A 144,179-nucleotide genomic window follows, 5' to 3' on the forward strand; every position below is an offset into this window, starting at 1 on the left:
ACACACACACACACACACACACACACACACACACACACACACACACACACACACACACACACACACACACACACACACACACACACACACACACACACACAGGACACAAACGTGTATTGCACAAAAATTGACTGTTTGGATGACTCGCCCATCTCCACTCTCCAGAACAAAATCCCTTTCTATGTTAATATCATGCATAAAGAAGAGGGGGGGGGGGGGCTCAGAAAACCCCCCAGCCCAGGGTCAGAACATGCAACTTATGAATGGGAATGCGTTACTCCAGCACGTGGGCAGTGAGATCGTATATATGTGCTCCATTTCAACAACATAGTCACAAATCCGCAGTGACCACCCCTCCTCCTTCCTCCTCCTCCTCCTCCTCCTCCTCTTGAGGAAAGCGGTGAAAGAAGGGGGTGGGGGAGGATTAATCTCGAGTCATAAACAGCGAAATGGCCTTAAATGGCCCTCTGCAGCTGGAAGGAGAGACAGAGCCGGCTCAGCTGTGACCTGGCGATGATGCTCAGAGATGAGAGCTGGTGGGCTTGTTGAGGGCAGGGGTGCCCTCTCTGTCCACTTTGCTTGGTTTCCCTCTGGGGGATGTGCTGCACGTGCCGCACGCCAACAGCACTCATCTCCCTCCGACCGTTTCTGCTCAGCCTCGGGGCTGGATGACAACCACAGTCTGCATGCCGTCTGTTGAGGGAAGCCTTGATCGTCCCACACGTTTGATCACTGAGCTCCCTGCGACGGCGTTGACAATAATGTCTATACACGCTACTTGTTATGGTCGATGTGTCTGTTGATTTAGGTTCTAATGAGCCGGGGGCCGGCAGTGCAACGCCATCATGACCACGGCAGTTGCCTTCCTGTCAGTCAAAGATAAGGTGGGGGAGAAGACGACAGCCTCCACGCGGCCTCCCTTGCAAGTAACAAGAAATGGTGCAAGAGCAACTTGTGAAACAAATGTCGCCACCCAATCATCATCATCAAAGATAAGGTGTACGTGTACGTGTACGTGTGCGTGTGCGTGTGCGTGTGTGTGTATGGTTGGGGAAGGGGGGAGGATGGGGGTCCCCAGAAAGGGACCTCACACGTGCACTGTAAGCGCAGGGCTGAGTGGGCATCTTAATGAAGAATCAGTAGAAACTGGCAATAAAGCCTCCACAAATGACATAGGCAGACGCATTCATTAGACCACCCCTGAATAATGCTTCAAAGCGTACAGAGAAAAACATTTGACTTTCTCTGTGCAGAAGAAGGAATGAATGCAATACGTGGCATTCTTTGTTTGCTCGAGCCATTCGATCATTCGTTGCACCTATCTTTGGGTGGCGAGACACTGACTACATCTAAGCCAGTGGAATCAGTGCAGGGTCACCACTGGAGCACTTTCAATAAAGTGAAAGACAAAACAAAGCACTGAACAATACCTGCTAAGGGAGAGGCGAAAGAGCTGTTGCCCTGGTAACCACAGAAAACTCACAGTCACTGCCAAACGATGACAGACTCGGACCGCACATACTGTATGAGCTCAAAGGATCCAAGAAAGAGAAAGCGGAAACGTCCTAAGATCAAGTGAGTGCATTGTGGTCATAGTTTTGTCAGGAAAGAAAATAGAACAGAAGGACAAAAGTTATGAATGCTGTGCTGCTTCAGAATGGAAAGAAAAGTCCATAATTTGTATTGTTCCACATGCCTCATATGGACCAATACAAAATATGGACTTCAATTTCTGAGTGCGACCCTCCATGGTTTGATTTGAAGAATAGACAGGAATAACACGGCAGGTTGTCCAAGGTTGCTCTGAAAGGTTCTACACAGAACTGGTCTTCATCTGTATGGACAGACTAAGTGGACTACCATTCTATGTGAACCTGACAATGCGTTGATACTCCTTTTCTCATGTGTTACCACCTTCCACCTTATGTCTAACCTCATGTACATACTGTACCTGCTGGTTTATGCTGTGTACTGTATATAATGTAGATATCTTAGATTTTTGCCTCTCTTGGAATGTTTCTTTTTACTATTTTATTCCTTGCTCTCCCTGCCCCCCCTTTTCTTTTCTCTTTCTGAAAACTACGAAAACTATGGAATGAATTTTACCCACTTCTTTATACCTGTAAACCTGTGATGTAACAAAGTTGATTCTGATTGGATTATTAATCGGTCAATAATCTGTCATCATATCGGTATCAGCAAAATCATCCTTAAAAATGCAACATCAGTATTGAAAAAGTGGAGCTTGCGCAAATAACAAATTTCAACCACTCACGTGTGATGTGACAATAAAACTGATTCCAATTCTGATTCTGACCCGATATCAAAATAGTATATCGGTTTTAGGCAATATTGTTTGAATGTGAAGCTGAAAAAGCCTTTTGTGACGATGACAACGATTTAGTGACTTTCAAAGGGGTCAACAAGTTGAATGTTAAAATTAAATGTAAGTATTAACCCATTAATACCTGGAACTTTCATTTTTAGATTTGAGCTAAAAAGCATTATTTTACACTTTAGGCTATTCAAAAATAGCTGATCTACAAGCTCATAGGCTTGTATATCTGCTATTTTTGAAAAATCATGAAAATGTGTGCAAATCTTTGAACATAATATAATAAGCGAACATTTTTAACTCAAATCTTTGCTTCTGGGGGTCCCTGGAACAAAATATTTTGATGGGGGTCCGCGGCCAAATACATATAATTTTGGGGGTCCTTGACATGAAAAAGATTGAGTACCACTGATATAGAAACATACGTTTTTCAGAAAACTGTTGAGATTTAGGAGACATGTAGAATCGGCTTCAGGTCTCAATGGGTTAAATGTTTAAGTTGTTAGAACTAATATATGCTTCAGTAGACCTAATAAATCAGGTAATAAGAATGCACAGTTTTTTAGACGTCTGTGGCTGCAGTGCCCAGTTCACAGTTACTGTATAGCAGCATCGTATCTTATCAGTGTTTGTCGATTTGATCATGCCAAAATGTCAGTATTGTGCATCCCTACAATCAAAGTTAAAATTGCAAGTTGAACATCAGTCCCAAATGTTGTGAGGTTGTAGCTTATAGATCGACTCTTTTTAGATGTGTTGTTTTGTACTGTACTGTAGCATTTTGAGATTTGTTTCAAATGTAAAGTGCAATATAAATAAAATGTATTCTCATTACTATTATTTTCGGTACTCGTCATATGAAGACGTATATATATAAGGCTTCATTGGTTAACAGGAACCCCCTACCACACACACGCCACCACCAGCGCCCGAACATCATTATCTCCATCAGACCTCCACTGATTAACATCATACAGATGACCAGCAGACTAAGAAATGCCTCTGGTGTTGGAGTGCTGACTTTGCTCTCCTCTGATTGAACAGTCTCTGCGTGGTCTATGGCAGGGGGGTGTGGGTGTGTGGGTGTGTGGGTGTGGGGGGGGGGGGGCAGACGGCGAGATGAACTGTAGCCACTAGGCAGCCTGCTCCTCTTTAACAAGGCCAGAGAGCGGCAAGACAAAACGTTGGGACAGTCCCTTCTGTAGAGACAGGAGCGAGAATAACGAGGCCTTTCAGTGAGACAGGAACGCACATTAATTAGACCGCCAGTCTGCACACTTGTTCTCCAGCTTAATGACCTCCAGGTTCATAAGGCAGGTGCTTATTTATTGTTCTGTGTGTGTGTGTGTGTGTGTGTGTGTGTGTGTGTGTGTGTGTGTGTGTGTGTGTGTGTGTGTGTGTGTGTGTGTGTGTGTGTGTGTGTGTGTGTGTGTGTGTGTGTGTGTGTGTGTGTGTGTGTGTGTGTGTGTGTGTGAAAATAGTTGTGTCTCAGTCCATGACAGTATATGGCTAGCTTAATAAAGTGTTTAAAGAAGGTCTTAATTTAGTGTATTGTTCCTTCAAGCAATTATTTATTCATTACACAATGTCTCTATTATGAGTGGGTAGTACAGGCAGGCATATATCTTTACCCAGCACATTAGCAATGCGTCTGTGTGTTTGTAAGGTGTAGGGATTTGCCTCAGAGCATAGCTATGTCCTTCAACATTAGAGTTTTAAGCATGCATGCATATGCAAGATATTCTTGAGTGTATGTGTTTGCATGTGTGCATTTGCATGTGGCTTGAGGCGGGCGGCTCCTTGTTCATTAGTCTAATGTTCTGGCCTATGACTAAGCCCTTCCTGCTTCCTGGGCTGTCACTGTGAGGAGCAGGAGGGTACAGGGCAGGCCATGCAAGAGAAACCAACAAAATAAAAATTACCTCATGCAACACTGATGCTATTCAAAAAGAACACGGTCTGGCGAGAGGAGAGGAGAGGAGAGGAGAGAGGGAGATAAGAGATGGTGAGGGTGAACGCTAACAAGAGGAGGGAATGTAATCATCGCCTCAAGGCCTGACCGCCTGTTACTGAATTCAACGAATGATAGGACTAAAGGTTATTAAAAGGTTATTCTCACTGTGTAATAGAATCACAAACACCCATTTATTGTTATTGGCACCTCTTTTTGTAGAATACAGTGGGCAGACAATTCCCCTTTGTATTTATTTATTTTAGTCAAGACACAGGAGGTAAGCACTGGAAATATCTGATCCTAGGCCAGCTAGTAGTGTATGCGGCTTGCAGAGGCAGAGGTCGTTATCACTGCTCCGTCTCCCTCAGATGACTTGCGTTTTTACATTTTGTGAGGTGAAGTAAGGGACAACATTATTTTTGGGACGGTGGTGATGTCTTCTCCAAATAAAGAGATTTGTGGTAGAAAGGTGTTTGACCGTCTACTCTAGCTTGTGAAAGTCAATGGTGGGGTAGAGGTGTATACAATGGAGGGGGATCACCCATATGATGAGAATCACTGCGGAATGAATCAGGTCACTGACTGACACAGTTTTGGTCCAAACTGCTCCATTTTTACGAGATCTCCAGGGGGAGAAAAGAGGAGGGAGGGAAGAAAGAGAAGAATGGGTAAGGGGGACAAAATAAAAAGGGGTAGATAACTTAGAAGTGGAGGGGGAGGTCAAATGAACAAAGATCGGGAAATGAGTGTCTGAGGCTTAAGAACATACTGTAGACAGGCGTACAGAACACTGATACTTACTAAGTTGAAGTCCTTCTGCTCTGCAACCCTGTCCTGCAAAACTTCACGAAGACTCATGTCTTGGTGGTCACTTAGGATCGCTGCAATACTGACAACACACACAGAGGACAGTTTGTCGGTCAAACAAAATGGCATTTTTTTCACTTGCTTCATGTTGCTTTATGAAGGCTTACCACTTCTCAGACACCTTCCATGATAATTTGTCTTAACACTGGGAGGCAAATCACTGAATAGTTTACGGTACATTTTATTTGAGGGGAGGGGAGACATCTAGTGTATAGACCTACAACTGCAGTGTGAATGCAGAAGCCTCTGTTCTCGACATCCAGCCAAAGATGGACCCAAAGACCAAGGCAAGTACAGCACATTTCAACTAGGCAATTCAAAGTGTGAAACATTAAGATCATTAATATAAAGTGCAAAGTAAATTTGAATACAATTAAAAGTGGTTATTAGAGTAAGAGAACAGAATTTAAGAATAATCTAAAATAAAACAGCTAAGATACTTGACTAAAGCTATAGTCCAGTGTAAATTTATCAAAAAACTGAAATAAAAGGAAGCAGCAAACAGAAAACTCTTCAGCTTTGATTTAAAACAACAGAGTTTTCTGGGAGTTTGTTCAGATATGTGTGTGCATAAAAACTAAATACTTCTTCTCCAAGTTTAGCTTTGAATCTGTGGACAGAAGGTAGGTCTGGGATAATATAGCAGGAGATCAGACACGTATTTTGGTCTTAAACCATTCAGAGCTTTATAAAGCAACAGTAGTTTTGAAATCAATTATTTGACAGAGAAGGTAAGGACTTAATCTTAATCATCTTGGTAAGGACTTAAGCAGCAGCATTCTGAATCAACTGCAGTCTTTTCATCGATTTTTAGGGAGACCTATTAAAGACACAATTACAGTTTCAAATCCTGCTGAGACCTTTCAAGTAACAGTTAACTATTGCAAATCTTTGATTCACAACTGATTTAAACAGAATATGTGGATCAACATTTTGGTGTTCTAAATATATTTTGGTTTCACAATATACATTTCTATAAGAGAGGACAATTACTCTGTCAAAGATCAAGGATTATTATAGTACTTGAATCCTGCTGCCCTCTATTGGAAAAACAGAGAAGCAATGGCAATGCTGGGAGAGGAAAATACCAACACAAGGATGTTGGGCATAAAGGTTTAATTACTTACAGTAAAGCACATTAAAGAAAAGTATGCTTGAATGTATTCCGAGCATCAATTTGTTTGTTATATTGGGAGGCTTTCTAATTATGACAAATTTATAAGATCATCAAAGATCCACAATTCCAGAAGCTATCCTATAATATTATTCCCCAAGTATTTGGGTATGCATGATACATTATTTACTTTATAAACTTAATGTATAGAGATTATTTCAAAGACAACAAATATTTTTTTTCCTATTTGCAATAACTGTTCAGCTTAAGTCAGCCAAGGAGGTAGCAATACACAATTTATTTACTCATATCCACAAGTTAACAGGTTTCATATCCTCCAATTAAATAAACCTGCTACGTCATAGTGGCAAGAGACAGGCAACATATTGTTGTGTATAGACCAGGGGTTCCCAAAGTTGGGGTCGCGACGGGACACTGATAGTGGGGTCGCGAAATTATATTGGGTCATTAAAAAAAAAAAATTGAATTCAACAGAATGGATGAAATATAATCTAAAAATGATTACAAAGTACATTTTAATACATTACAAATGCGCATCGAACGTGCAAGTTTATGTGCATAAATTACCTCCAGGGTTAGGTGGGGTCGCGAGTCAATGGCCACATTATTTTGGGGTCGCGGGCTGAAACATTTGGGAACCCATGGTATAGACCACCTACAATAGCCACGATCACAGCCACCAATTGCCAGCTTGATTGACAGCCTACAGGTCCCTTGCTACTATATTCATTTAAGAGACTGTCATAACAGAGATAGTTTGACAGCTGCCTTAGTGGAAATAGTTACCTGCCCTAAATACTGATATGAGGGGAGGAACAGTACAGTGGGGGTGGGGTAATCAGAGCAGGGGAGGGCATGGGGGGGCAAGACATTCACAAAGACAGCCTTGGTGCAAGGAGGCAACCTGTTGGGGCTTCTGTTAGCAGCTGCCTCCAAACAAACACGTGTGTGTGTGTGTGTGTGTGTGTGTGTGTGTGTGTGTGTGTGTGTGTGTGTGTGTGTGTGTGTGTGTGTGTGTGTGTGTGTGTGTGTTTTCATGAGTATGTGTCTGTCTGTGTATGCGAGAGCCTAAGCATTTGAAGGTTGTGCAGCAGTCAGTAAAACTTACAGTGACTGACACCTGCTAGTGCCAACACATCCAAGTGTTGTTACAACTGTCAAAACAAACACACACACACACACACACACACACACACACACACACACACACACACACACACACACCACAGTTGGTCAGAGGGCACAGTTTAAGTGCTAGCGTGCCCAGTATATTTAAACTTCACTTTCCAAATAGTAGAGTAGAATGGGAAGCAAAGCCTTCCGTCTCCTCTCCTATGGGGCCAATTCCCACTTTTGGTCCAGGGGGCAGACGCCCTCTCTAAGTTTAAGAGTAGGCTTAAAACTTTCCTTTTTGATCAATCTTATAGTTGGGGTTGGCTAAGGCTTGCCTGGGGCTGGGCCTAGCCTAGTTATGTTGCTATAGATGTAGACTTCACATGGCTCACTCAGCTCGTCTCTCCTCCTCTTATACTCTCCATCTGAATGCATCCATGTCCCATCAATGTGTTATTAACTAACTTCCTCTAAGTTTCTGTGCTTTCTCATCTCGCAGACTTCAATGGATTATGATTGCTGAATATGTTTTTGTTCACAATTGTTGTAAATGTGCTACTATTATCAATTAAGTTGATGTCAGTGCCTTCATCAAAACTGTGTGCTGCGATATAGCTGTTAAAATGCAGTATTCAATTTCCAGAGGTTCCCAACACTTAATTTAAGTAAAAACACATAGGGTACACATTCAGTGAACTTTAAGTTGACAAGTATCCACATTCATTACCATGACAGATTGTACTAGACTAGAGAGTTTAATGACTACAAGGTCACTTTCTACATTATTTGCAAAATGTCTGACCTGAAATCATATGTAATCGTTTCCTCTGGGGCATATTATCGTGTATGGAGACAAATTAAATAAATACATTGTATTCAGTCTTGAGATTTCCCTCTCAATTTGACATGAGCATTCTGAATTGAGCTCAGATGAAAAGAAATGCAGTACAAAGTTAAATACATTAAAAACACAATGAGTGGCTCTTATTCCAAAGCTGTTCCCTGTCCTCCCATTCAGTTGCCTCTTGATTAAATCTAAATTATCCAATTTGATTTGCATGTAGCTGATAGTCAAAGACAGTGTACTGTTCTCACAGTCTGCCAATCAGGAGGACACAGACAGTAAACTCAACAGAATACAATGAGATTATGTGCTGTTATGTAGCTACCCCAACATGACGCACTGTGCCAGCACAGAACACACTCAACACAGCACAGAACAGCTGTGTTCGGCAGAGGCTCAGCAGGTCGAGCGACTGCTTTGGAATCAGAAGGTTCCCGGTTCGATGCCTGGCTGGCTCCCCAGGGTTAGCATCTAGGTGCCCTTGAGCAAGGTAGTTAATCCCTAACTGCTCCCGATGAGCAGGTTGGTGCCTGCCGTGCACAGTTTCCTACAATGTTGGTGTGGGAATGAATGGGTGAATGAAATGCACATTTTCTGCGCTAGACTCTTTCTATAGCACTCTGGATAAAGGCGCCTTAAATACACCATTTATCATTTAGAATAGGGGTCTTCCAACGTTTTTCAGACCAAGGACCCCCTAGCTGAGAGAGAGATGAAGCAGGGACCCCCCCCTCCACTACATTGTATAAAATGTTGCAGATTAAACTTTTTCATAGATTTCACATTTAACCACTTAAATACTTAGTAAAGTTGACCTGTACTTAGTCTGCTCTTTTTTCCCTCTACACAACCCTCTTTGCCAAAAATTGCCTCGCAGCTTGTAGATCTGCTATTTTTGGCAAAAGTTCTCCCCAGAATAGGGATGCTAGGGTTCAAGGTTAATTTACAAACATTATCCTATCACACAAAGATTTGACGGCCCCCCTGTAGTAACTCTAAGGCCCCCCTAGGGGTTCCGGACCCCCTGTTGAAGACCCCTGATTTAAAACACAAGCCTTGGAGAGTAGAATGGTGGTCAATGTTACCCAGAATGCTTTGAGCGAGAGGGTTTACAGTGCTAAAATTACAAGTTGGCATAAGATAAATTTAGATGTTGTAACTCTAAGTCTTCTGACACTATCCTCTGTAAATACATAGAGGTTCTAATTCCCCACAACCCTGCTGACTTATACTGTTAACCACCACTTAAACCGGGGTCCCCCAGGAGTTTACTTGGCACCCTTTTCCCTCACCATCATGTGTAATGTTTCTTGTAACAATACATAACATAATAAGCATAATTTAATGTTGTTCATAAAGGAGAATTTAGTGATCCCTTAATAGGAAATCACTTCTCTGCTTTGACCCAACAGATTAAGTAAGTTACTATTGTTTAGAAATACTGCAATAAAAAAAATCCTAAATATTGTTAGGAAACACTGCAATAAAACATTATGTCCTAGAAGGAAAATGATCGTTTATCAATACTGGAATAAAATGTTGGGTTCCAAAATGACTATCAAACTATATTATCTGTATTATTATTACATTATTAATAATAATAATAATATAGACCTAGGTCTACTTAATTTACGACACTGTAGGCCTACTGTAGGCTATAGCTTTGTTCGTCATCATCATCACAGCTTCCATTGCAGAAAAGGCTACTTGACTAAAAACATCACCCGAGGGGGAGAAAAGAAAAAGAGAATATATATACGGGCTGGTTCGACAGGCTGAGGCAATTCGAACCCCTAATTAGATCACAGAATAACGCCCGTCGGTTGCCTACAAACACCATTGTGTACAAGTCGTAGGGTCATTATAGGTGACATAAACAGTTAATAATACAACAGCATTATGTTGACCATGCAATGCAACGGGTCGGTCATTGTTGAGGACATCCCTCTGTCGGTGAAAGAAGGGAGTGGCCTAACGGGGCGAGAAGTGCGTGCAGGGGTGCTGTTTTCAGCACCAACGCCCGGGGCACAACTGGTTAAAGACATTACAGTCCTACACTTCATTTCACAGAGTGTATGACAACGGTCGAGTCGGACTGGGTCGATATCCTAACCCATGGTCAATCATCAAAATAAACGACTAAAGATCCTATCACTGATCCTATAAAGGATTCGTTAAACAATGGGCTCATTTAGGACTTGCTTCCAAAAATATATATTATTTTTGTTTAAATCAGTGGTTCTCAAATATTTTCAAGAAAATGTTTTGTGCCAGGGGGAGCATTTGTGTTGTTAGAATGTTTAAAAATATATATTCCACATTTTATTTCATGAGTTTTTTGAAAATAGCAGATCTACAAGCTCACAACAGGTTGCGTGGCGAGGCGTTGTGAGGTTGTAGCTCGTCTATTTTCAAATAGCCGATACGTGATAGCGCCATTACGCGCGTTCATGTACTGAGCGCACTAGTAGATTCACTCTTTCACACACTCACTCTTTCATATATCACACGCTCCCGTTCCCTCCCTCTCTCTCTCTCACTCTCTCTCTCTCTCTCTCTCTCTCTCACTCGCTCCCTCTCACTCACTCTCTCACCAGACACCAACTCACCCACCCTGGCTAAGGCAAACACACACACGCACACACACTCAACTCACTGGGGACGACAAACAGCAAGGGGGGCCAGCGAGAAATATTTTCTTAAAAATATTTAAGTATAGGCTAATTTTTATATACAGACCAAATTGTAATAACGACAGAATACATCTACCTTCAAGAAAATAGCCTACGCCAAAGCAAGGATATAGGCTACTAAAGGCTTACAATGGTCAACACAGAGCCACATAAATAGCCTACTACCCCATGGTTGACTGACGCTGAATTATATTTTGGGACAAAATATGGAGTTGATGGATTTTACTGTGTAGGCTACTTTGAAATTAGAACAATAAGTGAAATATTCATGTCACACCAACACGAAAAAGGGGAATAAGTACCTAAATAAGTGATATGACTTTCATAAGGGATCCAAGATGGCGTTGCAGTCGATTATCAATTTAAATGTATATAAAACATCGGGAGAAATAATTGCAAAGTTTGTTATGGTAAAGAGCAGTTAGTGCAGACTGTCATATTTCGCCTCACGACAACAGAAGATGAAGCACACATGCATATGAAACATGTTATTGACTGCAGTCTCTTGCACCAGCTCCTGAACAAAAGAATGCCATCAATGCACCCTATATTGAAGAACTGTTTACTTTGGTCAAGAATACAGTCGCACTTGCTTTTGGGATAACATCTTGTCAACTAACAATCAATTGCACTCTTCTCTAAAACATGTTATGAAAATGTAGCCTATAAAACTATGATCAAAAATCCTGATCTTTGAAGGTGTTGGCAACTTTCCTGACAATGGAGCTCAGCTGCGACTGCCATAGTCGGTTAGTTATATGCATTTCTGTCCAAAAACACCAAATAGAGCAAAGCAATCAATCGCATAACAACGCATATAAATCTAGATTATCAATACAAGCTTCATCAATAACTCGTATATTGTGATATTTAATTTATATGAGGTTTAACAGTAAATAATCTCAACCACGTCACTCAAAGTCAATGGCCGGGCTGTGTTAGTTGGCTAAGTGTATCGCTGTATTAAAAGCAAAAACGAAATTTTGCATTCGTCAAACCACATGCATTTGTTTAAGCATAGATTCAATTTTAATATGCATTTGTCATTTTTACGGTCGGCTTTGTCCGTTTGGGTCAATTTAACGCGAATTCTACAAAATTGTTCGCAGCACGCAATACTACAAGCGGGTTTTCCTGGAATAAAAGTTCTTCGGTCGGAGACTTGAGTGAGAAAAACTAGGTCCCCGTGAAGCCTAATGTGTCTATTATCAGCTCATAATGTTTTGTGCATCTATACTACTCCGGAGTTTTGATATTTGCCATGAATTGGAGGATGAAGAAACACAAACAGGAGCGAGGGAGTTCCATGGAGTCTGCTAGATCAGCTGCTGGCCGTTGCTGTTCTCAATCACGTCCGCACATAGGCTTCATAGCCTCGCCGAGGCGCTGTGGAATAAGATACATTTATATGGAATGAAAATATCCACATCTATTTGACTTAAAGACAGACACCCACGACACAAGCCTGTATTTCTGGACTTTTCCCTCTTTTTTTCACCGTTTGTGTGACACTATTCAGTCGGGAATATCTGAGCGAGATCAGTTGTTTTTGTGTTGTTTATTAGAACTCAACAAAAGTCATCATGACAGAGACGGCGGCAGCACCACCGGCCAAAGCCAAAAGGGCAGCCAAAGCCAGGAAACCCGCGTCTCATCCCAAATACTCTGAGATGATCAAGGCGGCCATCCAGAACGACAAGACCCGAGGCGGCGCGTCCCGACAGAGCATCCAGAAGTACATCAAGAGCACGTACAAGGTGGGGGACCACTCCGACGTGCAGATCAAACTGGCCCTGAAGAGGATGGTGGAGGCGGAGGTCCTGCGACACACCAAGGGCCACGGGGCGTCGGGATCCTTCAAACTGGCCAAGTCCGAGGACATCAAAAAGGCACCCAAAGCCAAGCCCGTGAAGGCGAAGAAGACGGTGGCGAAAGCGGCCAAGCCCAAGAAGGTGGCCAAGCCCAAGAAGGTGATCAAGTCGCCAGCGAAAGCCAAAAAAGTAGTTAAAAGTCCGGCGAAGAAAGTGAAAAAGTCACCGAAGAAGGCAGCGGCGAAGCCAAAGAAAGTAGCAGCGAAGAAAGCCAAGCCAGCGAAGCCCAAGACAAAGGCTGCCCCTAAAGCGAAGCCCAAGGCAAAGCCAGCCAAAAAGGCAGCAAAGAAGAAGTAAAGGACACTTATTATCAGACGGACTTGATTGCATAAAGTCACTGTAAATACTGAGGAAATGTTTTCGTATATGTATTATTTTTGTATCGTGTCATGCGAACTTATCCTAATGTTTTTACCAACTGTTTCCACTCCATTGCACTATAGCCTTGCTGTAGGATTAAGTTAACGGTAATTGTGAGCATTTTTATTTGACTGCATTACTACTACTACTGTTACTGTTATTTCTCCCCGTTATCCTAGGGAAGATATGTGATATGACTCTGGAACTTATTGAAAAAGTAACTGAAAGAATTAACAGTTCTTGTAAGTTGTTAGTGCACGAGTTCATAAACATGCAATGTTTTAATAGTAAGCATCGTCGAGCCTTACATTGTATATAACCTAACTGTAGGCAGTTGTCAGCAACGTCTTCGAGGTTCTGTGGTTGTCAGTAAGTTCAAAAAGCATTTTGTAAAATATGTCCCTTTGATTCATATAAAAACATCCCATACTGTGTCGAAAGATTTTTAAGACTGTTTATACTGCGATACAATAAACCTTTGTCTTCTAAAAAGTTATGTTTTGGCAACTTATTACGCGCAATTTACGCGCGCATACGGTGATGGTAACGGTTTATGAGCTTCAAATCAGTTGAATTAAGTGGCAGGGAGAGTTATGGCTCAACACGGTAGCACCAATCAGATGGCAAATAAAAAGGTATCGAGGCTATATACCTCCATTTTTTTAAACACTTGAGTTGACTGAAAGAAACCTGTTACAGCGCAGTGCTGTGTGCCAGCGCGTCTTTGCAGACAATCCCCATTATGGAGGCGCCAGTGAGATGGATGGAAGGATGGATGGATATGCACTTATTTACTCAACTTAATCTGACTTAATTGTGTTCAATCATTGTTCAAACAGCACGATAAGCTGGTGGCATTTCTGTTGAGATAAAGTCAGATCACGGGAAATAGTGTAATTATTATTAGTACAAAATGCTGAGAAATGTTTTACAACATTGTTTGGATTTGGGAGGGTCTCCTCATTTTATTCCCACTTGTATATAACGCAGGTTAAAGGTGCAGGTCTCTAGAGCTATTAGGCTATTAATAGGCTACACTCATTAGATGCCAGTGGTGGTAGCTGGCATGCATTAAAACATTATAATAATTGAATTGAAAAACAGTCGTGATTCTAGTGATGTAAAAGTTGTCAATTTATTGTTTGTTTGTTTGGGGGGGGGTAACTCAAACAGTAATGATGTAGCTAAACGTCTATTTATTTTATTTTATTTACTCAACTGAAATATGTATTTTCCATTAGGTAACCTATTACTTCGTTTCAGACATGAATGCAAATTGGCACCCTTGAAAGTGTTCACTGCTGAGGGAACAAAGGTCTATTGGACTGTGTGGGAGTGATAGAGCAATGTTCTCTATCTGTAGAGGACAACACAAATACTCTTCTACCTGGTCAAAGAGGCAACCTATCTATCACAATGGATTCGAGTGATTTTTTTCCCCAGCATTGGCTTTGGCAAAATTGAAAAGTAAAAAAAAAAAGAACGGTTTTAAGCCTAAATATTCCTTTAAGCCCAACAACTCGTGAGTATACATATTCTGATTCTGACTACACTTGAAACACGCTTTGATATGCATTTTCAACTGATTTTCAAACCGAGTAAAACAAATAATGGCAATTTATCCTCCTTTCTCTTACCCGAAGACAACACCTCCATCTTGTGGCAGTTCTGTAGATGAGTCGCTCCCTCTTCTCACTTTGTTGAGACTGGGCAGGCACTGGATACCGTTTGAAGCAGGGGTCGTCGTCGATCTGATCAAAGGAAAATATATGCAAAATATCTGTGCAGCCACTTAAGCGTAATTTATACATTGTCATACTGCCCTGTGTGTAATAAATGAGATATAAGACATGGTTGTACTCCTGAGTGTAAATTAGTTGTCATCATCTCTCAACCATTAAAGTTACATTCTCTATAAACTAAATTTAAGTCAGTATTATGTTTCTGAAGTCTGAATGTTGGATAATTCAGGTACTGCATTGCATTAAGCAACTCAATTGGTCAACTTAGGTCACAATTCAAGATGCTTTGATCCTGTGCTGCTTAATCTATAGGAAAGCACACCAAAAACAAAATCATTAATGCACATAATGATGTAGAGCTGTTGAGTTGGTTCACACAAGTTTGTGCAATGTCTTGGGTGTAACACATTTACACTCCAATCACACAGGCATGAGACCTGATTTGTTACAAACACACTCTCTGAGTGGTATGACCTTATATGCTTTCTGATTCAATCAAAACCTAGTTTAAATGAAAAACCTCAAACACTAACAAGAGAATCCAGGTTATCCAGGTTAGATGAGAAACAACACAAGACAGAGATAAATGTACTTCCTAGTTCCTACCCTAAAGCATACAAAAACTGTAAAAAATAAATAAATAAAATAAAAATGTAATCATCAGTGACACATGTATCTCCCACTCTACCACACGCACCATCTTTTGGCAAAAGGTCAGCTTTTTTTATTCAATAAGCTTCTAGTCCATTTCATTTTCAGTCAGTAAAAGCCATAGTTCTTAAGTCACAGAAAGATTTCCTGTGGTAATAGCAGGGCCTCGCTAAAATAAAAAAGGGAAAAATAAACGATTGTCCCTTGTTGGAAAGTATAAGGGCAGATTAGGTCCAAAATATCAGTTTCTGCACACATAGTAGGGACAATTAGTACACCCCAGCAGTGCAATCTATTTTGGATTTCATCGGAATTCCTATTTTGAATTGCGGACTCTTGCACCTCTATACAAAATACAAAAAACTGCCATTTTCTCTCCTCCATGCACAAAGTAAAATCTTTACCTGTGACAAGCCACTGCAGATCAGGTTCAATTATTAACACATATAAACTTTTAACATGACTTAATTCATGCAAATGTGTTATTCATAGACGTAATAGCTGGGCCTAACATGGAAATACTGTAGAAGGCCAGGACTATTAATTGCAGCTAGATTCTTCCACAATACTATAGGTAGAGGCTTGCTTGGTCAAATGTAAGACCTTTCTTTCACTGCAGAGCTCCAGCAAGCTGCTCGGTGGTCGTGAGACGTGGCCAATCAGGATGACTGCTGTTGAGTCATACTACAGTACTTCCAATAGGCTTGGGGTGAACCCTGGTAGTGACCAGTCTGCAATACCAAATGCCGACTGACTCACTTCCCAAAATGATTTGGGAATATGTACAATTCCTCATGCTGCCCTTTGGTTGTTAATGACTCTATGGGTCGATATGTTCTTCCATTCGCAATTTGGCTTCTTTGTTTTGCAGATGAATAAAGGGGGAGTGGAATGAATGTGACACAGTGTCTTCATTTCTACCCCTTTGATAAAGCACCTACTTGGATAACGTACAGCAATAGTAGCTCATGGCATTCAAATGCATCGAGCATAGAAAGGCCAACTCCTGCTTAGCCTGGATAGACGGCATACTACTGTATGGTAGAGCAAGCAGGGGAAGGGAGAGAAGGGGACATACAGCAAAATGCCCCAAACTGCCAGCAGATGATTACAGTCAAGTGAATCAATTCTATAGGAAAGAGTAAAGAAACCGGGAGCTGAGAAGGACAGAGGTAAAGAAAGGAATGGATGCTGGAGGGAGGGGTGTACTGTATGATGGTCCAGTAACGAGAAGATGAACTGTCAAAGTTTCCTTCAAAAAAGAAGGACAGAGACGATTGGGCACAGACTGGGGGTCATTGTGGTTTACAATAAAAATGGCATGAAGTCTGCCCGGTAGTCTGTGGTTGGTCTTGAATGCTGGAGAGGGATTTATGGAACAGGAATATCCTGATGGAAGTCATTCATCTCTGCCTTGCGAAGATTCTATAGATGGCGAATCCCAGAACTGTGACTACAGCCGTCCCCAGCGTTACTCTCAGCCAGAACGATGTGTTGCTCATGTCTGAACCATTCAGGTGTCTGGGAAAAGAGACAAAAAGATCATTAATAGACAGTCGCATGAGGCATGATTTGTTTCATTTCGGACACTGTTAAAAGTGTCTGAAATAACCGGACACTGTCATGGTGGATGTGTTGAAATGGTAACCATTTGTGACATGCGATACTCTGATGCTCTGCATGTTGTCAATGGTACGCCTGACTAGGTCATGATTCCCCCTGGTCTACACTCATTTTTGAGAAACCACTTAAGCTGGGAATGTTTTTGGGCAATAAAACCTGAACCTGACCCAGAGAAAATTTCAAATGCATCCATTACCTGAGATTGTGTATGTGTATGTGTGTGTGTGATTTTAGAAAGCTATCAACGTACGGGAACATGGCAGCCCAGGCCAGCTTTGTGTATATGGTCTTGTTGGTGGGGTCTATGGACAGACTGGAGAAGGGAAGTGGTGGAGGCAGGCGGTGTTTATAACAGAACTCTGCAGGTGTCATCCCGTGGAACTGCTTGACCTCAGCGAGGTCTGCCTTGGATGCAACCAGCACGCAGGGGATGCTGCTCTCCATATAGTGTTGCTAAGGAAGAAATACAACAAACTAAGTAATTATTGCAAAGTACTCTTTGGTAGTGAGTTTTTTAATCGAAAACAAAAACATGGTAGTCTTCACTGTCAACTCCAGGAGTATTGTACTCTAGTTTATTTAGAAAATGTTTGAATGACATCTTGAATATTTCCATATTAAGACATGTGAAGCATATTGGTCTGTCTGTTTCTTGTGAAGAAGATTTATTTAACCATTTTAAACCTGGCATCCCTATTTTGGTAAAGTCATTCTAGTTGTGAAATTGTGAAAATAGACGATCTACAAGCTCACAACGTGTCGTATCACAATACATTGTAAGCTTGTAGATCGGGTATTGTCACTATTTGTTGCATAACAAACTATGTACAGTAGGGCTCGTAAGTGGTTGACCAAATGTAATTAAAGACGGCACATGACTTGTGTTGCTGCTGACCTTGTAGATACTGGCACAGTAGTCAAAGGAGTGCGGATCACTGGTGTCATACATGAGACAGGCCACGTCACAGGACGCATCCGATGCCTTCAGGAACTCCGTTTCCACATCTACCTCATAGAGCTGCAGGGAGGACAAGGTTTGTAGGGGACTTAGGTTGAGGCTTAAGTTTGACATATAATCCGTCTGACGATATGGTCGCTTGCCTTGTTGACAATAACTGATTTTCAAGCTAACATGTCGCCATCATACCACAATTAGGCTCGAGTTCAAAATAAGTTCAGAGTTTAAAAGCCAAAAGGTTCAATATTGCAGCCAGACTGGGCTCTAGTACTCACGATAAGATACTTCTCTTGGTTGCTGACTTGGACAGTGTTTATGGTGTAGGGGGAAAAGGCACCGTTAAAACTTCCCACTCTCTGGAGAGAACAAAACATTTGAGGTATTTAGTGCTTGCTCTTCTCCAGAGCGATTTACTTTATTTAGTGCAATAGTGGAATCACATTCGATTTCTAGATCCCAAACATCAGCAAGCAGGCAATGGTGTAGAGTACAAGGCTCAGAGAGGAAGAAGAGACAGATGAGCCAATCAAGCCACAGTATTATCGGTGTCAGTGACAGAAATGTAATGGTTATTTGTAATATGTGAAATGATATTTGGAGACAAATCAGTGTCTGTTATTTGTGAAAGAATGTGTGTAGTGGAGACAGTGGAATGCTTGGCTGGTTTGGTCACAGACAGACAGATGGTGTCTTACCGCAGCGTTACGCCCCACAAAGGCCTGGAGGAAGGCTGTTTTGCCCGTCCCCCGTGGTCCGATCACCTTACACAGAAACACTGACCGCTGAGTCTGGCGTTTCTCCAGGTCCACCTCTTTCTCCCGTGTCACTGTGGAAACACACACCAAGACACAAACACGCAGGCAAACAAAACAACATGCAAAGAGTGCACAAGCACAGAGTAATAAAGATCAAACACACACGCAAAACAAAGAATAAAAACCAACAGTTTGCACTGTAATGCCAGTTTAAAGCTCTGTGACTGACCGTGACTTCTCATTCAAGTCTGTGGCCAGTGGCTGGTTCATTTGACCCATGTTGAAGGGTATGGTAGTACCATTGTCTTTTCTGTCCCCCCCCCCTCTCTCTCTCACTCTCTCTATATATATCTATGCCCGGAGCTACGACCAGGTTTCGTGCTCGCAACCACAAACAAATACGTGACAGTATTTCAGCACTCATAATTATAGTGTCTTTATTTTTAACAGTCTGGTCAATTTCCAAATGAAACCAATAAATAAAATATACATAAAATACAACAACATAATCATTCATATCATTCAGAAGCTCATTCAGAAGCTCTTCTTTCTAGTGTTTTGAAACGAGAAGTCTGTGAAGATCAACTTCTTGTAGATGTGCGCTTACAGTTTTAAACTGCTCTAATACAGAGCTTCAAAATGCGCACAAGAATGCCATCCCCAAACGTGTCATTATGTTACGGAGCGCTGAAGCCTCATTACGCGTTGACAGACAGTAGTAATGTAGTATGATGTTGTGATAATTAATGCATACAGCCATTAGCTGCTGACACATGAGCAGAGTGACCAGCAGGTAAGAGTCTTGAGTGTCATATACCAAGGCGCCAGGAATGAATAAAAAAACATAGTTGATTGAGCCCATGCATTAATCCGGCAATGATGTGTGGGGTAAAGGTAGGGGGGTGGGATTGGGTGCTTTTACTTAGCTGCTAAAGAGTGTCTTGTTTTTATACATTTGCAGATCTTGTACTGTACTGTCTTGATGACACTGCTAATTTTGTTGTACGTAGCTCTGCTCAATATGATGATGACCGCAATGGAAACAAGTCCCAAGGGATTTTTTGTGTCTTAATGTCTGTAATGACTGTACCACGTGCCGTTTACATTTCTGACTAATAAAGTATTCAATCAATCAATCAATGATTGACAACAAACAGGTATATATATAACAGCCTCATTTCACAACACTAACAATTTCCGAATGAAGTGTACACTTCATTAATGTGTCATTTGCTACTTTGAGAAAACAGTTGTACAGTATGCAAATCTATAGGCCCTGCTGGACCAGATTACACTTGCAATCCTCGTACTAGTCCAGAAGGTTACACACCATATGCACACACACACACACCTGTGACTGCTGCAGTCTGAGACTCCTGATCAGTGAGGATAGGGTATCCTAGGTATCCTAGGTGTTCCAGGCAGCGGTGGATGTCAAGGTATGCAGTAAGCCTGCACATGGAAGCACAAACGTTCATGAGAGCTTTAAGCAGTGCAGGTCGAATTAAAATACCCATGTAAAACCGTGCACAAACACCTGCGGCGCGATGCAAGGCAAGTATGCAAACTTACGTCCACTGACAAAGGTAGCCGTCATAAGATATGTAGCCCTCTTCTGTGGTTGGGACCGCTGTGTGGACCTCAGCACCCCACGGCATGTAGGGAAATACGCAGAACAGATTCCTAAGCTCTGTGGGAGACAGTGCAGAGTCCTTATCCTGAAAGGGACACCAGGTTAGTTAGTTCCTTGAAACAATAACATCGCTCTGTGGCACTAGTAGTGTAGCAACAATGCTGAAAACCATTGAAAATAGAGCATACTGTAAATCAAAACGCTGGGCAGAAAATCTAAAATCAAACTGTAAATACTTCAAATACTGCCCGTGTTTTTAATATGTAACTTGTGAGATACATTTACAGTAGCTGTTGGCCCTGATGGGCATGCTTCTCACCTCATCGTACTTTTCAAATAGCCGCTGGAGGAATTGTTGACCCAGATGATTCAGCTCTGTGGTGCATCCTACGGGAACCCGCAGCCTAGCAGCACAAAATAGCAAAACAAAAATACCTTGTTATACACTGTGGTGAACGTACTAAAAGAGTCACATACACTCCGGGACATACTGTACCTGTCTGCACTAGGGAATGTGTGTATTCTAATATATGTATTGAAATTTGCAAATAATATATAATTAGAGATGTTTATTCGAAAGCATATGTACTTCGTAGAACACAACATAATATAATATTTTTAACAACTTTTAGGCTCATGAACTAGTACAGTATAGCACTCATTTTGATTCATTTTTTTAATTATTTTTCTCCCCAGTTTAGTTTCCCAAAGACAGGAGCCGCACCATGCCAAAGGAATATGTGTAGCGACAAATATAACCCTCCCCGCCCGGCTTCCATCCCCTGAACATGGCCAATTGTGTTCGCATAGATGCTCAACACCGCAGTGCAATTGATTTCAAACTCTGTGGTGGTGGGCAGGTACTTTACCACTGCGCCACCAGAGTGCCCCATAGCACTTAATTTAATACAATGATCAGTTTTCTACCCCATTTCCTTAGCCAGGGAGCCTATAAAGAGTTGTGATAAAGTAGGCGTTTCTCGTAGCATTCTTGTTATTACATCATCATCCTTCAGCAGAACGTATTTGTTTTGTGTTGCTTGGCAGGTCAAATACAAAAAAAAGGAATCTGTGTTCTGAGAGGTGTGCAATGCATGTACAATAGCAAACATTACTTAATCAGTTGAATTCAGTGTGAACAGTGGAGCTAAGCCACTAGTAGACCTACTGCGGGTAAAGGTAGTCATCTGTCATCTCCAGGGTGTCATCGTAGCCAAACTTCCTCAGGATGGTCCACGTGGTCTCATGTCGGCCCCTCTGGATGAATAATGTGTTGAGGAACAGGAAACCTGCGGTATCAAGACAAGTGTGACATTCTTTTTTTTTAAATATGTTTTTGGGGGCTTTTTTCTGCCTTTATTTATAATACAGTAGGTAGACAGGAAACTGGGAGAGAGTGATGGGGAGTGACACGCAGCAAAGGCCGTCAGGATCGGGACTCTAACCCGTGACACGCTGTCAAGCTACATTGGAGCCTAGGTGTCCTAGTGTGACATTCTATAGAAAGTGATGTTATTACCATTTCTTGTGCTCCCCAGACCAAATATTCTCAACAAGATGATACCGTTTTTGAACGTTGCAGAGGATAACTGCTCTGGTGCGATATATACCGTCTTCTAAGGTCACAAGTCAGCTGGTGGCGTCTCAGGAGATTAACCATATTGAATCAGAGACATTGAGTTTTGGACGTTAACAACTTAAGCAATAGCCTGGGACTGGCCTATGATATGATGGGCCACACCTCTACAAGTTGTGTGTTGCTTAGCATTTGCTGATAAGTTTTTACCATTCAGGGTCAGGCCATTGTCCTGCACGCCATCACTGGTGTTCTTCCACACGACCGTCTTCACATCTTCCAAGGCCTGAGGTGCCAGTGGGTTCCCGAAGCAGGATTTCTGATTAAATAAATTGAGTCTTATTAAAGGCCAAATCCAACCTTTCAGTTAAATGAATAGCTGCACACAGACATATGAGATTTAATTCTTTATAATCTTTAAGTTCTGTTCTAAAAACAACAACTGTACTTGACACAACTGAACAGACATTACACTGCAGTGTGCAGCAAGCGTTGTAAGATGGGGAAGAAATGTGAGTGGAATTACAATGTACACACAACACATGATCCAGAGAGGAGCGGATGAGTTGTATTTTGAACATTTGGCACCTGAAAACAGTTGAGCTCAGCATCGCTGAGGATATGGTCGTTGTCTTGGTCAGATATGGAGAAGATTCGGCTGAGTGCTCGGACACACATGGGCTTCAGCTAGGGAACACACAGGAGGACAAAGAGCATAACTCCCCACTGATGTGGAAGTACAAGAACACACTGTAACACATAGAAGTAAACCCTATGACCAAATTGGCCTCTTATTTAGAAAATAACTGACCTGTTTGTCCTCAGGGTCATAGAGAGGGGCAGTGGGGTGTAGCACTGCCTTCTGGGCATAGTAAAACAACTCTGAGATGTTTTTCAAGTTCTTCGCAGAACACTTGAAAATGAAAAAAGACAGAGTGCATGAGAACTTCCCACTTCTGTGAGACCAGGCAAGTTTTTTTATTTTATTTAGTCTTGGCAAACAGGTTAGTGTTGTGGTTATAGAGGAGATTCTTACCTCTACACAAGTCTCTATCTCAGAGAATTGATTCATGATTGGTAGAATGGTTTCCATTGAGCTTCCGGAGCGCAGGTCTGACTTGTTCCCCACCAGGATGATGGGAACTCTTATAGCAGCACGTCAACATGCACAAAAAAGCATATTTATTTTACATTAGTTTGTAAGAATTGAACCAACATGCTTCTATAGAGTAACTTACAATGAGCTCAACAACATTTATATTTATTTATACATACAGAGTATTCAGTCATACGATATTACAGTAAAGTATTCGTCACCAGTTACCAGAAAAAAAGCGCAGGCCAGATAAAACATGCAGAAAGTTATATATTGTAAAATCAACAACCAATACATACTTGTTCCCCTTCTCTGCATCTCCGTTTACTAAAGGTATCCATTTTGTTTTTATCTGAAAGACAGGTGGCAGCTTATAATAAGAAAGCATCTTGTTTACTCTCCCTTTAGAGCACATGTCATGTGTCAGTGTTGGGCAATATTACTCAGGAGAGTAATATGTTACTTATTACATATTACTCCTTAAAAAAGTAATAATATTATATTACCTATTACTTGGAATCAAGAGTAGTATAATATATTACATATTATATTACATACCCCCCCTGCAAAAATAAATAAATAGATAGATAGATGTACAACAACACAATCTGTTAAGCCAGCTCATTTTAGAACTGAATCAAATGTTTTGGAATAATAATAATAATAATAAGAGTCACCAATCAGCCAAAAAGGCTATAACATAAAGCAGCAATCTCTCTTGACCTTTTAAACTAAATATTTTCAAAAGGCAGCCAACAAACCTGAGTAATATGTAATATGTACTATTTTTTACATAGTAATATGGTATAATATTACTGTTTAGGCAGAGTAATACCTTACACTACTCGTTACTGGGTAAAATAATAATATTGCAGTAATATATTAAAAGTAACACTGCCCAACTCTGTGTGGGATACTCTGAAGTACATTCAGAATGCATCCATAAAATGGTGTAAAGAGGAGCAGGAGATTACCTTGTCTATCGTGTCCTCTTTGGTGACATCATACACCACACACACTACATTAGCCTGCGTGGGTTGGAGAGATTATGATGAGCGACAACTTCATACCAAGCATACCTATTTGCCCTCTCCCCGTTAAATGTCTGGTGGGCATTACAGTAATAACATCCTAAAGAAACAAAACTTTCCAAGACAACAAAGTGACATTATAACCACCGTTTGAAAGAACTGAGACCTTGCCTTTACACAGCGAAACTCGCTATGGAATAATATTGAAGCTAATTAAGCAACCTACATTTTGTTCCTCATAAACTCTTAAAAAGCATTATTTTACACTTTGGCTATTCAAAAATAGCAGATATACAAGCTCATAGCGTGGCATCGAGTGCCGCACTATGAGCATGTAGATCTGCTATTTTTGAAAAATCGAGAAAATGTGTGCAAATCTTTGAATATATATATTTTTAAAGCGAACATTTGTAACTCAAATCTTTGCTTCTGGGGGTCCCTGGAACAAAATATTTTGTCCTTGACATGAAAAAGTTTGAGAACCGTTGACATAGTAAATTGATTAAGAGCATGAATCATGCTGGTGGTTTGTTCCATCATGATGATGGAACAAACCCTTCATATTAAGAAACTGGAAGGGAAACGGCTGCATCTGACAATGGTTGGTGTTTATTTCCTGCTTTGGGAGAATTTTATTAGTTCACAGTGGCACAATTACCTTGACAATTTCTTCTTTCAGGACCTGATCTGTCTGCTCAGTCTCTGTTGGGTTAAAGGACAAACATAAATGACGCTGTGAGTCCAATCAAACCCACACACTGTGTGCTGCAGTACATATTTCCATGGCTTTAGCAAGCACCATACTCACACACAAACATAGTAACAATATTGTAGGCCGCAATCCAAATGACACACACACACACACACACACAGAACTGTACCTGAATAATCCACTATGTGTGTAGGAACCTTCTCTGGGGTGACATCAGCAGGGATGGTGATCTCTTCAGCTCGAAGAGGAACCTGCAGGAGATAAGAGAACACATGCTTCTTAAACCGAGTTTTCGCATACACTTTGGTATAATTTTAAGCCACAATCCATCCGTTTTAGCTTATTTGTTGTCTCCCTCTCCCGATGGAGAGAGATGATTCCAACAATCTAAACGGTAAATGGTGCATTTTTATAGCACCATTATCCAAAGCGTTTTACAACGTGCAAAACATTCACACACATATACAAACCATGCAAGGCACCAACGTGCTCATTGGGCACAGTTAATGGTTCAGTGTCTTGCTCATTTCCGACAATAACCCAGGGGGAAGCGGGGATCAAACCAGGAACCTCCCGATTCCCAAGCTGAGACACTGCTGCCCCAAGGTCCGAACTACAATAAAGATGCCGGTGCAGCTAGTGTCCAATCCAGTGTGCCGCCCATAACTTTATTGTCATTGGCAACCACTCTGTGTTCTACCCAACTCTACGGTCAAAATTTCTCAAAGGAAGAGTAGAAAGACGTTCTCCAACCACTACGTGCTAGTTGAATTATATTAACATACTCTACCATACAGATTTGTTAAAATATTGTTTTATTCATAAAACAGATTGTAAGTTTAACTACGATTCCCAGTAACAGGGTAATGTTTGTTTCCCCATTTTCATCAAGAGCAGACGGGATTGTGGAACATGGGTGTGAAAATGTAATTCAGCCAGAATGCAGAATGCTACGGTGTTAAGTCAGGGTATTAGATAGATAACAAGAAAGTATTACGCATAGATAGATTTTTACCATAGCAAAAAAATAAAGCAAATGTGACTGACTATAATTGATGCCTTCATGCCTAATGTACTGTAAAACCAGGACGATGAATACCATTTGGCTCTTACCCCATTTTGACAGTAATGATTTGTATACATTTCACGTGTATATTTTGATAGGACTGGGCAATATATCATTATGGATATTATATCGATATCATGATATGATACTAGATATTGTCTGGTATTTGGGATATTGTAATAATATTATGATATGGCATAAATGTTGTTTTTCCTAGCCAAAATACCAAAGAATTGCCGATCTACAAACTCATAACGTGTCACATCATGATGTATTGTGAACTTGCAGATTGTCTATGTTTGAAACAATTTTAATGTATAAATTTGTATTATCATCACAATATCAAGGTATTTGGTCAAGAATCTCATGGTATTTCATCCTGTCCATATGGCCCAGCCCTATTTTGCCAGGACAAAACAAAGAAAAAATATATATAGGCTACTACAAACAGTGAATTTCCTACAAGACTATGGAGCTTACTGGTGGAAAGCAGTCCACTATGTAAATGTTTGAATTGAAATATGAGCTCCGTCTTATCTTTACTGGTGAGAAGTATTCCACAACATGGTCAGCTCAGCTGCTGATGACAGCAGAACAATACTTTGGTGAGCTTGTGTGTGTCACACAATAGTTTCTGTGTTACAAGGAAATTAACCAAATAGCCCAAATAGAGACTACTGTGTGCTTGGGTATGGATATGGGAATACAAGCTATATTTTCCTGAAATAGTACATGTTACAGTTTACATAACACGTGACAGCAAGTCTTGATATTCCACAGTCTTGCCTGTGATTTATACTTAGTTGCGCACCAGTGTCTTGAAGTGTCACTGAAAATAGCAGAACTACAAGCTCAAAAACACGCTGTGACATGTTGTAAGTAATACCTAAACTTTATTTAACCAGGAGAGTCACATTGAGCTATGAAATCTCTTTTGCAAGTGAGACCGTCACCTGGCCAAGACAGATTGTGAGCTTATATATATATATATCAGCTTTTATATTAGGTGCAAGCCACGATGCACAACCAACCAAGTATAAATCAGGCATTACTGACTGGTAGGAAGTTATTGTGTGCAGTCCACCTACCTTTTCTGGAAACTCCTCCCCAACCAAGGACATGATGAGTGACGTCTTCCCCACCTTGGCTGTAAAAGTGAGATAAAATGCAGCAGAGTGAGACAGACAGGTTGTGGTTCAGGCCGTCAGGCGGGGAATTAATGGTAGGGTGAGTTGACCAAATACAATGGATATCATTTAGGTAGAATCTAGAATTTCAACTGAAATGCAGGTTTTTATTTTTGCAGATCATTTCCATTTGATTGCCTCAGCTTTGTTTTGTCCAAACACAATCTATATTTACTCTGTCATGGGGGTTTGACTATTGAACAATAAACACATCACGTACGCCCTGATAAGACTTTCTGTATTGGTACTGCATGGTCAATAGAAGTATGCACAGGGTTCTTGGTTTGGCAAGACTGGTACTGAGGGAAAAGTCTGTTGCAGAATATTTATTTTAAACATAAGCATCATAAATGAGGTCTAAATAAAAATGCATTACCTTGCATGACAGTTTACTAGACTAGGTATGGTTCCTTCACTGGTGTAAAGTAACTAAGTGCAATCAAGTACTGTACTTAAGTACAATGTTGAGGTATTTTTTACTACTGGAGTATTTCCAATTTTCAGTACTTTTACTTCTACTCCGATACATCTCAGAGGCAAATATTATACTTTTACTCCACTACAATTATTTGAAAACTTTAATTATTTGTTAGTTTGTAGATTTTGATTATTATTATTACAAAACATACATTATCCACTTCATTTGAAAATAGCCAATCTACAAGCTCACAGTCATTGTAAGCTTGTAATTTTTTTTTAATAACAATTTATACATTTGAAAAAAAAAAAAGGAAATGGGCACTCCTGCATAATGAGTACTTTCTACTTTTGGTACTTTAAGTACATTTTAATACCAATTACTTTTGTACTTTTACTGAGGTAAATTTCCAGACTTTTACTTTGTAATACAGTACTTCTACATTGCAGTATTGATACTTTTACTTAAGTAAAAAATGTGAATACTTTTTCCACCACTGGGTTTCTTTGGTATAATGTTAATGGAGCCACAAACCAGGAGTTTGACAGCTAAACACATTCATGTAGGCTGCAACAGTGGCTGGCTTTCAGACAGCTATATCACATTACAGAGACACAGTGATCACTGCCAAGCACTCAAAGTTGCTCCACGAACATGTTTACAACACAGAGAACTTGGCCAACGTACCAGTTCTGAATGCAATTTGAATTAAACCCATTTGCTAAAATGTGTGTGAATCAATATGGCATAATTTAGCTGCCAATGACATTGGTATTTAATCATTCCATAGCAACATCTTCCATCACTGATGCCAGGAAGTCAATAAGTAGTAGCATTATAATAACGTCAGAAGGTTGTAACTGCTAACGTTTGCTAGCATTAGCTTGTAATTGCACTGGGATTTACTTACGTTCTCCCAATAACAGTATCCGTACGTCCCGTTTCATGTTTCTCCCTTCTTTTTCAGACTATTTACACACTTTGGTCAAAAAGTGGGCTTTAACTTGTACTTATTTGTCAAATTTCTAATAGAACTAATCCATTCCACAATGTTAGCATCCAAGGTGAAACCATGTCGTTCCGGTTCACACAGGCTGAAGATACCTGCCCTCTGTTGGTGAAACGTCGAAGTGCATGTCTGTGCGGTAGTTAGCCAGTAGAGGTCAGACTTACCATTCGCTTTGAAAAGGAAATAATTTATGAGCTAAAATGTAGAAAATGAAGTACTCTGTTACAAGTCAACGTCCTATATTCAAAACTGTACTTTGTTAAATCTACTTTTTTTTGGTATCACAGTATACTTACAGTACCAAATATTACTACCCGACCAACAGTCATAAGTGAATCGTTACTCTCCTTCAAAACCACAGCTGGTAAAGGTGGGACTGATTTTAATTACTTAACCTATTAATCATAGACGCTGTAAGAGAGGTGAGATTAGACAATATGGCAAACAAAATAACAACAAAGACACCCGTTATTCAGCTGTTACATTACAACCTTTATGAAAGTCAATAACTGATTTATCATTCTGAACAAAATGCTGATTTGTTTAAAACAGGCATGAACATCCCCTTAGCAGCCATTATTCACACAAATTATTAACATATCACAAGGAAATGTAAGAATGTACATCATCATTATCTTTGTGCAAAGAAAAATTTAATAAAAACAAATGTACAAAAGCTACATTAATGTCAGGAGGATGAAATTATTTAAAATCACATAATTTAGAATATGATGACCGGGTGAAAACAAAAAAAAGATGTTACAGGGAATGTTGTCATACATACAATACGTTCCCCTAAAAGAGGTCCCTAATAAGTCTATTGATACAATTCCCTCTCTAAGAACCAATCAAATGCACAATATAAAATAATGATTACACTTCTATCAAAAGAAAAGTAAACATTTTGTCCTGAGTTTCAAGTACAAAGAGAGAACATCTTCAGCCATTTTCAACTCTGTCTGGAGGCCTGAATCCAAAACTTCTCAAAATACAAACCAATAATGGATTGCTTATTTGCTTTCCAGTCCAGATTCCATGCCAAGGTGGTCTAAAGCAGGAGTCTTCAACAGGGGGTCCGGGACCCCTAGGGGGTCCTCAGAGCTACTATAGGGGGTCCGCCAAATCTTTGTGTGATAGGATTTAGTTTTTTTTTACATTAACCACTTGAACCCTAGAATTCCTTTTCTGAGGGGAACATTAGCCGAAAATAGCAGATCTACAAGCTCTCAACGCCTCGCGCTGCGAGGCGTTGAGAGCCTGTAGATTGGCTATTTTTGGCAAAAAGGCTATAGGTGTATAGGGAAAAAAATAGCAGACCAAGTAAAAAAAAAACTTTAATCTGAAACACAATTTTATACAATATAGAGTAGGGGGTCCCTGCTTTATCTCTCTCTCAGCTAGGGGGTCCTTGGCCTGAAAACGTTGAAGACCCCTGGTCTAAAGACTCCTAACCTCCCACAGCAGGATCTCATTGTAGGCTACAGTGAAGAGCAGCTTCCCAGAGGGAGAGAAATGACACGTCTGTAAGGAGTCACTGTGATGGAGGAAATCCTGGAACTTGCCACTGGTGGACTTGATCAGCTTCAACACTCGCTCTGACAAGAAATTAGGTACATGGAGTTACATTGGTTAGTTTTTTGTTTTGTTTTTAAATTTTCATGTTACTGCACAGGGACATTAACTAGCAAGTTTACTTATTTACATAATTACTAGCAAGCACATATTCTACAATACTTACAAATCAAAGTGACATGATTTCATGGCATTTCAATTAAGCAACCAAAGCTGAAATGTACCTTTTGATCCCACAGCTATGAGACACTCACTGGAGGAGAGGCCAAAACATGTCACCCAGTGGGCCAAAGCAATCTTTTTTATTACCTGTAGTAGGGTAAAACATACTGCATAAGGTGACACATGAGCTTGTAGAGCTGCTATTTTTGAATAGCACAAAGAAATCTAAAAATGACAGAGATGCGTCCCCGGATTGAATGGGTTAAATGTGGAAGTGTGGAATCTACAACAGTACCTGTTTTCTAGCCAGACTGTAGAAGGACAGCTCTTTCTCGACTCCGTAACCAGTGTACAGCACCAAGCCATGGTCTGATGGACAGAAGGCTGCCAGGCTGGGTGGCAGGCAGCCACCTTCCTAATTGTGACAACCAAAACATGCAGTATAATTAAGACACTCACTGTCAAACACTCGAAATAAAACAATAAGTCAGGTTGAAAGGAAGAAAGTATATAAATTATGATTGTCGAATCTTCCTTAGCAATCACCAAGTAAAAATTAAGAGGTTTGTTTGTAAATGGGGTATTGTGATGTTTGGTTGTGTCACAGTCCTTGTGCAGAAATATCAACACAATATCAACACTGAGGACCAAATCTGCTTTCCTTTGAGACCACTTTTTTATGTTAAGATAATAAAATGGTAATAAAATAAATAAATCAAGATATTACCTCAAAATAGGCGGGAGCTGGAAAGGTAAGCCAATCTAGAATTTCGCACTGGTCCTTGAGCCAATCAGCAGCCCACACGCTGACACGTCTGTCTGAACTGGCAGCCAACCACATCTCGTTTCCTTTCACACCAAACTCCTTGTACTGGGGAGAACAACACCTTAAGATATGGGACAACAGTGGGAGTGTTTTGGAAATCTCTGTAACTGATTAATCTCTCTCAATCTTTGAGAGATTGAACTCTTAAGAAATCTCTCCAATATAGTTTTTTGGGGGGGACTCTTTAATCATGTTTCTCTAATTCTTTAAGAAATCTCCAATTCTTTGAGAAACCACTTCAATGTACTGTACATTTGCTGCCCTTGATGCAACACACAACATTTCCATGGGCTTTTTCGATTTCCTTTTTGAGGAGAAGCTAAGGAGAGTAGCAGAAAAGAAGGACAATTTCAATCAGGATTTGTTTGTTTGCAATGGACAGAAAACTGTTGAGGGACTGGAGTTATGGCAGTCCATTTTGTGGAAAACACTTAGTGGGGTAGTGGTGCATTCGACATCCAATCTCCATTCCTCTCACTGTTTCCAATGCCAACGTGAGCTCTATTGCAACATGACTGTTTAAGTGTGCTGACCTGTTTGTTCACACATTGGATGGTGGTGACGGGAGCTCCTCTGTGGTCCCTGATGTAATGGATGGTCTCACACTTCAGTGGACTATTGACTGCTATCACACCATCCTGCCCTGCTGAAAGGATCACCTGACCTGCAGGGGGCAAAGGAAAACTATAGGTTACTAGTGTAACACCCGTTCTTTGATATTATGAGCGAGATATCTCACTCATGGGAGAGCGCCTCCTGGCGTGATGGTTACCGTAAGCTTGTGGTTTCTATTTTGTCCTTTGTGTGTTCTGAGGTGAGGTGAGCTGTTTTTGTACACTAATGCAAATACAACCAAACTGAACTACATTCAAATTCTGACATAGTGGCTCAATTCCTCTAAGACAGAGATCCAGTTGTCCAGAGCCACAGATCCGACCGCTATGTGCATATATGGGGCCGACCGACTTCAAATTCAAGGACTCGAGGGAGTGTGGTGCCAGCCGTTGAGTTGTTCGGATATGCAGTTGTCCAGAACAGCCGATCCAACCAATATGCCCATATATGGGCCTTCCAATATATAGTCATATACAGAAGACATCAGGGATCTCCATATATGGGCATAAAAGGGACTGACAGATACAGATATCTCCATCCTATATTAAAATTGGGTTAGAGGAGGACCGGAAAATAAAACGACTGACTCTTGCTGCTCTTGTTATTCTCTCTCTCTCTTTCTTTGGTTTCTTTACTATTTTTACCATCATTACCTCACTGAGTTTGTTTATTTTATTTCGGTCATGAGTCATAACAGTTGAAAATACAGCACAATAAAGGCAACCAGATAACTATTGGCTGAAAAGGTATGGGCTATATCGTCTGCAGGAAGCCGAAAATAAAGTTTTAGTCTTATGTACCTGTACACAAGATGTAACAACAAAGAACAATCTCCAGGAGGACTGTCATGGCCTCTCTCACCGTTAGCAGAATACTGGATGGCGGTAATGGCCGTGGTGTGGGGGTGGAACTTCAGCTCCATTTCTGAGGTGGAGAGACGGAAGAGCCTCAGCGTTCCGTCACTGTAACCTGCCGCAACACAAGAACCTCTGTTCTTGGATGAGTTCAGCACAGGGCTCCAGCACAAGCAGCCACAGCCCTGTACAACCAAGAGGGTGTAGAATTGAATTATTGAACTGACTGATTCTGATTAACACTGTAGATTATTGCAGACAGATTTATCATTATATACTCCTTTGGGGCCTCTTCCTACTTGCTGCCAGCTTGTGAAGCGTAAACAGGACACCTCTACTTCCATTGAGATTCATGAGATGGTGTGCAACTGCACATGCATCACCAAAGAGCGTGGTGTCAAGCTAGAGAGATAATCTGTTATTATCAAGGTGTTACTTCGAAAAGATACTTCACATGGAACCTAGTCTTTCAGTTAGTCTCTTTATTTCAAATGGACTGATATATAGAATGAATTACAAATGTACAGCAGGCCTACTAGAAATCACAAAATCTTATCCTAAAGGACAATGAATTATGTACTTCATTAACAAACTGACAGATCCGGTATAAGTTGAAAAAATAGAGAATGATGAAATTTAGATTACCTGGCTGGGACATACGTATGCACCACTTGCTAACGCTGATAAACCCTCAAGCACCAACCCCTTTTTCCTCAAATATCTAAACAAGGTTTTTACTAATGGCACAAAGGAGAGCCGTATCACATCCTGTGCATTGGAAAATGTTCCTTCACCTGGTTGAGCACCTGGAACTGCACCACCAGCTCGTTGGTGGGAGCGGACCACACCCTCACACTGCCATCCTCTCCACAGGTGGCAAAGTGACTCTCATCCGGGCTAAAAACGACATCATTCACCTGGGCAGGACAAGAGAACATCCCACACTTAACAAAAGGTGAAAGCAAAGTGTTAATTTGCTATGGGAATCTGTAGCCAAACATGCCTCCCATGCTATATGATAATTCTACAAAGTGAGGAAACGAGGTGAGGCTGCTTTTGACTTTGTCCCTCACCACACATGGATAGAGAATACTTCTTTGGTTTGGATTTGAGGTTAAGCAGTACCTTAGTCTTGTGTCCACTGATGAGACGGATGCTGCTGCTGTCTGTCCAGTTGATATACCACAGTGTACCAGCTGTGGTGCCGACTATGCCCATGTCCATCATGTGGTCAAAGGATGCACTCACCACCGCCCCGTCCAGCATCATCTCCTGCTCCAAAAGCACCCGGGGTTCACTGACGGACAGACACAGAAGACCAATGTGAACCGTTTCTCTCTTGAGTACCCACTTCCTATATGACATACTCCACTGTGCCAAAACATGTCTCTACAAGCAATAAACAATAATTTGACAGTATAATTCTGTAAGATAAAGTAATAGAATGTAAATCAGCTATAGCAGGGGTTCTCTGGGAGTACTATTCTGTAGAATCTCAATAAGAAACTATATACATTTAAAATATTCATAATATTTATTCATATTGTGCAAAACTTAAAATCATAGATGGTACTGCAGTTAAACCTTTGAGGAGTTTCAGTGATGTTCAGTTAACGCTAGCTGACACACCTGTCCCCAATATTGGCCACTTCTCCCCCAGGCCTCATCCCCTGTACGGCGGCTAACCCCCACAGTCGCAGTCGGCGGGTATTGCTGCCCGTCAACAGGCGGTTCCCTCTGCAGAGCAGCACTCCTGTACAAAGAAAGCACTTTCAAATCATTCTCACTTCACAAAAACCCAGCATCAATGTCATTGTCCCATGTAATTTATCAAAGGAAAGCGCTTCTGGACGAAGCTGAGCTGGAACAGGATTTATTCCTTGACTGGGAGAAGAGTGAGTGAGCTGCATTTGAGAATTTCACAAAATTAATGGTACCATATATTAGGTAAGATTATGTTAAAAGGAAAGTTCTGTTTCACTGTGCAAAGTGACACGGGTTGAGAAGACTGAGGATGCCGGGGAGGGTGTGTAAGTGTATCAGTGTCATATTGATGCCATATTGCAACACAGGACATGCAATTAATGTAGTCTGTGTGTTTGTAGGCCACCATGTGTATTTTATTCATGTGTATATAAATTAGATATATTTATATTATATCATATCGTTTGTACTATCTGTCACACCCCAGTGAGGCTCCTTTACAAATGATGGCATGAGGAGGTTGACAACCATATTGTTGAAAGATGAGTCATTATAAACAATTAGCTTATTAAGAAAAGAGATTGGGGTGATTAATACCGACTATGACACAACGACCACCTCAACGGAACATGACTCTGTTTCCAAACTGTGTAGAAATCTGTCCTTTTAACTGAGGTAGGTCCTGAAGTGCCAGGAGTATGAATCTAACTGCACCTATTTCTCCTTGGTCCGCCTCCCATGTCATGAAGCAGTGCTGTGTGGTGCAGTCCCAGGCACACATGTGTCCTCGGTTGGTGGCGGTGAACAGGATAGAGTTGGTGTTGTAACACATGGCCGTCAGTTCAACATCGCCCACCTCATGTGGTACACTCACTCGCTGGACCTGTAACAATGAGGAAGTACTACTATTTTCTATGTTGTGTGAGTGGGTATACAATTCCATCAAACGGCAGCTTTGCTATCTCCACTGTATCCTTACTGAAACATTTGTGCATGCAAAATGAATGCTATTGCTAACCCAAAAGAGCAAACTAGTGTTGCAATGGTTTAATTCTACAGACTCAGTAGTATGTTTGAGGATGGCATCTAAAACTCCCTGCAACAGAGATTTCGCCATTACAGATGGATTTTCTTACGCAAATATTAGTATTCTTTAGAATGCATGTTTCTCTGTAGAAGAACTCCACACACTGCAGCTCAATGTGAGTTCTCAAATGGCATTTTCTTTTTTCATACACCGTTTCATATGAGTTCTTGTACCTTGAGGTCTACATCCATTCCATTGGTGTCAATGAGGCAGAAGAATACTCCTTGGCTGCCCACACAGGCCAGCTGGCTGGCTGCTGTGGGGCTGAAGGCCACGTCATGGACCGGTCCCGACACATTAACGGTTGCAAGGAGTTGGAAGGTTCTGCTGCTCCAGAGTGCTACCTCAGGGTCAGAAAAGTCTCCTGCAGGAAGTCAAGAGGTTGGCTTCAATGGTCAGTTTTTACTGTACATAATCGCTCTAATGTAGCTCTCAGGTGACTCATAATTTGCCTACTATTAAATCATGGAACATTTATTTGGCCATGGATTCGTTTTGGGCAAAATTTCGATTGCTGGCCCTGAGCAACAATTGGGAGACTGGGAGTCCCCAAAAAGGGGAGTTTGTTCTTAACACACATGTTCCTAACCTACAAACCTCTCTGAAGTTAAATTTAGGACAAAGTGGTATAAGTTGGAGTGGTGGAGTCTGTACCATTTGAGTGATTATGTAAGGCTATACCTAATTATATCAAGCTTATAGAACCTGTTAATTCTGTTCTGGTGAAATGTACATCCCTAGATCATCAAAGTTATTCCAACAACAGGGTGCTGACCGACAGAGAGGAAAAAGAGGTCATCCCTGGAGAAAGTCAAGCTCTGCACCAATCCCCTGTGGTAGGAAATGGTATTTCGACAGGCTCCGTTCTGGACGCTCCATATGCAAATGAGGCTCCTGGAGCCACTGCTGCCTCCAGCCGCTGAGGCCACCGTCTGAAAGAGAGAGGAGAGAGAGAGAGAGAGAGCAAGAGTGAGAGACAGACAAGACAGTGGCCACCATTCATTTGAGTTCATGATCATGCCAAGCTGATCCCTCTGGGAGTTCTTGCAGTTGCACACCATCTCATGAATCTCAATGGAAGTAGAGGTTTGGATAATGAGACTAATTTCATTCATAAAACTAAAATTCATAAAACAACAATATGAATAAGTAGGGTTATAGTTGACATGAGAATGCTACTTAGGCATGCATCTTATCCCGTGGTGATGGCTATCTCCAGGTCCATAGAGGAGGATTACCTGTGCGTCATTGGTGACAGCCAGAGTAGAGATCTCTTCCGTGTGACCCAGAAAGTGTCTCTGACTGCCCGTATGAAGGTTCTCCACCACCACCACACAGCCACAGGAGTATGCAAACAAGCCTGCGATGGGAATTAATCACTAGATAAGGCCCCAAATTAACACAACCTCTTTTAAAAACCTCTCTTAAAGTGATTGAAGGAGGGCCATTACCTGTGTCAGGGCTCCACACCATGTTGCCACGCCCATTGCCGTTGTAGCCAATCACAGCTTTCAGAGTCAATCCCTCCTCTTCTGGCTGGGGTGCTACTGCAGTCTGGATCAGATAGTATCGGAAATCACAAAAGTAAAAACAAATGTATGAATGTACCTATAATAAAGATTGAGAAAAACATATACGTATGCAGGTCGAGAGAGACAGTGATTCAGACAAACAGGGTATAAATTGAATCTTTATCCCACCACTAGAAAGCTGCTCTGTACCTGATCAAGAGTGGAGGTTTTGAAACGTGGAGTAAAGTGCCTGTAACAGTCTGGTTGTACCGGTGTCTTCACTTTCAAGTCAGCTAAACAAGGTATGAACATGAGATGATTAAGAAAAGGTCCAAGAAAACTAACAATGCAAAAAATACATCTACAGATGGAGGAGCCTTATCTTTAACCATGAAGAAACAGGGATAATAATAATCCATACATATGGATAATAATCCATATGTATGGCTTGATTTATACATAATAGCATGCGGGTGTCACAAACCAAAAATAGCAGATCTACAAGCTCACAATGCATCACGACTGTTGTGAGCTAGTAAATCGTCTATTTTCGGCGTGCGACACCCGCATATGATGCAACTAATTATAGATCTGGCTTAACAACAAGCATGGGCTTAGGTACCAGCATCTCCTTCATTATTATGACTGGAGTTCAGAGGAGAGGAGTCGGCCAGCTCTGTGACTTTGAGGAAGGAGACGGCAGGTTTGGGGACGGAGGAAGGACCTGGAATAGTGGCTGTGACTTGAATGGTAGCGGGCTGCTCCGGGTCATTGCAAAAAGACACTGACCCCAAAGCTGCATGAGGGGATAGAGTAGAGAGGAATGTTCTTTATTATGTTGTAGTAGCACTAGCAAGATATATCATTACAAAATCTGAAAAAGATACAGCACTCAAGAAAGATCATCAAGTAAGGTCTGAATCCAACCTTCCATAGTGTTTGGTTTTGTTCAGTCGAATCAGATTTCCACTAAGACAGCATGAAATATGTACCACTTGCACCCCAGCAGCATCCATATTCTGGGGGGAACGTTTGCCAAAAATAGCTGATCAACAAGTTCACAACGTATATCGCTCTGTATTGCTGACTGTAGATCAGCTATTTTTGGCAAAGAGATTTGGTGCAGACTCAGAGTGGGGGGAAAAGCATACCAAGTACATTTGCAACTCAGGTCCGTTTTACTAAGTATAGGGGTTTAAGTGGTTAAAACAGAGAATCAGATATCTCCCACCTTCCTGCTCATTGCGGTCTATTGCGCTGCTGTCAAGCCTTGGTGGGGATGAGGAGGGCAGTGGCGCTGCCTGTCGAGGCATCCCATTGGACAGCAACATTCCATTCACTACAGGCTCTGGTTGCGGTTCCAGTGCTACAGACAGTAAAATCCTTTGTGTTAATTTAACTCCAGTATCCTATAGCCAATCAGAGATCTACTGATACGTCTGGTGAAATCTAAATTCAATGTACGGGCTAGAACAGTGGAGAACACCTCCGCTGACAAATCTACGCCCACTGCTTTGAAATTAAATCCTAGTACTGTTCCAATACGAAAGACCACCGTAAAAGTCTTGCATTGCTGTGCAAAGCAGTTGTTGTTTGTTTTATTAATTTTTAATCTCTGAATTGTTTCCACACAGTTTTTGCACCTACGTTGAATTTAGAGGTCACCAGACGACGTATCGGTAGGTGGAGATCTCAGATTGTATGGCTATGCAAGACTAATTTAACCCAGAGAGTGTACAAATTGACCCGTAAGGAGCAGTGTGTGTGTGAGCCAATGACCCAAATGATCCATGATCACAGTGTTTGTACTGTATGTACATATGTTCGGATTGTACAGTATGTAAAACTCTTGTCATGTTGGATAAACGCATGAAAAACATGTGCATTTACCTGATTTTGGAGGTGAGATGGTGCTTACTTTGGGTGGCGAGCTGTGTAAAGACATACAGAACACATTATAATGTGTGCAATTAAGCGAATAAATCACAGTTAAAAAGTCACATTTCAGCGACAAATAATAGGCTAAAAACATCTCACCTCAAAATAAAACATCAGACAAAAAAACAAGAATTGATTGCATCGGTCAAACAAAGAAGTAGAGGGCATTATTACCGATGGTCAGAAGTCAAAGGGTCTACACGGTGCGCCAGGAAGTCCCACAGGAAGATGGCGTCGCCCACAGAGACCACGTCCAACAGGTCAGGGGTGAAGCTCACCTGGCGAACTGGCTGACTGTGGCCTATGAATGTCTGATACAGACAGTGTGTCCATTTAACAAGGTCTACTGATGTGAGTAATACACAAGAACATGCAGACTGAACATTGTAGATTGAGATACCACTTTAACTGAAGGAGTGTGACTGTGCCACTATCTGGTAATTTATAAAGGAGTCACGCTTAGCATAACAAGCTAACTTACTTTCTTAATGTTTCTTTACTTGAAACATTGTCACAAAGCACATAAAACTAGTGTGTCCAAAACCGTTACTTTTCAGGAAATGCAAAAAATAACCTGAGTTCCAATGGATCCAATCTAGTTATTATCTAGTCACAAGCTATAAAACTTTCAAGCTGTCGTACCTATTTTGGACTTTTTGGACGAAATAGTTCAAAACCATTTGAAAGTTGTCAAAAATAGTGGAAATCACAGATCTACCACTATCATACGACAAGAATGTAAAATAGGGCATTCATTTATGGAGGAAAAACTGACATGCATCAAAACTGTTCATTACCTGTGAGTTGATGTCCAGCTGCATGTTGTAGTCCCACACCTTAATAGCATGGTGTCCGGCTGTCAGTAGGAACCGACCGTCCTCGCTCACTGCCAGAGACGAACACAGCTGCTTGTGCGCCCTGGACACCTGTTAAGATCACACATATCCCATTCAGTGCTTGGATTTGCTTCATTTGTCACCTTGGCTTTATCTAAAGAGACCACAGATTAACTTATTGAGAGAAAAGATGGGTGAGATGTGTTAACCACTCAAACACACGTTGTTGACCGGGGTCCATCAGGCCCCCTCCTTTCCCCCTCTACACCAAATCCCATCGCAGAAAATAGCCGATCTACAAGCTCACAATGCATTTCATTACAACGCATTTTGAGCTTGTGGATCGGTTATTTTCGCAGAATGTTCTGCCTACTATGCCCAGAAAAGGGACGCTACCTCTCGAAGCAGGCGGCCCGTCTTTGCGCTGAGCCAGAGGATTTTGTTGGCAGAGGTGGTGATCAACAGTTGTCCGGCAGAAGCTGGTGAGAAGCAGACTTTCAGGGCCGAGTCCAGGTGTGTGCTCTCCAGGTCCAAGATACTCACATCCACCCGGAGCAGCTAGACAAGGACAGCACAGGTCAATGACAATAGGCCGAAGGTAATAACATTAACTGTGGATGCGTTTCATTTCGGTATTACTGTGTGCCAACGTGGACAGCTCCAGTACAGTTAAACTTCATGTTGGCACACAGAAACGGCTGAATGAAACACACCCGTAAAAGAACAGTAGTACCGGCCTGGGCCGCAGCGTCGCGGTCCAGGCACCCTAGGCTGCAATGCCAGCCTGACAGCGTGTCGCAGGTTCGACTCCCGATCCCGACGACCTTTGCTGCGTGTCACCCCCCCATCTCTCTCCCCATTTCCTGTCAGTCTACTGTCATCTATCAATAAAAAAAAGGCAAAAAGCCCAAAAAATATATCTTAAAAAAAAAAAAGAACAGTAGTATTATTATTATGGTATTTTGTGGGTATTCTGTTGTCTTCTTGTAAAGTACACTGAATTTCCTTGTATATGAAATCTAACACAGATTCCCTTTTTAAGCACTTCAACCCTGGCATCCTAAATTTGTGAATGTCATGATAGGCAAATCTACAAGGCGATCTACAAGCTCACAACGCGGTGCGGCGGTTAAATCTTTCATTATTGCATTTGCATTTCTTTGCTGCGACAAAGACACAGTTTTCCTGCACAGATCAGTCGACCTGGAATGAGCTGCTATCAGACAGGTACAGTACCTCATCCAGGGAACGTGCGTCAGCGATGGTGACAGTATACTCTGAGGGGCCCACAAATGCCAGACAGCGGCTGTCACTGCTGATGGCGAGGGCATCTGGAGCCCGCTCAGTGCCTCGCACCACCATGTTACCTGACAAACACCAGGGAGCATCAAACATTTATACAAAAACACGGTAGCCTACCAATACTTTGGGAAATACTTGACATTAAATAATAACCATGAAATACTTTTGGCTCAACAGCAAAAAGGACAGTGAGGTGAATAAATTGCTCAAACGAACCTATAAGGAAGTCATTTCTTTGTGGTCTTCATGCATGGTATGTGCTACTTTGTATTAGCAATTTGCTTTCTTTAGAGGCAGTGTAGGGAGGCAGGAACTGGTGTGTATATGTGTGTGTGCGTGCGTGTGCGCGTGTGTGTGTTACTTCTTTAGACCAGGATTTGGGTCAAGGAATTTATGTCGTTATTAGTTTGATGCAACTTACAGTCCAATTTGTACCCAGAGGCAGGTGCAGTATGTGTGAGTGTGTGTGTGTGTGTGTGTGTGCATGCATGCATGTGTGTACCTAGTACTCTGATGACATGGTGGTCCTCGGCTAAGGCGTTGTATAAAGCCAGAGAGCCCAGGGAATCAGCGCTGTACATGAACTCCCCATCTGGAGAGAATGCCAAGCCCACTACCTCACCTCTGTGCTGACTGCAACACACACACATTTTTCACACATTTTCACAAAAAGTCACCAAGGCAGTTTCCTGTACAGCTCCTGTGTTTTTGTTAAGTACAGCGGAGAGGTTAGTGAAGGGCAGTAGGGTGGGCAGGCGAGCCCTGCAACAGATGTTGGCTGCACCTTTTGTTTTTTTCAATGCTGCAGGTGGGTGTGGAAAGTCATGTCACAATATTAATGGCACATGGTTTGTGCCGTAGCACAATAACCACATCAACTTGCTATTCAATTTAGGTTTAGATTTACTACTTGTCTTGGGCTATGTGTCTGCTGACAAAAACTGCCTTACTGAAAAAAGTGTGAGACTTTCATGGGCACATTTTTCTGTTCTATTACATTACACTATGAAAGAGATGATGATGCTGACAAGTATTCCTAAGATTAAATTAATAACTTGTGTGTAAAATATCGCTGCTTTACATCCTCCAGGTCTGTTTAATCTTACTTGTGTTCAGCCAGTAACTTGGCTTCGGAGATGTCGAAGACCCTGACGATGCCAGAGCTGAAGCCACAGGAGAACACTTGCAGGCTGGCATGGAAAGCCACGGAGCAGGGGCTGTCCTCTGAAACAAAGTCGTACAGCTGTGCACAGGGAACAACAAAGGAGAATTCACATTTATGTGTACTGCATATATGGGACAGGACGTGTACAGCACCTTGCAGTTACAGCAGAGTACCACACAGTAGAATTGTACTAAAACTCTCAACTATCAGGCCTCATAAATAACACATTGATATTTAGCACCTGCATGAATGGTACACAGGCCAATGAAACTGCACAGAGATATAACAAATTACATTTATTGGAACTGGTTGGCAGGGTAAAGTCTGTGTTTTTTTTACAGAACTGTGGGTCAGTCAGTACAGTGCAGGAACTAAACAGTACCTACACATATAGGGATGGGACGATCGCTATTATCGTTTATCGTGATAAAAAAACGCTGACAATAATGGTATCGCAGATATTTTAATTTATCGTGAAATTGTCCTCTTTCACACACTAGGATGAATTAGCTTTTGTGGAGCTGCAAATTCAGTACCACTTAAACCCTCTATACTTGATAAAACGGATCTGTAAAGAGCGCCTTTGGTACGCTCTTATTTCACTCTACACAAATCAATTCGCCATAAATAGCAGATCTTGTAGATCGGCAATTTTGGGCGAACGTTCCTCCCAGAATAGGGATGCTGGGGGTTCAAGTGGTTAACAAAAGTGTCATTTTATCGTAAGTTAATCTTCAATTTAGATTTAGCACTTAGGCCAGGCACATTTTACGCATATTTTCACATATTTTGTTCATGCATGATGTGTGGTTAGTTGACCTGTTGGAGGGTGTCCATGTGCCAGATGCGAACGGTGCCGTCGCTGGAGGCGGTGGTGAGGTGCCGCCGGATTCCGTCCACGCTGAAGCCGAGCACAGCATCCGTGTGTGACCTCATCAGCGTGTTGTAGCCACGGCTGGAGACATCTAGGTAGCCCAGATTACCAGTGGAGGTGGTTGCCAGGATCTGGAGGCCGTCTGGAGAAACAGACACCAGGCTCACCGGGCCTTCGTGTTCTGGGGGAATAAGGATGTGTGTCTCAACTCAGTTTATTTATAAAGCACATTTCAAAGCTATTAATTCATCCAAAATGCTGGACAATGAAGAAAAGTAAAACAAAAGGCATACAACTAACAAAACAAGAATGACCTAAGTCATAATATAGCCGCATGGGGCAGGCTTTTTTGGCCCCAATCTTTTCATAGACCTGATTACTTGTTTTTTGGATTGCTTGTTTCTCTCGCCAAACCTGGCAACATTTAGCGTCGCAAATTAACGCTCTAATGTTTTTTATATAAGTGGTGGCAGCATTTTGTGACACCACACGGGTCTTCCCAACAATAGCTAAGATTGAAGTCAGTGTGAACATGGGCAAATAATAACTTAATAGCCAAACTAGGTCTAATGAAGCACGCTAGCATTTAGGCTCCCTTTCTCTCTCTCTCTGCTGTGTAACTCCGTGCGTTGCCTTGTTGTGATTTCTGTTCGTCCATGCTGGCCCCTAATATGGTGTGCTTCCGGGTGGTTCAACCTAACTTAACAATGAGGATCGTTCTGATTGGATCCCTTCCCAACTAGTCCCTCAAAAAGAGTAATTCTGATTGGATCTCTTCTCCATTCGTCCCGCCCTAACATTTTCGTCTCGTCTAATTCGTTGACTAACGTGTCCATTACATTTTCGTCTCCCCATTGGCTTAAAAGGGGAGCTTAAACGGGGGGAAGTGTGATGGACAGCCAGGACAGCCAATGAGACTTAGGTGTCGACACTTTTGACTCAGGTGTCGACACTTTATCACTCGGGTGTCGACTAGGGCTAGTGCTGTTTACAGAGCCGCTGCAAGCATGCATGCGGCTAAAAAGCCATGGCAAACATTAAGATGTGCGCACAATATGCTATGAAAAAAGGTGTGGGAAAAGTGTCTTAGATGGAGTGATACCCTGAAAGATGTACTTACGTATGGACTGATACTGGTTATGGGACATTGGGTGATTGAAATTGATTGATTCATGTTGTGACATGTTTATGTCCTGACTTTGCACAGCCTGAGTCCATTAATGTATTATTGTTCATTAGACATAATGAATACAGTCAGTACCTGTGCATAATTATGTGAAGAAAAAAATATTATGTAAAAATAACCTTGAATTAACAGAGAAAAACAACACAAAGGAATGAAAATAACACCACTGAGTTGTATTTGTGTCTTGTAGAGAGAACATTGGTTTTCAGCGGCTGGTAAATGTTGAGCTTCCTGCTGTTCCTACCAGCTTCCAGGAAGACGTTGGAGAAGTCAAGGGGCCAGAGCCGCAGGAAGCCGTCCTCGCTGCCAGTGGCACAGAACTCTGGTGACATGCTGATACTGTTGACAGCGATGCCTGGATCTGGGACACACACATACACAAAAATACACCCACAAAAAGACATACAGTTACTATCAGGCCTAGAATTTCGTCATTTTAGGGTCAAGGCCACATGGCCTTTGATGTTTGTCGTTTTTTTTCGAATCTATTTCTCTCTTCTCTCTCTCTCACGCACACGCACACACACACACACTCAAGGTGTGTCCTCGGGAAACGACAGCTTTGTTGCTGAGTTTACCGTTGTTGTGTTACCTTCGTTGTTGTGTTACCTTCACTCCATGATTATTACCGCAAAAACGTTGTAAGTCAATAGGATATGTTGGACCCTTGCTGCACCCTTTTTCGGGTATGTTAGACAGATATTTTTGGTGGATACAAATCACATAATAGTCTGACAAAGCAGAGCTACTGGACATGAGATGTAAGTAATTAAACAAACAGCTTCTCTCTCTCTCTCTCTTTCTCTCTCTGTCTTCCGCGACACTTTAAACTGCACACGATACAGACCTCATTCCCGGGTAAATTAAAAAAGTTAAATTCTAAATTCTCGCTGGGACATTCTAGTGTTGAGCACCCCCCCCCCCCCCCCCCCCCCCCCCCACACACACACACACACACAAACACCCCACACCCATTTCCCAAACGCCTAACTGACAACCCCTGCTGCTACTGTAAATGTTTCCTCCGCTCCCCGCTTACCTGAGCTGAAGGTCTGTTTCTCCCTGCGCTGCGCGTGGCGCTGTTGTGCTGGCAGTAGCCTCCGGACATTCTTTATAATCACTCTGCTGTAGTCAATCTCCAGAATGTGGCCACTCCGACTGCTGACAAATCTATGGAGGAACAAGCAGCATTGACATGTTAGTCTCTATGGCAACATGTTTAGTGTTTAGAATTTACAAATTCTAAATAATTTCTTTGACAAGAAATGAAAATATGCCAACAAAAACTAAGATGATCAATTAACTAAGAGGGTACTTAAATAAACTAGTTCTTTATATTAGGCCATAGGGTCCTTACACATCAAATCACTATACTATCACCATATACTGAACATCATAATATGAGCAGTTATCAATATTTGATATAAACTGCCTTTCTAAAGTTGTTCAACTGCAGGATATAACCATATAACCACAATGTGTCATAATGTTCCATTGTATTCAGTTGATCAAGTACGCTTCTCTTCATAACAATTAATTAGGTTTCATTCTCTTAGGCTAGACTATCTCTATCCCAATGAACTTAACTAAAGCATCAGACTGATTTACTTATTTTTAATGTCTGGCTATAGTATAAAACATATTTTCGTTTAAGCCTATGACTGCTTTAAGGGGCCTTCTTGTATAATTGAACAATGAATGTTGAATGTTCGGCAAATGTTCTCTTGTATTTTCAATTTTTGTAAATAATTATGTTTGAATATGATATATTGCAAAGTGAAAAATGGAAGTGTTAATTACTTATAGGCCTAGGTTTGTCACCAGCGATTATCTTTAAGTTGGCAGTGAACCGTGTTTCCTCAAGTTCTATAGTTCCAATCCTGGTGTGGAGTATTTACGTTATATAACGAGTACGCTGAATGCACTCCTTTGAAAAAATGTTACAAGCTCAGTGGGAAACGGAATCAAATGTTCTGCTGTAATGAATGAGCTAACAGGAGAGGGGGGGGGGACTTTTTATCAAAAACATTTGTATTTCTCATGTCAACATTTTTTCTGCTTCACTAAAGAGCACACTGAAGCAAAACAGGAAAGAGAGTTAGGATCACATGCAACACAGTTCATAAGTCAGATTCAACTGCCTGCTCCACGTTGGGGATCAGGGACAACAGGTGATCTTGTGGACAGGTAGACAATGTGAGCACAGCACCCAAATTAATTAGCTGCGGACACCCCATCTGAAAATATTTTGTGCCAGAGACCCCCATGTAAGATTGGTGTTGTTAAAATGTTTTTTTTTCACACTTTTTCAAGTTTTGAAAATAGCAGATCTACATTGCGACACGTTGTGATATTGTCAGAGCTGTTGTATATAGGATTACAGTGGTTTCTGATGCTAAAATTACTTATTTTCTGGTCACCCACTGAAACCTCCTCAAAGACCCCTGGGAGTCCCCAGACTCCAGTTTGAGAACCACTGCTTTAACAGAATTGAGCAGCATGTGGCGAGGGTTCTGCTGACTTACAGAGTTCGATCGTCTGGTTCACGGTCAGCAGGGTGTCCCTCCTCGAAGGCAAAATCGGTGAACTCCAGAGAATGGTACTCTCCGAGGTTGACTGGACAAGAGCGTAAGGCCCTGTTCCGCAAGCGCCACAGACGCACATTGTCACGACCGCACGACACCATCCTGAATGCAGACACCAGACAAATTAACAAACGCACACTTTCCATTAATGTATACAAGGCCTTATATAATATACTAAATTGTAATATTTCAAATACACCATTTACCTTACAAAATAAACGTGCAAGGATTACCTTGTATCGTCAAAGGAGGTGATCTTCATGGTCTGGATGTCCACATCCGTGTGTGCTTTGGCAAGGACCGTCACCTCTCCCCCTTTACTGACATGTAGCGTGTTCCACACCACCACCATCTGTACAATAAGATTGCATCAGCAAACCAAGAAAGAGAGACACTCTCTACTGAGGCAGGGACTAAAGGCGTTACAACATGCAGAGATACTCTCTACTAAAGCAGGGACTAAAGGCACAGTAAGATTCAAAGATACTCTCTTCTGAGACTAAAGGCACTGTAAGATTCAGATATACTCTCTACTGAGACTAAAGGCACTTTAAGATATACGTTATAGGCGTTACAACATGCAGAGATACTCGCTACTGAGGCAGGGACTAAAGGCACTGCACGATTCAGGAATAGGTTCAGAAATTCAGAAAAAGGTTATACATAATATCTGCACAGTTTTTCATCTATTTACTTATTTATGGGAATGTGTTCTTCCCTAAATCATCTTTAGTCACTTCCTAGTATTTGTTTTATTACATTTCTATGTTTTCTGCTTCTTTTGTTGTATTCATTATATTCTGGTCATTGTTCTATATGTTGCGCAAATAAATGGCTTTTCAAAACATGTACCGTGCTTTGATCTACAGATTTCAAATCGAACATCTCTGGGTTGTTTTCTTCACCGTTATGTATCGTATTATAGAACACTGCTTACCGTTTTGCTGTGCTTGTCTTTGCCCACACCACAGAGCAACCCGCCACTGTATGAGAAGCTTTAGGAGGCAGAGATGCACAAAAGACAATGAGTAATTGAATGATGCGTGTGCGTGTGTGTGTGTAAGATGCCAATTTGTACATGTGCAAGTCATGGAAAGTTTGGATATTTTCTGTATAAAAAGGCAAGTGTGTATGTGTTGATTCTGTTTTGAATTCCCAATATGTATTTCTTTGCTTTTGCACTTCATGTGGACATAGAGAAACCATTTAAATGTGTAAGTTTTCATTTTGTTCACCTTAGTGAAGACAATGAATGAGCATGTGTCCTGAACATAGCCATGCACATTCCTTTGTGATAGTTCCACACTCTGACCACGCTATGGTTGCCAGACTGTGCTGAGGCTAGTACTGTGGTGTTACCGTTGAATGCTAATGCAGACACCTGTAGCGATAAACACACATGGTCACATTATATTTTTACATTCTGCATTTTGAGGCAAAAAAATACATCCCCAAGTTATATCCATGCACTTTGTAACATGATGACTCCTATCATTTCATGCATGACACAATGCAAGGTACTTGGGGAATAGATAAATAGATGAACATTTGACAATTAAGGTCTAATATTTCTACAATTTCTACAAATTGCTACAAAATCTGTATGCAGTTGAAGGGAAAATGTAAGTTTGATAATGATGTACCGTGCATCAAATCATGTATACTTTACATTATTTACTACTGACCATATTTCAAATATTTCATTTTTTAACATTTTGGACAAAATAGCTAATTCTACATCAAGGTGCCCACCCTTCTTGTATCTGCTTGAATACCTTATCAGTGTGGCCAATGAAGAACCGCTGTCGACCAGAGGGAATCATCATTGACACGATGATAGCATGACAGGGATACACCACTGCATCCCCTGACGCACTCCACAGGACCTGAAGAAAAGACAATGATAATCGTTAGGCTCCTTGTCAATACTGTATTGTATGCAACGCATTTAGCTCAAAGACACACCCAGTATATTTGTCATTCACCATGTTTCAATGAGGGTTTTTTCTCAACTTTTATTTTCTTGTCCTTTGTTTTCTGTGAAGCGCTTATGTATTTTGTATACATAATGTATGTATTTTCAAGCGTTGCAATGTTATCCAAATCTACTACTTGTGATCATTTGTAAAGAGGTTCCAGAGGCCGATTCTGAGGTTACAATATACTACAGTGTGTGCGGCCCACCAACTTGTTAATTGCAAAAACTTACACATTTGGTGGTGGCTCCTCCAAAGCCAATGATTCGGTTGAGCTTGAGAATGGGGTCTGGATGCAGCTTCTAATGACACAAAGTGATATGTTCAATGTATAAAACATTGTGTTGGGAGATCCAAAACAAATATAGTCACTGCTTTAACAACTATTACAGGCATTTGACCTCCCCACTGTCACACACCATTTTGTCTTACCTGCTGTTTGGTTTCCTTGTTTGAAGATAGATGGACAGGGTGGGAAACTGTAGTACTGTACTGTACTGTAATCTGAGAAAATAACACAATACATTTAATAGCATTGCCAGAAAGGGAACATTGTACAGGTCATGTCAACATGTGAGAACAAAACAAGCACTAATGCATGACACTGTACGTGGTGTGCTAACAGCACTGTGCTTGTGGGACATGCACAGTACATTTTTACACTCTCAGACTTAAATTAGAGTATGTAACTGTTATTCTGTAGTATGTATTCATGTCTAAACTCCATTTACAGGAAGTGCAACTACTACTGTCTGAATAAATGTCACCACCTCCTCCCCGCTGTGATTGTTGTCATCCTCACTGTGCACATACACATGCACTCCACCGGCACCGTGAGGTGGCCCAGGTGTCAACCTAAGGGACTCAGAGCCTTGTGACCCCTCCGGGCTTTTGTCATCTCTGTGGCAGAACCGGTCCTCCTGGGAGTCTGTTGCACTCAGGCCAGTGGAAACAACTCCCAGTTCGGGTACATTTGATACGAGGGGGGTTCGACTCCTTGGTCGCTGCAAATAGAAGAGGAGAATAGTATGCCAAGTAAATGTGGAATAAACAGACTGAAGCATGTTCTATTCTCACATATAATCAAGGCTTCTATTATACAGTGGCTATAGCCATTGTACAGTACAATTTTCTTATTCTTGCAATCGTCCTGCAACTGTCTTGTATGCAGTGTTTCCAAAGGGTAGGGCGGGCAACTTTCATAAACTGTATCTGCAACGCAACTGTTCCTGATTATTCAAAATATCGTATATATAACAGAGATACAATCATGCTATCATAGAAATTACCTAATTGTCAAAATAAAGATGATACATACATACATACTGCACAGTACAGTGGGTACCTACTGTAGGACCACTAGAGCACCTATTCTACCTGCTGAGACTTACTGGTCTAGGTGTGGTTATCTGCTGTATGAGGGACACTCGGTCCTGCACTGGTTTGCTGATATCGACACTGCGAGACAATTCTCTTGTTGGACTCTGTCTGGCTGGATCAGATACTGGAATACAATTTATTTGTGTGCACATTTAAAGATAATAGAATGTATTTGTATGCACATTTACATTTCTCATTTCTTTATTAAATGTGCAACAGAATACAATACCGCAATAATAATGATGGCGACACAAAACTCGATGAACAACAAAAAATATATTTCCTGCGATAAATTGTGTACTGTATGTGTAATTATAGTGCTATTATGTACAGTAGTACTTTTGTAGTGTTTTCAATATTAGGGAGTACTGACATTGTATACTAGTCAGCATGATTAAAGCACACAGACTATGCATGGTTAGAGTTAATTTATTAACAAAAAGTATTATGTACAGTGTTACAGTACCTCAAACATAGAAAGTAGTTTGCTGCCAAGCTTTGATTTGAAAGTGGCAAAAACGTCAGGATAACAACTGAACTAAGTATATTATAGTATATTATATTAGGATACTTGAGTTATATGTTAACAGCTTACTAGAGGGATCGCCTTTCTGAATGGAGTCGAAGGGAAGCTTTGCTCCTTCTGACGGAAACCTGTTGAAGAATGAAGAAGCCGATGATGATGAATACTTATTGATCATTTACACAGGACTACTGAAATTTGTCTTTTCAGGCATCCTTCCTTGACAGATACACACAGGCAGGGTGCCCTGCCATACAGCACCCAGTGTTTTTTGTGATGTTTCACCACGATGGAGGGAGAGGTACCATAGAGCAGTAACACTAGCAATCATATTTCGTTTTGTCCATGAAGTCAGAATTTACCACATACAATCCCAATTATGAGCATTTCATAATAGTTGAACAAAATAGGCAAACATTCTACAAAAATAGCAGAGTATAGTATACCCTGCTACCCCTGCAGGACACTGGTCAATAAAGTACTGTATACAGTACAATGTTTATGCTTAAGTGGTTAAACATCTTATGCACAATACAAAATTCCTAGATCGCCTGAGTAGGCCAGCGCCCTTTGAGCAGGCAGGCAGACAAACAGACACAGGTGTCGTGAATATAAAAGATATGTGACCCTGTCAGAAAACAAAGTTCAATATACCAGCTAAATAGAAATATCTAAAATGATGTAAAATGGACAGATGACCCTATACTATACCAATTTGCTTTGATCTGTATTCTGTTTGCAGCTCCAGTTGCCCACCTAATGTAGTCGTAGAGGTCGTGCCAGCTGCTTCCCTTGGGCACGGGGAACGACATGTCCCTGGGCATGGGACCAGTGCCCTGAGACGATGCCAGGCCCATCAGCTTGGCCTCACTGAAAGACACTCCTGATGGCACACAAAGAGAGACGATGAAAAGAGCTTTTGAGAAGTGAAAATGGAAAATAGCATTCAGTACACACAGAAAGTAATTATCAGAGTTTTTTTCTAATCAAGCAGCTTAAAAACTTTCTGGATTGCACACAAAAGCCAGAGTAGACGTTACAATTACCCCAGAAGTGTTTAAAAGTCATACATTCCTTTGGATAAAAATGATGATGCAGTAAGGATGACAATGAAAAAAGGAAAACTTTTCCATTATCCTTTTTCCATTTTTCTCCCAATCTAGTCGTTATGTCAATACCCCCATGTGTAGTCCATGTCTCTGCAGAGTCTGAAGGTCTTGGGGAGGTTTACAAACATGTGCCGATACATAAGACGTTGCCAGCCTGACGCTTCTTTTCACCTGACAGTGAGGAGTTTTACAGGGAGGGCGTAATGCATGTGGAGGAAAACGCCATTCCTCTCACTTCCACTACCTGTTCAGGCACCCTAACCAACCTCTAGGAGTCACTAGTGCAGCATACATAGCCAATTGTGTTCGCTGGACACTAGGCCAAGTTGCACCCTGGAGGATTCAAACCCCACAACTTTTGTTTGCAATGAAATTAATTAATTAGACGGGCTAGCATGAGAGGACCTCTGGGTAGTATGACTGGAGACACCATGGGGGATGGTGTGTGACTCAACAGTTGTTTTCTGCTAGTTCCACTCAATGTTGGAAAGAAACAGTCAGACGCTAAATTACACAGTGTAATGAAGGAATTACGTTGCTATACAGTAACTGTCTTCAGTACAAAAAAGTGAAGCAAAACAACAATTTATATAACATCAGATTTAGTTTTAGACACAAACATTTTCTTTTATGTGAATGCAAGTTCACTCTTTATCAGAGCAAGTCTCACCTGGGTCCAGCAACAGGTCACTGGTGAACATGTTTTTCACTGCCATGTTGGCACAAAGCTTGACACTCTTGAGATGACTGTGGTGACGGTTGAGGTAGACAGACAGGATGTACTGCAGGTCCAACATGAGACAGGTCCACCGCACCATGGAGGGGGCTGGACCAACCAGATCTGATCCAAACAAACAGTAGCTGTAGCAGAACTAGAATATACTGAATTTATATCTATATCTATCATATCTACAGTATATCTACATCACATCTACACGTTTTGTTACCCAGCAGTGTTTTGTCTGTGTTCAGAGACTATAGGGTCCTATCTTCCGCCCAGCGCAGGTCGACACAAAGCTGCTTAGCACCCAGCGCAAGACACAAGTATGGATTGTCCCCTGCTGACGCAGTGGTTAAATTCACTCCTTGAGCCTGCATTGTCTAGATACCAAATTATCTAGCACTGATGGTGTGTTGGTCTTAAAATGAGCGCAGTGCTATTCTCCCCCCAGACTTTGCGCTTCAAGTTAAGACTTATTCCAGCAACACTGCCTCTACGTTTTTGGACACCTCTAGTTTCCTAGTGATGTTTCTGTGAGCACAGAGAGAGCTTTTGTTTTCCACATTTCCTGACATCATATTACATTATTAATGCTGCATAGATTTTAAGCTTGCTTTCATTTCATGCATGAGGACATTGGTTTAGTTGCTAGAAAAGAGTGCTGTGTGTCTCCGACACCTAAATAGGAATGTGTCTCACGCCGGGCACAGATTGTTCTTAAGTGATGATGGCCGACAATCTGTGTAAATAATGTAATGCCAAAAACACACCCAGGGCGTGTTGCACCAGGTGCTAGCACATTGTGCCCACATAATGCGTCCTCCTGTAGATAGATGTTAAAATAACATGGACACACCACCAAGGCCCAGCTTAAGACCATGCACCATGGCACAAAGCACCGCTGTTAAAATAGGGCCCTATGTGTTTTAAACACAAAGACACCACGCACACTGGCACATGCTTTGAATATCAATACATACAGTATGCACTCAATGTAAATGTAAATACACATAGGTATCTAAATACAATAGATATTTATACAATCATACTGTGCAGTGAATACATAAAAATATGGTTAACATGTAGAAGTAAGAACACAGTAGCACACAGCGCCTTCAAGCACCTTAAGCTTACTGTGACCAATGTATGATCAATGTACATACTGTTTTTATTCTCTTATTACTACGGTCTGCTGCAGGTATTATTTATTATTATTTGTCATTGTTTTATTTACTATGTACGGAAGATGTAACAATTAAATAATCTTAAATATTGAATATATTACCACGTCTGGCTGATTTGGCCGTGCTTTCATAGACAGAGTCCTTTGCAGCTCCACACAGGAAAGGAAAATGCAGCGAGGTAGCAGTGGACTTAAACTCCTTAAACATGTTTGAAAAGGAGATGCGAACCGCCTGGCCCTCCTACAATAAATACAACACAGCATTGAGAGAAAGGTTAACATTTGGTTAATGTGATTGTTAACAATTGTGGGAACTGTACACAAAATTAACACAACCGTGTCCTCAAATGACACTACTGGTACTGCCAAAGAACACTGCAAGATATTTGCCCCCTGACACAGCGCGTGCCAATATGCCGTATCAAAATGCATATTTAGCTGCCTTTCAAATCAAATGACACCTGTGATGTTATTTCTATTAATGAAGGCAAATGACTGTGTATTCGACAGTGAGTCTCCGAAGCATTACACTTCCCCTTCAGCTAATCTAGAGATTCATTAAAATCCATTGAACTTTGAATGGTACAGGCAACCTTAAGGACATTCATGGCTGAAATGTATTCAAAGACACACCTCAATTTATCAGAGACTGGCTGAATGACTGAGGCAGCAGCACAAATTAATTGTCAGGCTATATTTGCACATACCCGTTACCAGAATTTGTCTCTATTTAAACCCATCCTAAGTATTAGGTGCACAGGGCAACTAATAAGCAGCGCTCCGGGACTAATGTCTTGCTCAAGGACACTTCAACGCAATGCCAGGAGGAGCTTGGATCAAACCTGCCAATTTCCTGAGCCACTGCTGCTCCAAGTAAGTAAGCAAACCCAACTAACGTTTAAAGAATAAAGTGCTCTTTTTTGTGTGTGTCAGGGACAGGGTTATGTATTCAAACCGGGTCAGACAGAGTCACTACCTCTGCAGCAACGTCCAGGTGGACCATAAAGTATTTGTCAGGAGTGGGTTTAAACAGGAGGTAGAAATAGTGCCCAGTGAGTCCCAGGGTTTGAGTGCTGCTCTTTGGTACAAGGATGTAGTTGTTGGCTGGAACAGATCCCCTGATATGGAACACGGAACACTTCAACGTCTTGTCCTGGTGGGACATAAGGGTTAAGACACTGAATTAAAGTCTGACACACAAATATTGCTAATATTGTTTCATAATGCTACAGTTACAATGAAGTAATGTTAGGTATCATGTATGCTGTTGTTACAATGAAGTAATGTTATGTACAGTATGTACCATGTATACTGTCACACTCCCTTCTTTTTTCGACTTCTTCCATTCTTCAATTCTCATGTGTTTGAAGATATTGACGTATGGATGTTGCCAAACTGAAAAAGATACAGGATTGATTGATTGACTGATGCTTTTATTGACAAAATAATACATATACTGTACATGACCATATACAAGTCGGTAATTGCAACAACCATCTGGTAAATTATCTGTGTCATATCTGTATCTGTCTCTTATGTGTCCATTGAAGGAAGTGTACGTGCTGCTGTGAATGTCATCCTGTCACCTACATACTGTAGAATGTTGTCCGTGTGAATCTCATGTAAAAGTGGAGACATAAAATAAGTATTAAATAGCTCTATATTCTGATCGTAATCATTATGTTTGTTCAGTAACAGGAGTCTCCTCATCTCTCCAGCTCTTTAGTAAACAGAAAATGCATTTTCAGGTCGGGATACCAATTTTATCCAATCGAGAGAACTCATACAACAGGATACACCATACCAGATTAACAAGTGAAATTGGAAGTAATGACACACACAACACACAAAGAAATGAGCAGACAAAATTTAATCTGGAAAACTATACAAATTTTAAGCTGATAAATGGGTACTCTACTCTCTCCTGATTGGCTGGAATTGGCAACGCACCTGAAAATGTATTTTCTCGACTGCAACACATAAATAAATTACAATTACATAAGTTACAATGACGTTATTGAACAAACAGTAACACTACACGCTATACTCGAGTGCCCACTCGTCCAGTGCCCACATGTCCCTACTGCCCACTCGTACAGGTGCCCATTTGTCCCTAGTGCCCACCTATCCTGTCACCCTTTCGAAAGAGTTGAGACAAGAGTTGACCCCAGTAAGTCGCAGTATTTTAATCGGCGAGTCAGATTACAATACCGCTGATGTATCCCTCCTTTTTTTAAATGCATGGAGTGTTCTGTTCTCGTGTGTGGACTGGACTGTAGTGTAATCATACTAAATCGGCTGGACTATGAGATATCAGTGCTCTGGGGCTCTGGGACTCGAGCTAACAACGCTGCTAGTAGCAATACTACAGAAGCTGTAGCAAAACATATCAAGCTTTATTATATTTGCTACTTGTACTTGCATAACGTTGCGTTACCTCTCGAAGCCATGGCAGGAGAATGTCTCAGATAATCCACTTGTTGATAACGTTAATGCTTTGATACCTCTTTAAAACGCGACCACCATGGCAAAATAATAAGCCTTGTCTCACTCAGTAGTTTCAACTCGTAAACACTGTGTTTCGGGTGATTGTCATGGCGGTGCCAGTTTCCAGTCTTCTTGATACCCACCCTTAGATACCAAATAAACAAAAGCTTTGCTACTTCTTTGACATCATAGCAGAGAGAGCTGAGTTGCTTTCTTGAAACCTACAACTCCCGCTCCAGTCTCCGCGTATCCCAACGAAAGAGCGTCGTGTTACGTGAGACGCCGGTGACTCATGGGTAATGTAGTTTATAATTATAGAGTATTATTTACTGCCAGATATTTCTATCACACCACACATAATGTCACAAATAGATTTTCCCAGGCATTTGTGTCCCCACACCTAAACCAGTGGTTATCAAATGTGTTTTTTTGTTTTGTTTTTCAAGATTATTTTTAAAATATCAGATGGACAACCTTATACTATATGGTTAAATCGTTTTTTTTATTTTTTATTTTTATTTTTTTATAATGTTGATGCTATAGACCAATTATTTGTTTACTAACATTGAGACTGGACGCACAGGTGATTGTTTCACGCAATCAATTCCCAAAAACCAGCGCAATTGGGGTGCGCTGGTTTCAGTGCACCCCAACCCAGTGCACCCCAACCCCCTCTTGTGTGTTGGCTAGTGAGGCGCGTCCTAGCGAGACCTGACAGAATGGGTTTCATTGCGCGCATACTGGTTCTTATCAGTGTGACGTCGTCTGTTAAGGGGTCTATATTAACTAATTTTGCTGGGTACCCCCTGGAATCCCCTCAAGGACCCCTGGGGGTCCCTATGACCCCACTTTGAGAACCTCTGCCCTAAACTAATTGTTGTTGGGCCTATTTCTGTGGGATCCACATAATCCCCAGGCAGCAGTCTTTTATGTAAATGAACCAAGCTTTCCACAAATATTTACATTGCAGTTGATGGCATGCTGGGTAGGTACATCATGCAATCATACCTTCATTGCCAGCATGCACTGCATTCAGGCTCAAAAGAATAAAACAAAACAAATCTCTACAGCACATCAGTTCTTACATAACAATTATTCACAATCTTACATATTAACAAGCCACAGCCACATTTAAACTAAAAATCAGTATTATGTGCAATAATATAGTATTTCAGTCTGAATCTGTGTTTACAGCATTTGGGGGAAACTCCACAGGGTCTGGGAGATGTACAAGGAACGACACCTGCACGGACATAGAGGACTCTCTGGTTTCCTCCTGCACCGCATGTTCCAATATATTGTCTCTAGTTGCCAGCGAAGGACAGAACAATGAGATATTTGGTGTTGAGGGGGTCAACTGAACATGACCCCCAAGTTTCACTGGAGTGTGAAAGCCATTGTGCAGGGGCCGTGCCGGCGTGGACGAGCTGCGCTCTGGCACTGTGGCGACGGAGAAGGTCTCTACTCTGGAGCTGGACCTGGTCAGTCATTGTCCACAACATGCCATCTCCACCTCTGTCCTCCAGCTGCACAGCTTCCTCTTCAGCTCTGTCCTCACCTGCAAACCACAGTGTGTTTTATGTCGTCGCTGTCGGGCAGAAATCTCCAAAACTGTTACTTTTCAAGAACGAATGTATAGTTATTATCTAGTTACAAGCTAAAAGTTAATACTTTTCATTGGTTGCATATTTATAAAACCCACAGACAGTGTGGGTTTTTTTCACTTAAAAAAGTAGCAGATTTACGAGCTCAAGATATTAGGTGTCTGCCCGACAGCTGTGAAAATTGCTCTTTATGACCCTTGCTGCAAACAATAAACCGATAAATAATGTCCTGAAGGTGAACTTGAGTGTAAATCAACAACAGAGTACTTTGTTCCAGTGCATCCAACTATCTGGGTCCATTATGTTTTAAATCAAATGAATAAAAACTCGTAAAGAAATTGATTTACGTGAGTCAGGGCTATTAATCAAATGGCACTCACAAATCAAGGCACAGTAGTCACTTTTTGTTAAAGAATAGTGATGAGGACTGATGTATTCATTGATGAGTCATCCATTGTACGCTATTGCTGCGAGTCTGGACTCACACTGTTAAAGTCCACGAAGGACGGAAAAAAACTCAGAAAATGGCATTTACAGAAGTGGAGAATATTAAGTCAGTAACTAACCTCTTTAGTGGAGTAACAGTACAGAACAGCTACCAGAAACCCCTGCAGAGGAAATAGTCATGTTCTACCATCACAGGAATATCTCTACTATGACGTTTGCACTTCTTTCAGTTGGTACTTTCACTGTACTTAAAATACATAATATGTACAGGATGAAACATGAGAGACCAGGGACAGAGAATGCATGGGCTATTGGACTTTTTAAGCAAAAATTTAAAATACAGGCCATCAGGCAGGGCCGAATGTTGGAGGAAATGTGCAGAACTGGAAGCCAATACATACTGTATCTTTTTCTGTCCAGTATTGAAAAGGTTTGGGAGACAGTGCAGGTAAATATTACAAATGTAATGGAGTGAGTCATGAGTATCCAAAAATACAAATACTCAAGTAAAGTACAGATACTCACAAAATGTACTTACTATAAGTACAGGACTCAAGTAAATGTCATGTGTTACTATCCACCACTGAGAATCAGAATGGTCTGGTATACCTGAAATGAGCTGAGAAAGAGGGTGAAGAAGACCTTGATGTAGCGTAGAACGCCAGTAGTCTGCTCATCTGGAGCAAAAATGAAGATGGCCTCATGAATTCCAAACAGGGGAATGAGTGTCAGGGTAGCCTTGGCAAGTCTACCGCAACAGAGGGAAGGAATTAAGGAAGCAATTTGTCACAATTCAGACCCAGATTCCAATTGTATTGCCTTCCTTGACCCTATATACTTAGTAAACTGGACATGAGTTGCCTGGATCTGAATTTCAGGTCTCCCGACTACACCAAATCTCTGTGCCAGAAATAAATGATCTACAAAGCATTGTGAGCTTGTAGATCTGACATTTTTGGCAAATGTCTCCCCCCAGAATAGCCACTGTGCTGCCATTCATTATTCATGAGATGACAAAAGTCAGATTTGTGTCATTGGTATAAAGTTTTACAGAGAGAAGATAAGCAAAACTCATCGATCACCTTCAATTTTTTTCTGAAAACATACCTAAGTTTGTAATCGGGGTAACCGTTCTGGTTGCTGGCTCGTAATTTGGAAAGGATCACCTTTAAGATCTTCATGAGAATCAGTACATTGATCTGTTGATGGCAAAAATCACAATCTTATTATTATAAATGATATGATGATGATGATTATTTTATTTTATGATTTGTACTATGATGATGATGATTATTATAAATATGTATTTTAAATGCCATGCATATCCATCCACATCAGACAATACAGTATGTCCAAAATGTGGGAGATTAACTCAAAACTGTAGATTCAAAGTATACAGATAAGTATCTTGTTCAACTCACAAAACTTAGAATAATGCCTGATAAACTACACTTTGAGCCATGATCTTGCATGCATTACACTACAGTTTGCATTGAGACAGTGGCCATGCTCACCAATGACGCAAAGAAGATGGGGAAACGGATTATCCACCAATAATTCATGTTCTCATTGACAGCCCAGCACCTTGGAACATAAGGTTAGATAGTTATTTTCCTCGGCCCAGGCTGGATCAATACCTAGTAAATGAGACGGCATATGGTACCACACACGCACTCACTTACTCTGTGTTTTCTTTCAATAACTTCACCACTACCCAAGGAATGACAAACAGAAGTGGGGTTCCTGAGCAGAAAAGACAAAATATGTTACAATGAAGCAAAAATGTTTAGCTTCAAGGGTTTTGGAGGAATTTTATAATTGGAACTTACCCCAGCCGAGGCAGATGTAAGGCACACATTTGTTGTTGTCTATTAACACTGACGCAATAAGCAGAGAGTGCAGGTAAATTGCCTCTCCAAAGAACCAATAATGATTGGCCAGAATGCAGTACTGCATTACCACCTGGGCTATCCTGCAGCCAATAGCAGCCTTGGCATAACAGACATGAAAAAAAGAGATTACAAAAAAACTGATAATTAAATCTTATATGATATATATACATTCATTAAACCTTTTCATTTAAAATGTTTGTGATTATGGTAATTTATGGTCATTTTAAGGATCCTCCATTCTTTGTTTATAGAAGAGGTCCTAACTTAATATGCAACAAGCTGTTGTGGAAGGTAGGTCCAAAACCTTTTTAGCTCCTCTAAAAGATGGGAATTATCCATGTGGCAATTGTGCCCAGTGGCACAACACATGGAAAACGTAAGATATCCAAGATTGGGCAATTCTTTGAAAATAGCAGATCTATAAGCTCACAACGCATCACATCAAGACACGTGTGAGCTTGTAGATCGGCTATTTTCAAATAGCCTATGTACTGTATATATAGGGTTGAAGTGGTTAAAACAGATTTCAATGCTTTATTAACTAATTTTCCCCAAAGACTACGCAGTGAAATCCAGAGTGTAAATTTACATCAATCGTCAATCCTTTTTTTTCAGCCTTAAATTAACAAAAGATTTTGCTGTGTACTCACATGGTGACTGAGCATCTCGCTCAAATCGGCCTGCTTCATGATCTCCCGCCCCCAGTGACGTTCAAGCATGGTGTCCTTTATAATGACGGACACAGCTCGCAGTATAAAGGACATGAACAGGTTAGCGTGAATGTAGTTCCTTGTGCAATGCAGTGTCCTGTTAGGGGAAAATGTTTATCTTATTAGAGACATTTGTTTCCTTGATTGTCTCTTGTAAGATTGCAGAACTTATACAAAGCACTTATGTGTAGGCTACTGAGGGTCATGCAATTGCTTGCTTTTTAAGTGGATGTACAATAAACTTGTGTCAGGTATATTGTCAATGTAAAATTATCTTTGAAAGTGATTGTATTTCAATCTGCAGCCCACCAGAAAAGATGTTTAAGTCAGGGGGCTTTGACTTGACAGCAAACAAAAAATGTTCTTTAGGTCTGTCATGATGAAATTTAAATAATACTTTGTCTTCTACTATGGACAATACTGAATGTATAATTATACAACTTCTACTACTAGGAAATGAAGATAATGTTACCATTACATCCACTGACTGACATTGCAAATGTCCAGTTTAGATTTACACTTTATAGTTTGTATATACTGTATATTTATTTTATTCAGACATACTTTCTTTGCTTTATTAATCACTAACCCTATGATTGAAATATCATTTCTCCCAATTGATTTGCCCCTGTTGTCTTATTTGCCCTATTGTGCATTGACACAGGAGTTACATTTGAATTTGATTGCACCTGCAATAACAATGAAGTTGACTTTAACTGAATTAGAGTATGTCAAAGAGTTACCTGATGCTCAGGAGAATAATAAGGGCTGTAATGAGAGTGAAGAGAGAGAGGGAGTAGCCAATGGTGTACAACAGCCTGAAGCTCACCATCAGTTGTTTGAACCACAGCTGCAAGGACAAGACCAAAACAGTCATTTTTTTTATTTTGTTTGTGGGTGTGTCCCAGCTAAGAGATGATCTACTCAAAAACATTATGATAGCCTACTATCTCAAGCATTACCTGGACTGATGCCAACATGCACTATAAAATCCTGAGTTAATTTAACTCTGAGACACACAGTCAGGATTTTGCTTTGCAGTATACAGTACAGTAACACATGCATTGGCTGTTAATATAATGCTGAAAAACACAGTACACAGTACTATAGCTGCAAAACCTGGCTAAAGTTCTGTATGTATGGTTCAAGCTTCAAGGTTATTTGTTGTTATGTCTGGGACTGGTGTACAGGTACTGTACATAATAGCAAACGTTATTTTGTCTGGCTCCTCTGACTTTGCAGCAGCACTGTGGATAAACAGTGATAAACAACATGATAGAAAAAGCAAAAGCCAATGAATGAATAATTCAACACCTCATGAGTGAAGTTTCTCATATCAGGGTGAGTCAGATTAGATCAAATAAGTTATTCATTGAAAAATAAACTCACTCAAAACACTTTTTTTGTCTAAACTTCCACTCATGTTAGTTGTGTTGTAAACCTAACCGTAACCAGCTATCTGTTGCTCCATCTGAGCTGGATAATGTTTTGCCAGAACCAGGCAAATAACATAGAGCACATCATAGAGCTGTGTCTGATACACAATTATTCATACTTCGTTGTACGACCATGTCACTTGATGTGTAACTGATGTGATGTTTCAGTTGAAGCGATTGTGAGCGATAAAGTTGTGTGATGGAGTATACAGTAATGTGGGCTTAAGGACAAGCAGATGTTCCCTTGCAAACACACAATTGAATATAAGATCTACAAGAGTTGAGGACGGCAGGACTGTATGTTAATCACTGCTTGAATTCAACAGTTCAGTCATCACTGTACCTCCTGAGATGCTACCTCTTGTTCCTCCTCACACTGGGACATGTCCCTCCACACCTGCCCGTTCTCCTTCCTTACCCAGAGGCCGTCAGCACCACACTGCCGACGTACAACACCCTGGGAGACTACACAAGACCCATGCACACAAGATAAGCACATACTGACGCAGACTAACAAACAGACAATCAAACTCTATTTCCTCACTCACATTTGTAACACACACACACACACACACACACACACACACACACACACACACACACACACACACACACACACACACACACACACACACACACACACACACACACACACACACACACACACACACACATACACACACATATATATATAAAGCTTATCATTAAGGTAACGACAAGTTAGATATAGAGTAGAGTGATTCACCTCTGTCGAACCAAGGTAAATAGTGTGGGCAAGATATGTTGACAACAGTGCCAGCGGAGGAGTCAGGCCAGCAGGCATATCTGTCAAATGTCCTGTTACAGAACAAACCTTCAAAAGAGGGGAACATATAAATGTGCGTTTACACAGAGAGCCAGCTCTGACACCATTCACTTTTGAATAAAACCTCGTATGAAAATAGCACCTGTAAGTTTCTTCTTACTGTACTGTACCTTGAGGCAAAGGTTCGTGTTCAATCATTTTGATACATTCCTCTTTATATTCGATCCACTTCCGATAGGTCTCCTCTAGGACTTTGCCATTGGTCATCTCAACCTACAGTACGATAATTGAAACAACAAGACTTAAAATTAAGCAAGATAAGGGCCCTTAGAGCCTAAAAGCCCCGCTAGTAGCCCATACAGGCTGTGCTGTTCCTTATAACCACACAGGACATTTTGTCAGAAGGGTGGTGCTGGAGGAAAGTGCATGGGGTCACTCAAATGGTTAGGATTCATACATGCGGATCACATGATTGAGTTCAGCAAGTTTCATGGCAGTGTGCCCATTAGACTTATATTTGTGTACAAGTGTAGATTTGGCTGGAAGAATGGGATCACCAAGATCAGTATGAGAAGCATGTATACACCCAGAAAGCTTTGTAGCATTCGGTCGATTAGATTTGGAGATATTTTGTATGCAACTGGAACATTTGGTCTAATGGTGGTGGAAAGGCCATGGGATCACCAAAATCAGAAGGGCTCATCCTCTGGGGAGCATGAAGGTGCATGGAGCAAATTCCATGGCAATCCAGCCAGTTGTGTTTGAGATATTTTGTTTGGGAGTAAAGCATTGGATGAACAGATGGACAGGGGATGGATGGATGGATGGATGGATGGATGGATGGATGGATGGATGGACCAACATTCGTTAGAGTTCTGTCTCCAGTTGGGCTAAACAAATATAAATAAATAATATGATATAATAATGTTTTGTTTTACAAAAAAATGTTCAAGGAAATGTCATGTGTGTTTGATATGCAAGACCCAAGAGCTGTTCTGTTGATGAACAGAACAAAGAAGTTATTATATTTTAGAACTCATACTAACCTTTGACAATAGGAGAAGCAGCCAACAGATGAATCCCATCAGAATTTATCTCCTTGTTTTCACTAAATAGATATTCTTCTGTATCAGAATCAAACAAAATACAACATAAAACAAAAATGCAACTGACATTTATTCATACTGTAAAATTATAAATAATTTGATGATATCGCAACAGACAAAAACCTACACAACTAAAGTGTTAACTTTGAGTCATACAAGTCTGTACAATTGGAACCAAATGAACTGGGTCCACTGTGTAAATCAAATGTTGGTTTTCATGACTTAAAAACAATCTTGGAGACTATTTCATTTATTTTGATACTCCTTTCACTTGAGACCAAGGACAAGCTGTGCAGAAGAGTAACCCCAAGCTGGTCCCTATAGCAACACAATTCTACTGATAACCTCTATTACGTTTAATGGAAGCCTAGGCACACAGCATATCTCTGTTGGTGTACTGGGTACATGGCCTCTGTGTGAGTGTGTGTGTGTGGTGTGTGTGTGTGTGTGTGTGTGTGTGTGTGTGTGTGTGTGTGTGTGTGTGTGTGTGTGTGTGCGTGCGTGCGTGCGTGCGTGCGTGCGTGCGTGCGTGCGTGCGTGCGTGCGTGCGTGTGTGTATCTGGCTTGTTAAGCTTTGGGTATCTTTCTTGCAGCACTTACTTATCTTGTAAGTGCTGCAGACAAAATACAAGATAATGAGGCATGCTTTATAATGAACGGCAATCCTTCAGCATTATGAAGCACTTAAGCACTATATACTATATATATATATATATATATATATATATATATCAAAAGCAGATCTACAAGCTCACAACACAACATGTTTTCATTGTTTAAAAAATATATGGAAAATTATTAACACTTTTTGGACCATTTTCACCTAGACATGGCTAAAATAGGGATGCCAGGTTGAAAGTGATTATTACGAGGCATGCATGATGAAAGAGAATCCTTCAGGCATTAATCATCCTTAATCAGCAGGCTACTCCAGTGGTCCCCCTTCAGCCTCTAAGACATGACTAACACCAATGTCAAGAGATAGACAAAAGTTAAATTTATTAGCCGATGACTGTAATCAACCTATGCCTGGTAATACAGTGTATGAAACCACTGGGAGTCTCCTGAGTCTGCTAAATGACACACGTTGTAATAAACTAGATAAGCAGTCTCACTGCTGTAACAGGTGGTGCCTATTCTATGCTGTTAGATATGGGGCTTCTTGAATATCTCATTGTATACATTAATACAATGAGATATTAATTAATAAAATTAATTAAAATACTTTATTAATCAATTTGTATAATCAATTAGATACACTAATTGATTGATTGATTGATTGATTGATTGATTGATTGATTGATTGATTGATTGATGCATATGCAATACAATATCTCAACATATAGCAATGTGTAATAATAAACAAATTATGTTTTTGTCCGGATTTGATAAGTGGAAGCCATTATAGCTACATTCTGTATATTAAGGGTTAGGGGGCAAGAAGAGTTTAAATTGAACATACTGATTTTGTGGTTATAATCTGAAATATAATATTTCATATTGGCTATTGCAGTCACAGTGAGTAGATATTAGTCTAGCGAGCCTATTGATCTTCAGCCCATGATACATTTTATTTCAAAACAATAGTGTTAACTATACCTTGCACATAAAGCATTTTGAGTTTACTAATGAGATGTCCTTCATTTCAAATGTGTTCAAATAAATGATCTAAATTAAAGTGTATAGTTCACTCATAGGCTGTTGAAAACAAGTTTTATCAATATAATAATAATAATACCAACACTGGGCTTAGTCTACATGCTGACCAATGTTGATACCAGGTTAATGTCCTATCCTAATTTGAGAACATGCAAAATAATCACAAAGACAACTTCTATGCAAATAAAATTCTCAAAGAAATGTTGCCTACCGTCAGAGAAAGCGTCTCCAGATGTTCCGATGTGGCGTGTGTGATAAACTGTACTGTAGCCTGTATACTTGGCTGTAGCAGATTAATATCTAGCCCATCAGGGTGGGTGGTGTACGTAGCCAATGCCCCCTTTGAAATACAGACAGTCTGTTGCTGATGTGGATGTCATGATGATTCATGTTTAATGTGTATAACTACATTGATGATAATGTAACTAAATAATAATAATAACATAATAATTATTATTATTATCATTAAGTTACTAATAATAATAGGCTAATAATATTGACACCAAGACTATACTAACAACAACAATAATAATAATATTACACCAATAGGCTAATAATAGCAATAATAATTATTAGTATTATATTATAATAATAATTATAACAATAATATATTCGTTATTATTATTAATAATAATAATTATGATCATTGGAGATGCATGTCAAAAAATCATCTTCCAGACGTTAAATTCGGGTATGGTTCTTTATCTACTGTTACATCAACTAATACGTCGTTACAGTCTGTTTGTCTGCTTTGACTTTCCGTAGCACTGGGTTCCATAGCGACAACACACAATCACAACCTGTGAGAGAGAGCTGGGTTGGCTAACGGCTAACGGTAACTGAGATAAAGCGACAACAAACATTTCTACCTTTTTAAGAAAACAGCTTCATGTGTTATTTGTGGTTCAAATGCGTGTCCGCTTTCTCCTTTCATAGGTCTGATTACATTGTTGTCGCATTTAGAGCTAGTATAACCGAGAGTTAGCTATAGCTGGCTACCTTTTTAGAATCTAAATTGTCTCCTTATATGTTGCTTACTGGGCTAATTACGTTAATTTGTGTATCGTTTCATTGTGCTACAGTCTTGGGAAATAATCTGCCTTTCTAAAGCTACCAGGAAACACATCCTCATCTAAATTCATATTAAGACTTGAGTGTGTTTCCCGAAGTGCCAGGATTATGTCCTTTAGAGACTTGAGAAGTAAGTACAATTCACTGTCATCCTTATTTTTTTTTAAACATTTTAATAGGTTTTGAATAGGAGCTGGAGCTTGCTTACCTTTAAAAAAAATGTGTTGTTTCGTAACATATTGGTCATCAAGGCTACCATTTAATAAAGAGTTTATTTTCACTTGTCAGATTTCACAGAAATGATGAGGGCCTTGGGCTACCCTCGCCTGATATCTATGGAAAACTTCAGAACACCTAACTTTACTCTGGTAGCAGAAATACTGTTGTGGTTGGTAAAGAGGTATGCTGTTTTGAGCTATAACACAGACTGTGTGTCATTAAGTAGGCTATTACTTTATTTAAATATTGTGCAAGTGAAGCAGCATACTGTAATCTTTCATTGCCTGAACTTGCAGGTATGAGCCCCAAATGGACATTCCCAGTGATGTGGACACAGAGTCAGACAGAATATTCTTCATCAAGGCCGTGGCACAGTTCATGGTGATATCATTGATACCTCAACATCACCATTTTATTTCAGATGATATTAGCAGGCCAAGCCTGCAGCTAGCAAATCTCTGTTATCACTGTCATTATTAGGTGAAAATGGTTGTGTAAATTCTCTATTTGTTGTATGAAGAAGTATATACTGTAAGGCTCATTTTCTTCACCTTTAACCTGTTTGCAGGCAACTAAAGCTCATATCAAGCTGAACACCAAGCGTCTCTATCAGGCTGATGGCTATGCAGTGAAAGAGATGCTGAAGATCACTTCAGTGCTCTACGGTGCTATGAAGACCAAAGAGATGGCCTCAGGAGACCGAGTGGAGGATGACAACAGCATGTTCAAGTTTGACCTGGGATCTCGGGTAAGCTAGAACAATGGATTTAGCTCTAGTGTTGTGTGGTATGGTACTGCCTGCAGTAAGGTATTGTCATCTCTCCTCTTTGTGCATCTGTCTCTGCGTTCGTCTGTGAAACAAAGAACTCAAGAATTGACGGGCAGATTTTCATGAAACTTTGTGGGAATGATCAGTTGGCTACCCAAGTTAAAAAGGTCAAGGTCAATATTCATTATTATTAATCAGTCATCCCCAATACAGGTGTGTTTAATTTTGTTAAGTTTGAAGCATAGTTTCATGAGTCAAGAACTGAAAGTGATAGGGCTGCACATCTCATGTTGTTGCGGTCGAAAGTGGTCAAAGTCTGTCTGTGGGTTTTTACATACTGAACCAATGAAAAGTATAAAAATTAGCTTGTGACTAATAATAACTACCGTACATTGAATCCATTGGAACACAGGTTATTTATACATTTCCTGAGAAATCACGGTTTTGGAGGTTTCCACCTAACAGCGAAGATATATTATTGTATTGCAATAATAATAATAATAATAATAATAACAACAGAGTGCTGTTAGTGGGAGATATTGGCACTCATCAGAATGTCTCTCAGCCAATCACAAGGGGAGGTTCACTGTGGAAAATATAGGATATGATATCAATCTTAAGAAAGGTGTGAAAGGTATTCTACATATGGTATAATGTTCAGCAGTGGACTCAGCCTCACGCCTGCCTCTTCCTTCAGGTTGCAGACCTTAAAACAGCTCGCCAGCTGGCCTCAGAGATCACAACTACTGGAGCATCCCTCTATGACCTACTGGGAAAGGAAGTAGACCTGCGAGTGAGATATGCAACACACACACACACACACACACACACACACACACACACACACACACACACACACACACACACACACAACCAGTTGTCAAGGGGAAACATACTGTACCAATACTACTTTAAGTTGCTCTAACAAAGTAACTGACTTTTTATTTTATTTTATTTGAGAGAATTTCTTTGAAATAATCAGAAAAATGTGAACTACTTTTAATTGGGTCTGCTGTAATTTCTCCTTCAATCACATACAAGATGCCAATCAAGACAATCATTGAATGAGATTACAAAGCTGTTTGAATGAGACACTTTTCATTTGGACTGAAAAGAAGGAATGCATGTAGACTATAATGTTAGCTCAGTACATTAATTGCACAGAAGATTCAAATCAGTTATGCTTTGTCTTTTCTACGACATAAAATTGCTGCCTTTCAGTGTAATTTGCCAGTCTCTTAAAAAAACAGAGGCGATTCCCTTTTCAAGGTCACAAATTCAATCAGTTGTGAATGGTGTCGACCAGTGAAAATAATTGTATAACCCAAAATACAGCTGTAACAGTGCTATGTTTGGAAGTCTGTATTAAGAGTTGTTGTGTTTGTTGTGTGTATACTGAAGTGCCAAACTCTGAACTTTTTCTTAACTTCTTAACTCTTTCTCTGTCTTTCTTCTGTCTCCTCCAGGAAATGAGAACTGCTGCCATCGCCAGACCTCTAGAGATCAATGAGACTGAGAAGGCCCTGAGAGCAGCCATTAAGGAGGTTTTGGTATGTTTTACACCTTGCTGAATTAATTCATTAATGTGCCTGAAATATGCACTTACGTGTATTCTAGTAATGTGATAATGGGGGGGGGGGGGGGATAAACCTGGTTTACGTGATTAGATCAATAGAGGGATTCCTCTACAAGAATGTCCTGCCCGATTGTTCTGCATTTTCATGTCATAGCTTTAGTTTCACATGACCAGTTCTTTAAAATGAGTTTCCTTCCAAAAATAGTATTGCCAGCCACCATGATGTTAACCATTTTACTGCATCCATGATCATTGTTTTCCATGACCCCAGATGCATAAAAAACAACAACATCAAAGGAATCAGATACTGAAAGGTTTGGCAAAATCCTAGCTGTGTTAAATGTCGTCTCTCCAATAATGGCATTCATCCGATTAAGCATATCACACTATGCTGATTACATGACCACCTGAATAATCTAGTAACTGCATCCATAAGCTGGATAACTGAACGGAGTGTGGTCTGCATTGTATGCATAGTAGCAGCTTTCCCAGTCGTGCAGGTTTCCTTCTCTCTCTCATTCACGTATCCGTGGTTCCATGTGTTCCTGGTGCAGGAAAGTGTGGAGAAGACCAAAGACATGCTGAACAACGTAGCTTCTGATGAGACCAACCTGGAGGCCAAGACCGAGAAGAGGAAACAGGAGCTGGAGAGAAACAAAAAGAGGCTTCAGACACTGCAGAGTGTTAGGTGAGGTCACACCCCTGGCTGACCATAGGCAGCTGGGACCAGTTGTCCAATTACTTCTTGCAGAAGATGTATGGGTCAAATGCATCTGTATAAATAACCTATACAGTGTCTCACTTAATTGTATGACAAAGGGTGATTAGGCCTATGTGGTCATCATGCTGGACATTTTAATTTAAAATAATGCCTTTAAAAAAAGAGAAAAAAACAAACTGAAATGTTCCTGGTGCCTTTTACACTAAACAAGAACAAGATTTAGGATAGCAGAATTCCATTTGAAACTTGGGCAAGTTAACTTTTTGAATGACAGTTTAACTCTCATCTGTATTCAAGACATTCTAAAGTTGTTACCTTGAATGCAATAAGATGATGCCCAGAGATGCCTTAACTTCTCAGAGAGGAACCTGCCTTTAAAAACAATCAAAAGGGAAAACTGCATGTTGCAAACACTAACTATTCTCTTTCAATCTCTCCCAGGCCGGCTTTCATGGACGAGTATGAAAAGATTGAGGAGGAGCTTCAGAAGCAGTATGAGACCTATGTGGAGAAGTTCAGGAACCTCAGCTTCCTGGAGTCTCAGCTGGACGACTACCACAGACTAGAGCAGGAGCGCTTTGAGGTGTGTGTGTGTGTGTGTGTGTGTGTGTGTGTGTGTGTGTGTGTGTGTGTGTGTGTGTGTGTGTGTGTGTGTGTGTGTGTGTGTGTGTGTGTGTGTGTGTGTGTGTGTGTGTGTGTGTGTGTGTGTGTGTGTGTGTGTGTGTGGACTACCACAGACTAGCATGTACTATATACTTTCAAATGGAAAAAGTTTGAGAACCACTACTCCTTTACAGGAAACGGAGAACACTCTGAGGCAGATGCAGCAGAAAGTACAGGAGGAGGAGAGGAGGATGATGAAGAATGGTGGTAAGACACACAAACAGCTCTGTCTCACTGTCTGAGCTCATAATAAACCATTCATACAGGTCACAACAATGTTTTGTTTCCTTTCAGATATACTGTACATATGAAGTACGCGATGCAACGCGTTGATCTTGAGCTAGATCTGCTCTCTAAATAACTGATATATACTGTAGGGTTAAAGTGGCCCAACTGAATTTGATGCTATATTATCACATTTTGCTGGGGACCCCCTGGAACCCCCCCCCCCCCCCCCCCCCCCAAGGAACTCTGGGGGTCCCTGGACCCCACTTTGAGAACCACTGATCTAATTCTCTGCAGTGAAAGACGAGGACTCTGACATGGACATCCCAGAAGATGAAGGCTCAGACAGTGACATGGAGGACCACCGGCCCTCGAAACCACGGCCCACCCGACACTCCACTGTGGCAGGTAAAGACGACGTAGGAAAAAAAAGTAGTTTATTTAACATTTAACATTTTCTTTCATTAGGAGCTTAACCTCTATACTGTTTACTCCCCAGGGCGAGGTGGTTCTCGATTCATCGGTAACATGCAAGGTGGTGAAAGCGAAGAGGTTAGTACTATCGCCATGGCAGTATGCACATCAAACACCTCATGTCAGAATACTGCACTGAAATTGACTTGTGTGCCATTAGACTCATCATACAGGGAATAAAAGAGCCAAACAGCTTTCCCTATGGCTTTCAAGTCCAGAGTCCAGAATGGTTCTCTTCCGTCTGCTGCTAACTATCTTTCAGATTTAATAATCTTTTTTTTTACAGCTACTCTGCCGCAGGACCTTGCCATGTGCTCCATTTCCATTTGACCCTATCTTTCTACATATCATTTTTATATTTGTTTAAATATATATATATTTTTTCTTAACTGACTCAAGTGCTTCTCTGCACCAATTTTCATCCATTGTCCACTTCAAATTCCTCAGTTTCTGTCTCTGACTCCAGCATCATTTCAACCATGTAACCTTTCCCTCTCCTTATGCATTTCAAAAGCCTAACGTGTCTGCCTCCAGAAGCTCATTCCCTCGTCCCCACACACGAAGGAAAGGAAAGGTTTGTGCAGCTCTGGGATGTATTGGACAGTTCCTTCCTCAATTGACGTGAAGAAATTCACCACATCATGTTCTGTAGTATCATGTTCTGTAGATGCCAGTTTACAACATCCTTTAGTTTAGTTTGTGTACATCTCCCCGAGCTCCCACCACAAATAACAGCATTTCCATTAAAGTGCCTTCTTGCAAATATAAGCAGCTGGGTGTAAAGGGCTCGACCTACAGTGCTTTGTTGCACGTGGTGTCACACATCGAAAATAGTAGATCTAAAAGCTCACAACGGACGTGTTGTGAGCTTGTAGACTTGTATATTTTCAGTACACCGATACGCAACTAAGTATAATTATGCAGTGTTTGCTAGCTACTGTAGCTACAGGCCAGTATGAGCCTACTGCAACTCCCTCATTGCTGGTGCCCCGGTGTCTGCCATCAGACCTCTGGAGCTTGTTCAGAAAGCTGCAGCTCGTCTGGTGTTCAACCGCCCCAAGTTCTCCCACACAACTAGCCTTCTCCGTTCTCTACACTGGCTCGCCGTTGCGGCTCGCATCCAGTTTAAGACCCCGGTGCTAGCCTATAGGGCAGTGAAAGGAACAGCTCCTTCTTACCTCCAGGCTATGGTCAAGGCTTACAACCCTGCCAGACCACTTCGGCCTGCCGCCTCGGGCGACTAATTGCCACGTCGCTCAGGGGTCCTTCTGGCCGATCTACACGGTCACAGCTTTTTTCTGTTCTGGCCCCACAGTGGTGGAATGAACTCCCCACTGATGTCAGGACAGCAGAGTCACTGCCCAGCTTTCGCCGCAGGCTGAAAACCCACCTCTTCAGGAAACACTACCCTTCCTCTTTGCCTTGCCTATACTTGTTGTCAATTAGTTGTACGAGCTCTTGTCTTATTGGATATTGTTTATTCGATACCCTTATTTGTTTTAGCTCTTGCTCATTTGATTTTCCTATTTGTCTCATCTGTTTAAGAAAGTATGTAGCTGATATATTGCACCTTTACCCTAGTGCTAGGTATACTCTTAGTTGCTTGTTTTAGAAGAGAATGCTCTTAATACTTCTGGTGATTAGTAGTTTCCTTGCCTACCTATGTTGAATGCACTTATTGTAAGTCGCTTTGGATAAAAGCGTCTGCTAAATGACTGTAATGTAATGAGCCTCATTAGGAATTGGCCACTCAGACCCATTCAAATCACTTGCGGTGGTTATTTAAGTACCTGTTATCTGCGTGATCGCTCTTGCAGACGGAGGACAGTGAAATTGACGTGGACGAGGATGATGAAGATGACGAAGAGGAGGAGGAGGAGAACGAGGACCTGGAGGATGAAAATGATAGTCTGGAGGGATCAGCGTCCAAGGTCACCCGACCCCCCAGGGGGACCCTTAGACCCCAGCTATTGGAGGAGAGTGATAATGACTTCTGAATGGACATACATGTATGGACTGGTCTTGTACACATGCGTCACGTGTATACACACACATGCACGTGCTCCCCCTCTCTCTTTCTCACACTCGCATACACACACACTCTACTCACTGTTTCAGCTCATAAGAAACCATTCATACAGGTCACATTGTTTCCCTTGAGAGATATTAACTATTTATTACTACAACACACTAGGATGACTTCTCAAAGAACAGCTAAATGTAAAGGGTCCATTTGTATACACAGATTGCACAACACTGAGGATGTTGCTATGTAACAATATTGTATTTTTTCCTTTTGCAAATTTATATAAGGTGATATCTTTTGTCCAATAAAAAGACTTATTCAAAGTCTCATTTGTGTCATCGGAGGTCACATGAAAAGTTAAAAACGTTGCAGTGTTCATGGCATCCGGTGCGACTCAACAAAAGACTTGCGGTCCACCACAACGCAGGTTCTCGCTCAATAAGATGACAATGGAAGCCAAAGAGGCCTCATCTCCGCCTCCATTACTGGCAGTCACCATGACAACAGTATGAATTAAACACATGAACAGACCAAATAATAACGCTTTATTATCTGAAGCTGGGTAGATTCTCAGGAAAGCATACAAGAATGAGAAAGAGAATAATGTGTTCTAAAGGTCACTCAGCTGAATGTTTAGCATTGTGGTGGGGCTGTCAAGGACACAAAAGAAGGGTGAAAGAATAGGCGAGTTAGAACCTACACTTTTTAAAAAAGAAATGTCATACATTAGCCATTAAGAACTGAGTGTCGGAATGAACAAATTGTTCAGTAATGTGAAAAGAACATTTTGCGTGACCACTATCCACTGCAGATGAATCGCCCATTCAACGTGTCCAGGACTGACTGCCCACGCTCTGCATCAAATAAATAAAAACTTTGTGTTTTATTACATAAGGATTTTTTATTGCTAAAGCATTTAAAGTGATCCATTGGGGCATACAGTACAAGCATTACAATTGTCATAAAAAAAAAAGATCCACTACGACTTAAGTTATTGTTAAACCTCCCAAAACTTGCATACTTACATTCAAAATTCACCTTTATTAAAGAAAGGCTGAGGAGCTACAGCTACTGGTACCTGTTTACTCCATGTGCCCCTGGTGTGGTATTTAATGGAGAGACAAGTCTAGCATTTGTGTCAAATTTGTATCTGGGGCTTTTTTAAATCATGTGCCAGATGTTCATAATAGTGGACTTACTTTATCAATTACAGTATCAATAGAGGTGGATTATATGTTATTCATATATTTATAAATACATGTGCATGAATACTGTAATATAACATTTGATATTTAACATGTACCATTTCATATTTACACATACGTATAGTGCTCTATATTTTAAAGTGATTTGAAACTGTATAAATAACAATATTTTATATCACAGAGAGATGTATCCCTTCTAGGTCCACCAAATATATATATAGTAAATAATGTAAATATCTAATAACGTATTTAATGCATTTACAACAATGCATTTTTAGTAATATACCTGTCAACAGTAGCATAAGTACAACAGTAATCACAAGTGGCCAAGGTGAATCACAATTTACTTCAAGTGGAATTCATTCATTCCAACTGAATGACGCGTTACGTGTTATTTCAATACAATGACCTTCATGATAGAAGGATGAAGATATGGGTGCTCTTTTTTCAACCTCTGGTTCAGATATCCACGACACAGTCAGGAGAGTTGGTCGTGATGGCATCAGATATCACCTTTGCCCCAGATTGTCCGATGCCATTTCCCTGCAAGCTACAGGGTTGATTTTGGCATTAGCAAAATGGTAGCACTCTATGTACAGTACATTACATGTACTCACAAAGGTCTATACAGCAAGGGTACACGTGAAGAGGTGGGAGGACTCACTTTATGTATGTCAGCTGGTGGTTTCCTTTCAAGGCTGTGGCAATGAATATGGCTCCATCCATACCCAGAGAGTTCTCCTGAAGACTAAATACAACAGATTAACATGCATAAATACACACAGAGAAGCACTCACTACACTCGTGTCATCAAATGCAAGGTTTTCAGAAAGAAAAGCTATAGCTTGCAATTAAATGAAAAGAAGTGAAATTCTGCACCAGGACATTATTTTCTTAATCAAAGAGTGACATACACAACATGTGGAGTGTTAGTTCAACTCCTGAGTGTAAGAATAAATGGTAAATGGTGCATTTATATAGCGCTTTTATCCAAATCGCTTTTCATAGATTGTGCATTGCATTCACCCATTCACACACACCGATGGCGGAGGAAACCATGCAAGGCACCAACCTGCTCATCGGGAGCAATTAGGGCTAAGAAATTACCATCAGTCTTTTCCCCCATCTTGCTGTGCATGTATGAATTTATAAGAGCTTTTGGGTATTGCCCTAACCTTTTATATACTACATGCTTTTTAGAGTTACTCATTTGATCTTGAAACGCATACTTCAGTATGTTCCAGTGGGTTAAGGACTGTTACTAAAATAGCATTTGCCAGAGGGAATTGGTAAGGATTCGGGGAGACAGGATGAGGCGTTGAACAAGGTAACTCGCGTATCAGAAAGCATACTGTTGCTATATCTTCATAACATAATAGCAATTCCCTTGTGAGAACAACACTTTCACAACTAGCACAAAGGCACAGCCCACTTTCTTTTTGCTTAAATCTGAAATACCAGAACAAAATAGATCAAGAAAGAATGAACCCCATCCTAAGTTTACTTATTTTCAGCAATCCCTATGCTTTTTCTTCTCCAATTCATGTTGATACAGTACATAAAGAAAAAAGACAAAAGCCCTTTGCATTATTATAATTTCCCTTTGGGGTCCCTATAGCAACAAACCCTTTATTCTTCAGAAAATAAACATGTTTTTAATTAATAGTATCATTGAAATGGGTACTTTTATGTACAGTATTGTGACATCACATTACTGCCCTAAAGTCACATGCTTTGTAAAAAAATCACACCCTGTGTGAAGGAAGCGGTGCCTTTGGGGCGGGGCTTAACTCATTTCAGTTCGTCCCTATTGGTGGTCTGAGTCCACTTACCAAATTTGTACTTGGTAGCATGCTGCAAACTGGAATGATGGCTGTTTGAAGGCCAGTCAATGGGCAGACAGAGGGGGCGGGGCTTAAGTAATTACAGTTCGTCCCTATTGGTGGTTTTAGTCCATGTACAAAATTTGTACTCCGTAGCATGCTGCGAACTTGAGTTATGGCTGTTTAAAGGCCAGCCAATGGGAAGACAGAGGGGGCGGGGCTTGAGCAATTCATGCTGGTCCCGTATTGGTGGTCTAAGTCCACATACCAAATTTGGACTTGGTGGCATACTGCAAACTGGAGTTATAGCTGTTTAAAATCCCGTGCTCATCCCGTGCTCATACGGGCGGACGTCCCTGGGGGTCCCTGGACCCCTCTTTGATAACCGGTGGCACGTGTGGCCAATGAGAGGAGAGATGGCATAGGCAATCTCCAAGTCCGTGTGTGTGTGTGTGTGTGTGTGTGTGTGTGTGTGTGTGTGTGTGTGTGTGTGTGTGTGTGTGTGTGTGTGTGTGTGTGTGTTTGTATGTGTTGCTTCTTTGCCGTGCTCATCCCGGGCTCATACGGACACACAGACACACAGACAGACACACAGACACACAGACACGGTGTCAAAGCCATGTGTAGAGCGGTTGGCACCGCTAAAAAAAGAAAATCTGTTTCCTTTACTGGTCAATGTAATCAGTATTACCAAATGGAACACAGTACTCAGCCATGTGATCCATAGACACTCACTTCAAAGATTTGAGGCTTCTATTGTGTTTCAAAGCATTGGCCAGGGCCTTGGCTCCCTCCATCCCTACACAGTTTCCTCGCAGGCTGAAACACAGTGGACACAAAGTAATATTAGGGCCACAAGAATAGAACAAGACAAACAGAATTAAGTGTGCCAGAATGTGGCAGCAGGTACTCAGTCACTCTACTATAGTGATTTCTTACTGCAGGCAACTGCTTGGCACATCAGCCCTCAGCTGGATAACATGTCTGGCACAAATTTGTTTATACCCAAAGCCATTAGGCTTATTCATTCACAAAGAAAACGATATACGGTGTAATGCTGGTATATTCCAAGGGAGTTGGCTCACAACACGCAAGGTGCTGCTGGTGTGCCTCACCGTTGTTTGTACGTGACCAAAACCATTCTGTGAACCATCGATGGTTGATGTGTTCTGATTTAGTTTTCTTTGTACCCAGATACACCCCAATGTCTCCTCAACCATCAATTCTACCAAACCATCCACAGCAACTGTGTCTAGTGGCAGAGTTTCATCCCTGTTTGACATGTGGCACTCACATGCACAGTGAGCTCTTTCAGTAGCAAGGTCACTCGCTGACTGATGACCTATCAACACAAGCTTATCCTTGGCTCCATGCTAGTGTGCCTGAACTAAGTGTAAGCTAGAGCCTTCCTTGTTCTTTGTGATATACAATAATTAGTTGAACTGAATGGGATGTTAATGCAAGTTGCATTGTCTGAGGTTTGCAAAGGGGCGTTCTAAGACAAGCAAATGTTCTAAGAAAAACAATAGTGAGCGTGGACAAAGGTCAAGTGACCAAAAGAGATAATAAGCAGAAACACAGATATGAACTTACTCTAATGTATGTAGGGCTTTGTTGCACATCAGAGCTTCTGCCATTGCAATGGCCCCACTTTCCCCAGCTGAGACACCCTGGAGACTAGAGAGATGACGCATAACACACACACATAAACATACATACATGCATAGTCGTGCACATTCACAAACCATTGACAAAATAATTTACTGTACGAAAAAGGAGAACCCTAACATGTTGCAATGATCAGATCGCTGATCGCTTTTGGTGAACCTATTGTTTTCAGTAATTATTTGTATATAAAAGTGCCACTAACCATAAAGTGCACAGAGTTGTGTTGGTCTTCAGGGCCTCAGCGAGAAAAATGACTCCTTCATCTCCGATTGCATTCTCTTGTAAACTGCAGCAGAGTATGCACATACAGACATGCATTCACATCAGTAACAGGTAATCTACCTTTACAAATGCCAGTGCCAGCTGCCACTTTCAAAGAATAATGAAAATAGATATGAATGGGATACAGGCCAAAGCAAAGACAAACAGATGTGAAGACTATAGAAGTAATGTATAATGCTGCAATGCAAAAGATCAAAAGGTTTCTTACTCCAGGAGTTGAATTGTGGAATTGTACATCAGTGCATGAGCCAACGCTTTGGTGGCAGTGGACTTGATTAAATTCCACTGTAGACTGGCAAGAAGAGAAACACTGTACAATAAATACCAGGCTATTCTGTGACTATTTATAGGCACATTATCTTCTGCTACCAACATTAACTATATGTGCTGGTCACATATTGGCATGCCTGTGGCCGTTGGGGCCCTAGAGGCCACATGTGACCCCTGGTGTGACTCATGGCAGACCCCTGAACAGTGTTTGTGTTGTCGACGAATTCTGAGATGTGACATTTCAATTAACTCAAATACACAAAATCTCGTCTTGGGGGCAAGGAATTTACTGCTTGTATTGACCGGCAAAGCTGTGGCACAGCTGTAGAGTTAAGATCTGACCTGACTTGGTCTGGTCTGTTTTCTCTCCCCACCAGTTATTATCAGATGACACTTAGGTCACAGGGATGGGCTTATTACTCTCATTGTTAATTCTTGTCTGTTCCTGTTACTGGTGTGTTCTGTTGCATTGGGTATATAAACTGTGAACGTATGTTGTTCTGGGAGTCTGACAGAGTGTCCCATTGCGACATGTACGTTTGGCACCAGTATCCGGAAACTTTAAAATCTCTCATACTTTAATATCTGAGTTGTGGTCTCTGTCTCATTGTTGTGTCTGTTATACTTTCTGAGTACCCCAGTACAGATTGAATTGACAGTGCCAAGTTTGGTGTGGATCGGAGGCTGTGGCTCCCGGGCCGTGTGGCAATTCTCATGGCAGACCCCAGTGAACAGTGTTTGTGCCAATTGGAAGTTGCCTTGCGCCTTGTGAGTCCAGATGTTAAGTTTATGATGTCCACCGTCCAAACAGGATGGATGTATCCATGTATTTTAAAGAATATATTCCATGGCATTTTTAAGTATGTATCCCATGTATTCATATTACAAGTTTGCACTCAAAGGACACAATGGAAATATTAAGCTCTCAAGCTATTTTGTGTTTAATCCTTTTGACATACAAAATATATGGTCATGTACTGTATATGCATGGTTTGTAAATAAAAACATCAATCAATCAAAATACTCACTGTAAAGAGGCGAGAGCTCGATTGACCTTGATCGCTTCAGCAATAGCTTTCACGCCTTCATCATGCAACAGGTTGGCTGTTAGACTGGAATAAAGCAACACACAAGTAAGTAATAAGTATTTATTTAATTAAATAGCAGTTGTGCTAGTCAAGTTTTTGGCAGGTTCACACAGTTAGTTAATCAATGTTTTATCATTAAACATAACGTAACGTAAATAACGTAAAACAAATGTTTCCACTTTCCAATTTCTCTCACGTACACCCTGTGTAGTACCTCTGAGTACCCTAGGGGTACACGTACCCCCATTTGAGAAACACTGGTCTAAAGAAGCATAGAGTTATATTTTTTATAGTCAGTGTTCCCGTTGATCTTCAACACCACATTACAGCCTTGACTGGTATACTCTGGATGGGGCATGTGTGTGTGTGTGGGCATTGCCCCATCTCTGCATGGCGCAAGGGTCTTCTGTTTAATGTGTTTGACTCACTCCAGGTTCCTCAGACAGCTGTTCTCCCGGAGAGCATGGGCCATTTCCTTCGCCCCCTCCACCCCGATGGAGTTCTCCCGCAGGCTAACAACAAGGGACACAAATGAAGTAGTCTCGCGTAGCCAGACAACTATTCCACAATCTCCGAATGCTATATAGAGTCTGGAACTACAACTCCCGAAATCCGCTTGAGGAAACTGGCACTTCCGTTCACGAAAATATATTTTAAAATATCTTTACATTTTCTTTTTTAATTTCAATTTCTGTTAAGCAGCAAGCTAAATATACTTAGATGATTTGTATTTATATTAGGATAAATTTGCACGACTGTAAAGACGAAACGGAAGTGGGGAGGAAGCTTCACATCCGGTTTAAATTCTAAGCATGATCAGAGCTTCCGAGTCCCAGACTGTAAGACCGGAAACATTTGAAAATTGTGGGAGGCAACAGTCTGGCCACGCGAAACTACAAATGAAGGGGAGAACAACAGGAGGTAACTTTTGACCAAAAGCCTCGGGTCAAGACAATTCATTTATTCTGCAAACAACCTCACACGTTATCTCCAGCGCACTAACTCACATTTACAGAGTATGAACCATTTGAATCTGTCCAATGAATGATGTCACTAGTAGGATACTATTTCTATAGAAACAGCTCAGAGAAGAGATCAGTTTTATTTTTATTTTTTGGCCCCAATACATTTTCTTGATGGTATGCCACCAAAAAAGTAGATCACATGACTACAATGTCTCTGGTTCGATTCCGGCCAGAGACCTGCAAATGCATGTGGTTCCCCGTCTCCACCACAGCTTCCTGTTTCTCTACTTATCTATTCTCTTATACTGCATCTAAATATAGCATAATAAAAGCATTCAGCATGCTCTAAAATACTGTCATCAATGTTTTATGGCTTCTATCGGAGATGGCAGATATTCCTAATAGAACTTCCTAGGTCTGGATGCTGCTGCTATGGGGAGATTACAGAAAAATCAACATGATGTTGAGAGCAGCATGGTATGGAGGTGATACTCACTTTAAGGTAACAAGGCCGTGGTTCAGCTTCAGTGCCTGGGATAAAGCCGTCATCCCCTTGTTACTAATGGAGTTACTCTGAAGCCTGGAAACAGACCAAAATCCATAGAGGAACATGTATGAAAGAAATACCTCTTGTGCTTTCGACAAAGTGTGACATGTTACTCGACAAAACAAAAGTACTGCCTTTTTTTTCTGTTGAAATGTAATAAGTTATTTTTGTCTAAAGACTCATCACATGACACTGTCGCTGAAGCATAAATAAGGTTTTAAGACACAGCAGCAAATGACCGGTTATCAACACTGTGTGACCAGCAAACCTTGTATGCAAGTCAAACTTTTTAGATGAACAAATTATATTTTCAAATTATGTTACACTGTTTGGACAGCATGTGATGCATGGTGTTGTATTGATTGAGGTGTACTGACTGCAGAGAGATGAGTGTGTGGTTGACTTTCAGACTTTGGGCCAGGGCGACAGCTCCTTTGTCCCCCAGCTGGTTGCTGCAGAGGCTAGTGACAAGAAAAAGAAATGTGTTTAGTCTCTCTGAACTGCTGGGGTCTCATATTTGGAGTACTTACAGTACATAATATGGTACAGGTAAACAAATGCCCATGGTAACCAAGGAAGCTCCTTTCAACTGCAGCTTCACTATACATGTTCAAGCGTATACTGTAGCATAGTGGGGAGTCTATAGAATACAACAGGGAAATACACAATTTCTGTAACACAGGCAGGATTTTCCACACCAAAGTGAGACCAAAGTGAAACAACAGAAAAATATAATACATACACAGTATAACTGTATAATTGTGCTGCATTTTACGCTGCCACTGTTTTTGATGGTTGGTGGTCTGTGCTATTTAATTTGATGTTAAATGTAATATTAATTCAATATATGAAATAAATCCTCGTCAGTGTAATTAAAGTAATCTGATTTGTTACGGATACATCAGTTCTGTAAGAGTCCGGTTGATTTTCAGCGCATCAGCAATTCTTTTGGCTCCATCCGCTCCAATTGAATTCTTCTGAACACTGGAATCATCACAGGAAATGGAAGAATGTGAGAAAGACACAGCATATACAATTGCAACTCCCTCAATGTATACTATACTTGCAAAACATGTGCTATGAACCCAATATCACAGACACAATAGGTAAGAAACACAAATCGGTTCTTATAAACTTAAATTAAACTGTCATAATGTATGAGAGTGTGTGTGCGCACACTCTCTCTCTCTCTCTCTCACACGCACACGCACACACACACACACACACACACACACACACACACACACACACAACAACACATGACAACACAGCAGCAAATCCAAGCTATATAGATGACAGTTGCTTGGTGGTAACTTACTTCAGCGAGACAAGCTTGCGGTTGGTCTGCAGCACCTCTGCCAGAGCCCGAGCACCGTCCTCCTCTATGGAGTTGTTCTGGAAGCTGGCATGCAGTGACAACAATGAGGCACAACACATCTAACACTAAAGGGTGATTTGTACTTATAGTTGCACACCTATGTCTAGTGTTTCCCAAACAATGGTTCAGGACCAATTTGTGTCGGTTGCGAATAAATATCCCTTTATTTTAAATGTCCTAAATTGTTTTAATTATTTTAAAAGATTGTCAGATATAAATAATATATTATATATACTTTATATATATATATACAAATATTCTAGCATTTTCCAAGATAATAAAAAAATATATATATTGTAAGTTTGAGGCCTCAAGCTGAAAAGTTTGGGAAACACTGGGTGTTGTACACCGAAAATAGTCGATCTACACGCTCACAATGTGTCACAGCGTGACACGTTGTGAGCTTGAAGATCTGCTATTTTCTGTGCGCAACGCAGTGCACAGCCAAGAATATATTAAGCATAAATCAGGCCAGTGACAGAAAATGCTATTCTGGCATTTTGCAAGCATCTGATGTTGCTCCTGTCACAAATATTTTCACTTACTTGATTGACAGCAGGACTTGGTTCATTTTGAGGGCTTCTGCCAGTAACTTAACTCCTTTGGAACCAATGTTGTTGCTATGGACACTAAAACACAAAAAGATGGTTAGTGGCTACAGGAATGGTACAATAACAACTGAAACTACTAATTGTAATCAATACTTCTAAATCAAGCACTGTGGTTTTTAATGTCACAAGAAAATTAGGCTGACAGTAATTTTCTTGAATACCACCATGAATAATCAATACAAGTACTGCTATAAAGGTCAACTGCAGGTGACTGTTGTTAAATGCATTATGTATTATTATTATTGTGTATACTTACCTTGATCAATCAATATCATCACTGAAGCAACATTGACCAGCAATAATGCAAAGTGCCATTTATTTGTACAACTAATAATAATTCAATTGCAATCATAGTAGAATAGTATAAAACAGTCATCTCACTCACTCTAGTGTGGTCAGGGTCCTGTTAACCAAGAGAGCACGGCTGAGGGCTTTGGCACCTTTGGTGCTGATCTTATTCTCTGCAAGACTGGTAGGACAAAGAAAATGATAGGTTTGTGGTTTATTTATAGGATTATGGCTTAGGCTGCTACTAAATCAGCATTCCCACTTAAAAGAGCAACTAGAAATCATCTTTTGAAATGGATACTGCGTATGTTTTTTGTGTTATATCATTTCCTTCAAATGACGAATGCATAGACTGTATCGATGCAAGCGTGGCCTAACCTTAACTTCTGGATATGGCAGTCTTTGGCACTCAGCAAGCTTCCCAGCAGTTCCATGACATCATCTTTGAAGTGATTATTCTCTAGCCTGAAAAACAGATACGTCATTGTTTGCACCCCTGAAATACTCAATAAGATTTCCTGTAGATGAACAACAATGGCATTTCAGTTTCTCTGGAAATGTTTTGCAGTAAGTATCTGGATCAGTCCATAATTAAAAAAAGGGTTTTCATACTGTGATCGCTCAAAATGTCACGGTACACTGTGATACAATTCCTGTTTAAGAGAATGATTTATTGATTGAGGATCTAACCTTAGACAGCTGCAGTACAGCAGCTGTGGGAGCAGACATTTAACAGTACTGTAGGTCAAACAAGATGTTAGGTTGATCTCTTCGCTGCACTCTGTGGACACATGCAGTAGATAGGCCAGCACAACACAATGGGCATGTGTCAACTTCCCACCAAGGCTGCCAGCACGCAGATCTTCCTCTACACTCCTCAGCAGTTCTACATGTTGCAGCTCCTGCAGACAGTAGGCTAGATTGACCGCACGCAAGGAAACCACGGCGCTCCCATGTGCCAAGAGACCTTGTAGAAACCCTGCCGCCCATGCCTTCTGGCTACCATCGTCTTTCCCAAGGGCCAACAGCCCTGCAAGAGGTTTTGCAGCCACAGGGCACAGCAGTCCTGTCAGGAAGCGCACAAACACATCAAAATGGCCAACATCGTCTTGCTGAGAGTGTTGTAAGGCGCTCCTGAAGTGGTTCTGGAAGCCGATCTTGGGCCAAGACATTGCGCTCTCTGAGAACAAGTCAAAGATGGCCCGCTTAGAGGAGACATGGTAGAAAGTAGCTGCCAGGAACTCCTGTATGGTCAAATGCGTAAACCGGTACACTGTACAGATAACGGACTCCTCGTGAATAAGGACTCCAGCACCAAGACTGCTCTGGGTGGATGGTAGATCTACTCCATAGGTCTTGAGGTCCTGCTCACTAAATGTGTACTTGTGCTTGAGGAGCCCATAGAATGCCAGCCGCCCGAGACTCCCCAGCAGCTTTCGATTACCCCCATGGAGATGCTCTAGCTTTACAGGCTCTCTGCCTCTTGGTTCACCTGCTTCTGCCTTCATGGCACAGAACTGGCCATATAATTCTGTGCATGTCCTTGGGAGGCTTTCCTGGCTGGCTGTCTGCATGAGGTACTTCAGAGTATCGGTTACCAGCTGGCAAATTCTTGGCACATACGACATCAACATTAAGATCTTATGGGACTCCAAGTGTTCCCATATTTTATCGACAAAATCCTTCTCCAACACGTAGTGGTTTAGGAAGGTTTGGATATCCTTGGGGCTAAAGCCTGGGATCTCAGTCACCCTGTCAACCAATCCTCCAGGGATCAGTGAAGCCATTGTCGGCCTGGAAGTCACCCATATTGTGGCCTCAGGGAGCAGATTCCCCTGGATGATGTTGGTGACCAGGTCATCAATGGACACCTCTTTCGTGGGGTCAGTGCAGGGTGCTGCATCAGAGAAATTCAAACGACAACGGAATTCATCTAAGCCATCGAATATAAGCAACACCCGACAAGAGCCGTTCAAAACCAGACTAGGGTCTGGTAAATGAGGAAAGGCTAGCTTGATCAGCCTCTCAGCTGAAATCTTCTCCAAACAATTCAGCTCCCAGAAGGCGAAAGGCAGGACAAAGCTCACATCTGTGCAAATAGACCCTTGGCCCCACTGCCTGATAAAGAGTCGAATCAAGGTACTTTTGCCAATCCCTGCCACCCCGACTGTCATGGAGACCCTAGGAGGCACACTGACCCGTGTCAGGGGTTCAAACAGTTTTGACAGACCAAGCTGCCGAATGTGACTTCTCCACTGCAGTGTACCGCCTCGAGTGGCTGCCACCTGCATGAGATCATGTTCCTTCTGCTGGAGGTCAGAAGGCCCATCAACCAGAAGCAAGGCTCGGGAAGAGACATTCAGGCTGGGGTGACAGATGGACTCTCTGGCTTTGTGTTGGCTGTACTGCTGTAAAAGCACCTCCTTGTGTTCCTTCACCATGGGGTCTGGAAACAAAAGACAAATTGACTCATGTCTATCATACAGGGATGACGGAAATGAGTAAGGTGTGACTGACAGTTTTTAATATCTGTGCCACGTAAATGCAAATGAATGTTCACCCTCATACAGAATTTATTTTAGCTAAACTACAGGTCCATTACCATGTTTTGTGATGAGCTGGGATATCACAGAGTTGGAATTCTCTATATAGGCTTGAAGAGCATCTGAGCTTTGAGGGTCCTTGCTGATAAGGATGGTGGTGAACATGTCAACTCGCTCCTGCAACTGGCCAGGGGCAAGGATGCAGGTCTCCTCTGCTGCACTCAGCAGATCCAGCATTCTCATGTGGGATAGCGCCCCCTCCAGGAATGTGGTTGTAATGAAGCGCTGAAACTGCTGCTGATGCTTGTGGATCCAGCCAGTGTCTGGGCCAAAAGAGAAAAGGGAAGAAACTCAGAAGTGGATCCGAGTCACTGGACACCATAATAGTGATAGCTTTTACAGCACCTGCAGCACATCGCAAGCTGAGATTCCTTTCTGTGAAATGTTGGATTACACTAATTCAAGTTCAAACTGTTTTCTTAGGTGAGTGGATGATCTATATATTTTTTTTTTCTTGAAACACTATGGTAGGAGGAAGAGTAGTGAAGACACAGGAATGAAGGTTCTTGTTTGGGTTGTCCACTCCAGGCTCAATATAGGTAGGTACAGGTACAGAAAGTAAAGTGTATTAATATATCACCTTCCCACAGCAGAGGCACTTAAGTGCTTCTTCAATAAGATAAAGTGACCTTTACGATACCTTCCATTTCCTCCTTTGTTGAACAGCAGGCTGTAGATTGGAGGTCCACATAGCAATCTGCCTGCCATGTAATGCGTTTACTTCGGTCCATGAACGAATCGTAATGGGTGTTCCTCTCCATAGGAGAGTGGAATGATTCCTACTTTGAAATATTCCTACGCCTGTAACACATACAAAGAGATACAATACAACTTAACAGATATGAATATGGTAAAAAATAATGGATGATGAATAATAATGATGTCTCAATGAGTCAAAAGTCACGTGTCCATAGTTTGTTCATGGTTATGTGTAGTCTTAGTGACGTTGCTGTGGTTTGTTTATGGTTATGTTGTCATAGTGATGTGGCCGTGGTCTGCCCGCCGGCCCTCCCATTGGCCAATTTTAATATAGGATAGGAGGATAGGATATGTCAGTCATTTCAGTGCACAGAATACACACAATTGCAAGAACACAATCATTATTGAAGTAAGCACAGCATGCTCTGTGTAGCATTGACATGTGTGTATAGCAAGCTTTCTTCACACTTGGAGTTTGAATAGGTGTTATTCAAACCTACAATTCTACTCCTTTGTAATCCAGTGTTAACGATATAGTGGGTGAGGTGATTCGCTACTAATATGAAACTGTGTAACGTCTGTCTGAAAGAAAGATACGATATTGCATTTGATCATCATCACATATGGGACCAGTAACTGAAATGAGATTGCAGAGTAACATTAGAGCCATTCATTTAAAAGCTGTCAATGAGGATCACTGAAGGTATACTTCAATGTAATCAATGGCCAATTCTGTTCAGCACCTCAACATTTCCAGTCTGCACGGATGTCTTTTGGAGAACCTAAAGATGTGCATTATGATGTTGTGGTTCAAGCTAAACCCAAAACTGCTGCAAACACAAAAGTGAACTCTAAGGTAGATGGCAATTGTCTTCCTGTTTGGTCTGCATGCCTTGAAATCAGCACGCACAACGGAAGCTAAAAACCAAACCTCAGACTCTCGTATGGAGCTTCTTTCAGATGCTTAAATGCTGGCCGTCCCCTTTTACTGAGATGAGTTATCAACCCATCCAATGTTCAAAACCAATAAGTGTCAAAACAATATAAATTAAAAAAACAGTCAGAGAATGATACAAAGCAATGGATAGATGTGTGCTTGCCTTGCAGTGAGTTTCAAATGAGAGAATCACCCAGTGACAATTGTAACTGGGTGTTACTACATGTCTACTAACTACACTACACATACTGTACAAACAAAGACCAGTAATAAGGGCACAGGCCAGTTCACCAACAAAACAACACAAAAATACAGGAAACTTTCATAATGAAGAGGTGCTGACGTAAAAGTGTTGTGCAACAGCATTAATACGCTGTGGCCACAAGAGACAGAAAACCTCCAGGACGAACACCCGAGTCTTGCCTTTACCAAGACCCATCAGTTTGTAAACCTAGTAGCTCCAGAGGTTCATTGTATGAAATACAGTCATGGTGCAGAAAACAAGGCTTTAAAATTCAGTGGATTACAGAACTCACTCACCATAGAGATATTGCAATCAACCGTCAGTGGATGAGAGATGCTGTCTGAGCAAGAGATATATCTAATAAGACTACACTGTAGTAGCTCAGAAACAGAAAACTTCACACAAGCTACAAGTGTGCAAGTGTAGATAACAGGAAGAACTCTGGCACTGAGGCTTTGAAACAGAAAATGGAACGTGATCTACTTACTTACTGCAGTGCAAGTGATCAGCAGGTACTCGTCACAATTTTAAGCTGCATCTATTTCCTATCTGCTTTATTTGGCTTCTTGTGTTGTGGAACTTGTGGTTAAGACATGATGTGCAGGATGTGCACAAGCATACTGTAACGTACCAGCACAATGATAAGGAGGATAGAGGGACAAAAGAAAATTAAAGCACGCTGCAACTTCATTGCACATCTGTGGAAATATTTATTTCAAACTTGCTACATGAATTTGAAAACAGATTTTTAGAAAAGTGCATCGACCTATCACACAAATGTACCCTTTTTCCTTTCCTTTTTTAAACCCACAGAATAAATTGATATAAAATGAGCCACTTCATGAACATGATACATGTTTTATAGAGAAAAAGAGGCAGACAATGAGCATGAGCATGAGCCTTGTTTGCCAGGTAAAAAAATAGTACTATTCAGAGCACTATTCAAACAAATGTTTTTGGAAAAGTTAAATAACTAATTACATCAAAACTATTTATTCTGCTCCGATTGTGGGCTCGGCTAGTCTCTGTATTGGCCTCTTTTTTTCCTTTCTCTTTTCATTTTGAATGTATGGCACAAAGTCAATACATTTGGATTAAAAGCCCATAACAAAGGACGTTTTGTTTGATTTTCAAGGAACCCATTGGATTCAGTTAATAAAAATCATTAAACATTTTGACATACCGCACAGTAAATTCAACACTAAACTTTAAGGAAACTTTTGTCAAAGTTACATTTGGAATGATTTCAAAAGTCTAGAATAGTCCCTGGAGAAAATAATTGAAATGTCCATGACTTCATAACCATGAAATGATGTTTAGCCAACATTGATAACTCGGTAAGTTCGGTCATGTTTGAATGACTCTGGAGAAAATGTGAACAAATGCAAAAATCAAAAAATAAAGCCAGTAACAGGAAAACGGTCTATGTTTATGTACCATATATGGCCAAAGCTGTGTGAATAGACAACTAGAAAGGGCAGAGGAGCGCATATCCCCACCAGGCTGGGTGGCCTATGCAGGGCTAAGTCATGGCTTGCTACCACCAGCACCCGAGGAAACTGCAGGGGGAAATAGAATTTCTTGCGGTTCAACTTCTCGCATTTGCAGCCCCTATGGTCAGACATTAAAGTGCTTTTGGAGGTGCGCTGTACGGCCCTCAAACAGTGATTCAAAGTTGGGGTTGATTGGATGTTGCGTTCATGATATATGGAATTTATCGTGTAAAAAAGGAAAAAAGAAAAAAAAGGCCCCTCCCTCTAATTTTGGAAGGCAATTGCAGGCAAACAATATGGAATATCTAAAGCTGTTTGACGCTCATTGTGACACAATCCGAGGGACATTTTTGATTGTACAACCTACTGTACAGTTCAAGAGTTATAAGCCAAAACGTAAGGCGGACTGGTATAGCCCCACTATGAAGGCGATTTGAAAAATGTGTAGTGGAGTAACTTCCTTGGCCTAATGGCAGTCCGCACAAAATGTTTGATGCTTTTCGGTCCAGCGGTTTGCGAGATTAGCTGCACACATACAGACACACAGGAAAAAATCTCTGTACTTGGCCTTCATCCTGGTGGAGATAATTACATGTATTGATAGTTGTATAGTCATGTAAGTGTGATGAGAAATGCATTAAGGTCCCCCCTGAGAATACAGACATCATGTTCCTAACATTTACTCATATGGCTGCTCTCTGTGCTTTACCGAGGCATCAGCTGACACTGGTGACAGTACACAGTAAAATCCTCAGTGTTCATTTATCCTCAAGTCTGAGAGTGTACAAATGCGGCCAAATGGTCCCGTAAGGGTTGGGCAAAGGCGTAAAGGCACAGTAGTGGTTCATAACAAGCCACTAATGCACTAAGCCACTTGTAATATAAAATGAAGTAGCACATACATACGTACAGATGATCGATTCTTCATAAACGGAAATAACTACTCCTGATATAATGCCAAGGAGTTAATCATCCTTTTATGCCAGTCCTTTCTTTCCACATTCCTTTCTAAAACATTTAAATGAAGAAAGTGTAAACAGTTTGCTTTAAGCCAAGCACACAGAAGTGGTTACGGACATTCATCACAACAAGATAACTACACATTCAAATAAAAAAAATATAAAAATTATAATCAAGCTCTCTTAGTGATTATAATCTAAAACTGGATGGTGTTGTGTTACACAAAGATCATTAAAAAAATAAAGGTCAGCAAGTCAACCCCTTTGAAGAGGATGAACAGGCTGTGATGAAGAGGTATCAGCAGTGCAATACGGATCTGACAGCTTGAGGAACAACAGCTGGACAAAGACTAAAGCCTGACTTGCGATGTGTCACTCAACAAAAAAGTGTTTTCATGTGACACTGTGGCACATCTTTCAGTTGGACATTTTTTGTTAAGAAAGATATTGTGTTGCCGAGGCAAAAATCAGGCTTTATGCCTGCATAAAAACAGGCAACACTGTATTTTGAATTAAGAGTGATTCATAAAAATGACATGATATAAAATGTTACTTTTGCAATACAAATATTCTGTGTAGATGAATCAAGAATTCAAAAATAAATCCCTTGGACATTCCCTTCCCTTTATAAGTAGCATTTTACGTAGCCTGCAATTTTCACACAGACCTAGGTCCACTTTTGTCAATTACAAAAAATATATATATACCTGTATAATTTAGCATTTTCAATTCTCCTCTGCAAGGTCTGAGGCATTATACTAGGTAGCGTGAAACATTATGTGCCATATACTGTACTGTACATGACACAGGCTCACGCCATAACAGTGTTATCCCAAGGAGCCATCGCATCCTTGTGGTGACTCAGTTAAGGCACTTAATCAGTACCGCACACAGTTCAAATTGACATCACCTACTGTACCACGCCCTCTCCTGCAGGTTGCCCACTCACTCAAAGCACTTTACACACAAACACGGCTGGATTATAGTTCTGAGAGTCCCTCTGCATGCTCGTTCAGCTCCATGGAGTAATAGTCCAGAGGACGCCTAGGGGGGAAAAATACATTTATGAATGAAAACCCCATGGCACATGCACGCAAATGCAGAGTGTAACCCTGGGGATACGTAAGCATTTGTACACAGTAAAATCCTCAATGTTAATTTAACTCCGGGAGTGCACAAATGGAGGTTACATTTGTATGCTCGCTGTGTTAAAAATGTATAAATGAATACATTTTACTGTGTAGTTGGGGTAATCCCCATCTCTAATCCAACAATTTACAGTTAACTGGTGGAATCTGACTTTAAAAGTTAAACTAAACTGAACTTCTTTTAAAACCCTGATCAAATTAAAGAGCACTCAAAAGGTTGAAATGTTTACATTTGAAAAAGAAGCCTACAGAAGAGGAAAACCATGTAAATATGCATGCTACTTGGTCTTATGACTTCAATTATGTGTACCTGAAAATATTTTGTCTTTGATTGTGAATGTTTGATTTCCCTGATTCCCAGCAGGCATGATTTATTTTAAATGCTAACAGAGTTCAGCGGTGTACAAATGTCACTCAACTTTGCAAACGGGAAAATCTCAATATTAACATTTCAAGCAAGATATGCATAATTATATTATTTTGTGACAGACAAAAATATAAACATACTGAAGCCTACTAATATGTACAGCTGTTACAGGAGTCATGGAAAGACAGAGGGAGCAAGAAAAGGCAGGGGAGTTTGAGAGAGAGCTCACCTCTTCTTATAAAGATATGTGAAAAGAGCAGCTCCTAATCCCAAAAGTAGCAAGACCCCTGCTATGAGGCCTATCTGCAGGCCCAAGGCAGAACCTGAGATAAACAAAGACAATATCGTTGCTGTCAGTCAGAAACCTTGAATCTCTATATTTCAACTTCTTTCATACATTTATGCAATACTTTGTCGTACAAGAGTGTTGGAAAACCAACAATTGCGAAAATTGCAGATCTGCAAGGTCACAAAGGCGACACATACTATTGTACAGACTCTTGGAATAGACCTGGAGTAGACATGGCCAATCAATGAGTACAACTTGAGTCAGCTCCAAGTGATTATAATTACAGGCCTACAAGTACTTATACAGCATGCTCTCAGATCGTTCTTTGTTGTGCTTTCAGAGAAAAAACAAAAACAACTCTGGTCAATGTCAGAATAACAAATACAATAAAATAAAGTAGATTCTACAAGACAATAACCAACTTTTTCAAGTTGGCATGGTTTTAAACTGGTTCAGAATCTCCCTTACTTCCATGAATGTGAACTCTCCCACACAGAAAAACTAGCTTAATTACTGTAATTTACAGTACTGCTCTCTGGACAGAGAGCAGTACAGGTCAACTTGTATAGAATGTTGCTGCAAGAGTTGACTAAAACCAGAACATAATCATCTGATATATAAAGTTCAAGTTGCCTGTCTGTGGCTGGCGGGTGGGTGGATAACGACCAAATATTTTAGGGAACAGTTTCTGTTGTAAAAATAGCAGTTTATTATAGTTGCGTCATAAGAACCTTCATTGAATGTAATGATGAAATAGAAACATGCACAAAGTGAAAGTCATAACTGCCACCTTGTGGACAGTGGAGATGAGGTGCTGAGGTGATGAAGGAACTTCTATAATCAAAATTATAATGGGAAACAATGTCAAGTTTTTCTAATGTTGACATCATTGAGTAGTTACAGTACATAACGTTAGACCATCCTGCTGAAGTTGGAGTGAGGTACAGTTACTGTTACTATCATCCAGATGTATTGTTCAACGGTCAAGCAATTTGTGTTTATGTGCATATACATATGTGTGCGTCAGTGTTCCTGTCTGTACCACAAACTCTCCCTTTTAATCCGGGCAATAGTCTTTGTTTTAGTTGGCTCAGTTCAAGTTGCCTGTCTGTGGCAGGCCGTTTCTCATATTGACACATCTTGGAGAAGTCTCACAACTGAAAGTCAGAAGCTTTAAATTACTAGCCTGCTCACAGAGCTCCAGGGCAGGCACATATTGAATATCTGGTGTATGCCTTGGTGAGTTCATTGAGGGATAGACCATCTTGTATAAAGTGGCTCATCGAAATATAAACAGGTAAAAAAATCAAATAGAGAAAATCAGTAACAAAGCGTTAATCAAAGAAATAAGAGAATGAAAAAGAATACAGCACATGTGGAGAAGAAGCTAACCTGGACTGATGTGTCTGTGAAGGATGGGCATTGAGCAGATGTCTCCTTCGATACCAGAGGGGTGCATGTGGGATGTCTGAAGGATGAGAGCCTTCTGGTGATCTGACAGAGCCTGGATGTTCCCCCGCACACGCAGCCACCCCGATACACAGGAGAAGTTGGCCCCTGGATAGCAAACACAGTTTAGATGTTATAGGAAAATAGAGGGTTGGTGAGAATGGACCATTGCGGTCATTGGGGTTCTAACATTGTCAACTCTCATCAGTTGGTTTGTTTTACAAGGACCTCTAGCAAAATCTGTCACTGACTGCTAGAGGTTTCCAAATATGGACACTTTATTTTTACAAGGTGTCAAAAATGTACAAGGCATACACTTAGGACAATGACACTTTATAAGACAAACAACAACATGCAAATCACTTGATAGTGTGCAAAAGACGTATCTGGTCTGGCATAGCCAAGGTTTTTATATGATTTTATATCTCTAATAGGCCCAATTTGCTGAGTAATAGATAAGAAGGCAGAGACTTGGTTGGATATCTAATTCAGTGGACAACTCATAATGAGTATTTCTAAGACAGAAGTGAGAACAGCTGAATGTGTGGAATTTACTTTACTTTGTGTTTATTTAAGTTGCTTCTGTGCCTTACCCTGAAGATAGAGGGCAGATATGCCACAATGACACCTCTGCTCCAGATATCCAGCCACCTCCATGACTTTGTTCCCCTGGATCAGACCACTGCAGTCTAAAACAAACAGAGACTGTCAGTATTCATTCGGATAAGCACAGGGCTTATGCTATGTATCTCATTTTTGGGTGAAATAATGCTCACACACAGTGAGAGGGTTACACCAACATGGGTGAAATTAGCATTGCTCAACAAATCAACGAGTAAAACCTTGACCTGTGATCAATTTTGATTGTCCGCCATGACAGATTGGCCAGTGTAAATAAACAGCAACAATGTTACTAGCTTGAGACTAATACTCACGGTAGTTACTTTTAAGTATCACTTTCTCTACCTTTTGAGAGAAAGGGATTGAGGTACACGTATTTATATATACAGACACACACACACACAGAGATTGACACCGGTCCCCCATCATCCTCAGGCTCAGGGTTGGTCTGATCTCATTGGGTTTAGGAGTTCCTCAAAGTGTTCCTTCCACTTCCCGACAACTTCCTCATTTGAAGTCCCATCCTTGCTGTACACCGCTTTCCCCTCCTGAGGTGTCAGATGGTTTTCCAGAAGCAATTTGGTGCTCTCTATGACTCTGTCTCTCTCCTCTCCTCAAATGTATATATTTATCATGTTCTAGTACCTTGCTGCTCTTGCTAGGCTCTGATAAACAACACCTCATTCCAAATAACAACCGAAACCGTGGTGCAAATGATGTATATCGGGTTCCTTCATATAAATGAACCTGGAAAATGTCCGGGGAATCAGGTCGGGAGGTGTTATCCTTTCAAACATGTAGCACGCAACACAGCGAATGTCTGTTTCAAATGCATTCATACAGTACATAAGGGTAAACTACTATTTCAGGGCTATCTTAAACAGTCAGAGTCATAAGAATGTGAGATTATCCATGACCAGTTAACATTTGAGGACATCAGGGTCTCTGCGCCCCAAAGGTTATGCCACTGATTAAAAGTTTAATACCATCACCAGTGCTAAAAAATATATTTCATATAACAAAAAAACTGTTATTTGTTTAATACCAGTGTTTACTAGTCACTGTCTACTGTACAGGACCCACTTCTGGATATTGTGAGACATTGTGGCAGGACTGTGGACACACAACTACTTATAATAATGTTTTGGTTCTGACCTTGTGGTCAGTGCAAAAATGACGGGCCCAGAGCAAAACCAACGGATGAAAACCACTTTGTTAAGACTGTGTTTACATAAACAAGCTTACTTCCTGAGTGCTCTTGCCATTCACTGGACAGGGGTCCCAGACACAGGTCAATATGACTGGAGAAGGCGGAACTAGGGCAGAGGTTGGTGGAGCGAGCGGTGGGTGAGGAGCTTGTCCAGGAAGAGGGGCTCCTCACTTCACAACATGAACATCGACTGAGTGAGACAGGGCCATCTTCAACTGACCTGCACGCACACACACACACACACACACACACACACACACACACACACACACAATATTTCCTAATCAAAATGACTGATTAATTTAATTTTTTGCAATCATCAAAGCTTAATATTGATGTCTAAATGTCTAAATAGAACCAGTAGTTTGTAAGTAAATAAATGATTATTGATGTCACCAATGTCTTGATTCCAACCTCACCTGAGAGCTGGAATCACCTGCTGCCCCCTGGTGGCGGAGAGGGTGGAGAGCAGCTGAGGGTTCTCACTGAACACCAGTGTATCTCGGAGGCTGGTGTTGGTCAAGGCAGTGCCAGCTCGACACACACTGAACAGGTCGTAGCACAGCACCACTGCGCCACGTGCTGGAACTGTGAAGCCCTCAGGGAAAGCCTGGTCTGAGTGTGAGAGAACCGAGAAGGAGAGAGAGAGAGGGGTGAAAAGGAGAGAGGGATAGAGGGAGCAGGAGAACAGAGAGAAATGAGGACAATGCAGGGGATATGGGAGGGTAGAGAAAGGAAGAAAATTCAAGACAATGTGGAGTAAAGCCGGGCAACCAAGAAGTGAGACTGCCCTGTAACACTCCTCATCACATATGCTTACGCTTAACCCATTTAGACCTGAGGTTCTAAAAACGCCTTCTAATCCTGACCTAAGTTTTCTGAAAAACCTCAAATATTTATTCAAAAAATTACAAAAACATTATGTTGCTATATACTGTACTGTACATAGCAACAACAACCCCAAAAGGTGTTCCCGGATTGAAAGGTATAGTTACGTATAGGGGGTTCCCAGTTATTAACACAACTAAATATTTTATTAACAACATATAAATGCCAAACAATGCACAAGAAGATTTAAGCATTTGTTTCAATATTAACAACACCATAGCTCATCCATAATCCAGGTCTCAGCACCCTCACCTGCCCCAGTTACATTTCCAACAATGTAGAATCCTTCCTGGTCAGTAGATCCAGACAAAGGGAGAGCTATGGTGGTCCCACTGCGCTGTTGGTCAAACACAGTCAGCACCAGCCCTCTCAGGACTGTCCTGGGTGGTCCGTGTAGTTCCACAAAGGCCCTCTGCTGGCTGTGATTTGTCCAGTGGTTACTAGCCACCTCACTGATGACCACTCCTTCAGGGGGTGGAGGTGGACGGGGGCAATCGTTCTCTCTCAGAGGGGTTAGAGGAGCCACCTGTATGAAACAATTCTACATCAACATCAAAGCAGATCCCATGGCGTTTTTGTGGAGTGGACTTCCAATAACACAAACTATCCATGCATCGATGGACTTGCTCAAGTGCAAAGCTTTTTAGCTCATTGGCTACAACTCACTGCATACTGTACTTGACATTACCTTTTTAAAAAGCATATGTGGTGGGTTTGATTTCTAAGGAAGCCACTGGATGCCATTAACTTGAGTACAATATTTAAATAAAATTGCAGGGACTTGAAACTTGCTTGAGATACATTAAGTAATCTAACACAGTGAACTTGCCTGGTTACCTTATCTATTGTCAATACTGTCAAACAATTGTCCCTGGAGAAAAAAATGTTAAGCAAACTAAATTAAAACATCTGTGACTTATTTACCACACAATTATATTTGGCTAACACTGACTCCACTACTCAGCTAAGCTCTGTAGCATTTCAATAACGTATTGACGTATTGAAATCGGTACGGCCCATTAAAGATGAATTTTGAAAGTTGTGCCGGTTCTCACCGCAAAAGTCGAGAGGTCAGCCGGGTGCAGGCCTCCACAGCGGCTGAGGGCTTCGTCTCCCTGCAGAGCATCAGGGTCCTCCAACAGGGGCAGCTGTCCTGGAGTAAGCGCATCACTCAGCTCCTGAGCATCTTTATCTGAGCCCCTCATCCTGTACACCACTGCGTCCAGCAGCCCACGGGTGGGAATCCCTGACTGTATAGAAGAAGGTTGACCAAACGGGCTGCGGTAGAGCGCCACAGCATCCGGCCCATTCTGGATGGTGTTGGGTGGCAAGCGGAGCGAGGGGGCTGGTACCAACCTGTCGCTGCCCAGTAGGAAGTAGCCCTTGGAGGTGGTGAAGTGTCCGCTGAGGCTGATCTCGCGGTAGGGCTTGTTGTTATGGGCGCTGAAGAGCAGCAGCCAGACGCCTTGCAGGGAAACGCGGCGGCCTGATGGGTGCCAGAGCTCGATGTACTCGCCATCCTCAGCTGAGCCAGGCGAGTCTGTGTTCAGCTCGTTGATCAGGAAGTCCCCACGACCCCAAGGAGGGATTTGAGGCGGAGCATCAGTACCCCCTGGTGTCACTAGTGCATGAAAGAAAAAGTTCTGTCAGTCTCTGTTGGTAAGCATAAATAATCACATTTTCTGTAGTTCATTTATCTTGACACTATTGCTTTATTCATCAAAATTGAAGTCGATATTCACTGGGTTGTCTAATGTTCTGTCAATTCATACCAGTGAAAGAGTGCCTTTTTGAATGTGTGAGAGTGCCAAATGTCAACAAGAACGGCGTACGCCTCCTAGTCCCTGTCCAATCTTTAGCTACTGTATCAATGGTAAGTTACAGTACTGTGTGCAGTTTGAGAAAAAAAGCCACACAATGGGGTGTTTAATGGCAAAGCCACACAATACAGACTGGCTGCTTGTGGGCATGCTGGCGTGGGTGGTAACAGTACTCTTCAACTGTCCAAATGGAAATAGGGATCTTCATAAATATTTCACCTATAATTACAAAGGTGTTTCACAAAAACAATTCAATAATAATAACAAAGGTGTTTCACAAGATCATTGTTGGTGTAACAAGATTCACGGAAAGGAATATGTTTTTACAAACATAAGTGACCACTTCAAGAGTTTAACTTTGGCATTTCCTTGTTGACTGTTCGCATTGCATTCGTTCATTACCAGAGGTGCTTCTGTTTCATGACATCATGCACGTAGCACCATGAGCTGTGATTGGTCTACTTTTGAAGGGGTAGCCATACATAAAAACAGACAAACGCTGTTATAGACTGTTTCCAGTCTGACCACACCGTAAAAACGGATTTTAACAATCTCTTCAGTGACAACTAAGAGAAGTTTTATACTTGGTTGTGTGCCAGTAGATGCGTTGTAAGCTTGTGCATTGGCTATTTTTGGTGCGCAACTCACCTGTCCAGAGGAGGGAAACAGAATTTCAAAATCTATAATCTAAAATCAAATCAGGCATACATTTCACTAGTTGTGTTGCACAGTTGGCTTTTGTCTCTGGCGTGGAAAATTCATCATACAAATATTACACTCACCAATGTTGTGAGGGCAAATCTTGGGCCAGGGACACTGGTTGGGTTGGCCTGGGGTTTGTGGGGCTTCCCAGAAGACACCAGGGTCTCTGGACCAGGTGGCAACGCCACAGCGACTGAGGTAGAAGCCTCCCTCTCTCAAACTGAACACAATAAAAAGGCAAATAAGATGAAGGATAGCACTGGGTACCTTTTAGACAGAATTTACTATAGTTATTTATTCATACTGTATACCAATTTAAGTTTCATTTTTCAATAAACAGTTCTAGGAAGGAACCACTTCCAAGTTACAAGAGAGAGTATTTCAGGAAAGAAGTGAGGGTGGCAAAAAAGTAACCACTTACTGAAAGCCCCATTTCAAAAATAGCTAAAATAGCCAATCTACAAGCTCACAACATGTTGCAAAGCGACACATTGTGAGCTTGTAGATCTGCTATTTTGGTGGGTGGGTGGCACTGGCAATTGCCATCCCCTGGGAATCTGGGATACCAAATGATACCCTGTTAGTTGACTGATGTTAATTGAGCTGTTATATTATAGTGTTAATAAAAACATTGATTAAAGACTGCAATACAACTAACATTATAAGTTCTTAAAATAAATGCCATTAGAACCACAGGATGAAGATAGAAGATTTATCTTACCTTGTGCTTAGCTGGTATGCTTGTCTCCCTGGGATGAGTGTCTCTACGAGGTTGACGCTCGGCTGGTCTGCTGGCCCAGCGAACACAAAGGCGTCAAGAGGCTCCGTCTGGCTCAGTGAACTGCCAAGTGGGAAATCTGCAGCCCTGCCACTGTAAACAGCCACCGCCCCTGATTCATCACCTGAGAAGGGAAGCATGTTCACTGACTCAGCTCTAATGCAAGTTTACAAAGAAAAAAATGCCTTCTTTTTACCAGGTAATAAAGTTGAACAGGTTCGACAGGTAGGAAGTTCATGATTTACTATTATTTGGCTTTGCTTATGCTTAAAATTGACTTCAGTTGAAAATTATGTTTTAACATGAGACTTTGTCGCAGAATAATAAATCAGGCTTTATCATGTACGAGCTGTTGAACCCAACATAAACTTCAACTTTTAAGTTATTTTCATTACGCATGGTATTGTCTATTGCAATGGACCTCTATTCTAGTCCTGGGGACCTGGTGTAATGCTGGTTTTCAATGTGGCCTTCAACAGATATGAGGGACCGCCCCAGGACATCAGGTAAATAAAATTCACTATCTTGTAGAATAAACAACTACTGTAGCAGAAGTCTGGGTTACATGTGAGCTGATGACAGATGCAGTAATTCAACCCCACACAGCCCACACTGACCTTTCATGTACTTCTTCTCTATGGTGATGGAGACCATGCCCTTCCTGGAAGTGTCAACATCCACGCTCACACTGACCTGGTCGGTTTTCCCATCCACCACCACCAGCACCAGAGGACCTGCAGCCTGGGCTTCAGTTATCTCCACAAACCCATCAACCTGTCCTCCTCCCAGCCTCACCTCACTGATCATTGGGGAGGTGGCAGGAGAGGCTGGAGGGGTGCAGTTGTTCCGCTGGCCAGGTGAGGGTAAAGCCACCTGGAAGTCCCAGAGATCTCCAGACAGCAGGCACCTCTCCATGGACTCGTCGCCTTCGTGGGCTGCCTCGTCCTCAATGAACGCCGGCACCCCGGGGGTCAGCGTCTCTGCCAGGACCTCGGCGCCCGCATAACGCCGGGTCATGTACACAATGGCATCCACCAGCCCAATGGCAGTGGCATTCATCTTCTCTGCGTAGCGAAAGGCGGATGTGTGGTAGAGAACAATGGCATCCGGGCCATTCTGAACCGTGTTGGGAGGGAGGGGAATGGCCGGTTTGGGCAGCAAGTCCACAGAACCTACCAGGAAGAAGCCTCGATCGTCCGTGTGCTGATTCTTCAGGTCCAGCACCTTATAGGCTACGTTCCCGTTTCCGTTGTAGAACACTAGGGTGTAGCCATCCAGTGAGGCTCTTTGGCCACTGGTGTGATACAACTCCACAAACTCAGTGGTGTCAAGTCTGGGGTTGTCTGCATTGACCTCACTGATGATCAGACAGGAGTCACCGGTGACCAGTCCCAGGAGGGATATAGACAGACAGACGACATGTGACAAGGTGATAGGCAACTCTAAACTGACCAACATTATTCACAACTTCCTCAAAGTGACCACCCAGATGAGTTAAGCAATAGCAGCCTCTGTGAAAAGGGGAAATGAAAGAGCTTTCACAATATGCAAAGATGACCCATGAGAATTGCTCACCAAAGAATAAAGTAGGTCTAACTGGAGGGAGCAGTGGAAAATCTCGTTTAAATCAGGGGTAATCAGATACACTTGTCCGTGGCAAGACTTGGCCTTGTCCATGGCAAATATGTTTGTTTTTTACATATAACATTATAATGTTGTCATGTTGAGACCCAATTACTGAATGTCAAGTCTCCAGGTTTTCTTCAGAATATGTGCCATTTACTATGGCACATTAGGAGTCCACAAGGACAGTGGTTCTCTATCTTTTTATTTTCAAGGACCCCCATAATTCTGAGAGTGCACAAATGGAACCAAATGTACCCGTTACAGACCTGTAAAGGTCATTTAAGGCTATATAGCTCTGTATGAGTGTCTGGTAATATTATTGTCCGCTCATTAAGTATGTCCATGGCAAAAATGTCCACCACAAGCCAGCATGGCGATGACCCCTGGTTTAAATCATTTCAGTAAGTCAAGCTGACTAAACTTGTTACTGAAATAACGCGATATGGGCCACAGTATACTGTACACATGACCAAATAACATGTAGGCTAAATTAACATACACGAACAGATTATAAGTCCAAGACGTAAGTTTACTGTATCTTCCCATAAATTAGCCTATATCCCAATGGGAATACCTCGATTCGAAGACTAAAAACAAATCTGTCTGGTCACTTTCGCGTTTGCATTTCTCTCTCATAGCCCAGGGTGCACGTTTTCTGCATGACTCACTATAGCTTTGCGAAACATTCAAGGAAAGAAGCACATGAATGTCAAACACACTTGTAGCTACGTCATCATCCGTTATTCATTCACATTCCGACGCTTAGAATCATTCCAAATCAAATACAAATAGGTCAAAAGTGGGATAACAACATCTTCATAACAGTTTCTGATCGAAAATTACTTTGTATTATGTGGGAATTGTACAAAAGCTGCAGTCCCTAATACATTTTTACTAAATGGGCAACGTTATACTTTGCACGACAAACACTTGAGAGGAGCCCCATTTTGCAGAAAACGGGCGTCTCAGATGTAAATGCGAGCTGCTATCGAGTTAAAATTTGGCCTGGAGAGTTCTTCTCTTCCATCTTAGACAGTGTTGCCAGGTTGTGAGAGAAATAAGAAACCAGGTCTACGAAAACAAGCCCAAAAGAAGCAACTTATAGGCCTATGCGTCGGCTATTTGAAAATACTCGTTCTGATCTGCTATTTTCAAAAACTCTTGCAATAAAATGTGGAAATCTTTTTTGAAACATTCTTACAACACAAATGCTCCCCTCAGTCCCCTGGGCGAAAAACTTTTTCATGAAAACATTTGAAAACCACTGCTTTAAATAATAATTAAACATTTTGGAAGCAAGTCTAAATAAGCAAGTACACTTTGGAAACAATAAGCCCAATTTTTATAAGCAACTTTACAGAAAAAGAAGCCCGAAGTCACTTATAATGAGCCGACATGGCAACGCTGATCTTAACCCTCCAGACACCACAACACTTATTCTGGTCACGGCAGGCTAAGCTTACATCTTCGAGACGATCAACGTTTTGTCAATTCACTTTTTTTGATCGATGTCGCACAAGACTGTATAAAAGCGACGTGATCTTACCGTACAAATTCCGTGGTGTTGTCAGCCAGGTGTTGCTTTAGTGCTGCAGTAAGTGTCCAGCAGTTGAGTAAATCCAGATCTAGTATTCTGAAGGAATATTTGGGAACTTTTGTTGCCAACCTCCGCCGCTCCCAGTCAGAGCTGTGTGTGTTTCATTGACAAAGCAGCACTTTCTCCCCCCGCTCTGGTTTGTCGTGTGTGCGTGGGCGGTCAGAGGGGGGATGATGATGATGCTTGGGTATCATTATGTCAGGCCATCCAAGTTCAGCTCAGCCGTGCCCTTATTGGTTTTTCTATTCAGTTATTCGCAAACTTGGAATAATTTCTACAATGTTACCAATGATTGTCTCCGCCAGGCCGAAGGCGTGGTAGAGACTATGTTTTGCAACCTCTGTCTGTCCTTGTGTCTGTCCATGTGTCCTGTGTCCATCTGTTTATGAACTGCTAATCTCCGGCACCATTGGCCCGATTGCAGATAAACTGTGCACGCACACCGTTATATTATACCTCTATGACGCACACTCCCTGGGCGCCAGAGCAGAACCTCTGCCCTGAATTTTTTTTCAGATTGGCCTGTTATAGCCAATCTTTGCAAAACACATTTTTTGATATTACTCCTACAGATTTTGTCAAACATCACGCAAATTGGTACACAGTATCTCTATAGCCTAGTCATGTGATCAAGGCGGATCTGTCAGATTTGTCATATGCCATCCTGATTGGCTAACATTGGCTTCCAAAGTTTGCAGGATTGGTCCGTTTTGAACAAAATGCCTCAAATCATGAACACAGCGTGCGATTTCCGTGAAATTTTGCTCGCACATTTCCACTAGGCCGAGGTCCATGCCACTTGAAGTTTTTTTAAACAGCCTCATGGTGGCGCTATAACAGGCCGATTTCGTGTTTTAACCATAACTGCACCGATCTGCGTGAAACTTTGCACGTACACTCCATAGAGGCCAAGGATAAACCTCTTCCCTGCATTTTTCATATCTGCGTTTTATAGCGCCACCAGGAGGACGACTTTTGGAAAACACTTTCTTTATATTACTCCTTCAGATTTTGTCCGAAAATCACGCAAATCGGTACACAGTATCTCTATAGTCATGTGATCAAGACAGATCTGTCCGATTTTTCATATTCCACCTGATTGGTTAACATTGGCTTCCGAAGTTTGCAGGATTGGTCCGTTTTGAACAAAATGCCCCAAATCATGAACTCTGTAGGAGTAGTAGCAAAAAGTGTGTTTTGAAGAAAATGCACTATGGAGTTTCTGGCCTCCAAGGAGTATGCATTCACAGTTCCATGCCAATCGGTCCAACAGTGCCAGAGATTAGCTGCTCACAGACGGACGGACGGAAGGACGGACGGACACACGGACTGACACATGGATGGACAGGGGCGAAAACAAGTTTCGGCCACGCCTTCGGCCAGGTGGAGACAATAACGACATGTGAACAATTAGGCTAACTATACGTATTTACAAAAATATGCATCTATCGAGAAAAGGTGACAAGAAGGGATAAGCTAGCATCAATCAAAAAAGGTGACAAGAAGGGATACAGAGAAGAGTGCTAGGGGTCTTCTGACTGCAGTGGAAATTGGGAGTATGTCTGCAGTTCTGACTGCAAGGGGGAGTTTATTCCACAGTTTGGGAGCCAAGAGGGAGAAGAGTCTATTGTGTTGACCAGGGTGTTGGCTCGAACAGCCTTTCTGTGTTAACTGATCTTAGTGAGTGAGGAGGGGAGGGTCGTGGGGTTGGTTCATGTCCTGAATGTACGCGGGTACCATGAACTTGGTTCCCTTGTGCCTACAAGGCAGTGTTTTGTACTGGGTACGGACAGCAACTGGAAGAGAATGAAGGGCAAAAGGGGGAAGACATGACATTTTTAGAAGGTTGAAGACCATGTGCTGCTGCATTCTGAATCATTTGGAGTTGCTTCAGTGCGCATGCTGGGAGGCCAATAAGGAAGGAGTTGCAATAGTCAAGCCTGAAGATGACTGAGGCCTGGATAAGGAGCTTGGCAGACTCCTTGGTTTGGAAGGGTCTGATCCTTTGGATGTTATAAAGTGTAAACCTTTAGGATCGATTGATTGCTGCGATGTCTGAATTGAAGGACAGCTGACAGATCCAGCGATGCACACTTCAACCTGTGAGCAGAGGGAGGGGAAGGAGAAAAACTGTTGAGTGTCGTTAGCAATACAGTGATAGGAGAGCTTGTGAGCAGAGATGATAGAAGATTTGGTGATTTAGGAGGGGGCCAAGTACAGACCCCTGGGGCACCCCGGTCAAATATGGTGGGATGAAAGCAAACCTTTCCAAGAAACCTGGTAGGTCCGACCTATTGGGTACATGTACTGTAGGAGAAGTACTTGATACCAAGTACTAGTGATACCACGGCTAAAAGGGAGTCCAGGAGAAGTCGATGGTTCACAGTCAAATGTAGCAGATCTAGAAGAATCAGATTTGCAGAGTGGGAGGCAGCCTGAGCAGCATGGAGTGCTTCATTGATTAATATATTAACAATCCACAGTCGTGCTCCATGGAGAGGCCCGGTCTGCAATCACTTGATCTGCAGCTGGGGGTCCGTAAAAACAGTGAAATGGGAGACACAAAAAACTCTGGGGAGCGGGTCCCCGGATGTCGAGTTAGTGCTTAGGCTACTGGAGCGTGAGTCTGTACAGTGTTAATTACAATTGCACTGATGGGACATGAACCCATACAACCAAAGGGAGAAGGAGAAGAGAGAGGGAGGGGATGAGGGGACGGGGAGGCCCCCTCCCCCGTTTTTTAAATTTGTTTTTTTTAGGTGATTGGCATTTAGTAATGCTGGTATAGAAGACATCATACATGTACAGTACACCTTAGGTAACAGGTTTTCATACATAAATGACACAAAGACAACACAGGGTGATATAACTGTGGGCGGGTGTATGGGAGTACAAATTTAAACTGAAATTGTAGATGAGAATAAGTTTAAAGATAACAATGATAGCAATTAGTAAGGATAACACGTAAGGATAGACACTCCCAGTAGTAAACCAAAGAGCAGGAACACGAACACCTAACACAAGACAGAAAATGACATAATAAAATGTTAAAATGTTAAATTAAGAATTAAGAGAAACAGAAACAAACAGAAAAAACAAAAAACATAACCCTGAGATCCAGATGGGGCAGCGGCGACAGTGTATGATGATAGTCAATTTCCATCAGATACTGAATAAAAGGTTGCCATATTAGATAAAACGTATCTGTTTGATCTAATTTCAGATATCGAATCCTCTCTACCGCCAGTGTATTCACAAGGTCAGCAAGCCACATTTTGACACTGGGTCCTTCTTTCCCTTTCCACAGCAGTAGTATATATTTCTTAGCAGACATAAGGCAAACATTTAGAAAACATCTGTGAGCCATGTGGAGACCAATATATATATTATTATTAAAGATGATGGGTTGAGGGTCTGGGGTAATTTGTAGTGAGAGTATTGTAGAGATAGCGTTAAAAACATTGATCCAATATCTGAATTTTAGAACATATAAACTGTGCCAGAGTGGCCTCACCAGACTCACAGTGGTGACACAGAGGGGAATATTCTATGCAGTTTGACGTTTGAGTAGTGTAGCAATAGTGAACAACCTTAAATTGCGTAAGACAATGTCTTGCATTGATAAAGCATCTATGAATCTGTAAAAGAGAACCACTCCATTGCTCTTCAGATATCTGTGTTCTCAGTTCCCTTTCCCACCTTATTCGTATACCTGAGGTATCCACCTTACCCTCTCATAGATTCATATAGCTATATATAAGCTCTGAAATAAGGTTTGCCTTTTACTTTGAATGTTTTTGTTTGCTTAGCTTTTAACCTTTTAACTTTGTAAAGCGACTTTGAGTACTGAGAGAAACAATCTAGCTAGGCTTTATCATAAAGAAAGGTTTTTAATCATCTAGTCTTAAATATACAGAGTGTGTCTGCTTCACGGACCAAAACTGGGAGGAGATTCCACAGTTTAGGTGCCTGAAATGCTCTGCCTCCTGTTCTAACCTTAGATATTTTTGGAACGTTAAGCATTTTTGCATACTGGGAACTTACTGGTGTTCTAGCAGGTTAATAAGGCTTGATGAGTTCTTTAAGATACAGTGGTGCCTGACCATTGAGAGCTTTGTAGGTGAGGAGGAGAATTTAAAATTCTATTCTGAATTTAACCAGGAGCCAGTGCAGAGAGGACAGTGAAGGAGAGATATGATCTCTTTTTCTGGTTCCTGTCAGTACATGCGCAGCAGCATTCTGGACTAGCTGTAGACTATTTACAGACTTATTTGGGCAGCCTGATAATAACGAGTTGCAATATAGTCCAGCCTATAAGTAACAAATGCGTGAACACGTTTTTCTGTGTCATTTTCAGACAGAATGTACCTAACTTTTGCAAAATTACGCAGGTGAAAAAAGGCAGTCTTTGAAAATAGTTTTACATGGGATTGAAAAGACATATCCAGGTAAAATGTAACTGCCAGATTCTTTACAGCGGTCCTGGAGGCCAAGGTAATGCCATCTAGGGTAAAATTATCATCGGCTAATTTGTCTCTAAGGTGCATAGGGCCAAGTAGCCTACAATAACTTCAGTTTTGTCTGAGTTTAGGAGTAGGTAAAACTATACATACTATGGGATGCCAGGCCAACAATGACCTGGCAACTGTCTACATGACATGCTATCTAAATTACATTTTAGCCTTTGCATAATCCTACAAGGTCGTCAAGGCTAGGGCAAGTGCTACGGGCTGAGATGGAGTCTGAAGAGTTACGGCAGAAGATTGGGAGTGAGTCTGCAGTTCTAATTGCAATGGGGAGTTCATTCCATAGTTTGGGAGCCAGGAGGGAGAAGAGTCTGGGACGTGATAATGCATTTTAAGTATGCTTATAACGCATTACAGACTTGGGATGCATAGCAAGTGCCACCGAAAGTTTAATACAGAAGTACATATATGGTTATGTTTGTGCTTCCCTAGGTATACTTCCAGGAGGCGTGTTTTCATGGAGTGCTGAGAATGCAGCCACAGGTCTTGCTGATGTCAATCACCTTGTTAGACTGTCAATTACCTTGTCAGGCTGTACCAAGTGGTCAGGGTAGAGAGAGGGGAGTGGGTAGAGGTTCTTTTCTCTTTAGTTAGTTTGGCTTTTGTGTGGTATTTCTTTAGTTTATTAGGTATTTGATTTCATCTGTATTAGGGAAATAGTGATTTGTATCTTGTAAGTAAACTAGAAGTTCGGGCCGCTACGCGGCCCGAACGTCTAGCGTGACGCGTCGTTCACTTTGCAGTGCCACCTTACAGGCACCTCACAGTGTGAGAGAGTTTTGTGCTCTCCTAAATCCACGGCAGGCTTTGAAAGTACCCACTTCAGAAAGAGGTGACGTGCATCACCTCTCCAATGACCAAAACCCACTTTGTGATTACTCAGACCTGGTATGGCAGACCTGTGGGGAGTGTGCATTACGTCACACTGGCGTTGTGTCCATATTCGGGACAACCGTCTCATCGTGATGTCAGATTACGTCACACTGGCGTGATGTCAGATTACGTCACACTGGCTACATACATACTGACAACCGACATGGCGCAGGATTCAAATTGTATATATATACTAGAGGGTCGGGGCGCTGCGCGCCCCTCCCCCCTAGCCGCTGCGCGGTGCTTTGTGTTTGTTGGTCTCTATAATATATAAAGCCATAATAGGAGATGTTCCCAATGGAGCTATGCCCAAATATGGAGTGTGTTGTCTGACCTCACTTGGGTCTCGTTGGGCGGTTATATAAAGCCATAATAGGAGATGTTCCCAATGGAGCTATGCCCAAATATGGAGTGTGTTGTCTGACCTCACTTGGGTCTCGTTGGGCGGTGGTCGGCGATGACGCTAAGGAACAACATGGCCGACTGTAATGTTGTGAGTTTGTGTTGGCCGCAATTAATTATGCTGCGAGGGGGCAGATGTGTGCTGAGCAGTATGAAGTGGCCTACAGACTGCGCGTAGTAATTCTGCACGTTGTGGCGTGTCTTGTTAGTGACATTGATATGTTGTTTTTGTGTTTAGTCCCACACAGTGGCAGGTTTTTTTTGGGGGTTTTGGGTTTAGAAATGTATATATAGATATTAGCGTTGTCATCTTGTACATAACTAGAAGTTCGGGCCGCTACGCGGCCCGAACGTCTAGCGTGACACGTCGTTCACTTTGCAGTGCCACCTTACAGGCACCTCACAGTGTGAGAGAGAGTTTTGTGCTCTCCTAAATCCACGGCAGGCTTTGAAAGTACCCACTTCAGAAAGAGGTGACGTGCATCACCTCTCCAATGACCAAAACCCACTTTGTGATTACTCAGACCTGGTATGGCAGACCTGTGGGGAGTGTGCAGTGGTGTACAATGTGAAAAGATAGTTGAAATCGCAGGAGATGAAGTTAGCAGTTTATTTGTGTAAAGGGTCGTCTGCGTGGGTTGTGTTGAGGATGGAAGCCGTCGAACTGGTGCATCCTACCTATTTATAGGTAGGATGTGATGTCATGCTGTCGTGAGATTACGTCACACTGGCGTGTCTCATCGTGATGTCACGACCGTGATGTCATATGACGTCACACTGGCTACATACAACGTTACAGACAACCGACATTATTACTATTTATCACTATGGAAGCCGTCGAACTGGTGCGATCTGACGGCATCCTAGAATTTATAGGTAGGATGTGATGTCATGTGATGTCATGCTGTCGTGAGATTACGTCACACTGGCGTTGTCATCGTGATGTCAGATTACGTCACACCGTCACACTGGCGTCGCATACGGACAACCGACATGGCGCAGGATTCAAATTGTATATATAGATAGATATGTTCTATAAAGTCAATGTAGGGGTACCACGTAGGTCACTCCCATTTACTCGTCACTATTGGCTGGTAGAGTCAATAGGTATACTGTATAGTTAAAAAAAATAGTTAAAAAAGTGTCAGAAAGAGGGGGTCAGGCCAGGGTGAATGTCACCTCAGATGCTGGAACCTGCTGTTACCTGTTGTACCTGTGAGAATGTTTTTATTCTCCACCAGCCTGCTTCCTTTGTTACATAGTGAAAGATTTGTGTAACTATTTTTGTCACTAAGAACAAAAAAATTAATGTCTGTTTGCCTCCTCATTTACAATATCATGCTTAATACCTCAATCCTGCTGGGTTTCCATCCTGTTGGTAAGGGTTCACCAACATCAAAACCTGTTTCCCAACTCAATTCACACAATAACACAATAAACAATACGTGTTGGTGTATGCCCCAAGGCTTGCTGGGAAGTCCTCTGTCATTGGCACACCTTGGGATGCTACACAGCCCCCAACTGAGGGGTTTAACTGTACCTAGTAGTACCCAGCTGACGACAAGGCTCTTTATTTGATAACACCCAGTCACCCACGGTGGGCTATATTGTTTTCCCTGGCGGCCAGCTGAGAGTGAGAACTGTGTGTGTGTGTGTGTGTGTGTGTGTGTGTGTGTGTGTGTGTGTGTGTGTGTGTGTGTGTGTGTGTGTGTGTGTGTGTGTGTGTGTGTGTGTGTGTGTGTGTGTGTGTGTGTGTGTGTGTGTGTGTGTGTGTGTGTGTGTGTGTGTGTGTGTGTGTGTGTGTGTGTGTGTGTGTGTGTGCAGGGTGATGCTGAAAGAGCTCAAGTGCTTAGCACCTCCACTGGGTAAATAAAGGTTAAAAGCAGGGCTTTGAGAAGGCCCTGAACTTGGTGACCACACCATTCAGGATGTAGAAGTGTTTTTCTGCAAATTGTATAGTGCAATGAACGCTGATAACATACAGTAGATGAAGTCAATGATAATAGAGAGATTATCACCAACCGGAGATTCTCTCTACTTTTACATTCAGCATTCCCACTTCCAGGCTTTGGTTTGGTGGCAGGCTCACTTGCAGCATCCAGTTCTGCCACCCCCTGAAATTTGGGGTGGAAGATGGGGGACAATTAGCTTGTTTCTCAACTCCTGTCACTGCCTCCATTTCCAGACACTGTGGAGCTAATCACCTGTGGGTGGTTATATGGAGCCGGTGCTTTTCGTCCCCAAGAAATAGTCAGTCATAAAATTACTATAAAAACAGATATTACTATAGTCTTCTTTCCTTCTCTCCTCATTGTGAGCTTGTAGATCTGCTATTTTGGGTGCGCGACACCATATAGTATGACGGACGGAGCATACATTTTAGGCATTGGAAAATAAGCCTGTATGGGCTTCCCTATCTTGCACAGTAACTTGTATAAATAAATATAAAATAATAAGGTTATAATTAGTTGGCCAACAAGAGATGGAACAAATTAATCACAAACTCCTCAGGGCCATTATGCCTACATGATGGAACAACATGTGAACAGAATCATCATGATGTTAAACCTGAGTCTTGTGTTGGTGTCATGATAAACTAACAATGAATTAAATTAATTGGTTGAGTGATTCTACTAAACAGCCACAAGATGGCTCTGTATGCATTGAAATGCACTTGTGCTGAGCTGAGGCAAATAGTGTATGCATAGACCTAATCTGTAGACATTAACTGCTTTTGCGAAGGAGGTGACTAAGCAGATTAATTATTAATATTAATATTTTGTATTGTTATTGTGTTATTATTATTCTTATTATTCTTATTTTTATTCTTATTATCATCATCATCATCATCATCATCATCATCATCATCATCATCATCATCATCATCATCATCATCATTATCATTATTATTATTATTATTATTAGTAGTAGTAGTTGTAGTAGTACTAGTAGTAGTAGTGGAAGTAGTAGTTAGTATAAAATAATATAGACTTTTTGCCAAAGTGCTTTAGTTTGAGGAAGTGGATTTTTCATCTGGTCTGGTGTCTGTGTTGGAGGTACATTTTCTTGTAGGCTATGTAGAGGAATTCAATCATGTGTAATTGTAAATAAAAGGCCCTTTGCTAGGAGGATGTGACCTATACAAAGATAGTATCTCTTATGTTGACTTCAGCCAGTGTTGTACCCCTGAAAAGGGGGAAAAGGTGAAAGACTGATGTTTCCATATTGAATAAACATTTAAAAATCTTAATAAGAACATTTGTGAAGACAAGACATATACAATAGCGACTACAACCTTTTTTTCACATTTTAACTTCACACCAGGCAACGCTGCTCATTTTGGAGTAGCTACTGTAGGAGACTGGCAGGACAGAACCCACATCTCCTTTCCCATTGGTTCGTACATTCTATTTATCCACTCTGAATGCACAACACTATTCCTGCTATATACATGACCTACAGTACCAAGGTGGGAACTTGGTAACAAAGTGGCATCACAGTTATAAAATTTATGGCAGGTTCAGTTTAGGGCCCCATATGTTAATGTCTGGGTCCAAGCCAACTAATTAGTGCATCACATTTGGTACGCCGGTCTGACAGACGATGGTGGTGGCAGGAGGTGTGGGGTATGGGAGGATCTCCACAAACCCAGAATAGAAAGAGAGAGGGAGGAGGAAGTAGCTACTGAGATGCAAAGCTAGAAGTGTCAAACACATTGACTTTGACAGCATTGTGTTCCTGCCAAAAAGTAAATTAAACTGTCACATGGGGGAAATGAGCAAAAATGTCTCCCATAACTGGAGGGAGCCACATGTTGATGGCTAGTGCTGATTCAAGTCTCTCACTGCTCTGGAAGGAGGATACTTGCTGGTTGTGGTGTGGAGTTATTTGATGGAAGTAGACAGCATTCGTTGAATTCATCAGATTTGGACACAGTAAAAGGTCAGTTGAAATGTTAATGATAGAAATCTGTTCACTGAGGTTGGACGGTGCATTGGAGGTTCCCATGAGTAGACAAACTCAAATGAATTCCTGTCAAAACATGGCTCATTTCTCTAGTGTGAGAGAGACGTAATTGGACAAAGTATAAATTGGTTTGCTGATTTAACTCAGTTTTCACCAGTAAATCAAGAACTGCAGTGAATTAGTGCTCAAAGTGAAGAAACGTTAGACTATAACACTCTAATTTGAACTGTAGTTAAGCAATGTGGAATAATGTAATACTAAGTGTCAAAAAGGGGGATATTATTTGAAGGCATTTACCATTTTTACAATTTATGGACAATTCACAAATGGCAAGAATAGAGACAGTAATATGGGTAATTTCTGAATAGGCCATGCCATCACGATCAAGGGCCTCTAAATACTGTACACATTCTCAGTGTTATACCCATTGGTATGTCAAGTTTGCTGTATATTCTTTGTGTGAACTACTATCACATGAGGCTTTTGAACCTCTTTTGTCATGTGCTTGTACTGGGGTGAAAAAAATCATTATCATTATCATTGTGTGTTATGTTAAAGTTGCAAGCATCAAGTCAAAAGACACAGTGCCTTGTATTAGTCTAAAGCAGTGGTGGACAGTACCGAAGTACACTTGAGTACTGTACTTAAGTAATTCTTTTGAGTATCCCTTTACTTAAGTATTTGTATTTTTGGATACTTATGACTTACTTTCACTCCACTACATTTCAAAGAGAAATATTGTAATTTGGACTCCATTCTAGGAAGGGAAAAAGTACATAATGAATTGACCTCTTAAGCCCTATTTCAAATGTAGTGAAAACATCAAGTCTACAAGCTCACAACGTATTGCATACTATTGATAAAGAAACTTCTGTAAAATCATACATATTTATGGGAAAATGTCAAAATGTCTATACTAATGACATAATGACATTTTTACTTTGAATTTCTTTTAAAAACATGTATCTATACTTTGACTCAAGTACTGGGGTGACTAATAGTCATGTGGTGTAAATGGCAGTAGAACAACTGATAAAACAGAATGCAATGTTCTCTGAATTGGGTGGCCATGACGTCATGTTGCTCGTTTGGATGGGAATAGAGTGTTGACTCACTTTGGCGGTAGTAAAGTGTCATCCCTGAATCATCAGATGAATTTCAGTACCAGCAGCAGGTCGGCCTGTGGGGAGAGCATATGCAACTGCCGGCCTTATTTTGCCAACCTCAAAACAGCCCAGATCAAACAGCAGATGTGGTCCCAGCGAGGAACCTCTCATAACATCCTGCCCTCTACGGCTCTACGTCAAGTTACCACTTTTTGTCAATACATCGACAGTAAAGGATTTTTTCTCCATTCACAGCCTCTCATGGGATGGCCGTCTGACAGAATGTAGATTTCAGAAGAAGCCTTGCACATCCATCCTGCTCACTCACATGAACAGCTCACATGCACTGACCTTGTTGTTCATATGAATCCCCATTAGTCCACACCCCATTAGTGAAGGCTACTCTTCACTGCAGTGAGGAGTAATGGGGATGCGTAATAAACAATAAACAGCAGCCTATTCGTTTTATTCAGATATCAGTCATGTAGCACCACTATAGCAAGTTTTAGGAAGTTTAAGTACATCAAATGTGCATCGTCCATGTTCCATGATGGGCAGTATTTATGTCCATGTCTCTTTGAAATGTGTGTTTTGATTACTTTAATGTCTATGTAATTTGCAACAATACTTAATTACATTCAAACTCCACAAAACACCTTTTAGTAAATCCGTTTTTCAGTTCAGTTTGGAAAGAAACTGTTACTGAGATGCGTGGTGTGTGATGAAATGTTTTTGGAAAGAGCGATACAGAACAGAACGTCCAGTGTTATAATTGTTCTAATAAGGTGTTGGGGCTTTCCTTTTGCAGCGAGTACATGTTATGGTACTGTAGTTCTGTGCAATGATTTTGGCTGCTATCTTTACAATCCTTTATAGAAGTTCACAAGAGCTTTGTGCTCATACTCTACTTTTGAATTTCCATTTCTATTAAACAGGCTTCAACCAATATGATTTACAGTAGGACTTATTTACGTTTTATTTAATTTGATTTATCTGCAAAAATAGAAGGGAGGACATCCACTTTATTTTCTATGCATTTTCAGAGCTTCTGATGTTAGGCAAAACTTTGTGACCCAGCAAGTCTGTCTCGAGAGTGACCCAGCAAGTCTGTCTCGAGAGTGACCCAGCAAGTCTGTCTCGAGAGTGACCCAGCAAGTCTGTCTCGAGAGACTATACTCTTACCAAAACCTCTGAGTCAACTCAGAAAGTACAGTTTCTGCTGTGCTTTCTGAGTATGCAGGTGCTGAGAGTGAGGGTGAAATCTGACATGATCAACAATTTAAACAGGAATGTTCATGGAATTCAACCAGTTTCACCAAACTCGGTTCTCTCATGTCCTGTTGTCCAGATTGCACCATACACACACTGCTAGTGTGATCCCATGCAAGATGGTCTCTACTCTCTAGTGTTTAGTTTATTCCAAAAGTTCCTGAATGTGGAACAGAGTCAGATACAGAATTTCAGCACCATAGGCAGGTTGGCCTGCAGGGAGAGCACATGCAACTGCCTGGCTTATTTTGCCAACCTCAAAACAGCCCTGATCAAACACATCTGAACCGACCTAACAGCAGATGCGGTCCCATTCCCATTGAGGTACCTCATATAACACCCTGCCCAAGACTCAAATAAAAAATGACCAAATTAAAAAAGGTTACAGGCAGTGACGATACAGTGACAGAATGGATTGCTCCATTCACAGCCTCCCTTGGATGGAGTCTTGACATAATATGAATGTATAGACTTCTGAAGAAGCCTCACATATCCATCCTTCTCACCCACATGAACAGCAGTCATCTGCCATGTGGCGCCACCAGGGCAAATTTGAAGTTGAGGAAGTAGCCTATACGTAATCCATGAACAGTACAACCACGATGAGCAACATTACTCTTACATCTATTTTAAATATGCATTTTAATAACTTTTTCTCATCTGCATTTGACCGGCCTGAAATGCCTGAAAAGTGTGATTTTGTATTAAGTTAAATTATTATTAAATCGGCTGTATGCATCGTCATTACACATTGTGAATGCTCTCCAAGGAATGTCTGGACTACTTCTAAAATTGACCCAGACAGCTACAGATTTTGATACATTTGTTTTGTATGTACTTTATTTGCCCATCCTGTATGAAACACCAGCTATACTCCATTCAACAGTTGTAATACATCTTCCTCGTAATCCTCTGAACCAACAAACTTTCATTTAACCAGCAACTCTCCTACCACACCTGTTGTCAAGGCAACCTGGCATGATGTCATTGATGAGTACTGATCTATGAACGGCTACCACAGGTCTTTATGGAAATTCCATAATTCATATATGACAGTTTAGAAACACACTCTACTCTCGATATCTATCTTCAAGCACTTTTCTATGCCATTTCTTTGCATACGGTTGACAGTGATGGCTTCCCAGGTGCACTGTACCTGAAGCAGATTTTTTTTGCCTCATTAGCCTGGCCAGAAGAAGTGCCATTGCGAGGACAGAGTAGTTTTCCACCACGGGAAGGCAGGGAACGCCACAACAACCAGGATGTGTCAGATCACTTTAGATGTGTGCAGCACAGTTCTCATGAGCATAATGACAAGGATGTGATAGGAATAAAGGACAGTAATGCATTATAGAGTCACGAGTGTGCGTGCGTGTGTGCGTGTGTGCGTGCGTGCGTGCGTGCGTGCGTGCGTGCGTGTGTGTGTGTGTTCGTTAGTTAACACGTTTTGATTTTGGTCTGTGTATATGAGCGCATGCACGTGTGCAGTCCCCCTCCGGAGGGTGATGCCAGGGTTTGACATTGATAAATGATGAGGGAAGGTGATGGTCTAATGTTCTCTATCTCTCTCTCTCTCTCTCTCTCGCTCGTTCACTCTCTGTTTCTCGTAGGGACAGAGGCAGTATTCTACCCCTTCTCCACCACAGCCTCCAAAGACCCTCATCAGCATTCAACATGCATCATCAGTTCACCACATCCACTCACGTGAGCTTTCCATACTCTGTGTGTGTGTGTGTGTGTGTGTGTGTGTGTGTGTGTGTGTGTGTGTGTGTGTGTGTGTGTGTGTGTGTGTGTGTGTGCGTGCGTGCGTGCGTGCGTGCGTGCGTGCGTGCGTGCGTGCGTGCGTGCGTGCGTGCGTGCGTGCGTGCGTGCGTTTGTGTGAGTGAGTGAGTGAGTGTGTGAGTGTGTGTGTGTGTGTGTGTGTGTGTGTGTGTGTGTGTGTGTGTGTGTGTGTGTGTGTGTGTGTGTGTGTGTGTGTGTGTGTGTGTGTGTGTGTGTGTGTGTGTGTGTGTGTGTGTGTGTGTGTGTGTGTGTGTGTGTGTGTGTGTGTGTTTGAGAGAGAGGCTCGGAGAATCCCTTTGTGTTCCTTCTATATAGCCAAGGTCGTGAAGGGACCTCTTGTGCGCAGATCAGACACAGACACGAGTGCTAAGAAGAGATGGTATTCGAGGTCAGCGGGTGGGTTTAGGTTTGCAATATTGTATTTAGGTTAATGGCGACCGAGGCTGTCTGGCTAACCAGATGTGTGTTGGATTATTGATCTAAAGTAGTGCTCCACTGTGCTGTCATCTCCCTAACACAACGGCAGAAACCTGATTCCCTCTAATCTCGATGCTCTCAGTGGAGCTCACATACAACAAATTCCTGAGTGATGATCATTTAACTCCAGGAGTGTACAAATGGAACCCAATGGGGAAAAGGTCCACTTGGTTCCATTTGTACACTCTGTGTGTATACTGAGCATTTTTTTACTGCGCACAAGACTAACTTGAACGCAAGATTAGCGACATCCCCACATTGTCAGAGCAATAATCCTAAAGGGTTAACTACAGAGAGAGGATCAGGAGGAGAGGCACAAGTGAGAGAAGCCTGGGCACCAAGTCGATTTTTCTCGGAGGGAGATTGCAGGCATGTTTGATAACCAGTTCCTATGGCAACCAGCTACTGTGGTGCACCTGACCTACATATGTGCTGTATGTACACAAACACACATTAACCATCTGTTATCATCGTTGCACGCGCTGGCTCATGGGGAGTTTCTCACTGGCTGTCTCATCAGAAGATCATCAGAGCTTAGAGTTCAAACAGGCAAAGTGACGGAATGGATGCTTGCTGCTCTTGAACTCCAGCAGAGAAGCAAAGCAGTCTCAACACATTTTAACAAATACCCCTCCTCCCATGCGCTCTAAACACAAATGGCCAGACAGCCAGACAGTCAATACATGATTTTAATGAGTTCTTTTGTAAATTATGTAGCTAACAAAGATCATTATAATTTAGGATAGTACTGAGTACTATTATTAATAACATTATTATTATTGTACTTGTGTGGTCTTGAAATAGAACAATCTATATTATAGATTGTTCTTTTTTCAAGCGCACAAAATGGACTTTCATGCATATTTTTTACAAGCAAAAATACAGAGCATGAAACCCCACTCTGAGGGGAACAACAGGTTGTTTGTTCCTGGCTTAAAAGAAAAGTGTTTCGATGTCTGTTTTCAGTATATACATTTCTTATAGCTGAACATACATCTCCTTCTACACTGCAACTTTTGCTGATAAATTCATACATTTTTAATTTGTAACATGAATCATTTTTTTTAATCTGGTTTGGTTAGGATGCCAGAGCCTACTCGTGGGAGTAATGCAGCAACCCATCTGTCATGAAAAGTGCCTGCTTGGTAACTCCTATGTCGTACCAACTCATACTGCCTCCACTGTCAAAATCCAAACTACACTAGGTTTAGTAGCTCACCCAACGTACATAGCCCAAGGGTTAGTTACAGTACATCAATCCTGTGTATTTATAAATAATGTATTTTCCCCCTTCAGACTGTAAATAGCTTGTGAAGAACTATCCATTATTTATCTTGGACTGTTTCTAATTTAAAAATAGAGCGAGCGTGCTGATAGTTTATAAATAATTGATAAATGAGAGCGGGGGTACTGAATTGAGGTGAATCACAAGTTCAAGTGTTATGATTTATTACAAATAGGACACTATTGTATAGCTGTCATGATGACTGAGGAGCTACAATTTTTCATGACTCTTACAAGTTGTCCTGTGAATTTGATCCTTTAGCAGCTTACAGAATCTGGGGAACTCCATGGTGTACTGTCTGGGTACATACCGTGCTGATGACATGGCAAGGTAAAAAGTAGAAATACATACCATAAGCTAGAAATATTGCAATAGAGTGCATATACCTTCACCAACACCATTCAACTGATAGGATATGTAATTTCCACATGAGATATGACTGATTATGTAAGTTTGACCTTATCCTTGCAAATCTTTAGACCCCAAAGTTAATTAACTTTAGCAGCCTATTGATCGTCGTCTACTGATCATTCCCACCAAGATTCAAGAAAATACACCCATCAGTTCTTGTTTCTCACCTTGACCTAATTTGTTTTATGGTTGGTGAAACCTATTGTGTCTACTTGATTTTAAATTGTTTTACTGCTATGGTGTTTCCTTTTTTACTATTTTCTGATGTGATAAATGACTTGTGAAATGCTTTTCTAGATATGTATTTTTAGGTGTGTGTAATACATTGAGAATGTAATGCTTTTCTTATTATTAATGTATATTATTATCTTAGGACCACAGGAAGACTAGCTTCTGTTTAAGGCGGCAGCTAATGGGGATCATTTTAAATAAACAGATAAACCTTCACTGTGACCGTGACATTTTCAACCCCAAAAAATGATCATCTCTCCAGGGCAGCCTGCTGATCATTCACATCATGTTTCTTGAAAATCTGGCCATAGATCCAATTTCACATTATTTTCTAACAGACAGAACTTGACCTTGATTACGAACTTAACCTTTCCCCAAAAGTTAACTGTCTCTTCAGGGCAGCCGGCAGCCTACTGATCATTCCCACTAAATGTAATGAAAATCCAGCCATCCATTCTAGGTACTTATTTTGCTAAACGACAAAGAAAAACATAGAGGGGGCAGAGGTCACAACAAAATGTAGGTGGAGCCAAATTTGGCCATAATTTCACCAGCAAGAAGGTATAGTCCGATGAGAGAATGTATGTATACGAATGACTGTTCAGATGTTTGGTTTCTCTTTCCCCACCTACAACTAGTTGCAGAATTCAGTACTTAATAGGGTAAGTGATATTTGGTAAAAAAAAAAGAAAGTTTGTTTGCATGCTTGTACATCTGCTATTTTTGAACATTTCTGAAAGATCTTGAAAGTGTGAGAACTACTCGTTAGCCTGGAAACCAGACGAATCTGCCCAAAAAATTGCCCTCAGTGATATTAGTCTGGCCATGCCAGGTTAGATTTAGAAGGCATTTGTAGAATCGGCCTCAGGTCTTAATGGGTTAATAAGTATCAATTTGAGGTTGATATTGATATGAAAACGTTTGAAAACCACTGGTTTACTTCATGTTGGAAACAGAAGACAAAAGATTGACCCCAAGGCTATTGCATAACCGGGTCTTAGTGACTAGTCAGTTTATGGAACGCCTTCTTTTTCCCATTTTTTCAGATGTCCAATATCCTTCACAGAGTGCTGTGTAAATCCCTCTTTTTCTCCCAACTCTCCTCTCCTCTCCTTGTTTCATTGATTCTGCCTAGACAGGGCAGGGCACAGTGGTCCCTTGTGGGGCATGCAGGGTAATAAATCTAATTCCTGTCTACATGTGGAGACTCATGGGAGGGTGCTGGCCCACTTTTCACCCAGACAAATATATCCTCAAAATGGCGGAAAGTGGGACAGAAAAGGGGCATAGAGGTACAACTGACGAAGTACATGCCAAAAGCTACAAGGTTTTTATATACCAGTTAGGGTATTAACTTGTGGAGCTTCTTAGTGCGTGCAATCTGTATATTATAGTTTTGCTTTCTTTAAAAATGTCATTAACCTGCATACAGTAATACGTAGATGTGTTTACTCAATTTAACTAATTTATGTTTGTCATGGGGAGGTGAGTCAGTGCAGTGTCATCAAGTGTCAATGAACAATTACCTGTCATACTTTTCTTGTGTTTCATATTTCACAGGACCATTCCATAACCTTTGCAGTCGAGAAAATGATTCAAATATCTTACCGATACAACAGCCTATGCCAGAAAAGGGTATAATAATAGAACTCTTCTCAGTCTCTTTCCCTGAGAATTTATAACAAGAGACAGCCTTCTGTGACTCACTTCCTGCCTTGTAAAGGGTGAAAGAACCTGCCTAATGATGCCCCAACTAACGGCCTAGGCTGCTCTTCTGTTTTACACGCAGCTTCCATCCGGGTCTGAGAACAGAAATAAGAAAAATGTCAAAGCTGAGATAGAGGCTCAGTATAAAGTGTTGCATTTCCACAGCTCACCTCTGCCTCCCGCAACCCATGCAGCTCTGCTCCCAAACGCTGAATGAAGATTGAAGGACAATTCTGAAATGTCAGTGCATGTCCTTCAAGTTCTTGGTGAATCTACAACCCCCCCCCCCCCCCCACACACACACACACACACACACACACACACACAGACACACACACACACACACACACACACACACACACACACACACACACACACACACACACACACACACACACACACACACACACACACACACACACACACACACACACACACACACACACACACACACACACACACACACACACACACACACACACACGCATGTGAAAATGCCATTTGGGTTGCAGTGCAGGCTTGCATCTGTTGCCAGCTGTTGAGCTGAGAAATGAGACAGGAGAACAGGGAAATGTAGCCTGTCATGCTACAAACCCTATACTTTAATATCACCGAAGCATTTTAAGGAACACAAGTGACAGCAGTGGCCTGTTTTATTTTTCTTTGCTATTCTCCAGGGCTGGTATTGTTTGTGTTGGATTCCTGCGCTTAGTCATCTTTTATCAGTGAGACAGGCATGAAAAAAAATAAGCAATATATGTGGGATAGGTTCATATCCCCATTTAGCAAAGATATTGTCGTACTGTATACTGTACAAACTACATTATTTTGAGCCATGTCAGACAAATCACTCATTGAAGAATTGCAGTTGTAGTGGAAAGTGCACATCAGGGGACAATAAAGTGGGACTAGATTTTGAAGCACCAGTTGTCTCAAACAGTAGAAGTGGTCATAATTTTCCAACACTTGGTAGGGAACAGTACTGTAGGTCGCAAAGTACAGCAGCTGCACATAAAAAAGATGGCCAACTCTACTCTGCGCAGAATCCTCATTTTGTCTACAGAGACCTAACCCACTTTAAACACGGCTTAAATTATATGGAGGATATGCGTAATGAAAAGAAGGAGTCGGTTTCAAGCATGTGTGTTTGAGGGGGGAATGAGTTGTGCCACTTGCAACACAGATGAGTACAGATGACTCAGTACTAAAGATAACCGTGTTGTGTTCACCCAGGTACAGTTGTTATGATGTCATTCTGTCTGCCAAACAAAAATCATGCCTCATGTCTCAGTACCTCAAGTAATATATTTTAACAAGATTTAATTTGTGTGCTCTAAATCATCATAACACCTAATGAAACAACAACATCAAAAGCTAGCTCATGGCCCATGAAACCTGTCATATACACTCTCCTCTCTTTCTTTCTTCTCCCTCCACTGTGCAATAATGCCTTAAAATGATCATAATGAGAATAACAGTCTACAAGCCCTGCAAGTGACCCCTGTAGGCTGTGCTGCTCATTACACCCAACGGGACCAAAGTGAGTTTAACCAACTAACATCGCCTTCCTTAGAGCCCCACACACCGTAATAACTAAGTGGTGCTAAAGATTAAAACAAAGTTGACAATTTGGCCTGAGTGGAACTAGATGAAAGTTCATGGGGTCACTCAAATGCCAAGAGATCATCCTCCAGGGAGAATGAATATACACAGCAAATTCGAAAGCTATCCAGTGTTCAAGATATCTTGTTTGGGACAAAAGTGCTGTGTAAATTACTAATTATCTTTCTTGTTACTGAAAGAACTAAGTCCAGGTACATGGTGTTATTCTAATGTTCCATGTAACATTTTATCTTGAAGTGCTGCACAGTTTATTTGCATGCCAAATGGCTAGGCCTAATTTGCCCCATTGAATTTTGAAAATAGATGAAAATTGTATTTCTATTGTCGATGCTCCATGTAACATTTTGCATGTCAAATATTAGGCCTATGCTTTGCCCACGGCCCACTGAATTTGAAAATACATAAAAACTTGTGAACTTGTGATCTCCATTGGGTTTTTCATCATACACCTTCATCAGCAAGTGTTGTGCAAGGAAACACAGACCACAAGAGGCAGGGTTGTCGGTGAGTGTCAATCCGCTTGTTCATTATCGAGCGTCAAATCGAGCGTCAAAACTAACGGCTGTCAAAGCAACATAAGGCGCACACTTGCTTTTGCATGATTGACAGGCACTAATCCACTATTTCCAGCATGTCACGTCAAAATGACAGGCGCCTCCTCCATCCTGGTCAAAGCATGCGCAGTGTCAAGCATTAAAATGACACAAGGGATACATTGCACCACGCATCTCCATGATCAGCTGCTTTCAGCCCTGCAACTTTATAATTCAAGGCATTGAGGTACTCTGTTAGGTCACCCATAAGCTAAGTCACTCCACCACTTTTCATAGAGAAAGGCAGTTGGCGCTGACTGTGCAAATGTGTGAGAGCTGCGCAGGTCTGACTGCAGCCACATGGCACGTTGCAAAAGTTATGGTGGGTTGTATGTGGCCTGGGACCAAAGTGTTGGATGGACTGACATTGCCATCCTTATAGGCCATCCATACTGGAGCCAAAAATAGATTAACAAGAAATGACTAAAGTCATAATATAGCCGCGAGCGGCAGGCTTTTTTTGCCCCAATCTGCCGTTGAGAAATTGAAAAAACATAAAAAAAAAAAAAAAAATGTGAAAAAATATATGTCCTTTTGAATATGATTTGACATTCATATTATTAGCAGCTGTATTGTGTGTGTCCCCCCCCCCCCAACTACTCAAGTTAAAGTATCAATACTGCAATGTAGAAGAACTCTGCCAAAAAATGGCATACCTCAATATGACATTTTGCGGCTATATTATGACTTTGTCATGTCTTGTTTTTTTATAGTGCTGTAACATGTTATGGCCTAATCACTGTCATTCAAGCATAAATGTCTTAACATTAAAATAAAAATAAGTAACCGTTATAGGACTAGCCTACCTATTGTGGTACAAAAGAAGTCATTCTGCAGTGAATTACAACATTAGGATTGTGCAGAATTCAAGAAGCTTTATTTGTTACTGACTCATAAAGATACAAGCAGCGAAATGTTGTTGGAACTTGTACCACAGATGGTTCTACATATAATTGATATAATGAAGAAAAGAAAATATTAAGCAAGAAAATAAAATGGACAATAATAACTAAATAAAAATAGCCTACAGATATATACAGTTTTAGGAATACTCTGGGACTTGTCTTAGACAGGCATGTCATCAGTGGTGTAAAGTAACTACATGTACTCAAGTACTGTATTTAAGTACAATTTTGAGGTATTTTTCACTTTACTGTTGTATTTCCAGTTTTCAGTACTTGTACTTCTACTCCACTACATCTCAGAGGCAAATATTGTACTTTTGCTCCACTACAATTATTTGAAAACTTGAGTTACTAGTTACTTTGCAGATATAAATTATTACATTATAAAACATACATTAACCACTTTAGCCCTATTTTATACCAAGGCTATTTGAAAATAGCTGATCTACAAGCTCACAAAGTGTCGCATCGCGACGCGTTGTGAGCTTGTAGATCTGCTATTTTCAAACATGTGTGTACTTTTACTTTTGGTACTTTAAATACATTTGGATACCAACACTTTTGTACTTTTACTCATGTAAATTTTGAATTGCGGACTTTTACTTGTAACAGAGTACTTCTACATTGCAGTATTGATACTTTTACTCAAGTAAAACATTTGAGTACTTCCACTGCTCCTCAGAGTTAAATCAACACTGAAGCCCTGCGGCTGTTGGATTCTCCGCTGGCCGACTTTTTATGACTTAATGACTTTATGACTCTCAGCCTCTCACTCTGTCCTCTCACTATTACGGTTAGCATAGCATGTTGCTAACACATCAACAAAGCAACCACAAACTTTTCGCTGGAGCTGGTGTGTGTGTGAGAGAGAGAGAGAGAGAGAGAGAGAGAGAGAGAGAGAGAGAGAGAGAGAGAGAGAGAGAGAGCGTGCGCGCGCGTGTGTTGACCACATAACCGCAATATGCCTGGTTTGATTCCATCTGGAGACCTGTCTCTCTACCCTCACTCAACTTCTCTTTACAGTACACTGTCCTAAAAAAACACTTTAAAATCTATTATTCTTTTTTTTCTCTTTCTCTTCTTTTTTTAGGCATTGTCCCTTCTTCCAGCAATCGGTTTTATACCTTGCACAGTTTAGCCAAATTAGTTTTAAATTTTCTGCATGGATGCTTTATAATAATTGGAAAATGGATTTATAGACTAGATAGCAACCATTTCGAAGGGCCGTTGATTTTTTATCGTTTCCAGGACTGTGATGTAAGAAATTATGTAAGAAGATGCCTCTGATGTATGCGTATGCCACTCAGCACGGACACCATTAGGTCTCACTTTGGTTGCCTTGTCCACTCAAACATGCTATTCACAAAGCTTTAGCAGATCAAAACCGAATTGGTTGGCTCCGTAATAGGTAATTTATCTCCCTATATCTAACCACTGCACAGCGGACAGGATGCAGTTACAGGAAAACCCCATGGTACCGTGTCCATTTTTGTGTTAAAATTACCACTTAGGTTTTTGCAGTATAGCAGCGTACATTCAACGCTGCATAGTCTAGTGAGTACTGAGTAGTCTTTTTTTGTGTGTGTTGAGAGCAAAAAATATTCCCATGTTCCCCATTTGACCACAGTTCATTTCCCCGCTGCTGTCTCCAGGAGCACACAGCTCGCACTACAAGGCAGCGTGCACGCTGATACACTATGCATGAGGAGTTACTGTACCAATGTACCACAATTAGAATGAAAAGCCTCCCCTCTCCAAAGTGACTTTCATCTCTCTCTCTATCTCTCTCTCTCTCTCTCTCTCTCTCTCTCTCTCTCTCTCTTTGCAGTGTGCACCATGCTATTTATGACTTGCACACTGGTGAGGGGCTGCACTGACCAAAAGACACCTCTTTTGTTGGACACAAAGGAAACCTTTTATGTATTCACTCTCTGAGCTGAAGTGGAACTGGCAGCATCCCAATCAATCACATCAGAATGCCTACCTTCATTCTGTATTTCTTTTCCACCATGTCTAGTCGTATTGCATATCCTCCTCCTGTTATCTTTGTGTTCGACCTGATGTTTTGACAGCTGGGGAGATATGCCAGCTCGCTTCGAAGTATGTTGTGATTGATAGCTGGGTCATTAGCATGGAGTGTATTTCAGATGGTTAATGAGAGAATTTGTAGGCAAATAACAGGCACAGGTGTGTTGTTTACTCATGCAACACACACACACAAACACACACACACACGCACGCACGCACGCACACACACACACACACACACACACACACACACACACACACACACACACACACACACACACACACACACACACACACACACACACACACACACACACACACACACACACACACACACACACACACACACACACATTGTACACTGCATTCTAACGCAAACTAATTGCATGCTTAGTTTTCATGCACACGCATGCAAACGCATGCACGCACAGGCCACTGGAGAGAATGGGAAGACATAACCATGACATAACCATTATTCTCTGCCGGCTTTTATGTGCGTCACTATTTGTTATGGAAAAATCCTGTTGGATGCGCCTAACATCAAAGCAAGCACCTCTTGCAATAATTACTTCATGTGCATGAAGAGGAACCTCTTGTTTCACAGAGCCCTGCTCAAATCTCATCAGCAACACTTGCAAACCTTTCACACGTTGAGGGTTTCAACTTTGCCCTTTCCTACCTCTGCAAGTACATTTGTAAAGCCTGCAGGTGTCAAATTGTTCTAATTTACTGCATGTGTTGTGTATTCATTTATTTATTTATTTTGTGTACCGAGTGATGAAGAGAAGCTTACTCTATCAGTGTTCCGACTCCTACTGAGACTACACAAAAAACGGTGACTCATGATGAGGGCCAGTATGCCTTTTAGTACACAGTACATACTGTATTTGGAAGGTCGTAAGAACACACACTCCAGCAGCACTCTCAGCCCGGGCTAAAAGCAGTATAGGCAGGGAAAATTCAGAGATCTGATGGCAGGAGTCTTGACTGGTTGCCTCCCCAGGAACAGTTCCTCTTGTGGCCTGCGCTCGGCTGCCCTGTGCTATACGTGGAAATGACCAGGATGGATTCAAGAATGTTAAATCTTTAATGCGTACAAGCGTAGCCTGGGTCCGGAAAAGAGAGACAGAGAGATGGGGAGGTGGAGGGCGGGGAAGGGAATGGACCCTTTTGCTGTGTAAGGTCACTAACTCATACTGTAAGCCCCCTCACACGTCTGCATATTCAATCACTGCTGCCTAATGAGTTGTACAAATTGAATCATGTAAAAGGTCATTATGTAAGTGCACTTCTAGGTGCTCCTCATTAGCGTGCAAAGGAAGTGGACTAATTTTTCCATGGTCAAAGCATCCTGGGTCTGAATTCTTCATGAGTACAGTATACATACATGACTGCCTGGCCACGCATTGCTCCGATGCCATCATCAGGTACACTGACGACATGACAGTGATGGGCCAGATTGTGGATGACGACGAGATTGCCCCTAAATGCCTCAAATTTTGGATTGCAAACATTGCTGGCCCACAACAACCTACCTGGCCTGGCGGAGACTCCGAGGATTGCATCAGTTCTATCAAGCCACATGCTGAAAACAATTTAAAAATGTCGCTTGCACTGCATTTCTTACTCTGTAATGACTATTTTGGCATCCATATATCTAATATGTGATACTGTCAACACAATTGTGATGTTTTATTTATGACCAAATCGCTTGCAAGCAGTGCTCTTTTTGTTCAAGAAACTAGCTGTGTTTTATTTAAGAATACGCTAAAACAGCACTGTTCCTTGGTGGACGCATTTGTGGTGTGTGTATCTGTGAATGCATGTGCGCGTGCGTGGGTGCGTGCGTGCGTGCGTGCGTGAGTGTTGTGCTTGTTTGTGGCAAGAAGACATGTGCATGCTCAGGTTTGTGTAAAGTTTGTTTACTTGTGTGCATGCACGTGTCGTGTCCTCTCACAAGGACTCAAGCAGAGAGTGACTCTGTCCTTGTTCCCACTCTCACCAGGGATTGTCATGTCCTTCCCACTACCCCACCCTGTCTGTCTGTCGTCCAGGCAGCCTTCGTGGGCTGAGCAAAGTGGGTCAGACAGGGATAGAAAAGCGGACTGCAAAGAGGGACACCGTCCTGGATAGGAACAGCTGGCCTTAGCACACTGCTTCTTCATCATGTCGACACAGGCACAGAAATGTTCTCCTGCACATAGAGGAGCAGACTGCTCAGTCCGTTGTTTGGGAAAATGATACTGCACCGCCAGACAATGGTCATGGGTGGGAGGGGATAAGGGTGGGGTTGTTATTTTAAAATGCTGTATACCCGTTAGGCTTTAAATTGCATTAAAGCTCTATTACTGTATGTCATTGATTTTATAGTCAGTAAAATGCTATTTTGTCCAATCTGTATGGAAGAGTATGTTAATACAATAGTACTTACACAATACAATTGGGGTGGTTGGATCTGGTCTCCCTGCTCTTCTATTGAGACGTTTAGATCCTGTGTCTATAAGGTTGGGCACGACCATTGACACGATTATGTTTCTGGTTTGACACAGATTTCCATTTATCCCCAGAGCAAGCAGGCAAGCTCTATTAGCTCAGCGTTAAAAAGGTCAGCACTTGCACAGGACACCCGGGTTTAAATCTGGTATAGAACAGGAAAGTTACATAATGTAGTGCAGCTTTAAATTAATGTATCTCTTTTTACCATCAACGCCGTCATCTTCTTCGTTCAAATAAATTATTCATCTCACTTCTCAGTTCACAGGCATGTTGTGTTTGCATGTGATGGACGCACAAAATATGCCGCCATTGTTGACACTGATACCCATTCAAGCAACACGTACTGTACCAGTACCACGATCATGTCTGTTGGCCCTTCCCTACGTATGTTCTTCCGTCACATCTGCCGTGATTTTATTTATAGTAACTTTGCACGAGTGCCATGACTCAGTGTGCCAGGGACAGATGGTATTTTGTCTGCACAAGCCACAACACTTTTTTTTGCTAAAGAGCTTCTTATAGGAGAAAAAGGATGAAAAAAACTGAGATGAGTGGAAGAGCATATGAAAGGGAATATCGTCGCTTTCAGGCAGAAAGCTTGCATCTCCATATATCATCTTTTTATAGTAACATTTTTTATGAGTGCATAAAATGAGTGAAAACAACCAATATCCAAATTTGGAATATGTCTGTGGGTTTTATAAATAATAGGCTGATGCCTGATGGGAACGCATACTCCTCCAATTATACAGTACCCTTTGTTGTTGTTGTCAGAGACCCATTGTCAGAGTACTTATGCATTATCTATTATCATAGTACTTAGAGGCCAATCTATGATATCAGTACTATGACAGGGATCAGGGATATACGTACAGTATGGGCATAAAAGGGACACAGAACGACAGACAGACGTATACAGAGACCTCCATACATGGACAGAGACAGACAGACAGACAGATACAGAGATTTGTAGATTTATAGATATTTCTGGACTTCCCTTGCACTCGCACGTATCACTCCCTCATGTCCTCGATCGGTAAGACGATCGTTCGGAAGGTTCTCGAGTTACTGTATGCAGGGGACACTCTCACAGACAGACAGCAAGACACACACACAGAGATTACGCACATTTAGATATATTTAACCAATGAAATGTAGTAACACAAGATTGTATAAATAATGACTTCATTGGATCCATTGGAACAGAACAGATCAGATTTCAACATGATATTGGTGACTTATCAGCAAATGTAAAGCCTAGAGCCAAAAGAAATGTCATTTCTTACAGTGATATTAGTTTTAACACAAAGGTATATACGGTAAAGAGGTGCAGTTTTTACCAGCTAAGAAACATCTCTAAAATTAAGCCTTTTATAACTCCTGCTGATCTAAAAAAAATCACCACCTCCTAGACACTCAATTTACTCTGGTCTCAAAATGTAAAAGAAAATTAGCATACCTCCAGCCAAGATATACGATGTGACGTTTTGACAGCAACGCTTGCAGGATTATCAACGATTGTAGCCATTCCAACCTTTGACTATTTCAGTTGCTGCCACATGGCAAGTGGCTCCGCAGCCAAAAAGCCACTGGCAGGAGGCTGCTAAATAGCTACTATGCCCAGACAATCAGGCTTATGAACGATCAGACCAGGGAAAAACTAAACAAACGCCAGAAACGTTAACCCCCTCATCCCCTTGGCCTTTTCTCTATCTGTGCAGAGAGAGAAAGCCAGTGTACCCCTCACGTCTGACTGAAGTGTTACACAATGCCAAAGACCCTGGCATGAATAGATGTTTATCACTTAAGAGTAAGAACCTTGCACACAGCACCTTCAAGAACCTTAAAGGAAATTCAATGTTTTGGTTCTAAACACATTATGCATGTTAAAAAGTGAAGGCTGAAAAAAAAAGTGTAAAGAAAACTGTGAGCTACCGTATCGAGTATTTTTTTTTTTTCACCACTATGAGTGTGTTTTTTGGGCGGAGAAACATAATGGCTCGATGACACACACTGGAGTCAATTTCCAGTCATCAGTCAGTTTCACTAGGTGGGGGAGGAGCGTACCAGCATGTACTCTATCAGGGGGACATGACTTGATTTCACTGAGTCTGTAGCGGAAAGTGCAGAGTGAGTAGAGAAAATACTGCTTATTTTTTCACAATTTTGTTGTGATTTTTTTACTTTGCAGTTTGCAGTTATACATTATAATACATTATTCTGTGGTGTGACAAAGAATCTTCTTCTTTTTCTTTCGGCTGTTCCCTTCACGGGTCGCCACAGCGAATCATCTGCCTCTGTCTCACCCTGTCCTCTGCCTCCAACTAACTTCATGTCCTCTTTCACTACATCCATAAATCTTCTCTTTGGTCTTCCTCTAGGCATCCTGTCTGGCAGTTCCAACCTCACCTCAGCCTCCCTCTACCAATACAATCACTACCCCTCCTCTGTACATGTCCAAACCATCTTAGTCTGGGGTCTCTGGCTTTATCTCCAAAACATCTGACATGCGCTGTCCTCTGATGTACACGTTCCTGGTCCTATCCATCCTTGTTACTTTTAGTCTCTGCTACCTCCAGCTCTGCTTCCTGTCTTTTCCTCTGTGCGACTGTTGTCGCATCTGGTCCCATTAATCAGACGAAATTACCTGGTATTAATATTTTCATATTTAATAGTGTATTTTAGTCCTGGATATACCACACTGTCTTTAGTCTAAACCATACAACATATAGCTGGTCTCACCATCGTCTTGTACACCTTTCCTTTCATTCTTGCTGATACTTTCCTATCACACATCACACCTGACATTTTTCTCCACCCGTTCCAACCTTGTGTGACACAAAGAATACATATTATTATACATTATACTGTACAACAGACACACTGTTTTGATGGTGCCGTGTCATTGTTCCGACGGTTACTAACCCTATACCTAACCCTAACCTTAACCCTAACCCTAACCGACGCGGAAGCCACGTAGTCGGAGTAATGGGATGTCGGACTTACTGTATGGGCAGTCCCCGTTTTGATACTGCTACTACTCTCTGATTCTTTATCCTTGTTTTTGTTTTATTAATTGTTTTGCAAATTCTCCTGATATTTATGTTTACTATTATAGTAATACTATTATTGCTGCTACAATGTCTGAGGAACCATAACAAAATAATTTTTAAAAAACTTGTGTAAATCTTTATAGTTATAGTTGTAACAATAAGGAAACCTTGAACCTTGAACGGAAAACAGAATACTGTCAGGGACCCAGGTGTTTTTAGACCCATGTTCAGGAACTCAAACTCAAAGTAGGAAACCAAGGAGGCCAGTTAAACAACGACTACAAGAAGATAACAAACCGAGGTTCACCTCACAGGGCGAAACACATAACAATATAGGGAAACACAGAGACCTGGAAACAAGACCCATGGCACTACAATGTTCCAGCACAGAGGGAAGTCACAGACAGTCTTAAATAGTCTCTGAGGCTTGTTAGCCAACTAGGCACGGCTGCCGCCCGCAGCTGAGTCCACTCTAGAGCTCGGCAATCAGAGACTAAAAAGAAGAGGGGAGGGGCTGGGGACAGACCCAGGTCTTGACAGATTACAGCACATTAGAATTTTATATTTAATTGATTACTTTTAAGGCATGGCTCAGCTTAGCCCCTTCCTACAGTCACAGATCTTTTAACCCCATATCATGGGCCCTGCTGTTGCAGTCCAGCCAAAAAGAAAATGGGAAGCAGAGGGCAATAATCTCATACATCAGAGGAGTTTATGCAGACAACAGTGGAAAACAACATGTTATCCTAGATGGAAAGAGTTCAGCTGGAAAAACTTTGCACAGAAGGGAAGATAATTGGAGCAAGGAATCCAATCTCTTCAATATCTCTCAAGATCTCTATGATGAATCCTGTCATATACTGTATAAAGAGAAGATGAGATTTTTCGATCTCAGGGGAACTGGGTCATGGCAGTGTAAGGTATAGATAAAACTAGAAACTGACACTTCTCAGAGCACAGGTCTTCGCCCGGCTGGGTGGCCTACCCAGGGATGTGTCAAACAGTATGGAATATCAAAATCCTGTTTAACGGTCATTGTCACATGACTCACAAGACAAGACAAGACTTTACATACTGCAATTTGGTGCAACAAACAAACAATGACATTTGTAGCATTTGTTTAGAGGCCCCTCGGATGCCGCATTCAGGATCTTTGGCAATGTTTTGCTAAACGGGCGCCTCCCGCAAGCTTTGGAAACCAAAGGCAATGGCAAAATGGACCACATCTTGACCACATGACTCCAGAGAGAATGTGTACCAATTTGTGTACGTTTCGGCAAAATCTGTAGGAGTAGTACGAACGTTTTGAAGAAAATCTTGGCAGGTGGAAATGGGCAGCACCTACAGTATATGGAAATTTGCATTATAATCCAAAGAATCCGGGGAGAATTAGTGTCTTGAGTGCATGACATATGGTTCAAGAGGTATAGGCCAAATGAGATGAGCTGTCCACGGACGGACGGACGGACGGACGGACGGACGGACGGACGGACGGACAGACGGACGGACGGAGGGACGGACGGTCTGTCATAGGGCATATACTATCATTTCAAGCCACGAGAAGGCTGAACAAAACACCTACCTTATATTCAGAGACCACAGCTTCACATTGCATCCATTTTTGGAAGCTCATCCTTTGAACATAAGAGCAAGTCGATTACTGAAAGATAAATCCCAGAGCGACCTAGCCAACAGTGTCAGAGATGAGCTTCCCCTCTGCCGTCGCTGCTTATTAGATATATCCCACTAATGGCATCCAAGTATAGGATCTGTTTAACATTTAGCAGCCTGTTGAATCAAGGTCCATTACAAGGCCTATGATGACGATTTGGGGACGTGGTGGGGCAACACTGCGGCACAGAGAGAGAGATAGAGAGCAGATGGGGGAGGAATTATATTTTGCAGAGGGAATAGTAATGTATTATCTGTTTGTGCCTTGTGCGGAATGCAGGCCAGGGTCCAAAGTGTATCTTTTTGCATTTGCATAATGCAGGCAAATACATGCATGTCCCAAATATCTTTGTGTGTAATCTACGAATACTGCCGATGTCACATTAAGGACAAGAAAGCATGTAATTTAGAATGATAGCTATTCATTATAGAAATCAGAAAAACATTATAGAAAGCATTATAGATATCATATAGGTATACAGAATAGTCAAAAATGTGTATGACAATAATTCAATTTCTAATACATGATAGATTCTGCTTAAAGCCGGGAGTTGGTGATAAGGAAAGGCTTTGATCATCTTGGAATATCTTCCTGCAAGCAAAGCGGCCTTCAGGGGAAATCCGCCCTCCTTTCAAAGTAGTATCGCACTCCTCTCCTCCAAACTCCATTCTGTATGTGTTCACCTCTTTCCATCATTTTCTTTGCATACTCTCTTATTATCTCCCTCGCAGTCCCCTCTATCTCACCCTCACCCCCCCCCCTGTCCTACAGTACATGCCTCTCATTAGCTTCTCTCTGTGCAGCCCACTTCTTTAGCTCGGTTTCATTCTAATTTTTCCCTTCACACCTCACACACTGCTCTTCATGGATGATGCCCTCAGTGTTCCAGTTTGTGTGTGTTAACCCCCCCCCCCCCCCCCCCCCCCCCCACACACACACACACACACACACACACACACACACACACACACACGCACTTCAGTTTCCTTAAGTGGGGTTGACGCTGATATCTTCATGGAGGTGGTGTTGTTCTCAGAGAATAAGAGGGGAAATAGGCAACAGAGTAGGTATGCAGGGGGAGAGCAAGAGATGAAAGGAGACAAGTGGATGGGAGTAAGAGCGAGAAGGCTGGGAGAGACAGATGGAGCCAGGGGGCATGTGGGAGGGGGGTGGATTGATGTACGAATGTTTGTGCATGCTTTGGCGAGGCAAATGCCAATTTACTACACCAACCAAATGTTTCAAATTGAAGTGATGTTGAAAAAGAGACCAGAGGGCGGTGGACCCATTCATACTCAACCTTCCTTATGTTATCTTTTCAATATGACACTTGAGTGGATTTTGAAAAGCCACCGATAGAAATAGAAATGATTTTACCATTACCTGTGGGCGTCTATTTGCAGAGTGCATGTTCCCATAATAATAGCCACAAGCCTTTTCTCCCCAGAGCAACTATGATGACTGTGGCTGAATACTAATCCCTACTCACTGAAAGTCAATGGAGACTACTTCATTCTATAGTGCTGTATTCGAGACCACCTAAAGTGAGACCACTTCAAGAACAGGACCAGAGGAATTCAAATCAAATTCGAAGAAATCCCCACCCTCCAATCCTTCAAAACCGCTCTCAAACCCCTCCTCTTCAATATGGCTTCAATATGGCTATGACAGTTCCATTGATTCCAGTGATTGATTTTACTATACAGTCATAGCCTTTTTCTCCTAATAAAGTAAAAAAAAAAAATGTATTGTTGTTTTCTCCTCCCCCCCCTGTGCTGATGATTGGGTGATATTATTATTATTATTATTATTATTATTATTATTATTATTATTATTATTATTATTATTATTATTATTATTATCATCATGGGGCAGCCCGTGCCCTATACACAATGAGGGACATTGCACATGCATCTTAACAACACAGCTGCTTCCAATTAATCACCATCAAGCCGGCTTGGAAGTGTTGGTTAAGTTGGGTCAGTGTTATACGTTGGTTATCGGTCATTGGTACATTGGTACATCACAATGCATTGTCACAATGCACACATATACTGCTCATGGTTTTAAACATGTTTATTTGTTGAAACTGAATAAGTTGAATTGATTGTTTGTGGGTCACCTCTCTCTCCTCTGCAGTGCTGACAATCCTGTTGCTTAAGAAGGTGCCAAGTGCTGTAGAGGAGGAGGGGTGTTTGATTCGTGGTTAAAGGGATTGTTAACCCCCAAAAATACTTTTTTCTATCGATTACACACCCCATGGAGACTTGAATTCATGGAGATTTTTTTGTTTTTGTCACATTCCTAAGCCAATAATTTGATGACCGGCGGCGGCTCCAGTAGGAGACTCAAAGTCAACTTTGAGTCTCCTACCGGAGACATTAGCGTCTATCCGCCGATCATCAAATTATTGGCTTAGGAATGCGACAAAAACAAAAAAGTCTCCATGAATTCAAGGCTTCGATCATGGGGTGTGTAATTGATAGAAAATAAGTATTTTTTTGGGTGAACCATCCCTTTAAGAGCAATCTTATTTACACAGAATTTGTGTATGAATTGGCAGCCGGAAATTCATGTTAAGTTGTTGGTAAAACCTAAGTAATCGTGTCGTTAACTCATAGGCCTTGTGTTATCTTAGTATGAGTTAATTGAATTAACAATTGCTAATCTGTGTTTTTAAGTGTCTGTCTGTTTAAGTGTCAGTGTAAGTTTGTTCTGGGGTGTGTGTGTGTGTGTGTGTGTGTGTGTGTGTGTGTGTGTGTGTGTGTGTGTGTGTGTGTGTGTGTGTGTGTGTGTGTGTGTGTGTGTGTGTGTGTGTGTGTGTGTGTGCGTGTGCGTGTGTGTGAAATTGTGGCAGTATTGCGCTGTGGATTTGTTTAAGCCATTGAAAACAGCATTGCAATTGTGGCTGAATGAAAAACAAAATCCCTTCGCTGAACAGAGAAGCACAGCAGGTAATAACTACAGCGTGCGGAGAGTAGCAGTGAGGAACATGTACATGATGGGATATACTGTAGGCTAGTTAGTGGTAATGAGTTTGTGCGTGATGATGGCTTAAAGTGTCTGACTATGGCTGAGATTAAAAACAAATGTTAGGCAAATGGTCTGGGTAATGCTAAATAAATACAATGTATGCTGTAGTATTTATACAAATTAAATTATGCTGAATTTATTTAGCGCTATTTGAGTTTTTCTGTTGAAGTGTTTTCTAATGTATTATCTGCCTTGCTGAGAGTACATAATACCTGCCTTACTAATATGAATATGAAGAAAGTATATTAGTGTCTATTACGAGTCCTTACTAATACCAAGAAAGTGGAACATAGCCTACCACTACAGGCCTCAGATCTTTACACTGTCTGTCAAAATACTATTTTTAATTTATAAAGCATTGAATGGTTTCAGGCCATAATACATTTCTGATCTTGTGCTGAATCATGAACCATCCAGACTTCACAGGTCTGACAGGTCTGCTTCCTGTTCCCAGAAAACTGAAGGTCTGCTATAACTCTGAAAGACAAACCTGAAGACCTTTTTGTTTGCAGGTATTTTAATAATTTTCTTCTGAACTGTAATTTTCTGTTTTATTTTATCTCATTTTTATCTATCCAATCATTGCTGCTTGTGGCTATATTTCACATCATATATATTTGATATATTTATAATACAGAATTAATGACGAGTTACGGCATGATACTGCTATATAATTTACAGAAGGAAGGATATACTAAGCTCAGATCCACATTTTTAGAAACCAAACACCTGGTATATGCTGACGTAGTCAAGACATTGAGGCATGGGAACACCTTAACCTATTTACAATTGACTTCTGTGTAAGCATATAAAGAGGTTATTCTGAATTTAGCCATAACTAGGCTATGAGCTACTGTATAGTTGTTTGTGTCAAGTACTACTTGGAGTAGTTGTGGTGCAATTAAAAGTACACCATTTAATATGTGTCCTGTTTTCCCCTATAGGCCATTTGAGCCATGAAAGGTGATCTAAAAATATATGGCAATTATGGACGTGATTGTAGCAGTCACATGTAGCACTGCTGGGGCCTGGTGGTTGCGTAGGGGTAAACCACCTGCCCACCACTGTGGAGACTGGGCTTTGAATCCTTTGCGGTGCCTTCGGCTTGGCTTGGTGGCAATACGACTCCTACAGGTTGATCAGGACACCTGTTCTGTAGGGAGTGGAACTGGGAGGGAAAGTGTTCCTCCACACCATGCTTTATGGCCCCTAGTGAAACTCCTCACAGTTAGGTGACTCCATGTGTGTCAGATGAAACATGGTTGCCTAGACCCTCTCCAGACCAACAGTAGGGGTTGCAGTGACAGGGACTACATACTAAATCACTTTACTAAATTGGAAGGTATTTATTTTGTATTGTATTATTAATATTTAGTATTGAATTTTCCACTATTTTGACATTTATGGAATAAGGTGGCTGGTTCTTATTTACAGTGAGAACAAATGGGGGGGGGAACTAAAATGGGGTAATATTAATGACATGGCTTCCCTGTGGCACTATGGCATAAAAATGATGATGTCATGTTGCCCAAATTTGGAAAGACAATGGAACGCTGGATCTGAGATTATGACAAAATGTGAAGAATATTCACAAAAATATTCAAAATATGTAATAAGTATTCTGGGATTTACTTCCTTGACCTGGGAGTGTGTACAAAATGTCACTGATTGGTCCAGTGGTTTATGAGATTAGCCGCAGACAGACAGACAGACACACACACACACACACACACACACACACACACACATACACACACACACACACACACAGACACAGTCACACTTCTACAGTTCTTCTACGGCTCGCCACCTGGATCCCACGCTGTAAAAAATCTTCTTTCCTCCCATCATGACTCTGCTAGTCAGGACGAGTCAAGAGTCAAGATCAGGACGGCACAAAAAATGCAATAAGAACATTTCTGAAGTGTTCCCTCACCTCAGAGCGAATCAGTCAAGCGAAGAATTCAAGTCATTACCGACATTGGCATTGAATATGTGAGGCATTGAATACACATTGACTGTAGTCACTACAGTCAGTATGTCCTGAGTCTCTCCTGTCACTCTCGACGGAGAATAAGGCCTTTTCGTGCAGGAGAGAAACGAGATTAGGAGAAAATAAGTACGCCAAATTGCTGTTGCGGCAGCGTTTCTTTGGCCTCTTCTCTAGCCTGGTCTCCTTGGATTTCTCGACGTTCTTGAGGACCCAGTGAAGAGGTAGAACAGCATGTTCCACTGAGTTGCTGCATAGTGAAAAAGGACAAATTGAACGAACAAGGTAACACGAAAAGGTAACTCAAGCACCTGAGGTCATCAAGCAAAGCATTTATTCATTTTTTAGGTTTGAAATATGAATGAGTGAGTAAAATCCTTAGTGTCAATGTAACTCAGCAGAGTGTACACGTTTTCTAGAGTGATAACATTAACACTGAGGATTTTACTGTGTAGACTGGCTATGTGGTGTGGTACGTCAACTAATGCAGGAATGGCAATTGGAATCCCAGGGCAATCTTGGTGCAGCTGTTTAATCATGCAGGGTGATCTTATCGGCCAAATTTGAATAATAGCAAGGTTTAAACATGAATTAATCATCAGATTCTTTTGGCAGAGGACACTCATTTGAAGATGCTTGCTGTGGACATTACACTTCTTCCTGCCCTTTCAAACTCTTTTTATGCTCAAGTTGCCCAAGTAGCATGCTTATTACATTATAATGTAATACCGGTAAGCATTATAAGTTATGCTGAAAGTATCTTCAGTTAACCACTTAGACCGGGAGACCGGTCACCTTTACTCCAACTACAATTGTTCAGTGCTGCCACGCTGTACCCATTGCAAATTGCATACCGTCAAAATAGATCTACTGATGCAGTTGCCTTGGCCTCATGGATACTGCCTTCTAGATGAGGGAAGGAACAAATGTTAACAAATCTGTTTGTGGACTGCAGCTCAGCATTCAACACCATAGTTCCTACTGGGAAAAATATCTTCCACAAAAATGAAGGATTGACAAAAGTTGTATTGAAAGATCGTGATCATACACAACAGACTGGCTTGCTAGATCAGTCCTTTCTTCATTCCAAACCCCCCCCCCCCCCTTTCAACCCTCCTGAGGTGTCGTCATCGACATAAACATCTCTTGTGTGACAATGTCTTAAACATTGTCACACAAGAGCTTTACAAAAGTACTGTTTTTTTGTCTACACAGAAGTTGTGATCTTCTGTTTCCTCCCCAGGAAAAATATACAATATGATTGCAGTTTCAAGCCATTCATTTCATCAAAATATGTCAGTCTTAAGTAGATGATGGAGCTCCCCAGACAATCTTACAGCATACAGTAGCTTTTATTATTTCAGGTTGTGTAGACAAAAAAACATACTTATTTTGAGTAATAGACCCGATTCCGCCCTCCACTTTCTTATTTATATCTTTCTGAATCGAGAGCCAATTTTGGTGGGTATGACTAAGTGCTGACTTGACGTCAAACATCTGTGGCAAAAAAAAATGTATGAAAGAGAAATTGCCTTTTGCTCTCTGTTGAAATATCATAAATATAGATCTGACGGGAGAATGCTGCATTCTGCTGGCCCACTGATTCAATCAGTCTCTTGGTGTACGGCAGTGTTCTCCCCCCCCCCCCCTCCTGCAGGTCAGAATCTCCTGTGTGATATCAGGCTATGGTGATCGTGACCTTCAATTGTTCTCCATGGTGACCCCCATCAGCTTATGCGTGACTGCTAATGGATGGTGAGCTAAGCTGCACCTCACTATAACAATGTGTATAAATAGAAGCGTTAATTATTTTTCTTTACAGCATGAAAATTAATGAGCGGGTCTGCTTTCATATGGCAGAGCAGTTAAAATAATGCACAAAGACAAAAGCAGATGAGCCGGAAAGATTATTTTTCCTACATTAAAGCAGCACAATGTAATGTAATCTTTCCTCTTCTACCCCGGATTTGAACTCGGTTTCCTGCTTAAGTGCTGACATTTTTACCATTGAGCTAATAGAGGCGTCCTGCTTGCTCGGGGGATAAATTTCATCTTGACCATCAGGTCAAAATTCGTGTCAGATCCTGTGTCTAGGCGAGTCATCTAAATGTTTCAATAGAAGAGTAGGGAGACAAAATTCAACCTCCCCAATTGTATAAGTTATAAACATACTCTACCATAAAGACTGGACAGAATTACATTTTATTCACATTTTATCCAAACATTACATAGTGAGGCTTTAGTTAGATGGATAATGTATGTTCTCTTTGGCAGTATGAAGGTCACAATGCCATACTTACTAGAGCTAAAACGAATGCTCAGAACTCACATTGCCTTGGGTTTCCAAGTATTGAAACGCTTTCCGCATTGTTGTGCCATTTCTTACTGCAGCCAAATCACAGTTAAATGGTTCTCTGGAAAGTCTTTCCATTTCATTCATAAAAGCACTCACTCTCTCTAACCATTGTAATAACAATAGAAACACTTGTGCCCAGTCATATTGCCACTTGTTCCAAACATTGCGATGAATTCTGATAACCTTGGTGCAGTGGTTTCACATAAAAACAACCTGTACAAAAGGCTGCCAGTGAGAGAGTTAAGTGTGTGTGCTCGTTAAGGGTGTGCACAGGTCATCAATGATGACTGATTAGGATTAGGGTCATGATGACTCATCATGACCCTAATCCTGCTTGCATGCACCTGCGGTTAATTAATGATTGCACCTGCGGGTAATTTAGAGAACGAGACTTTTCCCTTCATGTCCTCTTGCATCAGTCACATCATACAAGTTGCTCTGACTGTTCAGACGGTCAGAAGTGTGTTGCAGTTTGTCATATTAAGACATTGTGCTCGAATTCACTTGAAGTTTGTGTGCGTTCATGCAAATGTAAGTCCTGTGTTTCCTAGTTAAATGCTTTTCTTTTGTGTGTGAAATGTGACCTTTGATGTCCTGTTCTGTAATGTTTGGCATGTTGGTAATGGTGTTTGATTGACAATAGTATGAAGGTAGCAATATTCAAGTACTTTGATTTCATTGTAACCAAGAGAATGGCAGTGATTTCATTATAAGTGCATCAGTTTCAAGTGACTGAAATGCTGATGTTTATTCCATAATGTAGGCCCTATATTGTTTATGTTCTACTGTTTGTGTTGTATGACATCACATGTATTTGAACAATGGGCATTAGGCCTAATTCAGTTAAGTCTGATAAGTTGTATTCATGCTGCTTATGCCAAGCATTGTCAGAGTGATATGTTTTATGTCATTATGAATGTATGTAGCCTATACAGTAGTTACTGATGTCCAGTATTGTCAGATTGATGTGATATTGACTGCTGTAATTGTAATTATTTACTTTCTGTATGATTGCAGAAAACCACACGCCCACAAGTGTTGTACTGTATTGTGCTCATTTAACCTTCAGTAAAAACCCATAAATGAGAGAAGTTGTCTGTCCTGTGTTCTAATCGACACCCCTGGGTGAAGTGGGGAAGCCGGACCAGCCAGCCAGTAGAAACCAGTCCATACAGTCCTTTCCTTTAAACCTCACTAACACAACCACTTCTGATTTTGGCCTGTTGTTCTCATCACTTCCAAGAAACCAGCAAGGGTGTCCTTAATAAAACCTTGCAACCATCCAGAATCAGAATTATACAATGACAATTGGGGAGGGGATCAACTTTTTCTCCAGGGCATAAAGGGAACCCAGTACAGCACAGGCACGTGCTTACTTGATTAACATAATGTCTGCAATCTGTAGATTATGATAAATCAAATCCACCACAAATTGAAGAATTCTAGATTAGAGCCCATACTTTGTCAAACACAGATCCACACAATACTGTACCAGAACCAAAGACACCATCAACATGTCAAAGAGGTAGGTAGATGTGTTCAAGCCTTGCAGCATCTAGGCCTGTGCCTGGCTAACTTTAAAGGCATAGACCCGTAGACTAACCAATAATCTAAATTCGTCAGCTGTTTTCTTACTTTGAAATTGTGGTGATAGAAAAAACTAAAAGACATCAGCATTCTATCATCTCATTCAACATTCAAGTTTTTTTCCCCAATAGCAAACAACTTCCTACTACCACAGCCATGAAAGTATCAGTTGTAAATCATCTCTACTAGCTGTCTCCCTCCCTCTCTCTCCAATACACATTCACTGTCTACCTTTCTTGATCTATATGGCATGTGATGACCATGTTCGGGTAGTGCATCAGTATGAAAATCCACGGAGCAATAGGGGGAAAGGGATATAATAAAGGACTGTCATTAGACAGGACGGGCGGAGTGAGGGGACATTGTACGGTTATTTGCAGTTCCCAAGCCTATTTTTCCTTTCTCTGGCCAGATCGTTCACATGTCTGATTGTCCAGGGGAAGAAGCTATAGCAAGCTACTGTCAGTGGCTTTGAAAATGCGGAGCCACTTTCCATATGGCAGCATCTGAAACATTGGGAAAGCTATGATCTTTGATTGTAAAAAAAAAACTAAAACAAATGTCCATCTGTCTTGGAGGGAGGGAAGTTGACATCCTTTTGCATTGCTTTGTGTTTGAGGCCTGTACATTCCCATACCAGGCAGTAATGCAGCCAGTAATGCAGAATGCTCTCGGTAGTTCCGAGAGCATAATAACCCAACGTTGGAGGATTATTATTTCCCAAGCCTATTTTTTTGCTTTCCCTGGCCAGATTGTTCATATGTCTGATAGTCTGGGGGAAGGAGCCACTTTCCATGTGGCAGCATCTGAAACAGTCCGTGATTGGGATAATACGATCTTTGATGATTACAAAAACATCGAGGGATGTAAGTTCACATCTGCCTCCACACATCCCTTTGCATTGCTTTGAGGTCAGTACAATTCCCATACCAGGCAGTGATCCAGCCACTGTATTCTCCAAGTGAGTCTCTCAGTGATGGAAACTCCAAGGAGTTTGTAGTTGCTGATCCTCTCCACTGTGGCGAGGGGGGGGGGGGGTGCTGATTTCTTCAAGTCCATGATAAACTGACTTTCAACACACAATAGAATTCCCCGAGGTTTCGTGAAAAAAAACGTCCTCAAGTTATTTAACCGTCCAAGTTATTTAAATAAAAGTCAGACCTTGCCTTTGATTGACCACTGTAGCCTCCAATGCCATGACAGATGAACTCCGTTCTGTAGCAGATTCTTTTACTAATGTATTTAGTGTTTTGCAAGTTGCCAGTGTCGCTGACGGTAGTGTGTAGTGGGAAGCCATTTCAGTGTACATTTGCGCATAATGGTTCATAATCTTCTCCATGGAGGATGAGGAAAGTTTTCTCTAGAGGGAGTGGGCGCTTTGCCTGCTGCAGTCACTTGAGGTGTCTCGTTTGCCCACGGGTCCTGTTTATCTTTTCGCGAGTCTATATGAGTGGCACAGACACAGGTTGCCTGTAGCATGCCCAAAATCACATTTAAATTGCATTTTTGTGGGCAGGGTCAAAATGAGCTCTAAGTGTGGTCCAGGGACCCCCAGTGGTCCTGGAAAGGGTTCCAGGGGTTCCCCAACAAAATGAAGAATAGTTTCATTTCACAGTTATTGAGGT

General features: G+C 41.4%; 7 protein-coding genes across 8 annotated transcripts; 2 read left to right on the forward strand and 5 right to left on the reverse strand.

Annotated features, from left to right (window-relative positions):
- Nucleotides 1-12,329: 12,329 nt before the first annotated feature.
- Nucleotides 12,330-13,668, forward strand: h1-0 (H1.0 linker histone). The gene has a single exon (XM_084079038.1). The coding sequence runs from the start codon at nucleotides 12,525-12,527 to the stop codon at nucleotides 13,107-13,109; it is 585 nt and encodes a 194-aa protein (XP_083935164.1). The 5' UTR covers nucleotides 12,330-12,524; the 3' UTR covers nucleotides 13,110-13,668.
- Nucleotides 13,669-15,623: 1,955 nt separating this feature from the next.
- Nucleotides 15,624-28,698, reverse strand: rhot2 (ras homolog family member T2). The gene is made up of 19 exons (XM_084079195.1): nucleotides 28,531-28,698; nucleotides 27,104-27,162; nucleotides 25,119-25,200; nucleotides 24,896-24,939; nucleotides 24,181-24,234; nucleotides 23,506-23,558; nucleotides 23,147-23,255; nucleotides 22,922-23,023; nucleotides 22,699-22,797; nucleotides 22,321-22,429; nucleotides 21,703-21,823; nucleotides 20,854-20,938; nucleotides 20,474-20,619; nucleotides 20,253-20,353; nucleotides 18,842-18,972; nucleotides 18,422-18,502; nucleotides 18,084-18,206; nucleotides 17,439-17,641; nucleotides 15,624-17,086 (listed from the first exon to the last, which is right to left on the reverse strand). The coding sequence occupies exons 1-19, from the start codon at nucleotides 28,565-28,567 to the stop codon at nucleotides 16,969-16,971; spliced, it is 1,857 nt and encodes a 618-aa protein (XP_083935321.1). The 5' UTR covers nucleotides 28,568-28,698; the 3' UTR covers nucleotides 15,624-16,968.
- A 613-nt stretch (nucleotides 28,699-29,311) lies between these two features.
- Nucleotides 29,312-56,418, reverse strand: wdr90 (WD repeat domain 90). 2 transcript variants are annotated; one of them, XM_084078444.1, is made up of 43 exons: nucleotides 56,176-56,418; nucleotides 55,042-55,133; nucleotides 54,715-54,891; nucleotides 53,841-53,979; nucleotides 52,505-52,675; nucleotides 51,482-51,608; nucleotides 50,798-50,856; nucleotides 50,214-50,326; nucleotides 49,593-49,826; nucleotides 49,255-49,326; nucleotides 49,056-49,124; nucleotides 48,622-48,732; nucleotides 48,082-48,227; nucleotides 47,784-47,841; nucleotides 47,080-47,198; nucleotides 46,787-46,948; nucleotides 45,301-45,431; nucleotides 44,506-44,622; nucleotides 43,021-43,256; nucleotides 42,143-42,279; nucleotides 41,539-41,669; nucleotides 40,971-41,101; nucleotides 40,131-40,292; nucleotides 39,696-39,824; nucleotides 39,073-39,209; nucleotides 38,851-38,891; nucleotides 38,192-38,326; nucleotides 37,583-37,756; nucleotides 37,171-37,253; nucleotides 36,901-37,003; nucleotides 36,688-36,809; nucleotides 36,225-36,381; nucleotides 35,623-35,813; nucleotides 35,077-35,245; nucleotides 34,288-34,411; nucleotides 33,784-33,955; nucleotides 33,453-33,575; nucleotides 32,666-32,843; nucleotides 31,723-31,853; nucleotides 31,091-31,234; nucleotides 30,659-30,778; nucleotides 30,426-30,510; nucleotides 29,312-30,224 (listed from the first exon to the last, which is right to left on the reverse strand). In XM_084078444.1, the coding sequence occupies exons 1-43, from the start codon at nucleotides 56,186-56,188 to the stop codon at nucleotides 30,067-30,069; spliced, it is 5,583 nt and encodes a 1,860-aa protein (XP_083934570.1). In that variant the 5' UTR covers nucleotides 56,189-56,418; the 3' UTR covers nucleotides 29,312-30,066. The 2 variants fall into 2 exon arrangements, with proteins under 2 accessions (XP_083934570.1, XP_083934571.1); XM_084078445.1 differs by having other exon boundaries at nucleotides 49,255-49,314; nucleotides 49,590-49,826.
- Nucleotides 56,419-57,711: 1,293 nt separating this feature from the next.
- On the reverse strand, nucleotides 57,712-63,386 carry LOC311059651 (glucagon receptor-like; the record flags this gene model as incomplete). Its single annotated transcript, XM_084077665.1, has 12 exons — nucleotides 57,712-57,783; nucleotides 58,396-58,437; nucleotides 58,886-59,024; nucleotides 59,384-59,475; nucleotides 59,791-59,860; nucleotides 59,959-60,019; nucleotides 60,106-60,265; nucleotides 60,819-60,975; nucleotides 61,622-61,728; nucleotides 62,658-62,779; nucleotides 63,060-63,167; nucleotides 63,290-63,386. The coding sequence occupies 12 exons, from the start codon at nucleotides 63,384-63,386 to the stop codon at nucleotides 57,712-57,714; spliced, it is 1,227 nt and encodes a 408-aa protein (XP_083933791.1).
- Nucleotides 63,387-66,663: 3,277 nt separating this feature from the next.
- Nucleotides 66,664-74,034, forward strand: cluap1 (clusterin associated protein 1). Its single transcript, XM_084079487.1, has 13 exons — nucleotides 66,664-66,719; nucleotides 66,967-67,085; nucleotides 67,244-67,355; nucleotides 67,471-67,555; nucleotides 67,743-67,922; nucleotides 68,641-68,736; nucleotides 69,410-69,493; nucleotides 70,074-70,207; nucleotides 70,682-70,823; nucleotides 71,038-71,110; nucleotides 71,426-71,536; nucleotides 71,628-71,680; nucleotides 73,420-74,034. The coding sequence occupies exons 2-13, from the start codon at nucleotides 67,064-67,066 to the stop codon at nucleotides 73,597-73,599; spliced, it is 1,272 nt and encodes a 423-aa protein (XP_083935613.1). The 5' UTR covers nucleotides 66,664-66,719; nucleotides 66,967-67,063; the 3' UTR covers nucleotides 73,600-74,034.
- Nucleotides 74,035-74,408: 374 nt separating this feature from the next.
- nlrc3 (NLR family, CARD domain containing 3) lies at nucleotides 74,409-88,741 on the reverse strand. Its single transcript, XM_084079486.1, has 19 exons — nucleotides 88,533-88,741; nucleotides 86,997-87,157; nucleotides 86,356-86,619; nucleotides 84,444-86,199; nucleotides 84,132-84,218; nucleotides 83,851-83,934; nucleotides 83,400-83,483; nucleotides 82,795-82,878; nucleotides 82,377-82,460; nucleotides 81,854-81,937; nucleotides 81,426-81,509; nucleotides 80,393-80,476; nucleotides 79,905-79,988; nucleotides 78,815-78,898; nucleotides 78,527-78,610; nucleotides 78,250-78,333; nucleotides 77,392-77,475; nucleotides 75,498-75,581; nucleotides 74,409-75,383 (listed from the first exon to the last, which is right to left on the reverse strand). Exons 2-19 carry the CDS (start codon nucleotides 87,115-87,117, stop codon nucleotides 75,293-75,295), a joined length of 3,411 nt encoding a protein of 1,136 aa, XP_083935612.1. The 5' UTR covers nucleotides 87,118-87,157; nucleotides 88,533-88,741; the 3' UTR covers nucleotides 74,409-75,292.
- Nucleotides 88,742-88,952: 211 nt separating this feature from the next.
- On the reverse strand, nucleotides 88,953-103,266 carry LOC311059854 (uncharacterized protein). Its single transcript, XM_084077952.1, has 12 exons — nucleotides 103,133-103,266; nucleotides 100,578-101,471; nucleotides 99,904-100,084; nucleotides 99,263-99,402; nucleotides 97,716-98,281; nucleotides 96,913-97,186; nucleotides 96,192-96,387; nucleotides 95,808-95,992; nucleotides 94,535-94,630; nucleotides 93,885-94,049; nucleotides 92,433-92,526; nucleotides 88,953-91,732 (listed from the first exon to the last, which is right to left on the reverse strand). The coding sequence occupies exons 2-12, from the start codon at nucleotides 101,416-101,418 to the stop codon at nucleotides 91,669-91,671; spliced, it is 2,802 nt and encodes a 933-aa protein (XP_083934078.1). The 5' UTR covers nucleotides 101,419-101,471; nucleotides 103,133-103,266; the 3' UTR covers nucleotides 88,953-91,668.
- Between the last annotated feature and the right edge of the window lie 40,913 nt (nucleotides 103,267-144,179).

The sequence above is a fragment of the Gymnoscopelus microlampas genome (genome assembly GCF_963454915.1).
Source record: "Gymnoscopelus microlampas genome assembly, chromosome: 14".
Lineage (NCBI taxonomy): Eukaryota > Metazoa > Chordata > Actinopteri > Myctophiformes > Myctophidae > Gymnoscopelus > Gymnoscopelus microlampas.

Excerpts from the sequence above, each read along its gene's own strand:
- wdr90 (XM_084078444.1), bottom strand. Across the intron at positions 49,827-50,213 it reads AGATAACCACACCTAGACCA|CGACCAAGGAGTCGAACCCC; the intron begins GTAAGTCTCAGC and ends TTCTATTTGCAG. Across the intron at positions 30,779-31,090 it reads CAGCTCCCGCCTATTTTGAG|GAAGGTGGCTGCCTGCCACC; the intron begins GTAATATCTTGA and ends TGTCACAATTAG.
- nlrc3 (XM_084079486.1), bottom strand. The coding sequence starts at position 87,117 with ATGGAGAGGAACACCCATTACGATTCGTTCATGGACCGAAGTAAACGC. Across the intron at positions 82,879-83,399 it reads CAAGTCCTGCTGTCAATCAA|CTTCCAGAACAACTCCATAG; the intron begins GTAAGTGAAAAT and ends ACTGCATGCCAG. Across the intron at positions 81,938-82,376 it reads CGGACTCTTACAGAACTGAT|CCTCTGCAGCAACCAGCTGG; the intron begins GTATCCGTAACA and ends TCTTGTCACTAG.
- rhot2 (XM_084079195.1), bottom strand. The coding sequence starts at position 28,567 with ATGAAACGGGACGTACGGATACTGTTATTGGGAGAAC. Across the intron at positions 23,559-24,180 it reads AAGAGGACACGATAGACAAG|ATAAAAACAAAATGGATACC; the intron begins GTAATCTCCTGC and ends CCTGTCTTTCAG. Across the intron at positions 17,087-17,438 it reads GCCTGGGCTGCCATGTTCCC|ACACCTGAATGGTTCAGACA; the intron begins GTACGTTGATAG and ends CTCTTTTCCCAG.
- LOC311059854 (XM_084077952.1), bottom strand. The coding sequence starts at position 101,418 with ATGTTGGTCAGTTTAGAGTTGCCTATCACCTTGTCACATGTCGTCTGT. Across the intron at positions 97,187-97,715 it reads CTGACCTCTCGACTTTTGCG|GTGGCTCCTCTAACCCCTCT; the intron begins GTGAGAACCGGC and ends TGTTTCATACAG. Across the intron at positions 95,993-96,191 it reads CAGGTGATTCCAGCTCTCAG|GTCAGTTGAAGATGGCCCTG; the intron begins GTGAGGTTGGAA and ends GTGTGCGTGCAG.
- h1-0 (XM_084079038.1), top strand. The coding sequence starts at position 12,525 with ATGACAGAGACGGCGGCAGCACCACCGGCCAAAGCCAAAAGGGCAGCC.
- cluap1 (XM_084079487.1), top strand. The coding sequence starts at position 67,064 with ATGTCCTTTAGAGACTTGAGAA. Across the intron at positions 67,356-67,470 it reads CTGTTGTGGTTGGTAAAGAG|GTATGAGCCCCAAATGGACA; the intron begins GTATGCTGTTTT and ends CTGAACTTGCAG. Across the intron at positions 67,923-68,640 it reads AGTTTGACCTGGGATCTCGG|GTTGCAGACCTTAAAACAGC; the intron begins GTAAGCTAGAAC and ends CTCTTCCTTCAG.